The sequence below is a fragment of the Aedes albopictus genome, chromosome 2, assembly GCF_035046485.1.
Source record: "Aedes albopictus strain Foshan chromosome 2, AalbF5, whole genome shotgun sequence".
NCBI classification, from domain to species: Eukaryota; Metazoa; Arthropoda; class Insecta; order Diptera; family Culicidae; genus Aedes; species Aedes albopictus.
The window spans coordinates 62,370,752-62,492,647 of NC_085137.1; the positions used below are offsets into that span (position 1 = coordinate 62,370,752).

General features: G+C 39.8%; 6 protein-coding genes across 6 annotated transcripts; 4 read left to right on the forward strand and 2 right to left on the reverse strand.

The window, feature by feature from the left end:
- The first annotated feature begins 52,553 nt into the window (after window positions 1–52,553).
- Window positions 52,554–66,894, forward strand: LOC134286060 (uncharacterized). The gene is made up of 2 exons (XM_062847624.1): window positions 52,554–54,011; window positions 66,889–66,894. Exons 1-2 carry the CDS (start codon window positions 52,554–52,556, stop codon window positions 66,892–66,894), a joined length of 1,464 nt encoding a protein of 487 aa, XP_062703608.1.
- Window positions 63,637–86,424, forward strand: LOC109418063 (diacylglycerol O-acyltransferase 1). Its single transcript, XM_019692235.3, has 9 exons — window positions 63,637–64,503; window positions 71,377–71,560; window positions 84,192–84,320; window positions 84,387–84,478; window positions 84,540–84,701; window positions 84,868–85,014; window positions 85,137–85,474; window positions 85,614–85,780; window positions 85,848–86,424. Exons 2-9 carry the CDS (start codon window positions 71,445–71,447, stop codon window positions 86,167–86,169), a joined length of 1,473 nt encoding a protein of 490 aa, XP_019547780.1. The 5' UTR covers window positions 63,637–64,503; window positions 71,377–71,444; the 3' UTR covers window positions 86,170–86,424.
- Window positions 86,425–92,954: 6,530 nt separating this feature from the next.
- LOC109621903 (aspartate--tRNA ligase, mitochondrial) lies at window positions 92,955–95,860 on the reverse strand. The gene is made up of 5 exons (XM_020076099.3): window positions 95,593–95,860; window positions 94,775–95,494; window positions 94,076–94,624; window positions 93,890–94,012; window positions 92,955–93,819 (listed from the first exon to the last, which is right to left on the reverse strand). The coding sequence occupies exons 1-5, from the start codon at window positions 95,710–95,712 to the stop codon at window positions 93,244–93,246; spliced, it is 2,088 nt and encodes a 695-aa protein (XP_019931658.3). The 5' UTR covers window positions 95,713–95,860; the 3' UTR covers window positions 92,955–93,243.
- Window positions 95,861–99,967: 4,107 nt separating this feature from the next.
- On the forward strand, window positions 99,968–112,617 carry LOC109418088 (alanine--tRNA ligase, cytoplasmic). The gene is made up of 3 exons (XM_019692267.3): window positions 99,968–100,219; window positions 100,455–102,119; window positions 111,191–112,617. The coding sequence occupies exons 2-3, from the start codon at window positions 100,464–100,466 to the stop codon at window positions 112,433–112,435; spliced, it is 2,901 nt and encodes a 966-aa protein (XP_019547812.3). The 5' UTR covers window positions 99,968–100,219; window positions 100,455–100,463; the 3' UTR covers window positions 112,436–112,617.
- A 251-nt stretch (window positions 112,618–112,868) lies between these two features.
- On the reverse strand, window positions 112,869–114,421 carry LOC109418092 (WD repeat-containing protein 82). The gene is made up of 2 exons (XM_019692280.4): window positions 113,521–114,421; window positions 112,869–113,245 (listed from the first exon to the last, which is right to left on the reverse strand). Exons 1-2 carry the CDS (start codon window positions 114,236–114,238, stop codon window positions 113,001–113,003), a joined length of 963 nt encoding a protein of 320 aa, XP_019547825.1. The 5' UTR covers window positions 114,239–114,421; the 3' UTR covers window positions 112,869–113,000.
- Window positions 114,422–116,055: 1,634 nt separating this feature from the next.
- Window positions 116,056–117,484, forward strand: LOC109418101 (mitochondrial ribosome-associated GTPase 2). The gene is made up of 2 exons (XM_019692291.3): window positions 116,056–116,267; window positions 116,331–117,484. The coding sequence occupies exons 1-2, from the start codon at window positions 116,127–116,129 to the stop codon at window positions 117,342–117,344; spliced, it is 1,155 nt and encodes a 384-aa protein (XP_019547836.3). The 5' UTR covers window positions 116,056–116,126; the 3' UTR covers window positions 117,345–117,484.
- Window positions 117,485–121,896: the final 4,412 nt, after the last annotated feature.

A 121,896-nucleotide genomic window follows, 5' to 3' on the forward strand; every position in this document is an offset into this window, starting at 1 on the left:
AACAGAGTCTCTAGTGAGGTACCGACCGAACCGAGTTGTCGTCGACGTGTGGCAGGCGCAGAGCAGCAGCAGTAGCAGCAAGACACATCATCTTATAATCGTGCCTCGTTAACGGCGGATTAGGAAAGACGTGTCCTGAATCGGGAAACATTTATTTTTCACCCGAGCAAGTTATCTTCAACTTCAACAGCGCTGTTGGCTGGTTGGCTGGCTGCAAATCACCCGCACCCTCGAAGTTGATTTCCATGGGCCCGACTGGAGGGTAAGATGATGGAAAACCACAGAATTCACGACGATTGCTTTGCACTGCCGCCACCGACCGCAGCAGCAAGAATGGCAGCGAAAATCACTGGGAAGAAAAATCGTCCTAGTCGTCGTATCCCACAGCCCACGAAAGCACGGCAGACTCAACATAGGAAGAAAGTGCGAAGGAAAAAAAATCGAGCATGCAAACTAAATAAAGATGAAGCTAATATATTACTTCTGTGTGTACCATTCAAATTTATTTAACGTTTGATTATTATTCCTGGCACCCCTCCGGCCGATGTCGCTCGTCGGGATTTGACATTCATGGCCCGTAATGGCACTTCTGATTCGACACTGATTTGATGAGGTTGTTGATTTACTCAATTTATGGCAGTTTGTCTACGTAGTTACAACGAGCTACGCGATAATGAAGTCAATTCGCGGCGTTTGCCTCGTTGAGCTGGAGATGACCCGACAGTAATGTAAGGGGGATATATAGTGTTTGTAGCTTGATTGTCGATATGCAAATGTGGTTGTGCCGACATCAACGGTTAATTTAGGGAGGTACTGTGTAATGTTGTGACTAGATGATTGGTTTGATGTAAGTACACCAATTTTGTATATTGATTTCGAGTCTTCATATGAAATTTTTATAAATACACTGTTGATGGGAAGAACCAACTGTATTCTGTACAACTCGGATTTAACGGCAACGCAGTCTTGACAAACCAGAACGAGTTGTCTAAAACTGGACAATCGATCATAAAAAACATAAGTAAGAAAAATTACCTCTGCAACGCAGACCTTTCATTGATTTCGAAGCAAAACATTCAAGTATTTTATGAATGATCGTATTAATTACACTTCAACAAACATTATACCGGTGATTTTAGGTGCTATCCTCCCACTCATCAACAATACTTGCACAGTGGGGAAATGCTCAAATTTCCACTGATGAAGCGTAACTGAAATCAGAACAAGGAAGGCTTAATCCTCCTATATGGTGAGCAGTATGGGTCCTGCCTCAAAAACGTTATGCTATGAGCTGAGCCGTATGATCGATTCTTGTTTTGCGCAAAACAGAAGTATTGTTTTTGATGTAGATATAAAGAAAATTGCCAAATAATTGCGAAAATACGCTGCATGATCGACAATTTTGGATTTTCCTAGGATTCATGTTCATAAATCAATCAGCTGTTAAGATTACGGTGTCATTACTGAAATCCATGTAAAATGTTGAATGTTTGGAAATGTATAAAAAATCAAGAATGTATTTTTGTTGCCACTAATTGTTCCATCATATCCTATTGCGCATCTGGGGTTGCTTTTGATTATAGGATTAAACTTCAATCGACGGAACACAAGGAGAGAAATAGCCATTTGTGAAACGCACAAAAAAAACGAAAAGTTTGAATATTCATCAACGCTTATTTGTTGCTGCAGAGCTGAAAGGCGATGCTATCTCAAGTATAAAATAAAATCATTCAACAGTATTAGGGACTATGAAATACGATAATGATCCAGATTAATATAACTAGGAGATGCTGCTCATTTCAAGCCAATGAGTCAGAAGAAAGTAACAGTGTCTGCTTCCAAGCTGTTTAGCTCTAGAAATAGGGGTTTGAAGTTACTAACACTACCGCAGATAATAACCATGATTGTTATAAAGAAGTTGACCATATTTGTGTCTTAATAGCAAATGCTGTACAAACGTTTTTCGAATTATTTTAAAGCATCCTTCAATTGAGCAAAAACCAGGAATTTTTCCCTCATCTGTAAAGCCTGCGTTCATTATTAAGGAATATTGTGGTATGACCCATATTTAATTTGGTGCTGGTAAAATATCCTGTCACAATCGGGCTATGATGGACAATGGATTACTGCACGAATTTATACTGGCCTGCTTACTCCCACACGAAATTTGACGTTTAAGAGGTGTTTGCACCGCCCAAACGCCAAATTTTCTATGAGAGTGAGGCCAGTAGTACACAGGGTCAAATATTTGATAAGGGAACAACTCAAGAAACAACATCAGTTTGACACTAATGAAAATTCGATCGAGTCAAACAAGATGTTTGAGCATTGGTTTCTTTTTGGACAAATATTTGGCCCTGTGTACTAACAGCTTAAGGTGAAACATCAAGAAATCCCATTACAATTTTGCATAGAAACTTCAGAGGCACAAATCTGACGAACAAAGCATCGATCCAAGCCGCACTTGTTTTTCCTGGCTTTGCTCACTTGCAAAAAGAGACAGCTTTTCCAAATCGGGAACATTTGTTTACGAATTTTCAAGATTGGTGCTCTTGAAAACGTGAGTAGGGGACCAAGTCGGCCATTGTGGCAGCCATGTTTGTATTCTCTGAAGTTTCTCCTTAAAGGTCCCGTTAAACATGACAAATATTTAACCAAACAAACCCAACAAATAACCAACACTGGTCCACTGCACGAATTTATGCTGGCTTGCTTACTCTCACAGAAAATTTGACGTTTGAGAGGTGCCGACACCGCCCAAACGTCAAATTTCGAGTGAGAGTTAGCAGGCCAGAATAAATTCTTGCAGTAATCCATAGCAAATATTTGCCATTAAGACAAACAGCCCCCTTAAGCTGGACAGCATAAATTCGTGCAGAAGTTCACCTCGTAACACCTCGTTTTATAAAATTTATTACAATATGAGCCATTTTACGAAGTGACAACAATGTTGATGATGATATTGGTTTTCACGGGTTATTGGACGCTACCTCCTGTCAAAATTCATTCATAAAGTCGGCTCGTAAAATGGACTATTGGGATAACTTCGCCAAATTTCCAAGGGCTCTAGAAACATTTTACCGAATACCGCCAACCTGTGATGGGACAGCACTCCACAGTTGCAGAACACGGCTTTAAAAATCACAAGGCAGGCCAGTAACCTGTGTAAACATACATTTTGAATGTAAACATGTGACGTCATTCTAATCGTTTTTCACATGATCAAATTGATGCGAAGTACTAGATCGCCTCTGAACGATTTGAATTACGTCATCAAAAAACTGTCAGTTTCCCGGAAAATATCACCTTCTAAATATTGTACACCGTGTTGCATAGTAGATGTTCGACAGTTTCGTTTTCCGTTTGACAGAAACGACACTCAGAGGATTGGATTTTCCCAGGGGGATGACGAAGGGCCAAAATCATCTACCCAGCATTCGATTAAACATGGCGTCCAATGTTTTTGTTTTGATTGCTTAATTCATGGAAAAAAGCGCTGGAAACATCGACACTGCTTCGCTGCCACATATAATATCGTGCAAAGTGATAAAGAAAGAGAAACAATCATCAAAAACAACGAATTCGTTCGAAATGTGTAATTTCCGAAATAAGCACTAGCAACACACGAGCCACACACCCGAAAATCAAGAACAAGTGAGGGTAAACCGACCAGAAAGTGGGTACCAAAACGCGCCGTACCAAAAACGATGATGGGTGAAGCGGCGATGTACCGAGTTTGACAGCTGTGTCACCCCACTGGATTTTCCCAATCATACTCAGATGATATTACTCGGGCAGTGACCAGTCATCAGACCAGTAGTTACTCTAAGATCTCGTTTGTTTAGATTCAATATGGACCTGGCTTTTTCTGCACTGGGTTTTTGAATCGCCTGCTTAGATTTTTCCGTGGCATTCCAATTAGATTCGACCGTGGATATTTCCCAAGTTTTTAGTTTCATCCATAGAGCACACTCAGGAACTCCACAGAAAGGTTCAGGGCCTACAAAGCTTCATGCCGCACCCTTTCTGGCAAAATTGTCGGCGTTTTCATTTCCCAGAACTCCACAATGACCGGGAACCCAGTAATACCTCGTTCTTACTGGCCAATTGTTTCAAAGAAATAATGCATTCCCACACTGGCTTTGATTGACAAGTGAAAGCTCTTAGCGCATTTAGAGCCGCCTGACTGTCCGAAAAAATACAGATCTTGGCAAACCTTTAATTTCTTTTCAGACAAATGTTGGCACACTCTAGAATGGCTTGAACTTCCGCTTGAAATACAGTGGGACTGCATCCCATTGATATAGCCTTCGATACCAGGGCCGAAAATACCAGCTCCTGTATTTTCTCCCATCTTGGACCCATTAGTATAAAACACAATAGAACCTGGACGTAAACTTGGCCCACCAGCATCCCAAACATAGCGACATGGTTTCACCACTTTGAAGGGAGCATCATAGTTGGTCTTCGTTATCATCCAAACTTCTGTAGTAACCAGCTCTCGGTACTATCGTATCACACGATAGTAGTTCGCAGTTGTTCACTAATACATGAATAGTGGCTCTGTATAAAATGTAAATACCAACCATGAAAATAAAAAAGTTGATCTTTGTACTTAAACCTAACAAGACGTGCGTGTTTCAATCCTATCCAGAAATGGCTAGAATACCTCGGGAGAGACTTTGTGGTGTCCAAAAGACTTATCCTATGAACAGTAATCACAGGATATTACTACTTCTACTGTTTTTATGTCCATGTTTAATTTGAAGTCTTTGATGATCCTCAAATGTTCAACAACCCAAGCAACACACCTTGTTATGGAGAAGTTTCTCGTACTTTTCCAAAACATTTTACGGCCATGGAATAAAGTTGTGGCAACATGTTTCATGACTTTTGCATGACCGAAAAAGCGCACGTTTTTTGTTATGCAAAAGTTTTGACGTAATGAAAACAAACTTAATGAAAACAAACAAACATGTTAGCGAGATGTTATGAAATTCATATTATAGCCTAAAGACGGGAGCATTTTTTTTGGTGTTTATTACTTTTAAAATACAAAATTCGAACATTACCTGACAAGCATGAGTAATTATGAGAACACAAATACATGAAAGTATAATTGAAAAGAGCAAAGAAAATCTTGAGATGAACCAGACTCAAAAATAAAATGGAGAAACGTAGACCTGATAAACAATCCAAAGTTAAGTGATCTCAAGGCCAAAAAAGTGTGCGCTTTTAAATTTATCGTGGATAATGACATTTTACCTCTACAAAATTGATGCGCTATTCGATCGACTGAATATTTCTGAAAATTCTTGTTTATTTTTCAACAAGAATCAATATGGTGGTAGCATCAAAAGGCTAGCACGAAGAATATACAGTGCCAATCAAAAACATTCTAACATGTGATTTTTAAGTATTCTTTTTTTTTTCAACAAACTTATCAACAACGCATTTTTTATTTATACTCCTCGGTTGGGTCTACACAAAGATAATCGATGAATGGATGTAATGCACCAATTTTTCGAATAATGTTCTTTCATTTAATAATTTAAAATAATTTTGGACTCTCAGAAGCTACAGGATGCTTTAGAGAACATTGGTGGTAGTAAAAGCAATTGTTAGAATTTTGCGGCAAATATTTTAGATGTTACTTCTGGTTGTCTCTTGTGTTGCTGTAAACAATATTCATGCGTCAGAGGCCAATTTTCGCATGCTGCTATCAAATAATTTCTATTTATTTGTTTCGATAGTGAATATTTTTTGACATACACTGTAACTGACAACACATCGCCTAAGCAGCACCATGTCACGGCCGCGAAAGTTTTGGTTACACAGAAGTCACTGTGACTTACATCTAGCATTGTTGCATTGTTGCCTATAGTGGTTTCTGCTTGCGTGTACGCACACGTTGCATCACATGAACACTACTTGAGATACTAGTGAAAATTAGTAAACAAAAATCAGCTGTTCCCGGCAAAATCAAACGAGCGTTTTTGCAACCAGTAGATTTGCCAGGGGGAGCGACACTAGTTTTGCCAAGCCAAAAAACCTCAAAAAAAGCTGAAAAAAGCTCAAAAAAGTCGCTAAAACCCACAAAAGTTTTGCGGGTTTTGCCGGGTTTTTTCGACTTTTTTTGGCTTTTTTTGGGGTTTTTCGTCTTGGCAAAACTAGTGTCGCTCCCCCGGAGATTTGCATTAGTGTTCGTGACACCGCTGCGAGACAATAATTTGAACGATGAACGTCTGTCAAGAAATGTTTTATTATGTTTTTTAATATGTCATCCAAAAGTATTGGAAAACAACATATGACAAAAATCTTAACATTCCATTGGGAGTGCATCTAAACATCAATCAGCTGATTTGCACAACAACATACGTCACATAAACATACGGAAAATGGTACAATTTCGTAAAATTGAATCGTTCTTCGTCGCTGTGTCACCGCAGTTGGATGAAAACATACATAAATGCATCCCTCTCGTACGGTCGTACGCTATGAATAAAACTCAACAGCACTCGAAATGAGAAAGTGGAAGACAAGGAAATTTCGTCGCTGAAGCGGAGAAGACGACGTTTTCCAGCAACATAACAAAAGTAAAAAAAGAAGGAAGAGATAAGCGTTTCGGCAGTGCGGGAGACTGAGGATAACTGATGAAATTCGTTGAGGTGCTTCTGGTGATTGACGACGGTTCGGGGAATGTGCGGCATCAATAGCAGCCCAAAGCTGGAGGAGAAAATCCACAAATCCGTCTCCTCCAAGCGGAATCTCCTTTCGCTGAACCAAACAGTGGAACTATTTTGATCTGACGGGTTCACGAGCGAATGTAAACAAACATTTGTGCGTATTTCATATTATGAAAGAATCTTGTTATACGTTTGGTTGATAAAACTAAACTACAACATATTTAACAAGCTTGAGTGACAAAACCATTGCCTGGTGGCGAGGCACATAATTTCAGAGTTTGTTTTCAAAAAACATATTGGAAACATGATTTTGGATGCACATGTTTTCTAAAAACTTGTGAAAACTTTGTTTTTCCTAGGGATGTTTTCGAAAAACTTTTATGTAACATAATTTAACACTTCAGATTCTAGTTTAATTTAAAAACACTTCACTAATACTTCACTTTTGCAAAAGAAAATAAAAAATGACGGAATTTGCTCGTCCTTTCTAGTTTTTCTTTAAAAGAGTTATTCATTTTTTACTTTCTTTTGCAAAAGTGAAGTATTAGCACAGATAACAGATGTTTATGCTAGTACAAATTTTTCGCAAAATCCTGTGTAAATGTTCAAAACGATATACGTTGGCTCACTACCGCCATCTACTCAACTGATTGCGGCATTACATCTAACTTGAATGCAAGAATAGTTCAAAGTTCCACTTTCATTCAAGATCGAATACAATCTTGAATGTAAAATTGCGTAGTGCATGCAATCTTGAAAGCGATCACTGACTATCGATCACTGCGCCATCTCTAAATGATTGCCACATGAGTTTCAGCTGCTCGTTACATTCAAAATGGCTGTTGAGCATTTTTACACACATTGCCAATATGAGCATAAACGTCTGTTATCTGTGTGTGTCTGAGTGTGTGTGAATCTCGAAGTGTTGAGCGTAGATCGTAATTGCTCTGCTGTTTAGTGCATCGTTTTGGCGTGTAAATTAGCCTGTAAAATCTTCGAAAGGGCTTCAAAGTTGGATTTCGTCGTCCTTGCTTTAACACATCTCGATTTTTTGTGAAAAAGGACCGTAAACCCGATCAACATATCAAATCAAATTGTACAAATTTGCATCAACGGATGAACTTCTGTTTCGATATGGCTGCGAATACCTCCACACATAAAACATCGCAATGCAAAAAATGCCTAGATGTGATTGCCGTCGGTGTCGATAGAATCCAATGTCAAGGGCTTTGCAACGGTCTCTTTCACGCCGCTTGTGTGAAGTTGAGCCACGAAGTCCTCATGCAGCACCTCAGCACGGTTTCAAACTTCTGTTGGCTGTGCAATCAGTGTATTGAAACGATACGCAAACAACGTAGTGATCTGATGGCCGATCAACAGGATAAAAATGGAACTTTGCCTAAGGCAAACGAAGTTTCTCGCATTGATGGGGAAATTGCCAAACTAAAAGAAGAAATTGCTTCTCTTCATTATTCACTGCATTCCATTACGCCTCGCGTTGAAGCAAACAAAACCGAGGATCCAAATGCGCATCGTCCACTTGCTGAGTCATCGCTATTGTGTCTGTCCGATAATCAACAGAGCACACAACACTCGGGCCGTCTTAGCAGCGCAGCTGTGGAACAGCGTGCTCCCAACGATAGATTCTGGCTATTCTTCACAAGGGTAAAGAATTACGTAACCGAGCGACAGATTTTGGAATTTGTTACCGATTCGCTAGGAACCGATGATGCTGTAGTCAAGAAACTTGTTCCTGCTTGGAAAGATACGCTTTCGATGCCATATGTATCGTTCAAGGTTGGTGTCGACGTACGCCTGAAAGAAACTGCACTTCTGCCGTCTACCTGGCCGGCTGGATTACGCTTCAGGGAGTTTCGCGAAGATGTTTGGGAACCACTGTAAAAGATTGGCATGATATCACTGGACTTCTACGTATACGTGTGTTGTAAAGAAACTGTAATTTTATGATCAATGTGACTATTCTGTTTGTTGTGATTCGTTTGTTTATAATAATTGTGTCAATTTTTGTTTTTTTTATATATTCAATTAGACCTAAGGAGTCCGTTGAATTAATTGCAATAAATAAATCTGTGGTATTAGTGAAGTGTTTTTAAATTAAACTAGAATCTGAAGTAACAAGTTCTACTAAAAGCTCTAAAGTAATAGCAAAGTGATAATTTAACATATTTTTAGCTGCAACTTGTTTCGATGTGCTACTTGGGAAGATCCCTGTGCGTCTAGGACTTTATTGTAACGTATAAACTACAGGGCACTTTTTGCCGCTTGTAGTTTAACAAATTGATGTAATGGCAGTGTATTAAGAAGGGCATCCTAATCAACTGATGGAGTGCTTTTCATTGCTCCTGTCATAGATATAGGGTATGTGTGTCATCAGTAATTTCACGCTCCCATATTCATGCATCCTATTCGAAAACAAGCGATTACGGCACCGATTGTTTCCGTTCTTTTTGTTTTCATGCGTGCTCACTTCCAACAAAAATACAAAATCGAATCGGCCTGAATTTGAAATAGGGAGACAAGGAGTAAGAGAAGACTGGTATAAAAATGAGCACTTGAAGAAAATAATTGCGATTGCCTATTGCATAATTTCGAGAAAAACGCGTAAAAACCGCGTTAAATAAAACAACATTAAAATCGCGTAAAAGGATGAACTCGGTGTTTTCAGATACTAACTATCTAATTTGGGTGATTACTGATTATTCAACCTTTAGCTGGTTTGTGATTCTTTAAAAGACTGATTTAAGGCTCAATATATGTTTCATATCCGGGGAAATGTACTTATGTGGCCGAATAAAACACTTCACACCCGGACATTACGATAATAAAAACATGCACATTTATTATCATCAACTTTGTACACAATTTACACAATACTACAACATATTAAAATCTATTAAAAGTAATACCGCGGAGAACGCGCGCGGGTAGCACCTTGCTGCTGTTGCAGTCGATGACGTTCTGTTGTTTCTGCTGCCGTTCATCGTCGTCGTCGGCGGCGGCGGTCGTCGTCCATCCGTCGTCGTGATGGAGACGAGCCGAGCCGATCGAAAGGGTACACGAATGCTCGTTCACAACAATATGCTTAATCAGCAATCAATCAAATGTCTTTTGCGGTCGAAAATTAAAAAAAAAAACTTTATTTAATCGGTAAACCGAACCTTTCTACACACCTATCTAAAGCATTGATGTATTTTTCGTATTCACTTACACTTCCGATCAAAAGTTTCATATTATGGGCCCATACTCCTGCCAATTAACGTTCGATTTCAAGAACCAAGGTCTCATTCAGAAGATAATAAGTCAAAGAAACTTTGTACATGATTCAGGTGAAAGTTGCCAAATTTTCTAAAAAAAAACAAATTCAAACTTACGGCAACACTGCCGCTGGGCATTGGGTTGACCAAATAATCTATTTTCTGTGGAGCAGACCTGGTATGATGGTTAGAACACTTGACTATCACGCCGAGCACCAGAGATCGAATCGCACTCCCGACAAACTCGCTAAATGTGAGTTCTTCCTTCGGAAGGGATGTAAAGTGTGGGTCCCGAGATGACCACCTAGCTTAGGGCTAAAAATCTCGTTAATACAGATAAAAAAACAATTTTCTATTGGCTTTCAACTGCTTTCAGCTAAACTACGCAAAATAAATCTAGTATAGAATTTATTTAGTAAATTTACTATTCATGTTATCGACCAAAAGTTTGGGGTCACCCCTCAATATCTAGTAGGTATCAATAACAAGAACGGGGTCACTTTAGTAAAACAGGGAAAAGTGATTAGTTGATATCTTTTTCATCTTTCATTCAGTTTCAATCATTTTTGGCCCTTTTTAAAGGTATTATACTTAACTTGCTCCAAACTTTTAGTTGATTTTCCTAGGATTTTTTTGCTAGGTTTTTAAACTAAATTCAACAAAACGCAGTTGAAAGCTTATAGAAAATAAATTATTTTACCGCTCTTATCTTAAAATTTGGTCACACCAATTCCCAGTGACACTGCCTTTAGTTTATTTGGCATTCTTGTCAACGACAGAATGACAACGACATTTTTTTAAACACAATTTAGCGCTGATTTCGAAACCGTGCTTCAAAAAATTTTAAGTAGAACAGTTTTCAAGTTTTATAACTCAATATTGAGTTTCAAAACTTTTATAAATATGGAATTTACTAAAATTCAAATATATTGCGTTTTGTTCAACCTATTTTAAATCTTTTTTCGCAAATTAAGAGCTGAATATAATACCATGTGATCATCTGAATGCAGGTTTTGCGTTAGATTGATGAAATTCAAGATATTGGCGAGTTTTAGGGACGATCTCCTTAAATTTTAGCAAAATTTTCAAAAATATATGAAGAAATGTATATTTTCCGATAAGAAAAAAAAACAATTTAAAAATTCTTTCTCGTTGTTTATATGTAGGTGAGTTACAGTAAAAAAAATCAGCTAAATCGGAGCATTGATTACGGAGGATGAGATGTGTGAAGTGAACTTAAAAATATAAGAAAAATCGATTTCAAATCATCCACCTTGTATGGAAAGCCGAAAAAAAATCCGCTCTACTGTAATTTTTTTCCTTCGCGTTTTCGAACTCTGGGCATGATTCTACACCTAAAATGATCATCAGTTTACTGAGTTCAAAATTGCTGTAAACTAGTGTTGTCGTTTGAATAAGACCATGGTTCTAGAACTAGGACGTAAGCTGGCAGAGATGTGAGCCCTAAACAATTTTGATTGAACAATAGTTTAATGTTTTATTTTTAGCTGTTGCTGTTTATTAATATATATTTTTTTTCTAAATTTTCTCGTTTTAAATACATATTTTATAAATGAAGAATATATACCTTCAATCGTGGCATATGTAGTTTGACTGCTAGGTGGATTATGAAGTTTTTTTTTTGAACGATTATTTATGGAAGACGCGTCAAAAACGACAGCCAGTGGGCCTAGCGGGCGGGCAGGTATCGGTGTAGAAAACAAAAACACACCAAACAGCAGCGATATCTGTGGCGTCCAGCGAACAATTGCTGCATTGTTGTGATTTCTAGGACTCGACGGGTGTGGTCATCGGCGGGTTGCTGCTGGCCGCCAAACTCAGTATGGTGGCCGATTTATCTGATAGTACGGTCATTTTAAGGGTGGAAGAGGAGGTGGAAATTTCCCTGTGATGAAATGAACAAAAAAAAAAGAAAAATCCGCTATTCAGCAAAGCTAAAATAACACAACAAAACCATGCTGGGGGGTAATTTTGGTTATTTGATCGATGTGGAAAAGTACATATGTGGGGAGGGTTAGAGTGGTAGGATAGGCCAACAATTAAAAGGTCCAGAAGGTACAATTAGCTATGTTAACCGATTGGGGTTGTTGAAATTAACTGTAGCAGGACTGTAGCGAAATCTGAATGATAATGACTTTTCACGTGAATGCGGATTTCTAGAACATGTATAACTGTAATGTGTGGATTGTGGAAGTACTCGTATATCACGTAGAAGCTGAGAAGCATGCTTTGTCCTAGTAAGAACGTTACGCCTACTAGAAAAATAAGGATATATCCTTATTAGTGTCAGAATGGGAACACAATCAAAGTCTAATATTTACATCAATATCCGATCAAAACCGGTCGCTCTCACCACATTCGTTAACTACTGTCTAAAACCGATAACATACGTATACTGTCTTCAGAAATCAGAGGGCATTTTCCTAACGAGCCAAAGTGAACCGGCACCGACGAAATCGTTGTCCTGTGATGGCCAGCGGTTTGCGTTTCCGCACCAGACTTCAGCGTACCTACACCTCACTTCGCCACTTGACGACGCTCGTCGGGATTCGAAAATGGTTCATTGTGGAACGTAATACACCTTCATTAGTGAGAAATAGTTCTCTGCTGAATAGAAAGTTGATGATGATAATGATGATGAAGCGTGGTTGAATAAGCTTGTCTCCGTACGCTGCCGCCGCCGATGATGGGGGAGTTCTCCTAAAAGTTGGCTGCTCCGAGCTGCCCGAGTGCCGCACGTATTGTGGGGGAGATGTCGAACGGAACGGAACCGAACGAACCGTTTGCCAGCAGTCATATTCTATCGTTCTCTCACCTCAGTACGCTTCACGTGCTCGCTCGGGGTGGGTTCAGAGGTGTGGATCTATTCTGCTGAATGCCTTGCTCAGTTGACTGCAGGCTCTGGCCCTCTAGTCTGATACCGACCGTGGACCTGGGGTACCGACCACGAAACCGGCTGATAATGAGAGGACGTTAATTCCGACGCTATTCTCCGATGCGTTTTCACCGTATTCCTGAGCTGATACTCCGGCCCAAGCTGTGTGGGCAGTAGTAGAAAGCACACCATCATCAGGAGGAATCCGATGCTGCTCAAGGCTTGAGTTGCAGCAGCTGTGGGCAACGTTGTGCTGCTGGACTACCTCTTCAAAGGCGACATGAGGCCATTGTTATTTGAACATGTGCCATTCGGCAACAAGGACGTCGTAGCCGACGACGACGATGATGATGGGGCAACGATGCTGAGGTGGTATTTTCGGATGCCTGATCAAAAGACCCGGAGTCACCGGGCCGATGAGATTAGGTTTAATTGCAAGGGTTTTATTTTCTGGACGATAATTAGAGAAAATGTCTAAGCACCATGCTGGATTCGGCGGGGAAGCAGGATGCTGCAACATGATGAGATAGACACAATCGCTCTCGTTGTTGACGAAATTGAAGAATGTTTCGTTTTATCTTTGAAAAAGGAGGTTTTTACCACATTCCTAGTCAAGCACAAACACATTGGTATGATTTTGAGCAATCGTCGTTGCTATCGTTTCACAATTATCTCATTGCAACCTAATTTAACTTTCATTGTTTTCAACAATACTGTTTTAGGTTATGAAACCAAAAAATGCCAACCAAACAATATTCAAGCTTTCTAAATAAATGTCGTATCAGATATCTACAAGAATCATTATCATTATGCCCCTTGGCCTACTCCCCTAAATTACTGCTGCGATTTCTTCAGGAGTTTCCCTGGGATTGCTCCAATAATTTGTTCTGTGATCCCTTCAAAAATTCCTCTAGATATATATCCCCCTGGAGTTTCACAAGTAACTTTTCCAAAAAATTCTCCAGGAATCCTCCCTGAAATTTGCTTATGGATCATCGTCAGGGATTACTCCGAAGATTCTTTCTGGGAATTCTTCAGGAGTTCCTTCTGAGATTCCTTCAGATATACCCGTTATTTTTTCAATTCAAAGATTCCTCCTGAAATTTATACATCTTGGTTTCTTGGCGGGCTTGCTCCATGAATTCCTCTAGGAATTTCTTATGGGATTCCTCCAAAAACTATGCTAGTATTCCTCCTGGAATGATTCCTGAATGTCGTCTAAAAACTTGTGCTGTGATCTACGATTTAAACGGCTACGCAGTATTTTAATATGGGAAAACGAGGTTTATTATTTGCCCGACGTTTCGACACTTGGGTTTTGTTTCATCTTCAGGGGTAATTAATTTTTCGTTTTTGGTATTAAATTTCGTCTAACTGTAACAGTTTCGTAATGTCACTCGGTCGGCGCGCATGTGTTCGTTCTTTTTTTATCATTCCGTGCCGGTGTGGTGTTTTCGCGCTTCTTTAACTCGACGTTCGACGTCGACATACACAGACAACCAGCGATGGAGACACATAAATATGTGAGCTCGTTTCATGGTATAATTCTATTGTGAATGTTCGTTGTAAAATAACATGACTTAGATAGTCGTAGACTTTTTTTTGTATTCTCTAAAGCACACTTTGTATAGTCCGTCACTTCCAGTAACGGCGCTGACTCTAATTTGGCAGACTAGATTAAGTTTTCAGAAGAAACATTAATCGATCATCTGACGTATTGTTTACTTTCCGTGTGAAGCGAACAATAGCGCGAAAGTCTTCACGGCATGATTTAAAATCAAAAAGTTATATGACCAAAGCAAATCATGATCCTACGATACATTCTTTAGGAAATATAACTGTAAGCGTCGCATTCAATTTATTCCTGCGTGGATTGAACTAAAGACTTCTACTTCATATTGTGGTTGAGACGCGCGATAATTTTTTTTTTATTGTTTAAGTTGGGAAAAATGGTCGAGAGTATCGTGTTGTTCTTTGCTGTGCATGCATCGCTCCTGTCTGGAGTGAGTATCGCAATTATCTCGCGCGAAAACGAAAACATTAGATGCGCAGGTGTTGCGTTCAGTTTATTCCTGCGTGGAATGGTCTTAAAGTTTCTACTCCCAGATGGGGTGGAGACGCGCGACAAGATTTCTTTTATTAGATATGTTTTCGTATTGAAAAGTGGACGATTGTGCGCGAAAGTTAGTGTTTATTAATCCATTGTTAAATTACATCACCAACCATAGGTGGCTCCCAGATTGACAATGTACCCTACCCTACTAACACAAATTCCTTCCTGAGACAAACTTGGAGATGCAGCGATTCGCGGTCTTTATAACAACGTTTGTCTCACTAACATTCCCTCCCATCCTCGATGACCGCAAGGACGTGGCCGGCGCCGCTATTGACCTTACTATAATTGAGAGCTTTCAAACTGTGCACATTGAGAATAGTAAGCTAGTCCCAAGCCCTATTCATTTCTTCCTTGTGCGATTTCGATTGCTTTGGTCAATCACGGAGTAGCAACTACTAATTGTGTGGTCATCTATGCTCATGCTCATGTTTCGTCTAACTGTCGAGTTGTTGTTGGTACATGACTTATTTGGTGTGTCCAGTTTTGCAACGGACTGTACGCGTTTGGCGCAAATTTACTTCTGTGTTTGAAGTATCCTTTAATTTTTTTTCCTTGGTTTCCTACAAAAACTTCGGTCTCGATCATCAATGAATTCTCCCAATTATTTCCCTAATAAATCCACAAACATGTTTCCGAAAAATCGTTTTATGTATCTTTTGTGGGTTTTTTTTTTGACATAAAAAATCCTCTAGGAATTCCAAAAAAATATTTAAGGAGTTTCTACTGGGATTGCTCCAGTAATTTCTGATTGAACTCCTGCAAGAAGATCTGATTCCTTTAAAAAAAATCCTGCAGTGATTCCATTTGTGATTCGTATTTTCCTCGAATTCCTCTAGGATTCTTCTAGAAATTTCAGTTATTACTACTCAAGAAGTTCTTTTAGGCATTCCTCAGAAATTCCTCTAGAAAATTAACAAAAAAAAACGGGAAATACATATTCCAGGTATTCCATAAAAAAAATATTTTGAGAATTTTTTATGATTTCTTCAAAAATTCCTTCGGAAATTTCTCCAGCACTTTCTTTAGAGTTTCCAGGAGTTCCTCACAGAACTTATCCGCAAATTCCTCAATAAATTTCCACAAGGATTTATGGATATCGTTTTTCATTTGGTTGAAGCGCAATCATTATAAGCTGCGAAAAGCCTATGTTCTAGAAAAGATTTAATGTCAAAAAACACGTAATAATTTTGCGGACATTTATTATACCAACAGAGCCGTAGCAAACGGTTGGCCAGGTTGACCCCCGCCAAAGGCGCACGCCTCTGAGGGGTGCCGAAAATGTCTAAGTCTAAGACTTTTAGACTAGAACTAGGCAGAATAATATTACATTCTATCTGATTTCATGTTATCAAGATATAAATAGTTACTGTGTCTGAAATTGGTCTTGTATTTTATAAGGTTATTTCCATGAACTTAACCTTAACCTTCTACAGATATTTAGAGTTTCTTTTAATGCTTACCATTATTTTTTTCTGGAAATTTAACTATTTTTCTTTTTTTTATAACCATTTTGTTATTTTTTTTAATATTTGTTTTTCAAAAGTGCTAGTTTTGAAAATTTCCAAGGTCTACCAAATATTTTTCTGGAAAAAAAAATTCATCGACCGCACTGGAGAATGCCTTGAGGCTATTTTCAAGGACTTAAATTCATTGAGATGTTTTGCTGTATTTACTAGAAGTATTTTTTAAATGAAATACTGAAAAGCGTGGTTCAGCCAGTTCGCTTTGGTGGCTGGAAGCAGATTGAATGCTTTCACAAATCAGTGATGGAGATATAGCTGGAGGTACATGAATGGGTGAGCTCGTTGTAGAGTTCATTTTAAGTAACATAGTATTGCAAAAAAATAATCGTAGACGTTTTATATTGTTATCTATTGTATATTATCACCCTTAGCATGATGTTTTCCAACATCGAAGTATGGACGTTATGAGTGCGAACATTTCTTACTTGAATAAGAAGCCTCACTTGATTGAGATTGGTTCACGGAAGTTGTTATCTTCCGTACGATCAATGTTTTAGCTATCAAATCGTTTACGATTCTTTCTCTTAAACATGGCAACATGGCACATATAAGACATAGCAGTAGAATCACATGAGGTACCTTCACATAACAAAAAACAAGATTCATTCAAAGATTCTATCGCGCAAATTACTTTTGAAACAAGTTACACCGTCGCATGAGTGGACAAATGGCGACCCATTTGACGGTTTTCCTGATTTGAACAAATTGTTATCTCCTGCCCAAATCTGGCTCGTCATCAAATGTGTCTGACTGGACATACGAAAACCAAAAAACCCAAATTAATCCACCTAGTGGTGATAGTGCCTTTCTCGTCGTATATGTTCTCACGATCTTTCCGTCGACGTAAGTCAAAGTGTTCCCGAATCCTGATATTTTCTAAGAAAAGCAAGCATTTTATCAACGCCATCAATGAATTAACTTATTGATGGCACATAGTCCGACGTTGTGTTCAGCGTATAAGCAGAGCTGAATAATATCAGATTTCTCAGTTGACTGCTTGAGTACCTTCACTAACATTGGGAGCTGATCAATATCAAGACGATACCAACAAGCTAAGATATAACCTTTTACACAATCACAGATCACTTTGCGGTCTTCGATAAAGTTTTTTCTGCACATTCTAGGTTATATTTTACTGGCAGTTGAAAACAAGAACGTAGTGAGTATAGTGAGACGTCTGTTTGTATGTGGGTTTAATATGTCAAGATTTTGTTCTCCTACACATATTTATCGCTTGCATTTATTTTATATACTTTCGTAGTTCCGGCGAAGCATCAAACGCTGGTTGTGCAACCCTACTGGTAGTCGCTAATGTAGTATGAACCTATTTTCTAGTTAACCGTTCCTCAGGTTATTAAAAAAGCCGTGATGTTGTGTGTCACATGTAACATTTGGTTACTTTCCGGAGCACCACCGGGTCTCCCAAATATAGTCTGATGCAATATCATTGCTAACGTACATTAGGTTACCTAAAACAAAACCACGATTTGATTTATCTTATGCATGGGTACAGATCACTTTTACATTTGACCACTTCCAGTGGGACACCCAGAACTAGCTTCGGGACACTACCGGTTGTCTAAAACATGGCTTCCTGGGCATAGTGTATCACTGTACTTGCCTCACAATATACAAATTCATGCAATGGCAGGAAAAGAAAACCCTTTAATTAAAAACTGTGGAAGTGCTCTAAAGAACACTAAGTAGAAGAGAGACGGGCCAAGTTCCAATGCGAACGTCGAGCCATAAAGAAGAAGCAGTTATCAAAAAACCTACTATTTGATGTACTGTCAAACCCCGCGTATTCATCACTCTTTAATACGACACTTTTTAATTTGTACATCGCTCATTCGAAATTTGTTGAATTAAATGTTGATCAAATGTCACAGTGTAATAGACTGCAAATACGAATAATACGATATTGTGATGTTACTCACACTCGCAGCGGCTCCTCGTGTAGCTGTTACTTCCGAAAGTTCTAATTTGGTGCTTTCTGACATCTGATCCGGTTGGTGATCAACCGCAGTGAACCTCGAAAGCCAACAATCGTAAAATGAACAAGCTATCAATTCGTACCACCACAATATCTGTAAGATTTGTGTTCAAAAACAAAGTATACAATCTGAACAAAACTTAAATAGAGTTAGTTTATCGAATTAAAAGTTTACCCAGGTAATTTGACAGCAATCATTGTCGAATTAGCGTGGTTTTATGGTACTACACGCATGGGTTTGATCCAATTTCACATTTACCACTTTCGGTTCTCATTTTACCAATTACCGATTGTCCCTGATGTGGTCTTAGACTAGTTTCATGCAAATTATTAATCAGTTTTCCTAAAAAGTCGCAAATTGATGTAATGCATGTATGAGTTTGGTTCATTTGTGTATTTGTCCGCTTCCGTCTGGGCACCTGGAATCGGTTTCGGCACACTATTGGTTTTCCAAAGTATGATCTATGATTTTTTTTCTTGATAACCGTTCATCAGCTTACCTAAAAAGCCATTTAATGTGTCGAATTTATGGGTTTGGTTCTCCTTTACATTTGACCAGCTCCGATGGGGCAACCGTAATCGGTTGCGGAACACTACCGGTTGTCCCCAATATGGCCGGAAACTTTTTTTTGGCAAATCAAGATGCCTAAAAATCCGCGATTTGATGTAAGCGACACATGGGTTTGGTTCCCTTTTATATTTGGCCATTTCCGGTGGAACACCCGGAACCGGTTCCGGATCACAACCGATTCAGATATGTTCTGAAAATATTTTCCTGCTTACTGTTCATCAGGGGGTATAAAAAAAACCACTATTTGATGTGTCGCTTGCATGGGTTTAATTAACTTTTATTCTTTGACACCAACGGCGAAACATCTGGAACCGGTTCCGATAAGGTCTGAGAATGCTTTCCTGCTTATTGTTCATCAGGTTATCGAAAAAGCTGCGGTTAGATATGTCGCATGCATGGTTCAATGCATTAGTTCAATTTTATATTTGGCCACTTCCGACGGGACACCCTGAACCGGTTCCGGGACACCCTGAACCGGTTCCGGGACACAACCGGTTCAGATATGGTCTGAGAATATAATCCTGCTTACTGTTCATCAGGATATCAAAAAAGCCACTATTTGATATGTCGCATGCATGGGTTTCATTAACTTCTATACTTGGCCACTTCCGGCGGGACATTTGCAACCGGTTCCGGAACACTACCGGTTCCGATATGGTCCGAGAATGTTTTCCTGCTTACTGTTCATCACCTTATCGAAAAAAACGCGGTTTGATATGTCGCATGCATGGGTTTAGTTCACTTTTATGTTTGGTCACTTCCGGCGGGACACCCGGAACCGGTTCCGGGACACTACCGGTTCAGATATGGTCTGAGACTATTTTTCTGCTTACCATTCATCAAGTTATCAAAAATGTCGTAGTTTGAGAGGCCGCATGGATGGGTTTGTAGCGTTTCCATATCTGCCCCCTTCCTGGGGTACCGGTCCGGAACACCTAAATGGCCATAACTCCGGAACGGCTGGACCGATCTGAACCATTTTCAATAGGAAACAATGGGACCAGATTCCGCGTCGAATGAACCGTCGGTCATTAAAATCGGTTGAGGTTTACTGCCAAAAAGTGATGGGAGTTTTTTTTGTACACATACACACATACACACACACACACACATACACACACACAGACATCACCTCAATTCGTCGAGCTGAGTCGATTGGTATATAAGACTTGACCTCTCCGGAGGCTCTATCAAATTTTCGTTTTTAGAGTGAACATATAGCCTTTCGGTACACCTTGGTGTACGAGAAAGGCAAAAAGGTAGTGGATAAAACAAACACCAGTTGGAATCTTTTGATCACTTACTCGGAGAAAGAAAGTGTCCCTTTTTCGGGGACATTCCACATGTGAACCATTTTCTTGAGCCGCTCCAACAGTTGAAATGTGATGCAGCACTAAATGATGCGATAATAGCTTAAAGATAGTGTGTCGTCCACGCTACGCTGCTGGTGGTCCAAACATCCGCAAGCAATTTTCCGCAAATCCTCAACAGTTTTCCTTTTTTTTCGCTTTCCAATTTCCCTTTCCACGCGGAATTCGGGGGAAGAGGCGAACGCGATTCCTTACTTCGTGCATGTGGTGTGGATCTGCGAGTTTATAAAGAGTCATCCTCTGCCGACCGGTAGGGGTGCTCCGTCGCTTTCCTTTGCCAGTTTATAGTCATTGGGCGATAAAAGTGAATCGTTTCGCCACCCACTGCAGATCGCTTCGCTCCCTGCTTTGGAAGGAATGGATGCGAAAGTTCTGATGTTCGTCATTTGTCACCGTGCGGTGAGTGGGTGGGAGGCAAGGAAATCGGAATTGCCAAGTGCTTCTTTTTATATGTGTGCGCTCTCAGCATAATGCTGTCTTTTATTGAGAGGTGATTAAGGGATCAATTGTCAATTACTGCTAGCACACTTTTTATGGGTCCATTAAGTACGCTGTGTGATATTGGCAGGGGTATTGGGTGAAAACTATTTTCGCTACGATGAAGTGCAATGGCAAAACAAACAAATAAACATTGGAATTTGGTTACACAAAATCGTTAGAATGGTAAACGAACTAATAAAGAAAACGAAATAGTTTCTCATGTATATACTCAATCTTGTAGAATAACTTCGATACAGAATTTATGTGTTCAGAATTTTCGTTAGCGCGGTAGCTTTTTGAAGATTTTGCTTCAAAAATAAAACTTTATGGCATGATGTTTTTACCAAGGTTTTTACTGAGAAAAAGCCTGCTTTTCAGAATATGTTGAATTTGAATAGTAATGCTATAGAATCCAATCCAAAAGTACGTGGAATGATACGTACAGAAGTAAAACAGCGAACCCGTTTCTTTTAGGAACAAAAACGTCACATTTAAAAATCGGAATACAAAATGGAACAGCTATGCCACAGACAAACAGACGTAACACTTGTGAAATTTCCATCGACCACGCCTTTGACGATCATTTTAAATTTTCATAGTTGTGGCTTTCACAACCAGAGGCGCGCACATCGTTTTTCTATGCGTTTGACTTTTCACACTAGCGCCTTCTGTTGGCGATATTGCACAACACAGTGATTCGTGCAACTTTTCCACCAGGTGATGGTAGTGTGAACTGGGCGATGGATTTCCATGAAAATCGTTCAAGGTGTTACGTCTGTTTATCTGTGGCTATGCCATACTCTTCTACTTATTTTAGAATAACGTCCTTACTGTTACAAATCTTGCTTCTCAGATGAGTGCTCCATTCTTCATTACACCAACAAACCTAGCCATCAAAATGTTTGACACCCTAAGTAACACACATGTTATATAAAAGTTACGACAGCGCAAGTTTTGGTTGTATAGAAGTTTATTTTACGTTATATTAACACAATGTTACACAAGAATTACGTAAAATAAACTTCTATACAACCAAAACTTGCGCTGTTGTAACTTTATTATAACATGTGTGTTGCTTGGGACTTTTCAGGTCATTTTGACAGATCACACACATGCACGAAAAACACGGATACGGATCATATATTCTACTTTATCGATCTTGTTGCTGTGCTTTTCGTGCTCATGTTACATCTATCAAAATGACACGAGAATTGTCAGTCATTTTGAGGTAAGGTTCATTAGTGTAATAAGGAATAGCCATTTAGCATTTGTATATTGTCCGACAGGCACAAAGATACTCCAAGAAGTTTTCTTAAGAACAAGGAGGTTTTCATAACATACGGTGTCACCCACGTGGAACTTTCAGAGAACTTCATTCAACCTCATTAATCAGAGCTTTCTGAGGTGAATAAGGGAATGTGTATGTATTTTTTCATGTGTTTATGATTAATTGAGTATAGAATGTTACAAAGACGAGTTCGATCAAACTAAATTAATGACGTTGGTTTCGCCAGATCTTCGAGAGGAGAATTTCTAACAAAGTGTCTCTAACCGAGAATTACCAATCGAGAAACTCTTTGAGAATTTTATGTTACTCTTGGATCTTGGGAAATTGCTGAGGGAATTTTTGAAAGGTTTGTTAAAGTAATTTCCAAATTTTGGAAACAAAAAATCGCAGTATTCTATGAAGTTTTTGTTAGAAAAATCCTATAGGCAATATCTGACTGTATTGCTAACGGAATTTGTAAATAAGTCTCAGAATACCATTTTAATGAACTTGTGATCTATAAATATTCCGACCGAAAATTTTTTCGGGAGATACTCCATTTCTTTCAAAAGTTCAGCCAAAAATCCTCTAATAAATCAACCACAAATTCTCTTAAAGTTTATTCTTTCAAAATTCTATAAATTCTTTTCTGCCTTGTATTGCAATATTTCAAATTTAATCTTAAGTTCAATTTCCTATACATATTTATTATTATTTCTTTAACTCTAAAAAATAATGATTTTTATTTTCGTAAACAAGTAGACAATCCGTTACGAACAGTTCCCGGATCGACCTGAAATCTAACCCGTCACTTTTAGCATGGTCTTGTCGAACACACACCCGTTTACCGCTTTGGTTATAGAAGCCTTTATGCCGTACTGAAGAATCACGGAAGTGCTTCCAGAAGCTCAACGCTGACTTCAAGCCGTCAGCCAAAATGTGCAGATATAAGGACTTAAACCTCTTGATCGACCAACGTGAGGTGATTGAAAGATGAAAGCAGCATTTTGATGAACACCTGAACGAAACAGAAAACGTAGAAACGAGGGACCAAGACAGCGTATGTAACTAATTCGTCAGTAAGGCGGAAGATGGGAAGCTACCAACTCCTTCACAGAGATGAATCTAGAATGCTATCCAACTGCACATAACAATATGAAGCAGCTGAAGTATTGTAGGTATTACCGTAGAACTCATCAATAATGGTATTTCAAAAGAACTAATAAAAAAAGTCCGGAAATATTGGCTTTCTGCTTGCACTGGCTGGTTTTTAGACTTAAGGTGACGAAACAGAAACAGGTGGTTTCGAAGGACGGAGTAGTTTGCCTTATCAATTAGTTCGAAATTTCCAGTGATCGCTATTCTAAATGCCAACAACAAAATATTATCCTCAATCATCTCCGTCGTCTATTCCTAAGATTAGTAGGCCAGACCTTTGATGTATGACAAATCCTCCAAAAATTACGGTATATGAGATACCCACGCATCACTTGTTCATCGAATTCATACGACAGCTACGGAAAATTGTGGATAGGTGCAAAGGCTGCAATTTCATGGCTTTTCTTTTTTTTTTTCGCAACAGGTTTTAACGATTGAAGCTTATGCCTAAGCATGAATCATTATCCTTTTGCTGATCTTGAACATTAAAATCAAATAAACCTCTTCAAAATGACAAAAAATTTAAAAATCACGTGAAAAATCGGAAATGATGTAAAATATGCTTATCATTGCTAAGATTTTCTCGTAAGTTAATTTCAAATTATTACAATTTTTCCATCCTAAGCCAATAAAGACCACGTAGAAGACTCTATTTGACCGAAAAAAAATGAGTTTTGTAAAAAAAAAGTTTTGGAAATAATTTTAACATAATCAGACCCTGGGAGTAAAATGGAAAATCGGTTCAAATTTCACCAAAATTTCATTTTTCCTTTTTTTGTGCAACACTCCTGAATCATCAGCCATCATACATATCGTGAGATAGTTAAAGTAAAAAGTTATTAAAAAATATCATCAAAATATAATTTTCATCCAAAACAGTGCTTGTTTTCACACTTTTGCAATAACTACACTTATTTCAAAGTTTGTATTAAAAGTTTGAAAACAACAAAATAAAGGTTTCGTATGAAATTTGATAGTTTGTAATTAAAAACATAGATATAATATGCTGTTACATAACTTTTAACGACTTGTTCATTTTATCCCACCGATTTTTTTCTCGCTATTTTGTGAAGAAAATAATCAAAGAAAACAATATTTTTTAAATGCAATCCCTTACAAGATTTCTAGAGTAGAACCTCCCATGTTACTCGGAAAAGCAGATGGATTTTGCCGCATTTCCACTGGAAACGACCAAAATGCTTAGATTGTCCACTTTACCCCCACAACCCCTACAACATTGTGATAGAGCGGGGGTTTCAGACCTTTTGCCTGGCGGTGCACTTTTGGAAAAACATATTGCTATGTGGTGCGTCCGTTTAAGAGGGCTTGTTTATATACTATCTAGGCTCTAAGGGGGAACGGGGTGCCTCTAACCAAGTCTGCGCTCCGCACACGTTGTGTAAATTTTCTATAGACAAAAGTCTACGAGACTGATGAAGCTCGCTATGATAGGAATAGTTGTTCAACCTGTAACAATTTCCGTCAAAATTTATTGGAAATTTTTGGGCAAAATTATTTACAGGATCTTCACATAATGTTGGCGGGATCTTGAGAAAATGCAGTTCTTGCCAAACAAATTTGAAAAACATATTGGTGATGAGAACTTCAGCAAAGTCGAGTCCTGCGTTTAACCTTGACAAATTTCTTTTGATTCTTCACAAATATTTTCTGAAGATTATTACTGGACTTTGCAGGAGAATCCGTATTCAGCACTTTCTTACGTGACTGGTAAGCTTTTGGTACTTTCAACTCAGTATTCTATTTAAGAAAACAAAAATATCTTGCTTATGATGAACTTGAGCGTGTTAGTGGAATACCTGTAAGTAAAAAGAAACTTGGGTTAAGTTCTGTTCCTTTCAATTGCACTAAGAATTTGCATCCTTTGACAGATACGAAATTCGACCTCAACTGTAAGGTCATTGTGGGGTGTGAATATAGTTTACTGTTATTCCCCTTGCCTGTCCGTCCCCTAGCAAACATCAGTGACAGCCAGCACCATGACGACGCAGTCAATGTGAAGCTGCCTCATTGAGGAGAGGGGCTTTGGCGGAGCAAGTCGTATTCATCGTGCGCTTGAGGATTATGCCAAGTGATTCTACTGTAGTTTGCTAAGATGGCGGGGAACCGATTGATCCAGTGAGTTACGCGATATTCACATTGGCGATCCTGCCAGGAGTGCATCATAATTTATTTAAAGTTAATCAAAAGGTAGGTAGAATCACTTGGCATGTAAACAGTGAGAGCAAGTGGGTTGTTTGTGTGTGTAAAGTGTTTAGTGCTACAAACGAGGCGAGCTGAGAATTCAGAGAAGTTTTTTTTTATGCGCGCCGTTGTGTGGATGTGTACGCAACGGTTCGAGCACATCCACATACACCACACCCTGGTGCGGTGGTATGGTTGACTCTCGTTGTGGACTGATAGCACGTTATAGTTTAATGGGTGGTTCGTCAGTCGATCCTTGCGTGCATGCTTGATCATGTTCTTGCTCGGCACTTGTGATCACGCTTTCGTAGGATGGTTCCTCGGATTGTTCATGCGCATGTTGTCGCTCGGTGAAAAAGTAAAGGCAAACAAAATTATTCTGCATAAAGAAAATGCAGGGACGTGTAATGAAAACCGTCCATAAAAATGGCGCGTTGGACAACCGCCGAATTTTTTTTTCTGCATAAGGAAAATACAGGGACGTGTAATGAAAACCGTCCAAGGAAAAGGCGTTGTTGGATAATCGCCGAAAATGGTTCTGCATAAAGAAAATGCAGGGACGTGTAAAGAAAACCGTCCAAGAAAATGGCGCGTTGGACAACCGCCAAAATTTTTTTCTGCATAAAGAAAATGCAGGGACGTGTAATGAAAACCGTCCAAGAAAATGGCGCGTTGGACAACCGCCGAAATTTTTTTCTGCATAAGGAAAATGCAGGGACGTGTAATGAAAACCGTCCAAGGAAAAGGCGTTGTTGAATAACCGCTGAAAATTTTTCTGCATGAGGAAAATGCAGGGACGTGTAATGAAAACCGTCCAAAGAAAATGCGTGTTGGACAACCACTGAAAACTGTTCTGCATAAGGAAAAGACAGGGACGTGTAATGAAAACCATTCAAGAAAATGGCGCGTTGGACAACCGCCGAAAATGTTTCTGCATAAGGAATATGCAGGGACGTGTAATGAAAACCGTCCAAGGAGAAGGTGTTGTTGGGTAAAACGGGCCTAAATGTGATTGTTCTGTCTACTGCTGACCACTGCAGTTGATATGGCCGTGCCCATTACCTGGTAATAAGTCTAGTAATCAGCAATGGAATGGGCCTTTTACATTTGACGTTTTAAATCAGCTGATTTTTTCGGGTCTTTGACGGTTCTTGTATGGAGATGACAGGTCCGGGTTAGCAGCTGTTGTTCAAATTTAGGCCAAGAAAATGCCTATCCTCCTCAAAAACGAAACAAGCAGACAAAATAGATTTGAATTTCGCTATCCCATTGGAAGCTTGAGCAGGGATGGCAATGAGACATCGATAATGGCAGTAACAAAATGAAACTTTTTGTGACTCAAAACAAGTGAACAATGGACGAGGAAAAATTGTGAGACCAAACAAGGACAAGAATAGCAAAATCATCGATTTGAGTGGGAGAAGGGCATATTGGCCCTTAAGAGCTCATCATCGCTCAATCAGAAAGAAAAGGAGTGGGAGAAGTTAACAAACTTGCTAGAAAGACATCTTTTTTTTCGGAGAAGAGGGAGAATGTGGGGTGTGAATATAGTTTACTGTTATTCCCCTTGCCTGTCCGTCCCCTAGCAAGCATCAGTGACAGCCACCACCATGACGACGCAGTCAATGTGAAGCTGCCTCATTGAGGAGAGGGGCTTTTGCGGAGCAAGTCGTATTCATCGTGCGCTTGAGGATTATGCCAAGTGATTCTACTGTAGTTTGCTAAGATGGCGGGGAACCGATTGATCCAGTGAGTTACGCGATATTCACAGTCATCTTCAGCGTTTCGTACTTGACTTGTCTTGGAAATCTCAATAAATCACTTACAAATTCCTAGTTAGATTCTTGGTGAATTCCTAACTAGAAACAGTAGCTTAAGGACAAGTCCGTTAGAATACCAACATGGCCACCACAATGGCCAACTTTTATACCTACTTACTATTTTAGGCGCACAAATCTCATGAAAAACTAATACAGTATGTGGCAGGAAAAAAGCGAATGTGTTTTTCAATTTTAAACCACATTTTGTCTATGTGACCAATCTATGTTTTAACGTTCCATGATCTCTAACAGGCAAATTTTCTGTAAAGCCACTTATTGTTTTTTCATTGATCACTAACTTTTACAAGACTGTGCCTGAAGTTGAAAATAATTTGGATTTTCAAACCACAGAAAAGAACACGAGTCGCCAAATTCCACAGCTGATAAAATAAATAATTAAATTTTGTCTATAACATCATCAAATGTACGTGTTGATTTCAACTAGTATGTGTATGAAACTGCATGGCTCTGGATTAGTATGGCGTGGGTTTTAATCGTATTCTATTTAAAATTGTGAGTATGGTTCTACCCCATTACCCCGAATGCCACTACCCCGAACGCCATTACCCCGAACGCCACTACCCCGAAAGCCATTACCCCGAATAGGCCATTACCCCGAAAGCCGTTACCCCGAATGGGCCATTACCCCGATCGCCACTACCCCGAATGGGCCACTACCCCGAACGCCATTACCCCGAAAGCATATTTTTAGATGGGTTATTCTGCTGATGGGTATTTTATATTTTTATTAATTTATTAACATTACTGACATCTTTAATACCAGAAGATATCATTGTAAAGAATAACCTTAAAACAAAATAATGGAATAATAGGGTCTGGGACCATTTGGGCAGGAGCACCTATTTTGGGCACTTGCTGCTATAACTAAGTAAATTTCAATCCGATTGAGTTGAATTTTGGAACATAGCTAGATACTGTGCCTTCCTGATCGTGTTTCAAAAATCAAGTCAATCGGTTCATAATTGATTGAGTTATAGCAGCAAGTGCCCAAAATAGGTGTTCCTGCCCAAATGGTCCCAGACCCTACGTATTAGAGATGATCTTGTATGAAATAGAGCTGTCAGCAAAGGTCCTTCAAATACTGGCTATCGATATTGGCTCATTAGGCTGAAAAGACATTTGGCTAAAGTATCACTAATAAGTCTAATGATCATTAGGCGAGATCGAATAATACAAATTGCAAAATAGGCCCGGAAAGAACATTTTATAGTTAGAAAAACAAAAAATCCTTTAAGGAGGAATAGACGATTTGGTAATAAAACTCAATAACAGTGTAACTTAAAAAAAATATCTTAAATGTGAAAAAAATGTGATTGATAGGTTGGCCGCCAATAAGGTCTGCAAGGATATAACTAGAAAGAACAGCATATAAATTAAAGAAGGGCAAATCTCCTATGGGAACATTCATAAACTACGTAGACCGAATTTTGGTCACCTGGGTCCTCTCCCCCTCCTCATCGTAGAATTTAAAAAAAAAATACACCGTCTTCGGCCAGAGGCTGTACATTACTAATATTAGACAATGGACAACACGTATAACACTCAGTGTCCCGGTGGAGTACAGTGACCCCATACCGATGAATCACCTTAATTTTTGTACACTATTTATGAATCACCATGTTGATCAAATGGAGTGATCCATAAACTGTGGTCATTTTTGCCGATTCATAAATTTTGGGGTCACTGTATTTTCTGTTTTGACGAAAAGTTTTCCTCGACCGGAGCGGGAATCGAACCCACACTCCGAGGCATGCGAGATACCTAAACGACTAACGCCGCTAACCGCTCGGCCACGAAGTCCACGATTTGTTCATACACAAATTTGTAAATTTGTATAGAGCCTAGAATTTGGATAGACCCTCTCCTACTTACATAGTTTATGCACGGCCCCCATACTTAAATCTGCAAAGGGCAACATGGCAACCAAACAACTCTGTAACAATATAAGTCGAAAGAACAGCCCAACTTTAGAAGAAGGAAAAACACCAGATGGAATTAATAGAGATATGTCGCCAATCAACCCGGTAACGACGTAACTAGAAAGAACAGCCTATAAATTAAAGAAGGGCAAATCTCATACACAGTAAGCAGCTTTCACTCCCAGTAAACTATATAAATGCAGCTAGAAGAACAGCTTTTCATGAAAAGAAAAGTTACAGTTTAGTCGCCAGAAAAAAAAATAGTTAATTTGGTCCAACAATGCTGGATCTACCTTGCTAAGTGAACTGAACTGAATATCTAAAATCCAGTCCAGTACTACAATCTTGAAAAAAAATATTCAGAAAACAATTTTAGGGCTTGATGTTCTGGAAACTCAAAAGAAAATCAAAAGAAATCTAGTTGCCAGTTTGGCCGCAAGTCAATTCTGAAAAATTTTACTTGAAAGAACAGCCTATTATTCAAAGAAGAACAAATCCGCTATGGAGTTAGTTATTCGTCTGCAAATAAACTACGTAACACCATAGACTAATTTCAAGACCTCGATGTACCAAAGAAAACCATTAAATTTTCTGTGTTCAGTCCGGTACCCAATAAATATTCATTACCGTGTAATTTTTCCGTGTAAATTGCCTTTTGTGTGAATTATATTTAGCGTGTTACACCGATCTGACAGCTCTGACAGTAAGGTACTAAACATAAATTACGTAAAGTGGGTACCGAGGATTGCTCACAATCTGCGAACTTGACTGCGGAAAAAATCGCGACCATGACACCGCTGGTAACACTCAAACTCGAAAGAGCAGCATCTGATGAAAAAAAGGAAACATTTGTATAAAGAAACTAACAGTTTGGCTACCAAACAACTCTGCAATAGTTCACGGTTGGAAACTGAAAACTCAAAAGAACAGCCTATTTTTAAAAGAAGGCAAATATTGGAAGAAGTGTAGTTTGATAACCAGCACAATCGTTTGCCACCAGTTTACAATCGTGCTTGAGGCCAACCAACTTTTAAAAGAAGGGAAAATGTCAGTTTCAAATACTTGTAGTTTTTATAGCCATAGCTATACGTTCAAAAGAGCAGCTAGTTTAAAATATTGAAAATTTGTCTTTACTTGTCTTCTTAATTTCATTGCGTTTGCTGCTTTCGTTTTCACGAACCTTACTTTTGCATGAAGCACAACATACGGAAACCTAAGGGAAACGGAACCTATCTTAAACAATGTGCTCCCATTGTCATGCTATCTACAACGAAGTAAATAAGAGCTATTTGATTTGTGTTTTATTTTTATATTTTTTTTACTCGTTACAAAAAGAAAACGGAAAAAATCGATACCTAAATCGTCTGTTTAAGAATAGAATTAACATAGGAACATAGGATGGAGAAGAGTATTCATACCTACACTAGTTACTGATTACCCTTTTCTAACTTATAACCACCTTTCTTCTTCTTTCTTCTTCTTTTTATGGCTCTACGTCCCCACTGGGACTTGGTCTGCCTCGCTTCTACTTAGTGTTCTTTGAGCACTTCCACAGTTATTAATTGAAGGGCTTTCTTTGCCTGCCATTGCATGAATTTGTATATTGTGAGGCAAGTACAATGATACACTATGCCCAGGGAGTCGAGAAAATTTCCCCGACCGGAACGGGAATCGAACCCGCCGTCTCCGGATTGGTGATCCATAGCCTTAACCACTAGGCTAACTGGAGACCCCTTTAACCACCTTTATCAACTTCTAATCGGTCACCACTTTTTTGGTGATCTCCTGAACGATTCGGGGTAATGGCCCTTTCGGGGTAGTGGCTTTCGGGGTGATGGCTTTCGGGGAAATGGCTTTCGGGGTAATGACCCATTCGGGGTAATGGCTTTCGGGGCAGTGGCCTATTCGGGGTAATGGCATTCGGGGTAGTGGCGTTCGGGGTAATGGCGTTCGGGGTAATGGGGTGGAGCCGTGAGTATATAAGCAATTTGGACTTATCACCATTGGGCGCGCAGTTTTTTGACACTCACTTGCACGGCTTACATTATCACAAGTTTAAAATCAGAAGTATGTTTGATTGTTTGATTGTTTGTTTATTTTCGACACTTTACACCAGATGGTGCATTCATGTCGTCAAATCAAAATCAAATGTAAGGTAACGATGAGTATTACACAGCGCAACATTGTTTTGTCTCAAGAGCAAACTTATGTGTCTTTGACAGATTTTGGGCCGCTGAGTCCGAATCCGGGCTCAGATTTGCTCCAGCACGTCACAATTTTGAGCTATGCATCAATTTATAGGGCAAAATATGCGATTTTGGGCTTTTTTGATCGCAGTCCATTAAGCATGGAAATATTTTTTGCAATTTCTCATCGTAATAGGCTGTTTTATCTCATGCCAATCTGCCAGGAAAAGGCCTACTTTCCCACACCAAATTAACGGTGCTGTAATAATTCATTACAGCACTGATTTGCGTTGCGTAATGAACCATTACAGCACTGTTTTCAGTTTTGATCAAATTCTTGATGGTTTCTGGACGCAGGTTAGAAAAAAATGTGACAACTGCACAGTGTAACCTGCTATGATCAGATTTTCTTATACATGGCTATGAACATCAGTGTGCAGTTTGATGGACAATTTTCGATAAAAACTATCCTGAAGTGGTAATTTATAAAATTGCAAAAAACATTGTACGTAACTCGGTGCAGAACTCAATTTTTACAGCACTCGTTGTAATTATCCAACTCGGCAAGCCTCGTTGGATAAATGTACGACTCGTGCTGTAAAAATCTTCATTCTGCACCTTGTTGCGTAAACTACTAATTTAAGCCATCAAAGGGTAAATTGATCAATTCACATCTAAATTAACGACTCATACAAAATATTTCGTTTTACCAAATCAAATCTGATAGATTAAAGCATTTCCAGATGTCCATTGACCAATTTACCCTTTGATTGCTTTAAAAATAATTTCATTTTATTTTCTATTGCTAGAATATAGACATTGATTGATACACTGTCATATAAAGTCATATATACCTCAAATTTAGCCTGTGACAGCTATTTGTAATTTTCTCATTTTTTTTCTGCCACACCCTGTACAAAGCCGTAATAGAAAACTAAATAAAAATCAAAATGATATGATGATCAGGGCAAGTTGCAACGATGTCGGAAAGCAACCCTGAAAAGATTGCATTTGTAAGAAACCTGGATGGCACAAGACGACGTGAAGTACGGTGGATAACGTGGGTTGAACAGGTCGGGAATGAGCTGGTGAGAGTAGGACGTTCCCCCAAGGGAAAGAGAAACAGCTGCCAACCGAATTTTGCGGCGTGCAATTGTCTGATTGGATAAAGTTTTCTGCCAGTTTAAGAGGGAAGGGTTATATAAAATAATGAAAAGAGCTCTTTAAAGTAATTGATTTAAGAAGCAGTTCCATTTGGCGATTTAAACTGCTAAAAAGGCCCAAAGAGATCTTGTTTTGAAAACCCGTGATAAAGTTCCAATTAAGTTCACTATAAGCTACATATCTATGTATTGCGAGATAATTATTATTATTTTCTAAACTGTCACACCTCCCTGATCCAACCCACATGAATACAAATCATGTACCCTTTATGCAATGTTACTTCTTTGTATAAAATTAGTCTTAATTAAGGGGGGGAAACCCCTCACGGGATACTAACTACCATCCTGCCTTAGGCAACACCTATGACATTCTCTCTGGTTTTCAATCTACCTTCAACGCCCACATCCACTCAAAACGCTAAACGTTTTTCCTTTGAAGCAACAAACCTCCTTTGTACCTATGAACCAAACAACTATTCCTTCAGATTCCAGTCAGTCTCCGGCTGGCTGTTGATGTGTTTCTGAAGCCCTGGCTTCCGTTGGTTGTCCGCCCCCATAATGGGTAGCTCTGGGCGAACGCAAAGGAGCGTGTACTTAAACTTTTGCCACACATGAAAAGAGCGTCCCTGTGTGATCCACACTACCGTTTAGAGAGGGTTAGGTCCAGGTGAAGTCGACTGCGAAATGCTGTCGTTGTCGCTCGTTGCCGCCATCCTTCGGGATTGCTTTGTCACCATCACCTACCTCTCAAGGTAAAGGGAGGAGAAGATAAAAGTGTCATCACCACCGGGACCAGAAGAGTGGATTCCTCGTACATGAAAGAGTGTATCCTTTTCTTGCTTTGTGGTCAACTGTGTGTATGCTTGTACCTTCGTTTGATTGTCCTTAATTATGTCGGTAGAACGAGTTTTTATATACAGCAGCTACGTGTTAGCATGTCGCTAATGAATTTTCCGACAAAAATAATTAAATGTGTTAATTTTTGTTGGAAAATAATCAGGCCGGATTGGAGCCATTTTAGGTATACACTAATATTTTTCAAGGCCTTGCACTAATGGCCATAATCGCAATATAGAGGGACAAAATTAACTGCTCCAAAACTTAGCATTTCCGGTACATGGTGCTTTCGAGAAAAACTTTTTGTAATAATCAGGAGCTTTTTTTGCCAAGAATTTAGTAGTTCACAATTTATCCCCATAAATGGCACCTCCTTCTAATTTTTGAGCTTTACGTCCTTCACAAAAGTTGTATTTTTTGATAAAATAAACAACTCTTTCATAGACAAGTTTATAGACGTCAAATTCCACAGCCTACTGTTTTGGAGTTATTTCAAAAATAAAATTCTATAGTTAAAGATCAGTTTTTGAGCTAATTTTGGTGTTTTTACAAGAAATCATGTGAATCTATCTATATATATATAAATGGAGTGGCATACGTGGGACCACGCATAACTTGCGAACGGATGGTCCGATTTGAGTCGTCTAAGTTTTGTTCTGTTAGTTTTCACCCAAGGAAGGTTTATGAGGCCTAAAACATGGGAAAATTGAGAGTTTTTGAAAATCGCGTCTTCATACATTTAGAACGGGGACTTGGGCGCTTGGCTAGGGACTTCAAACGTCAAAAAACGCAGTAGGCAAGACAAAGTTTGCCGGGTACAGCTAGTATATATATAAAAATGCAGTGGCATACGTGGGACCGCGCATAACTTGCGAACGGAAGGTCCGATTTTGGTCGTCTTAGTTTTGTTCTGTTAGTTTTCACCCAAGGAAGGTTTGAGACAAAAAACATAGAAAAATTGAAAGTTTTTGAAAATCGATATTCTTTGGATATTCTATACATTTTGACCGGGGACTTGGTCTTGCCTGGAGCCTTGAAACGTCAAAAAACGCAGTAGGCAAGACAAAGTTTGCCGGGTACAGCTAGTATAAAATATTTCCTGATGCAGATGTGTCAAACAATATCTTTCGGATGGAAGTTGGTGGGATAAAAAAAAAAAAAAAGTTTAAGAAAAAAATAACAAAATCGAAATATAATGTAGTTTTCAAATCATACTGGGCAAACTTACTGTCACCAATTTGAAGAGGTATGTTTTGGTAGTTTTGAGATAATTGAACTTTTGTAATAGTATTAGTGAATTTGATGTCAGCGTCTAACTTTTGACCGTGGCATTATTGAGAATTGGTTTCTACGGGTCTGTTCCAATTGGAGAATTAAAATTAATTTTCACTTAAACTTGACAGTTCGATAATTATTTCCTTATGAGAACTGTCAAGTTTAAATGTCGAACTGTTAAAATTAAGTAAAAATTAATTTTATTTCGCCATTTGGAACAGACACTAAGAGAAAGTTGTTTGTTTTGACAAAATAAGCAACTCTTTTATAAACGTCGAAGTTCCATGACCAAAGAAATAGTTTGAAAACCATCGATGGTGGCATTCTAGTGGCGGTAAAAAAGAAACTGAAGGCAAGTGTCATAGATAGCGATCTTTGGGGTAGCGTCGAGCAATTATGGGTGCGTATTCAGTTTTTTGGTCGTACCTTATTTCTGTGCGGCATCTACATTCCTCCTGATCGAGCTCGTGATGAAACTACTATCGAAACCAACCCGAAAACGGTCTACTTCGCTGCCTCTCGACTTCTTGATGGTTACAGCACGGTGACTCTCAGATAAATCAACTTCATTACAGTGAGTGAGTGAGTGCTCGATCGCTGAATCTGCTTGGTTGATATTGCTCCGCTAATTTGTAACGATAACTGTGTATTCTTGTGCGCTTAATTACTTCTGATTGTTGAAACGTGTAATGTTCGCCGGAATTGTATTGCTGTTTCAAATTCGTTAGTACGAAAAGCGTCAAGCTACGATAAAACTTAAAAGTTTCCTGTATACTGCAACCAAATTTCCAACCGCCATCTCAAAATACAGTGAGTGCTTTAGTTATTCATAATGCAGTTTTCATGAATGCATCCAGATCCTGCTGGAGACAAATTGCGTCTTCGATAGAGTGAATCATCCGGTAGATTTTCAGATCATCTGCGAAAGACAGACGGGGTCCTTTCAACGTGTAGTTGACATCATTGAAATAAATCAGGAAAATCAACGGCCCACATGGCTGCCTTGAGGAATTCCGGACGTTGCATGAAACTCAGCAGATTGGAATCCTCTGATCGAGACAGTCAATTTCCTAGCAGTTAAGTATGAACTAAGCCAGCGCAGGATATTTCCGCTAATGCCAAATCTTTCTAATTTAGCTATTGCTATTGCGTGATTGATCTTATCAAATGCTGCAGATATATGGCGTCCGTTTGTACGTTTTGCGCGAAGCTATCGCCAATGAATGACGTAAGACACAGAAGATTGGTGGTTGTAGTTTTGCCTTGGACGAATCCATGTTGATCGCTGCTTAGATGACTTTCGCAGTGAGGTAAAAATTTTCGCATTTTTCCAAATGGACGGGAACACTCCAACTGACAGAGATAAGTTGAACACGTGGCGAATAGGAACGAGCAGATTTTCATTATTCCTCTTCAGGAAAGTTGATGGAATACCATCTGGGCCAGGTTTCCTTGAAGATTTTAATCGCGAAGCGGCGCTGGAAATCATTTCATCCTCAACGACGAGCGTAGCCCAGGAATCGTTAATTAGCGGAATGTTGTTAATGGCCTGATTAACGAGGGTTTCAGGAATCGTCTCATCGCAAAACGTACTAGCAAACTTCTGAGCGAAGAATTGGCAAATCTGTTGAGGTTCCGAAGCGGAGTTTCCATTCAAAGTCATCGTTGAAGGTAGTCCAGACTCCTTTCTCTGCTCGTTCACGTACCTCCAAAAAGACTTTGGTTTCGATTGGAGACTGCGATGAATTCGTTGTTTATAGTGGCTGTAGCAACGTAGACTGGTTAACTTATAAGCCACGTTGACCCTCAAGTAATATTCACGTGCTGAAAAAAATAAGGTACTTAGAGTAGTGATACAAAGCAGCTCTCCTATCGGATTTCAGAATACGGAGCTCACGGGTTTGCCAAGGTAGATGGTTAGTGACATGCACCTTCTTAGGAACATGTCTCTCGATCTACATCATTTGCATCGAGAATATCATTCCATTGAATATATTCAAGATATTCCAGAATATTTCGGTGGTCGGCTTTTTGGAAATCGTAGGATGCCGGAGCAGCTATTTCAGTATCGCAGGACTTGTGGACAATGAGCTTAAGCATCAACGGAGGATGATGATGATTAACCTCCTTTACCAACGGCGATGGAGCAGTAGCTATGAGCGGAGCAACATCTTGTGCACTAACGAAGCAGAGAACAAGACTTCGGAAGCTCTCATTGGTAATTATTTATTAATTAATTTATTAATTTATTTGGGTGTTCTTTCAACTGACCTTAATGATCTTATTGAAGTCTTAATTCTAAATAACAAAATATATGAACAGCAAACTGACAAAATTGAAATCTACCAAGGACAATCCACAAGCAAAAACAGAAACTAGACAATCATCCATTCAAAACACAAAATTAACGACTTTAACCCTAAAAGGGATACCTTCATGGCCTCAGTTTCGTCAAATCGCTGAGTGTGTTCCATCGAAGACGAGCTCTGAAAGGCGCCTGGGGTCCAGTACTTTAGTACGATCAACAGTTTCTAAACACTTACATACAAGATTTTCTATATCTAGCTCAGTGGTATTGCGATCAATATTCGTAACAAACAGAGAAAAGGTATCTACATGATCATTTTGCGCTAATGATAAATTATCACTCATAGTATTGCACACACTTCTTTCTTTCGTTCCGTGAAACAGATGACCATTATGTATCGGTCATGATGATACGGGAGTTGAGTGTTGTTCAACGTGTTGTCGGCTGTGTCTCTCCGGCTGAAGCTGTGTACGGGCGGGTATCATCGTTGCGAGAGTTTCCATAATTTCGGTAACCTTCGTTTCGCACACAGATTGATGCGAGCAGCAGGGATCGGCTCTTGGATCGGCTTCTACATTGTTTTCATCGGCGTCACGAGAGATGCAGAAGTCCAGTAAGCATTCGTCGCACATCCGCAACACGTTTTTGGAGAAAAGAGCTCGCATTGTTTCATCTGTTAATCCGACACATGCGGCATGATAGCGTTTGGCGCACTTTCCCTCGCATACTGTATAACGTTCAGCTTTGCGATCAATAATGTGTGAGCACGTATTGAACTGGTGCACGCTATGTCCAAAGGGAAGAATTATGAAAAGTGAATGTACCTCAAAATTTATTCGCTAGAACCATATTTTTGGACCTCTAGATTCAGAAAATGTGTGGTTTAAAATAATCCATCTTGGGTTTTTTCCCATACATTTTTATATGGGACGAAATGACTTTTTTCGATATTTGTATGGGAAAATAGAAAAAAAAAATCAAAAATATCAAAAAACTCAAGATGAAATATTTTAAACCGCACAGATTCTGAAACTAGAGGTCCAAAGCTACGATTCTAGGGAATAACATTTGAGGCATATTCGATTTTCATAATACTTCCCTTTGGACATAGCGTGTGGTGCATATTAAACCGAATAGTGGTTAATCCCGTTAAGTGCTCCGTGATTTCGTTCGCTCGAATTCGTAAACCTATAATTTTCCAGTACAAGCTCTTCGACACCGTGATTCAGCGTGCACATGATGTGAAGGATCTGGGGGTGATTCTGGATTCACAACTAAGCTTCAGACAACATGTTTCCTTCGTCGTTGAAAAAGCTTCTAGAACGTTGGGCTTCATATTTCGGATCGCCAAGAACTTCACCAGCGTGTACTTGAAATCTCTGTATTGTTCGCTCGAGTATTGTAACGTGGTTTGGAATCCTCATCATCTAAGAGGAATAGAGAGAATAGAATCTGTTCAGCGCCGTTTTACCCGCTTTGCTCTCTGCCGACTCCCATGGCGCGATCTGTTGCGACAGCCTACAGCTGCGCTGGAACGTTGCACGAGCAATGGTCATTGCGGACTTGTTGCAGGGAAGGATGAACTACCCCGCCCTCTTGCAGTCCATCGATTTGTATATTCGTCCAAGAGCACTGCGGAATAACGTGATGTTGCGACCTTGGTTTCGGCCTCCTTTGTGTAGGACTGTGTACGGGCAGCAGAGTGCCATTACTGGTTTGAAACGGGCGTTTAAAAATGTAGCCTCTGTGTCCGACTTTAACCTTTCCAGGGAAACGATCAAGCGAAAGTTTAAGGCTGTATTTAGATTTTCTTCATGACGAATAATGCTATTATTTTTTGGGCGTGTTTTTGTTTGTAATTTTATTATTTTACTTTTATTGTAACAACGATAGGGAAATTAGTTAGGTTAAGTTATATATACAGGGGGTGGCCAAAATGTTTGGGATAGGCAACTTTTTTCTCCCTCAAAAAAGTTCAACATGCTGTAACTTTTCATAGCGTGCATCAAAAAATCTCAAATTTTGACTGTTTGTCATTCTGTTATATGTGCATCATTGGTACAAATTTGGGCTCGATTGAATAATTTTTCGCGAAGTTAGAACCGTTCGGGTAAAACACAATTTTTTAGACAACTCATTTTTTAGCTGTCATATCTCGGGAACCAGTGAACCGAATTGAATGATTTTTTTAACGTTTATCAACAATATATGGATTCTTAATACAACGTTATAAAATGTAATATTTTCTCACGGCGAATTATGTTATACCAGGTTGAAATTTTTACCCATATAGAGGAAAATAAGCCAAATTTACAATGCCACACAGAAATTACTAAATCTAAATAGGCTCCAATATATCTAATTAAAGATAACTTGAAAACAGAAGTGCAAAATCTTTGGACATCAACACTAAAATTTATTGACAATGACTTAAAAAATTACATTTTTTCGACAAAAATCCAAAAAGTGTCAATCTATGATAACTTTTTTCAACGTCAAAAAAGTATTTATGCTTTAATAGTTTGTGAAGCATTTGTATATTGTTAGTGTACGTTCAAAATTTCATTCAATTCGGTTCACTGGTTTCCAAGATATGACAGCTCAAAAATGAGTTGTCTAAAAAATAGTGTTTTACCCGAACGGTTCTAACTTTGCGAAAGATTAATCAATCGAGCCCAAATATGTACCAATGATGCACATATAATAGGTTGACAAACAGTCAAAATTTGAGATTTTTTGATGGACTCTATGAAAAGTTATGGCATGTAGAACTTTTTTGTGAGAGAAAAAAAGTTGCCTATCCCAAACATTTTAGCCATCCCCTGTATGTACATCATTAGAACCTGTGTTGTCTGTTGATGTCATACAATAAATAAATAAATAAATAAAGCTACTGTTTCCGGGTTATTATAAGATAAGCATTATTGATGTTTTTGAGACGGGCTTGGTGGTCTAGTGGCTACCGCTTCTGATTTATATGCAGAAGGTCCTGGGTTCAATCCCTGGCCCGTCCCTTTCCTCCTACTTTGTATCTTTCTATATACTTTCTCTCTGCTCTCTACACATACAACTCATGTATATTAACATGTTCATAGCCATCGCTAGAACAGAAACGGGTTGAAAAAGCCGTTTCCCTTCCTTCCAAACTTTCACAGCACAGTGTTCTCAATCCTATTAGAAAACGCCTACAAGCAAGGTTGCGACCATTCATTTGCAAAGATTTACATTCATTTGCTATTATTTCAGTTCAGAAGCATGCTATTGAAAAACAATGTATAGATGAATTTAACCTTGTAGTTTTATCTGAAAGTTTGAAGAATAAAACTGGGGCTGCACACGCATACCAAAGTCGTGAGCGAGCTGTGAAGGCAACTTTCCACAGCGTGAATGTAATTTACATTCACCGCGTGGAGAGTTGCCTTCACAGCTCGCTCACGACTTTGGTATACGTTTGCGACCCCAATGTTATTCGGCAAACTTTCAGATAAAATTACAAGGTGAAATTCATCCATACATTATTTTTCGATAGCATGCTTCTGAACTGAGATAATAGCAAATGAATGTAAATCTTTGCAAATGAATGGTCGCAACCTTGCCTACAAGTTAATGCAATCAAGCGATCTGTGCCGCACATTTTCAAAATAATGAAAACACACAATTCTATCACCTTACCCTGGTATCCACACACCAATGTGTGAACCTTCTGCCAACCAATTCCCACCAACACTCCAACATCCGCATGAATTTGTGCTGGCGCAGAGGTATATTCAGCCAGATGTGGATACAAACGATTGCAATCATCACTTCCTTACCCTTCCCCACATTGACCAGCAACCTGACGTGGCAGGCGCCATTGTCGCCTAAAAATAGAAGATCACCAACGCTCACACACTGAAGATGTCTGCTAGTCCCCGGCAGATATCTCATTGGTTCCTTGTGTGAGTGTGTAGCTGGTCTGGCGATACTGGAGTAGCATCTACGGGCGGTCAATCAAGCTCAAGCTCAAGATAAGCATTATTGATGTTTTTGTGGAGTATATGTTCAGATTACACTACATTTGCCAATAACTCAAAAATAGTAGGCCGTGGAATTTTGACGTCTATGAAAGAGATGTTTATTTTGCCAAAAAAAAAAATCTCCGATTCTCTGGTGTCATGGTCGAAAGTTAGACGCTACTCGTAACGGAGAAGATGAACATGGCGGGCAATGGAAGTTTTCATGTCTTTTCTGTTTCAACCTCCATTTGGATAGCTACTCTTTCCACAAGTAATTGGAATGAAAGCGTTAATAGTTATTTATGTAACGAGTTGCAAAAAGTTGTTTTTTTTCAGCACGAGTCGTACATTTATCCGACGAGGCTTGCCGAGTAAATACGAAGAGTGCTGAAAAATTGAATTTTGCAACGAGTTCCATACAACATTTTATGCAACGATTTTTTTCATTATGCAACTCATTTGAGTTGCATAATGTCCATAATGCAACTGAAAAGAGTTGCATTATGAACATTATCAAACTATTTTCCATTATACAACTCATTTCAGTTGCATAATGAACTAGTTCGGAAAAATTGGCCATTATGATTCCAAAATGAGTTATATAAAATGTAAATTATAGACTGTTTCAGAAATTATAAATACACTAACGATTAGCTGCCATTTCAATCTGAGCACAATATCCAAAAAAGTTTCTTCTAGCTCTTATAGTAAACATGCTAACGAAGCAAATAATACTAATTTTGTTGATGTTTCTGGTAAAAGTTAAAAAATAGGGCTCTGTAAACTAGATGTTTAAAATTTGAAGTTGCACAAAGTGGTCAAAAAATGTAGCATCGTAGAAAAGAAAGAAATCTCATAGATAAAATATTTAATTTCCAAACACAATAAAAAATGCTGTATCGATAAGAAAAGATATTTCTTAATTGGTAAGAGTAATTTTTACTGGAATATTTGATCAAGAACCACCATTACGGGCCTTCCCAATACAATTTTTTTTGTTTCAAATTTCTCAACAACACCAGTACCAACAAACGTTAAGCAAACGAATATCTTGATTACTGCTTACTATATTCGTTTTTATGGTTTGACAAGCTTTGCCATCTGAAGGATTGAATGAGCTGAAAAAATAAGATTGTTTTGATTGAATGTTTTCAGGAAAGCTAAAAAACTGTGTGGTAGTTCTTATATTCCGTAGAAAACCTCAAAAAATAAGAAACTTGGTCTCCGAAAATATGTTGTGGAAATGCCTTAACCGATTTTTCCAAAATTTTGATCAAGGCATTCCTTAGACAACTTGTTGAGAATACGAATGTGATAAAAATTTAGATAATTTTTGATATTTAGTGATAAATAATGTTGAAATCATTAAAAAACACCTTTGTGCAAATGAAAATTTGAAAATTTAAGTTATTTGTTAGAGAACTCGACTGTTCTTTAAAATATCAAGACAATTGAAAGGAAATATAAAAATATGGAGTACAATATGCTATACTCTGAAAGAAGTAGGTGAAAATCATTAGAACAGTTCATTTAATTTAATAAACAAAGTGTATTTATAATTTCTGAAACAGTCTATATGATACTGAATTGCAAAGTTTTTAACATAACAGCTTTCAGTATGCAATCTAAGAATTATCATCTGATATTTTCGCATTTGGACCCCTGTGTAGTAGCCCAACTAACAATCACTCATTTAATAGGCACCATTATGACGAAATAATTCAGCATAATGTTGAATAACATTTGAATTATTTTCACGTACAACCTATGTTCGGGTTTTGTTCACACAAATTTGGAGAAGTTATAAAGCATCATGTTGTGCACCAACTTAAGTTTTTGTTGTTCAAAGCGTTTTAAAAATGTACAAGAAAGTTGTTATTAAGCTATGGCAAAAATGACTGAAAATAAATAAAATGCAAAAATGTTGAACTCTCACGAGAGTAATTATTTGCTCTCATGTTGAGAACACCTATTATGAAATAAGAATTACACATAAAATTACCTAAATCCGGATTAGTACTCGAGACCTGTCGATTGCCAGCCGCATGCCTTCCTATCTGCGCCATCCTAGAGATGGTGAGATGCAGCACCCAAAGCAAAACATAATCTTCCCATGACTCAATAATGATCACTCCTGAACTTGTGTTCAGCAGTGGTGAATTAGCACAGCACATAGTAATCAACTGAACAACGCCTTATACTTCAACAGCAGTTCAGCCAAAAACACGTGTTTTCCATTCTGACTTCGCTGTCAGTATTTTTATCGCACGGTGAGAAAACTTGTATCGAATGCGGCCAAAAAGTGTTGGTCCTTATTGAAGATATTGTTTCCAGACGAACTAATTGCGATATGATTATGTTTTTATTTTTATTATTAAATATCGATCTTTAAAAATTATTGTCATATATGTAGTGCGGTATGGTCTTGGACATGGTGCATTCACAGCATCTGTTCAGGTAATCTACTCATGCTCAGTTGAAGAAACGTTAAGCATTTTTTTATTTATGCTTTTGTCAGGGAATCTTGATATTTATTATGTTCAATAAATAGTGCATAAGGATGTTTAAGGATACTTAAAATGTGTCGATTTCTGAATGCTGTTTGGTTATCTAGGTGACTGTGGGAACAATAATGAGTAAACACGACAGCACTGAAATTTCAAATGCATCGATCCAAGTGTCTTGTACAATCGAACTACTGCGGAAGATAAAAAATATAATAATCAAGGTACAAGATATCTTGTTACAGACTAATAATAATAAATAAATCCCTCATTTTTACGTGGATTACGTCTCTTGGCACTCAATCTACATAATTCTATTCCGTTTTATTTTACGTGATTCGTTTAAAATTTTGGTTCTTTAATAACTTGGTTGTCTAAACAGTTTTAGCCATGATTTATCCCATAATCCGAACAAAGTTACGAGTCAAACTATGACGGGCTGAAGGCGTTTATTTAACAAGTAAAAAGCATATTGTTCAGGAGCATATGCTTATCGATACATCAGCTTAATAAGATGCAGACAAATGTTTTGTTAAACGTTTTTGTTAAGGAATCAATGCTTGTCGAATAAATTTCTTGTTAAACTTTTGAAAAGTGTTTTAATTAATCATTGTTGTTAAGGATGAGGGAAGTCGAACATTGATTATTTTCTCAATTGAAAAATCATTTAAACAGTAATGTGTAGAGCATAATTTTAGTTCAGCTTTCATTACCATTATTAAGCAACAATTCAGCAAGCTTGCTTGTTTGTGACTTGCAATTGTTAGTTGGGAGGATAAAACTGTGCAGTACTTAGCAAATGTGCTGTTTCGAACAAATTATGAAATCTTCTTCAATGAATCCTCCAATTGTTGAACATACTGACAAAATAACATTTAATTCATCTAAACCAGACCCGCACGAAATTGCAAATTCAATTACGTAAACTAATGACTACCGTTCAGCTTTGCTGACAGCAACCGATAATGGCCGTCACTAGAACTCCGGCACGTGGTCCGAGCCAACGCGTCCTGATTGAGTGATTATGTTTTAATAATTACAGTTATTAGATCCTAATCACCATTATGTTGTTGAATGTCCTGCTTTCCAGGACGGATCCAGTTTGCGGAAGCACACATACACAATAATCGACCTGCTCATGCAGATCCTGAAGCCTTGCAGTAGTGCGGCCCACTCAAACAGGCCTAGAGGAAATCGTTGGCCGACAGATTGCGGTTTGTATACAATGGCAAGCTGCAAATCGCGTGAACAAATCCGGAAGCGTCCTTCTATTGTCAACAAGCAAATTATTAGTGTCCAACACTTCCCTCACTCCGGTATTCACTCATACGTCGAACCTCACACCAAACAGCTATCTAGGCACATACCGGATGAGCAGCTCTCGCACTGCCAAACATTAGTTTACGATCGATGATATTTTAGTGCCAAACACAGCCCGACTTCACTTCGTGTTTGGTTTGGCATTTTAATGCGGGTCAAAAGTGTTGCTGTTGATCGAAATTTTTGGCCGCACTTGTACAAACAAGCAGTGATTAGGATTTTTTATTGATTAGCGACGACAACATGGCGAAATAATCGTCATTTAATTCGGATTCGACCATCATCAGCAACACACTGCCCGGTTTAACCCGCCCCTCATCGCATCATTGCTGTAGTAATTTAATTTGCGGTTCGGGGGAATACAAAACCCCAACATTAATGAGATGAGAAACAACATTTCCGGCAGCAAATTATCGCAGACCATCGGGCGCCTCGCAATCCAAATTGTGGCGATTGGGTGCAATCTATCACAAAGTTAAGCTCGATAATCTCTCGGAGCAATGAAGGACGACGGCTTAGGGTATGGATAGTTAGTAAATTTTATGGCTATTCACCAGCAGGTCTCCATTTGGAAAGTTATGGGCCCAATTACTGTCGAGATAACAAAATAAACTTGAATACCGAAAACAAAACCTTTTGGTAGGGCACTGTGGTCTCGAGGAACCACACCTTTGCTTTATGAAATTAGGCTCAATATGTTCAATTCCCAGTTCCACAATCAATAAACTTTCATCAAGCCGACACAAATCGTCGATTTGCACTGATACTTTCCGGAGCAAATGGTTTGATAGGGGAACGGTTACAATACGGTATCAATAATACAACATTAACATCACGTGCTCATCATTCAACCATCAGACGTACTAGGAAATGCATCATCGTATGTATAACAGCAGTCAATTTATTTCCTGCTTACGAAGCGCCCCTGTGTACAAAATAACTGAATAGAATAGAATAGGTAAATAAATAATAAAATTAACAAAAAATACGTTAGATTCAATAGATTGAAAATTATTATTTTTCAAGAAGAGGAATAACATTGTAAAATTGGGATTGTGGTATCGACAAAGGAAAGTCTTATTCATGTATGAAAAGAGAACCCATCCAGTTTGGGAACCACTACTGCATCTATATAGTTGATGCGCGTCAATTGGCAGTAGTGTGAATTGGAGGAAAACATATCTATCAGGCTGGTAGGATATTGGTTCCCTTATTAAGCATGTGGCTCCCATTTTCATCCCACAAAAAACAAAGGATTGAAGCGCTATTTGTTTTGTTTTTTATTTTTGTATTTTTTGTTAGAAGTGAGCACCCATGAAAACAAAAAGAACGGAATCAATCGGTGCCGTAATCGCTTGTTTTCGAATAGGATGGAAATGGGAGCATGAGATTACTGATGGCACACATACCCTAAATTACTTAATTTATTTTATCCACTGTTATCCAGTCTCCCACAAAGCACAAATCGGGAAAGCAATCATAGTCGATGATTTTTCTTGCCATGATTCCCTTTTTATGTTGTTAGTTACATATATGCCACCGAACGAGGACTGTGTCTTATGCTTATGTGAGAGTGTAGTTATCTCAATCTGGTCTACTTTCCTAGCACGTGGCCAAGAGTAATCGTAAAGTTTCGGTAGGAGATGGGTGATCTGTGTGTGGTTTCTTCTGGTAATGGTGATGATGATTGTATCAGTTTTGTTGGCCACTAAGTTGGAAATGGTTCCTTTGTAGAATACTATCTGGAGCTATTAATCGACGACTTCTACAAATGACCCTAATGATGGCTTTTACAGATGCAGTTGATTTGTTCTTCGTTAATTTGAGTCGTGGTGAGTTTGAGTGCATAGTAATTCAATGATATATAATAATAAAAGGAAGAGGCCTAGAAATAATCATTTGGATGCAAAACATATGTACATCGAAGCTTTCATTCCGATAATGATTATAGGCTTAAAAAAAGAATCGAAGGATTATACACTTGACTATACTCCCAATCATTTGTAAATGTTCATGTAAAGGTAACTTAAAATTGAAAGATTCATTCATTAAGCACTTATTATTAGAGGGCCTTGCCCGGGATTTCCCGGGACAAAAATCCCGGGATATCCCGGGATCTGAAAAATCCCGAATCCCGGGATATTTTTCAGAAATTCCCGGGAATTCCCAAAAATAAAAAATGGCAATACTAAAACAAATCTTTTCCCTTTGAAATCTTTTTTTTTTGTCAATGTTTCCTTTTTTCCATCCAATTCTACGCTACCTGTCAGGTATAGTTTATTTCTACTTAAATCAAGTTTAGATGAAAGTCCAACTAATTAAACCAAAGATATTGTGGATGAATTTATGTCAATCATTTTTCATTTTTTTTACTTATTCGTTTATTTGGAAGGCTCGGGCGCCACATGGGTATAACTGAGCCGAAATCTTTTGTTTTTACATTGATTTTACATTTTACAATTTATTACTGCCTTTCTATTTTTCATTTATGTGGCGTAACATTACAATTATAATCAAACTGAATCAACAGACAGAATATCGGAATGTGAAATAAAATGATTTATTTTAAGCTAGATTGTTCTGGTAGTATTCTTGGAATTTATGGAAATGTTCAACATTTTTACAATATGTGAAATATGTAAACTGTTGCAAAAATTTTTAGATGTTTCTGGAGTTATCCAGGAGTTAAGTCCAGGCGAAATTTTCTGCGGAGCTCATTTCAACAATCACTAGAGATAATACAAGTGATAATTTTGACAAAATTTCTAAGATTAATCAGTAATTTATTTACAAGAAGGAACAGCACACCATTCTTAGATCTTCAGCAGAAATTTCTGTGATGATTTATGGCGAAAAACAGAGCGATATCGAATTGCAAAAAAAAAATAAAGGGAATCGTACAATAAAATCGAAGAATATAATTTATTACCTTGTCATCCTGCCAAATAAATCGAAAAAAAAGATCAATGCAATGAACTTTCGGGATAGAAATGCTGAAATGGAAATCATAAATAAATTTTCGAAAGAATTTTATAAGGATTTTTTTTTTGAAGATATTCATATCAGTTTAACAAGAAGTTTGTTGAGAGGGTCTGTCTTGAATTATTCAGGATTTTTTCACAGTTTCTTCAATGTATTTCACCAAAAAAACTAATCGAAATTCTGAAATGGTAACATGAATGTATATCCACATATAATTGAAATAGTCACACATTTTCTTAAAGAAAAAAAAACAAAATGCGGACAAATAATACCGTCGTGCGGGGTTACTTTTGAAATGCGGGGCTACTTTGGACACTTTCGAATGTGGATTTTTTGAATTCGAAATATGGTTCAAATCTGTTTGATGTCTTTGGGACTATTACGAAGCAATAGTTTTCCCTCCATTTGGTTGAAATTATTTTTCAAACAGACCGTTTATTGCTTGGCAGGACGCGAAAATACATCGAATAAATCAATGAAATATACATTACGTATCAAAACATTTGGTCTGTAAGCATTGTTTCTACAGTTCATAAATTTCAAAGGGTTGATCAATTCATTCAAAATATATCAACATAGCATATACAATCGAATATTTGTATCGTTATACATTATAAATGACCATTTCACCCAAATAAAGGGTTGATGGTCCTTTTTTTCAGGCTATTTATATAGCAATACCACGCTGCTCATAACACCAAAGGTAGTACGGAACCATCTTCAAACGCATAAATTTATTGAAATCATGTCTGATATAGTATACTACAGTATTGGTACAAAGTAGTTTTCTAAATAAACCTGGAATTTGAAATGCAATTTTGTTTAAGATAAAAATGTCCAAAGTAGCCCCCATCTAGTTCTATATGAGATGTGTCCGATTGGTGTATGAACAACTTTTTTGTTTATTGATGGATTTAGTTCAAATTTTGCATACATCCTACATACATACTCACAATTATTATGTGTAAAAATTGTGGAAATCCATTCACTACTCTGGGAGTTATAATGTCATAAAGTTGAAAAATCATGAAAAAGTGTAAAAAGAAGCCCCGCACGACGGTATCTTGAGAAATTGCCGTTTGAAATTTTCAAATCACCATTCTAACACTGCCATTTTAATTCCCTCATAAAATTCTCAAGCAGAATTCATGCACGTCTCAGGGTGAATTATAAGGGATTACTCTAGAAATATCCTTAAGTTCTGTCAAAAAATTCCTTCGGATAAGTAAGGCAGAAGTTAACCTATAGCCCAAGTTAACCTATTGCGGAGGAAGATAAACTTTATTTGAAAATTTTCAAATACCTTTGAATGTCTCCAACTGCCCTCACACAATCGAATGTCTATGAAATATGTATTTTCTTTCAAATATAATGGTTATTGGTTGAACGAATTTAATTAAAAGTGCTTAAGAAATCTTTCCATTAACTTTTTCATCGTTTTTTAGAAAACTTAGATTTTTCCCGGGATCCCGGGAAAACCCGGGATTTGGAAAATAAAAATCCCGAATCCCGGGATTTTTTTCAGTCCGGGAAACAAGACCCTCTACTTATTATAGATCTACCGTAAAACGGGATAACTTTGATAGATTTCAGCTAATTATCTTAATATTTTTCCATATAATATTATTTCCCCTAGTTTTATATTTTTAAAACAAGTACTGGAGTGTCAGTTATCAATTGCAATTGAAAGATCAAACAATTTTAAATATATTGGGTGACATTATTTTTTTTTTTTTCATTTGCGCGAGAACAATATTTTGGCAATGTTTACACTCAGCCTGAGAAAGGTTACTATAGAAGTATTTTTTTATCTGTAAGCAGTTTCAGTCATATAAAAACGATTCAGTATTTCACTGCCTCATACTTTCCTGCATTTGTTTTTCATGGGTAATTTAGTAATTTTTTATTGTATTTTTTGAATTATTTATTGCTTTTTCGATATTTTTATATTAGGAGGGTTCACTTAACAGCGTAAACTGATTAAACTGTTTAAACGTCGCAATCACCAAGGCAAACTTTGATTATTTCATTCGCAAAATCATGAAACATTTCAAATAAGCAGAAAATCATGGCTTACGCAGCAATTTAATCTGTTTAGTGAGAAGCCCTATTGTGAATTTTCTAATTTATTACGGAAAAATCGTACTTATTTATGCAAAATTCGAAGTTATTTGATGGGAAAAACGGCTTTTTTTATTGCAACAGTTAATTTATTCATTGCATTTTTGACGTTTTTAATTGCTCAAAAATCAATTATTTATGAAAACTTTTGATTTATTTATGCATTTTTTTGTTTATGGAACTTCTGTTATTTATTACTGCTTACCCCCTGTTTCTTTACTGGGACTTTTCGAATTATTTATGGGAAATTTTGTATTTATTATGGAACGTTTTATTGTCAGCCAATCGGGAAAACTTGGCTAACTAGCTCTTATTTAACACGATAGAATTCGAAATAATTTATCACACATTTTGTCAGTAATCTACCGAAGCATTACAATGAGCCCGTAGCCGTGCGTCACCAAGGTTCTAATCGCACCATGCTGTGGGGTGAGGGTTCGACTCTTCGTGAGAGTAGTTTCTTCTCCGTATCCACTGGTGCATGCTCCGTGTGTCCCTTGTCTAGTGTGAAGTTTCATTCAGTCTGTACAGCCTCTGGCTGAAGACGGTGTCCGCGTCTTTTATGATTTTTTTTTTTATAGAATTTGGTACAATTTTTGGAATTCAACCAGCTGACTACACGCCAAAATAGTATAAGGCATCTACTAAAAGTATCAGGAATATATTACAATTATCGGTAAGAAAGTCATAAGAGATCTTGAAACAAGTTTGTAAAAATAATTTGAGGAAAAGTTTATGTAGTTTGCAAGCATCCGCCAAAAATGTTGCCATTGCTAAGGGACCTGTAAAAAAAATATCACCAGAGAATCGAAGTACATAAAATTGAGGGTCCACTAAATCAAGGTTACCTGTATCGCACCTATAAAGCCTGCGCACTTTAGAATCGGTACGCTTTCAACCGGCTGTAACCTAGAAAAAAATGTTGCTAGAAGCCAATGAAGCTTATTTATTGTGATTTGTAGGAAAAATATGAAAAATTCAGTTTTTATTTTTTTCAAGCTAAAATTTTGACCTAATTGTGAAATTCATGCCATTCTATTCTGCACAAACCAATGATCGTCAACATTTGCAAATTTCACAGCTTACGGGCTGATATTTCCACAAGAAACAAAATCATGTTCATCAAAGACATGCTCAAAACAAGTTACGACATTAAACTCTTGACAAATATGGTTCACAAGACCATAATAAACTTATAGCCTTATTGTACATTCACGCTATATTCAAGGCATAATTTTACTCAAAGTAATTTTTTATGAAAAAAATATTTCCTGGGATCGTTTTTGGGTCTAAAATTCCTCAATTCAAGTGGTGTTCGCGAAGATGCGCTTCCAACGTGGGCAGCAGCATGCTGAGATGCGCAACCAACACCAACCATCGCATCGGAACCGTCATCGATGACCGTCACGAAGCACGCGCACTCACCCGAGCCGACGGGACAGCAGCGACCAGCAGCGAGAGAGTGAGTGCGGTGAGATCCAACCGTGAGAGCAGCAGCGAACGCCGCCGCCGTAGCCATCATCATCATCATCGATACTCGTCGCCCTGCAGTCAATGTGATGGTTTGTTCCATACACGTCGCGTGGGTTCTACGCGCGCGTAGAGCCTTCCACGTGGTTCTGGAACGTTAGGTTTTTGGTATATATATGCGACCCGTTCGCGGTCGCAAGTCAGTTGTAATTTAAGTGTGGAATACTTACGAGCGTTCGCGTGGCTCGAACAACGCGAAGTGTCAAGTAAAATGTAAATAGCAGTAAAGAGAGAAATAAAGTGTTAAGTGTAGTGAAAGTGATTTTTCCCTCGCGGTCCGAAATTCCCCGTTCTCTCTTCTGCCGTGTTATAACCCCCCCCCCAATACAGTCCAGTGTTCTACGCCTTAAAGTCTTGTGTTCATTGCCGAACACAATTTGGTCCTTCGAGCCGGATAAGGATCCGGTAGTGTGTAAAAGCGTTCCGCGTGGCTTGAACAACGCGGTAGTGTGTTGTCTAAAAAGCGTTCCGCGTGGCTTCGACAGCGCGGCAGTGCATAGAAGCGTGCACGTGGCTTCAACAGCGTGCTGTGCAGTGAAGAGCGTGGACGTGGCTTCGACAACGTCCGTATCCGTGTCGGTCCGCGAGTGTAAACCGTCGTCGCGAAGTGACATAATCCGTCGTTCCGGAGTTTGTGTGTTACTGATTCCATCCGGTTCGACAAGCACGTCGATTTGCGTGGTAGATCGAGTAAATTCGCCGTCCGTAGTGCTTCCTGCCGTCACTCCGGGCATTTTGTGATAGTGCTCCACCCGTTGTGGCAAACGCTTCGGTTCCGAGATCTTTTAAGTGATCGACTTCACCGTTGCGTAGTGTTTTGTGTCCGTCGCTTCGGAATCATTGAGTGATTGTTTTTTCCTCCGTGGCGACACACGCGTCAGTTTCGGTGATCGTACTCCTTGAAGTTTATCGTTTCCCGCCGTAGTGTTGAGTGTTGCTGCCACCGCTTCGGACTCCGTGAGCTACCTCCCACACGGGCGTCGGAATTCCTGGCCACATCCCCGTGTTACTGATCCCGTGAAGGATTACATCAGGATGCCACCCAAACGGACACCGGTGAAGAAGGTGCCTGATTCTGCCGAGTGTGAAGCCCAGCTTGGGGCGCTAGTCCACAACCGTGGATTGGCACAACGAAATGTGACCAGAATCCTAACCATCCTCAAGCAAGCCGAATTGGACAGGAATGAACTCAGCCCAGCCCAAGTCAAGGTGTACCAACGGAGTGTTGAGACTGAAAAGGCTGAGTTTATCAGGTTGCACCAGGAGATTGTTGCCCTGTCCCCAGCCGACAAGCGCGATGAGCAAGACGATCCCTACCTGCAATTCATGCACCTGTACGAGGAGGTGTCTGTGCTGCTCGAGAGCTGGAACGAGAAGCTAACTGCGCCCCCAACCCAGCAGCAACCGCGTGTCACCACCAACCAGCAGCCGATCGTCGTACAGTCTCAGTCTTTCGGTGCTCCATTGCCTACTTTTGATGGCCGTTATGAAGCATGGCCACGCTTCAAGGCTATGTTTCAGGATCTGATGCAGCGCTCATCAGATTCGGACGCGGTGAAGCTGTACCACCTGGAAAACTCGTTGAAGGGAGACGCCACCGGCGTAATCGACCTAGAAACGTTGCAGGATAACGATTACCAGCGCGCATGGGACATCTTGGAGGAGAGATTTGGCAACAAGCGGCTAATATTGGAATCTCACATCCTGGGCCTGTTAAACCTAAAACAGATGGCAAGGAGATCGTCGAAGGAACTCCGGAGGCTCGTCGATGAATGCACCCGCCACGTGGAGAAGCTCATCAAGCTTGGTCAACCGCTTGCAGGAATGTCGGAGCTACTCGTGGTGACTGTACTCACTGGCGCATTGGATGACCAGACCCGTGAGTTGTGGGAAGCTTCGATTGACCAGACGGAGCTTCCATCGTACGAGCAAACGATCGAATTCCTAAAGCAACGTTGTATCATCCTAGAGAGATGCGAGGATAGTGCAACCCCTGTATCCACAAGCACCAAGATCTCCAACCAGAAGCCGCCAGCGTCTAAGTTTGTACCTTCCATGACATCAAATACAGTGGTAGTGTCGTCGACGTATGTATGCGACTTTTGTGCCGGACAGCATCAAAACTTCAAGTGTCCTGTGTTCCAAAAGCTGTCCGTGAATCAGCGTCATGCCAGAGTGAAGCAGCTAAGCCTATGTTTTAATTGTTTAAGAAAGGGCCATCGCTGCTTGCTATGCTCCAACAGCAAGTCGTGCATGAAATGTTCAAAGAGACATAACACGTTGCTGCATTTCGAGCGCAAGGGGAAACGTTCAGATGCACGGAAGCCTTCCGAAGCCATCCCAGTCTATACCACCCTGGTAAGCAGTTTACCAGGCAAGGGTACCCAACCAGTGCTAGTAAGGAAGTTGACGAAGAACACCGCCGACTGTCCACGAAGAGATAAACGGATAGACAGCACCGTCCAGGTTCCAGAGCATACTTTCCAGCAGTTAGTGAGGACATTGCCTAAAGGATATGAACAACAAAAGACCATAAGAGTTGGAACTGCATTCCAACGGGCGGGAGTATGTTCGCGAAGATGCGCTTCCAACGTGGGCAGCAGCATGCTGAGATGCGCAACCAACACCAACCATCGCATCGGAACCGTCATCGATGACCGTCACGAAGCACGCGCACTCACCCGAGCCGACGGGACAGCAGCGACCAGCAGCGAGAGAGTGAGTGCGGTGAGATCCAACCGTGAGAGCAGCAGCGAACGCCGCCGCCGTAGCCATCATCATCATCATCGATACTCGTCGCCCTGCAGTCAATGTGATGGTTTGTTCCATACACGTCGCGTGGGTTCTACGCGCGCGTAGAGCCTTCCACGTGGTTCTGGAACGTTAGGTTTTTGGTATATATATGCGACCCGTTCGCGGTCGCAAGTCAGTTGTAATTTAAGTGTGGAATACTTACGAGCGTTCGCGTGGCTCGAACAACGCGAAGTGTCAAGTAAAATGTAAATAGCAGTAAAGAGAGAAATAAAGTGTTAAGTGTAGTGAAAGTGATTTTTCCCTCGCGGTCCGAAATTCCCCGTTCTCTCTTCTGCCGTGTTATAACCCCCCCCCCAATACAGTCCAGTGTTCTACGCCTTAAAGTCTTGTGTTCATTGCCGAACAAGTGGCCTAATTTAATTCATATCGAAACCTGGATTATTTTTGGAATTATTAGCAGATTTCCCTAACAGTAGTCGGAAATTAACAGTCATAAGGCTAACTCCTCATAATAAGCCTAAAATAAAACAGTTTTCATGGATAAATCACTGAAAACCGTATAGATTATGGGACTATAGATGTGATTCTATGATCACAAATTAAAAACCACTGAGTTGATTTAGTTTTATTAAAAAAAAATCGTTAGATATTTCACGCCATCAAAACACATCCACGAATTCCGTCAACAATAGTCCATACAGCTTTCGAGCCACGATTATTAATATTGTTCTGCATCATATCATTCGTTTCTTGTATACCAATACTATTCATATAGTATCCTTCCCATATGCGTATTTGCCGAGCTAAAGTTCATACGAAAACAACTTTTTTGACCTTAAATAGCTATGCAAGCCTTTGACTTTCCATAAAACCCTTCAAAGGCTTACCATAGCTATATTGGAAATTTTAAAACACTCATGGAATAGTTTACCTCCCTTAATCAACAATCATAATACCAACAACTATTCTATACTGCGTAATTGGAAGGTTTGGTAATTATATATTCCTACACAAATTTTGAATATGACAATGATTGGTTTTTGCTCAATGTGTGCAGAAAAACCTGGCACTGTTTACGAATTCAGATCAATAGTTCATCTAAAAATATAAAAACAGCAAATTTTATGTTTTTCCTACAAACTACAATAGATAAGCTTCAATTGCTTCTAACAACACTTTTTTCGAAGTGACACCGTTTTTGATGGGCAGGCGGTTGAAAGTGTACCGATTCTAAAGTGCGCAGGCTTTATGTTTGAAGATAAGATTACTTACCAGCATTAAATTGTGTTCAAAATGGCACAAGCTGTCCTTTTTGTTCATGGAAAAAAACGCAAAAAATCAAAGAAAAAATGCACTTTTTGGTGTAAACGTTCTCCATAAACATTATTGAATTTTTAACATACCCAATGCTTACATCGACCTGAAGAATTTCAACGAAAATGGAGTAAGTACCTATTTCATATTTCATCAAATTCAACTCTACTATAATAATTGACGTTTGATAACTGCAAAATGTTTACGTTTCACGTACTGGAAGAAACTGCGACGACTGATGGACGTCAAAGACTTGTCCGTTTGTCTGAATGTTATCTAAGATACATTCAAAAAGTGCATCGCTATCATCACTGTGCAACCATCATCTGCTTTGACAGAAAATTACGGGTAACGTAGCGATTTTAGTATTTTATTTTTCGAGATGATGTACTCTCAGTTTTCCTATGTTTATCGTGTGGGTCTGGGCAATGCCACAGCCAGGCTTGGAAAGCGTCATTTTCAACACGATTCGTCACGTGATTTTTACAGAAATGCCTCTCTCAATGTCATTGAATCGGGAGACGATGACCAAAAGAGTCAGTTCCGCAGTGCGAATATAGATTCGGATCACTACTTAGTCGCTGTATGCATGCGCTCAAAACTTTCGACAGTTATCACCACGCGTCGAAGTCGAACGCCGCGGCTCAACATCGAGCAACTTCGTAACGTAGAAGTGGCTCAAGACTACGCGCAGCAGTTAGCAGTGGCCCTACCAACGGAAGAGCAGCTTGGCGCAGCTACACTTGAAGATGGCTGGAGGGACATACGATCCGCCATAGGTAGTACCTCGGCTACAGCACTAGGCTTCGTGACTCCGAATCACAGAAACGACTGGTACGACGGCGAATGTGAACAGTTGAAAAACGAGAAGAATGCAGCATGGGCGAGAATGCTGCAACACCGTACGAGAGCGAATGAGGCACGTTACAAACAGGCGCGGAACAGGCAGAACTCAGTCTTCCGGATGAAGAAGCGCCAGCAGGAAGAACGAGATCGCGAAGCGATGGAAGAGCTGTACCGCGCTAAGGACACACGAAAGTTCTACGAGAAGCTGAACCGCTCGCGCAGAGGCTTTGTGCCACAAGCCGACATGTGCCGAGATAATCACGGGAATATTCTCACGAGCGAGCGTGAGGTGGTCGAGAGGTGGCGGCAGCATTACGATGAGCACCTCAATGGCGACGTTGCAAGTACCGAAGGTGGCGTGGTAACAGATCTAGGAGTATGTGCACAGGACGAAAGACTTCCGGCCCCTGACCTTCAAGAGATTGAGGAGGAGGTTGGCCGGTTGAAAAACAACAAAGCCGCTGGAGCAGATCAGCTACCAAGCGAGCTTCTAAAATACGGTGGAGAAGCACTGGTAAGAGCACTACACTGGGTCATTACCAAGACTTGGGAGGAGGAAGTATTACCGGAGGAATGGATGGAAGGTATCGTGTGTCCCATCTACAAAAAGGGCGACAAGTTGGATTGCGGGAACTACCGCGCGATCACACTACTGAGCGCTGCCTACAAGATACTCTCTCAAATTTTATGCCACCGTCTATCACCGATTGCAAGAGAGTTCGTGGGGCAATATCAGGCTGGATTTATGGGCGAACGCGCTACAACGGACCAGATGTTCGCCATCCGCCAGGTGTTGCAGAAATGCCACGAATACAACGTGCCCACACACCACTTGTTCATCGATTTCAAATCGGCGTATGATACAATCGATCGAGAACAGCTATGGCAGATTATGCACGAATACGGATTCCCGGATAAACTGATACGGTTGATCAAGGCGACGATGGATCGAGTGATGTGCGTAGTTCGAGTATCAGGGACACTCTCGAGTCCCTTCGAATCTCGCAGAGGGTTACGGCAAGGTGATGGTCTTTCGTGCTTGCTGTTCAACATTGCTTTGGAGGGTGTAATAAGAAGAGCGGGGATAAACACGAGTGGGACGATTTTCACGAAGTCCGTTCAGCTGCTTGGTTTCGCCGATGATATTGATATTATTGCTCGTAAATTTGAGACGATGGCGGAAACGTACATCCGACTAAAGAGGGAAGCCAGGCGAATCGGATTAGTCATTAATGTGTCGAAGACAAAGTACATGGTGGCAAAGGGCTCCAGGGAGGAATCACCGCGCCCGCCACCCCGAATTTATATCGACGGTGATGAAATCGAGGCGGTTGAAGAATTCGTGTACTTGGGCTCACTGGTGACCGACGACAACGACACCAGCAGAGAAATTCAGAGGCGCATTGTGGCAGGAAATCGTGCCTACTTTGGACTCCGCAGAACTCTACGATCGAATAAAGTTCGCCGTAACACGAAGTTAACCATCTACAAAACGTTGATTAGACCGGTCGTCCTCTATGGGCACGAAACATGGACCCTACGTGCAGAGGACCAACGCGCTCTTGGAGTTTTCGAACGGAAGGTGTTGCGTACCATCTACGGCGGAGTGCAGATGGAAGACGGGACCTGGAGAAGGCGAATGAACCAAGAGCTGCATCAGCTGCTGGGAGAACCAACCATCGTCCATACCGCGAAAATCGGGAGGCTACGGTGGGCGGGTCACGTCATCAGGATGTCGGATAGCAACCCGACTAAAATGGTTCTCGAGAGTCATCCGACCGGTACAAGACGACGTGGAGCGCAGCGAGCTAGGTGGGTCGACCAAGTGGAGGACGATCTGCGGACCCTACGCAGAGTGCGGAACTGGAGACAAACAGCTATGGACCGAGTGGAATGGAGGCGGCTACTATGTACAGCAGAGGCCACCCCGGCCTTAGCCTGACCGGTAAGGTAAGTAAGACCAAAAGAGTCTAACAATATTCGCTCATTTGTTGGTCATGACGGAGCGTGACAAGGTTGTTAACAGGGCAATTACCAGCACATAGATGGATTTTGTTATTGTTTAAATCCTTCAAATCATAAATACATGCCTCCTCTATCTATTAAATACAACGACTAGCCTAAATTTGCTTGGACCACGGGAAAATTTTAATTTCAAAACAATATGGAAGTTTTCGTCATGACGCTTGATTATTGTGAAATGACATGACGAAGAGCGCGAGCGCTCGTTTCATTTTGTGACGATGAAAAGGCCTACTTGTTCATCGTCATGGGATGGTCACGACCAATAACAGGACTGGCCACAGCCTTAATCCGGGAAAGCCAATAGTTTTGTGTGATTTCGCTCCATATGATGGATTTAGCATTAGCATTAGCATTAGCATTAAGCGAGTCGCACAAATTCGTAGGTGGTACAGTCCTAGATCGCTGTTATGAGGGTTGCCTCCTTTCCGTCCGAACCAAAGCACAAAGATTTGGGACTAATCTTTGACTCTTAGACAAGACTGACGCAATCCTCCAATGGTCGAGCACTGTCCTGGCCACGTCCTTGCGACTGCGAATGGGAAAGGATGGTTAGTTTTGGACACCTATGAAAGATGTAGGTGTTGTTAGTGGAAGGGTTAACTCCAAAGGATACGCTTGGTCAACGTTCAGGCACACCATTGTTAGACTGCTTCGAATCAGTTGTCTGCCCAATTCATCCTGGTTTCCTCGTCATCTTGATGGCATTTGGTTGAATTACCATTAATCTGAAATATAAAATTATATTAACATCGTTCGTCAAATAAGCTACATATTAGTGATACGCTCGCCACAATGATTTCGCTCCATATGGTGGATTTGTTCTTAAACGTTGTTATAAAAAAAATGCATCCATACGCTAACCAAACTTATCTTGTTGGACAATTTTCAGTTACCTGTATCAAAATGTTCATGATGCTTGCCAAGCAAAAGGGCTTGAAAAGTGAGTTGTAAGAATTGTTTGAAAAATACCATGAAACCAAAATGATTTTATTTGGATTTTGTGATATCTAAGATTGTCCTCTAAACAATTAGAGTTGGAAATATTACTTAAGGTGCAGATCTCTACTAGGTGTGGATCAAGGGGAGGACGATTTGCGGACCCTTTGCTGAGTGTGGGACTGCAGACGCACAGCTATGGGCCGAGTCGAATGGAGACGACACCTATGTACAACAGATGACACATTAAGGCCTTATTCTGACCGGTAAGGTAAGTTGGATGTCTAGGGTAAAATGGCCAAACCAAAGCAACCAAAAGTTCGGATAAAACGGCATGTTTGGGCTTAATCAGCTATTCGAAGGAATACGAATAGCATTCTATACAGCCCACTTTTTAAGTAATTAACCGTACTTGAGTTCATAAAAAGTATACCTGTGCCGCTGTACGGAATACTGTTCAGCTCAAAATAAGCTTCGATGAAATTGAAAAAAAAATGAAATTTGCCCTCAGAAGTGATTAATTATTAAAGAGATATTAGTGCCTATGGAATCCCAAATGCTCAATTTCTTGAGTTACATTTTTATGTATTTTACTTACTATGAGACTCGAACTCGTGTTTTCCTCGTTGAAAGCCGACGCCTTACCAATGCTCCATGTATGCGTTGTTGAGCACTGATGGGTTTTAGTCACGCAAGATGTGGCCGATGAGCTCGATTTCCGAGTGATTTAATTGAACGAGAACTTCTCCCGAGATCCACTGTCTCCGAAGATCAAGTGAAATTCACTTTTGGTACGGTTAATATTTATACGAACTTTAAGAAGTAAGTTCAAAACAAGTTCAAAACGGAACATTTCAAGTTGGTGTTATATGTCTAATTGAACCAAATTTGAACTTTAGAGGCACGCAAAAATCCAACCAGAGTTCGATTAATATTTAATTGAACTCTGCTCTAAAGTTCAAAGTAAGTTCTTCTGAACCTCTTCTCGACTTTAATGTCGCTTTGAAGAGAAATTAAAAGCATGTGCAATGTGCATGTACAATTACTTCCAAGTTCATAAACAATACATGTGCAACTTTTTGGAGAATGAAGTTCGACGAAGCCAGAATTGAACTAAATGTGAACTTCTTAGTCCGCTCTTCAAGTGAAATCCGAGTTTTTGGTTGCTTGAGAATAGCCTCATTAGTTAGGCGTTCAAAGTTGTAACAGCAACTAAACCAGTGATTCCCAAATAAGGAGCGTAATCGCCCCTTGGGGCGAAAATCAAGCCCAGGGAGGCGAAAATTTGAAAAATCAAAATTGGGGGCGAAATACTAAAAAGGGGGACGATTTTTTCAATGATTGGAAAACATCAATAGCATTGAATTACAAGTCGAGAATGCCAACTAAATCATAAAAACTCCCTGACATTCAAGCTTATAGTTTAAGTTTTGTCTAGGATTATAGAAAAAATGCTGTCACTATTAACCTTCCGTAACTCGCGCGGTTGACTACCTCCGTCAGCACCACGCTAATGCTGAGTACAAAAAGCGAGATTTTTTCAACGTGTTGTACAAAATACAACAGCGCGATCGCTCGAGGGTTAAAATCGACTTTACATAATTATTCGAATTTATGAAGAGTCCACAAATTGCTAGAAAAAAAAAGAATGCTGCAGTTTCTGTTATTCTAGAAATCTAAAAAAATGTATTCGGATACACCTGTAACGAACATTCGTGAATCATGATTAGTTTTGTCGAAAGTATGAAAAGAGCATGTTTTTCTTCGAATTGATGAGCAAAGTTGGGTTTCAATTCGTAGGCAGATTTCTTCATGGAATTTTTAATCAAAAACATGAGGTTCGGACGAATTTCAGAACACTTCTGATGAAATTCGTAACACAGTGCTAACAAACAAATGTTTATATACAGTGTTTGAACATATTTCAGAGAAGCTTCTCGGCGGAATTCCAAACTTTACTGAAAGTTAATTTGAAAACATTCAAAAAAATCTGCGTAAAATTCCGTTCAAATTTAGTCCTGAATGCAGCATATTAACTTATTTGACAATTTGTTTAAAACACAGGAAGCATTAAATTTATACGAAGCGCGTTGGTTTGGATCTGGATTTGAATTTGGAGAAAAGTAAACTACGTATGAAAATGCATGGTTATTTTTCTGATTTGCATTATTTTCACATAACGTATTTTTGTAATTGTTTTCAAATTCTCCACCAGTCTTATTTGACTCTTTTGACCAAACATTGACTTTCAGTTGTTGATAAATTCCATTTAAGATCAATGGTAAAACATCTAGTTGGGCAGTGTTCATAGGTGTTCATAGTCCGTTATATTTCGATTAACCAATTTTCAATTAACAACGATTTGAGAAGTATGCACAAACATGATATCAATAATTATGTAAGCACAATTAAAATTCTTTATATTTTTTTTCAAATGCGGAAAATCAACGCAGTTACAAAACAGTTTGGCGAAAATGAGATTGACACAGATTTAGATACATTAATTGGCACTACTATGTTTGCCACAGTAGTGCTTTTAAAGGCTTTAGTTAAGCACAGCTTCGGCCTTCTACTATAGAAAAATATAATCTCACCTAGGGGGGCGATAATATTTTTTTGCAGCTCTAAGGGGGCGATACCTCCACTTCATGAAAATATTCAAAAGTTACGCCTATCCCGAAAAATGATTTTCAGACCCCCTTTCCCTTCTCTGTCCTGCTTTTTCGTATACTCAAACACATGGAGTATCACACTTTTACCCCCCTAAACGATGGTCATCATATTTGAGTGCATAGCGTAGACATCAACAACCATGCGACTCCATGTGTTTCTCAATCTCCTTGGAAAAACTTGGCTGCTTATAATATCACCAGAAAACCTTGATTGCTAGCAAGAAAAACCGGAAGTTGACAATTTTCATTGGGAAATTAAAAGATTTTCCGTGGGTTTGGCTATTTTATGCGCTATTCACTTATAGTAATGGTCAAATCACATTCGGGAATGAATTTATGAGTTGGGCAAATTTACCCCATCTTGGCATTATGGACTTTGTTCCCCTACTTACAACTTTCTCAAGTACACAGAACAGTACAACAGAACGCATAAAATTCAGGGACATACATATGATACACATATTATTAATATTACTTAAGTTAAAGCATGTTTCCATAGTTGTTTTTTTTTTTTTCGGTCGATGTGGAAAATCTCAGTCCTGGAAGATGGCCGCCATTGCCTTGACTTTGTCAGCCTTATAGTAAAATCAGATAAAAATTTTAAACTGTACAAATTACATTGAATTGAAAATTTTAAATATTACTATATTAGTTCTAATCTCATGATGATGTAAACCAGTTTACGCAATCCATCTAGTTGAACTTCAGTAAACTACTTGCAACGCTAGGAGCTTTAGCACACAAAAGCTCCAGAGGTTCGCGTACTAAAACAGTTCCATCTACGCTTTCAACCCAACACCGTTATGAGCTTTCGGATAACATAAAGTGTAGTTGTACATGACAAACTGGAACTATGCGGATAACATAAACTCACTGTTAGGCTGAAGTGATGGTGTGCGTGTATTCCGCGCATAATGTTGTTCTTATGTTGTCACGTAGGACAACATAGGTCATCTGTGCAAGAATGGATTGTTTTTTTTTTTTTTTTTGGTTCTGATGTGTATCATTTACATCGGAAACTTTATTAAATTTTGCACGTGTTGTTCGCTATGCGTTTCAAGAATTAAATAGATCAATAATTAGATGTTCTTTAATTTAGCCCATGATTGTTAAGTAAGCATTAGGAATACCTACACGCTCGCGTCAGAATACCCATTTTTTCATTGCTATCTCTGTCGCTCTTCAAGAAGCCCCATTTAAAAATACCCATTTATAAGTTGGGCCGCCCAACTTGAAAATGGGTATTTTTAAATGGGGCCTCTTGAAGAGCGACAGAGATAGCAATGAAAAAATGGGTATTCTGACGCGAGCGTGTATAATTCAATTTACTAGCAGAACATTTTGTTCTGTTTATAAACAAGTCTCAAACTGATATGCGAATATCTCTCGTTGCGCCGGTTTTCTTGGTAGTAGTACGACCTAGTACATCGCTTCCAATAAACAAACAGAGAGTGATACGCCTCAGCGAGTCTCTCTCCTGCGTTGTCTATATTGAAAGAACAAACTGTAGATCGCCTCAACCTATACCGTTCCGGACGTTCCATCACACTAAGAACCCTCCCTATAGCTGCTTGTCGCAGTCCAGTACGTGCATTCGGGCCGTATTGATGTTTAATTTCATCATCCACCCGCTTCACCGTCATCTCGCGTGCGGCGTCATAAATGCCTATTAACTTTGAACACATCAAAACTCCGCTCTCAGTCCGTATCAGAACGCCATAGTAATACTTCAGTGGTCCAGTACAGCGCAGTTCATTTTGTATTTCGTGCAACGATTCTTCCGACCCGATCACTTCCATGTTGTATTTCCCGGCTGATAATAGGCATTAACCGAGCAGCAATAAATGCCTTGAGATAGTAACGCTGCTGATAAGCGACAGTTGGATGTACTTCGCCCAAGTTCGATTCCGGTGCTGGGGAAAAAAGTGAGGCTGCTCCCGTGTTTGTTCAGTTCGAATGCAACAGTTACAAGTGAAACACTGATTGTAACAAAAAAAAGTGTAACGAGCTCTTTTGTGTGTTATATAACTCCAGAGTAGTCCAGAGACGCCGTCCCGTCATCAAGCATGTTCGCTCGTTCTTATTGTAGTGCCGTAAAACAATAGCAAACGAGTAAGTGTGCCGTGTATTGCTTGTACCGAAATCGAGTCGGCTCGTTGCGCATAGGAAGTGTACAAACCGCCTATACTGCAATGAAGTTCAACTTGCACTTTTGATTATTATTAATTGTGCTGTGAGTAGTTGTCGCCGTCCATCGAATAGTGTTGCCCGTAGTGCTTTGAACTTCTCATTGAGGGGTACGCCGGAACCGGTTTCAGTGTAGTGCAGTGATCGTCCCGCCAACGTGCCTTGAGCGGGGTCAGTCGGAGATTTAATGATCTCCATCAATTAGAGGTGCGCACTTTTTGCCTGCGTGCTTCACATCATACATATTCAAGGTCAGTATAAAGTTCGCGAAATGTTCTTCTAGAATAGCTTGCTATGTCTCACTTATGCGTTAACGGTGGTAAAAACTCTGAAAACTGAGTAAAGCGTAATTAAATTACCGGGTAACTAGGTGGACGAACGATGGAGGTGTAAACAACAAAGTGGGCAATGGGATCGAAGGTCGTTCGCATTGACATGGGATGGTTGTTGATATGCTTAGGAAAGAATCGTCTGAAACGATTTAGGCAGGAAAAACAACAAAAAGTGGAAAATTTATCATGCTTGTTTGTCAATAGAAATTTCCATTAAATAGAATGAACTTGAAGGCATTCGTTTATTGTTATTTATATTAGGGGATGAATGTACTCACTAAACAGATTAAATTGCTGCGTAAGCCATGATTTTCCGCTCATTTGAAATGTTTCATAATTTGGGAATGAAATAATCAAAGATTACCTTGGTGATCGCGACGTTTAATCAGTTTACGCTGTTAAGTGAATCCCCCTATTAATACAAACTAGTCGGTATCCTTCACTAGATATTAGCGGTATTTAATATGGCAGCCATATTTTTTTTAATAATCGATCAGGATTTTATTTGTGTTTAAAATTGTGCATTGAAAAATCTTTAAAGGTATCTCTGTCGAAGAATTTCTGAAGAAATCTCTAAAAAATCCCAAATGGAATTACTGGAAAGTCACTGGAAAAATTCCTGGAGAAATTATCCGAGGATTTACAGGAGTATCTGAAGGAACTCCGTATTACGGTAATTTCCGTATAAACTTCTAGAAGAGATTCTGGATAAATCCCTGGAGTAATTTCTGAAGCAATCCCTATTCAAATATCCGAAGAAATTTATGGAGGGATTCCTGGAGTAATTCTTGGAAGAATTATTGGAGGAATATCTATTAAAATATTTGAAAAAAATCCCTGCTAGTATTCCGTATAAGAGTTCTGGAAAATTATGGATTCTGATAGAATTTTGAACACCAAATTCTAGTAGAATTTTAGGATGAGTTCCGAAAGAAATCCCAAGATAAATTCCATAAGCAATACGAAGAGATAATCCTGTAGGAATACCAGAGACGAATCCCAAGAGAAGAAGCCCTATAAGAAAATCCATAGAAGAACCCCGGAGAAACCCCTCTGAGATATTACTGGATAAATTGTTTGAGTAATTTCAAGGGAAATCCTGAGAGGCATCCAGAAAATTTGTTGCAAGAAACCTTTTGAAGGATTTCCGGATTCCTGGATGAATCCTCGGTATTTTTGGGAATCCCAGCAAGAATTTCTCAAGAATCCTAGGTGGAAATTTTTAAAGAAGCTCTAGGACAATCCCCAGATAAATTCCTGGATGAATCCACGGAGGTGGAATTATGGACAATTTCCTGTTGAAATTCCTGAAAAATGTCCTGCAGGAATACCAGCAAGATTTTCTGGAGGAATCCCAGTAGGAGTTTCTGAAGAAATTCTAAGAAAAGCATCTGAAGGTATCACAGCCCAAGTATCATTTTTTAGTCAAATAAAATAGCAGAGGTTCTTAGAACCATCATAAAACCTGAATAAAAGGTATAAGGTTTTATGCCGGTTCTCAAAACCTCTATAAGATTTATTGGTCAACAAAATGTTACTTGGGAGGAGGAATGCCAGAACAAATTCTTGGGGGCATGTCAGGGAGAATTCCTGGAGGAACACAAGTAAAAATTCGTGGAAGAATCGCATTTTCCATATAAGAGATTCAGTTAACCATCCAAAGATGTTCAAGGGATTTATGCGTTTGCCTTGTCTATAACCATGTTACGGTTTTTCATGACGAAAAATTAATGAGTATTACTAAAATCTCTCTGTCAACGTCTCCCGATCCGATGACATCGAGAGAAACGCTTCTGTAAAAATCGCGTGGCGATTCGTGTTGGCACTAGTGCACTCTAATACCGTCCATAGAGTAAGATGGGGCAAAAGTTCGACCCTAGTTGAAAATTCAATATTTAAAAAAAAAACACAAGCATCTAAAAATAAATGAATACCGTTTGGTGATTTCACCATATATGAGCTTAAACTTTGCTGAGCAAAGTTACGCCAAATGTCTTTACAATTTTAAGTTACAACATGTTTTGTAAGTGTGAGTCCAATTCGAGCTCTTGCCCCACCGCTGGGGCAAATGTTCGAGTTTAGCTAACCGAAACACAATATTTTCAGACTTTAGTAAAAGGAATACCTAAAACCAATTAACATTTGATGTTTGATGTGGAATACACTTTAAAGTTAGATCTGGATTGTACCCAAATTAGGGTTAAATTAACCACACCAAAAAATAGTAGTTTTTCGTCAAATTCAGATAAAACGGCATTTTTTTATAACTATGGCCGAATTATCTAACTATTTCTTTATTTTTAGAGATAATATATTCATTTTCATGAATGTTAGGTTTTTATCTGAAGCTGCCACATGACTCGAACTTTTGCCCCACTATGTGTAAAATATGATTTCCAAATCTTTTTTGCAAAAAGTTATACATGCTAAAGCATCTTCAAAGTATACCAAAATAAAAAAAAAGAAGTCCAAATTCATTACTAATTCCAATCCACACGTTGGAAGTACCATCGCAAATTACTTTTTTTATCAAAAATAAACATTTAGTCATAACTTTTCGAAACATTAATCAATTTTCATAATTTTTGGAGTGGAAGACTCTTATTCTTAAAGGTTTCGAACAACCTTGACACCCAAAAAGAATTGAGCTCAAAAACTTCAAACAAACCAACTCTAGCCTCATTCGAACTTTTGCCCCACTCTACTCTAAGTTTTAATAGTAGTTTACGCAACAAGGTGCAGAATGACGATTTTTGCAGCACGAGTCGTACATTTATCCAACGAGGCTTGCCGAGTTGGATAATTACGACGAGTGCTGGAAAAATCGAGTTCTGAGCCGCGTTGCGTTCAACGTTTTTTGCATTTTCATAAATTACCCTTGAGGATAATTTTAAACAAAACTTTTTCATCAAGCTGCACACTGATGTTCATAACGATGTTCAAGAAAATCTGATAAAAACAGGTTATGCTGTGCAGTTGTCACAATTTTTCAAAACTGCGTCCAGAAAGCATCAATAAGTTGACCAAAACTGAAACCAGTGCTGTAATGGTTCATTACGCAACGCAAATCAGTGCTGTAATGAACCATTACTGCACTTTTAATTTGGTGTGGGAAAGTAGGCCTTTTCCTCTCAGATTTGGGTGAGGTAAAACAGCCTATTACGATGAGAAATTGCAAAAAATATGTTCAGTAACCATAGATAACGTTACTTTGTACATTTATCGGATATGCCTTTTTGATACGAGTGTACATCTGAAGTTCTGATTTCTGAGTAGTTTGGTTGGTCCATAATATCGCAAAACAATGTTGGAATTATGATCCATTCAATTCAAACAATTCTAACAGGGTCATAAATTGTAGTGGAAAAAAAGTTCAGACAATAGTATAAATTATTACTATACTGCTACACATTTGACAAGGATCAAATTCCAGGACAGTTTGGATGACCCCAACGACGACTCCAAATGTACCAAAAGAAATAATTATACAAATCAGTTCTTGTAGCTCCGCAGCCCTGATAGTTTATTCAACGATACTTTGTAAAATTCCGAGCAGAAGAAAAAAACTCAATAATATCGTATTTTGATACAAAGATCAAAAAAAGATATGTATTTGTTCGAGATAAGAGGTGAAAGTACAGAAAATAATATCTCAAATTTACTCCTGGAACATCGTCATCATTTAGCTCTTGGTAAGATCTAACCAAATGCATTGAATTATTTGATTGATCTTCAAATATCAAATTTTGGTATTGGTTAGATGGTTCAAGAACATGTTACAGTACTGTTGAGAGTGTAGACTTGATGTTCTGATTTTCAGAGTAGTTTGATTGAAAAGAACTTCATACAATCTCAAGGGGGTCATAGATAATAGTTGGATATGTGATGATGGCATGATGGAGTCTCCAGTTTGCCTTGTGAATAAGGCTTTGTATCGCAAATCCGTATACGACGGATTCGATTCCCATTTCAGTCGGGCACTTTTCCTCGATTTCCTTGAGCATATGTAGTTTATCATTGTACTTGGCTCACAATCAGTGCTGAAAATTTCATTTTGTCATATATGGATTCAACCACCTACAGCTCATTTTAGAAGCTGAACCTGAGAATATGGTATATGAAAAACTTGTGCGGCTAGAACAGTTCTGCAAGAAAGTCACGGAAAAACCGCTATTTTTCGAATATTTAAGGTAAATGTCACGTACTACCTTTCAAAAATGCCAAATGATATTCACCGCGAATATCATTGGCATTTTTCGAAGGTAGTCCGTGACATGTACCTTAAATTTTCGAAAAATAACGGGTTTTCCATGACTTTCTTGCAGAACTGGTCTAGCCGCACAAGTTTTTCATATACCATATTCTCAGGTTCAGCTTCTAAAATGAGCTGTAGGTGATTGAATTCAGATTCGACGAAATGAATTTTATGCAATTCAGTATCGTAATTTCTATTTTATATAACTCATTTTGGTATAATAATGGCCAATTTTTCCGAACTGGTTCATTATGCAACTGAAATGAGTTGCATAATGAAAAATAGTTGTATAATGTTCATAATGCAACCCATTTGAGTTGCATTATGAACATTATGCAACTCAAATGGGTTGCATTATGAAAAAATCATTGCATAAAATTTTGTATGGAACTCGTTGCAAAACTCCATTTTTTCAGCACTCTTCGTATTTATCCAACTCGGCAAGCCTCGTTGGATAAATGTACGACTCGTGCTGAAAAAATCAACTTTTTGCAACTCGTTACATAAATAACTATTTCAGCACTGCTCACAATATACAAATCCCTGCCACGGCAGGTTAAGAGAGCCCTTCAAGTAATAACTGTGCAAGTGCTCAAGAACATTAAGTTGAAGAGAAGCAGGCCATATTCCAGTGGAAACGTAGATCCCCAAAGAAAGAAGAATATGTGGTGTACAGTTCATAGCTAAAGTCACTAATGTGACGGCTGAAGATATCAACAACTAAACGCCAGGAAAGTCTGGAATATCCCATTATATATTTTAATTTATATCAGTCTTCAAGTAACTTCTGCAATTTTAGTTGATTTTGCAACATTACTCTGTAAAGCGGATATGACTACTGTTACATGAGTAAATCTGAAGTTCGGCTTCTCGGAGTAGTTTGGTTGATCTGGAACATGTCAAATAAATTTTGGAATGGTTCATACAATTCCAGAAGAATTATATATAACAGTTGAATATGTTTATGTGCGTAATATGCTGTAATATAATTATTGTAATGGCTATGGATATCAAGTCCTAAGCTCCAAGACAGTTTGGACGATTCTGTCAATGAGTGGCTTCCGTTATTACGGCATTACAGCCGGATTACAGCCAGATTTCGTAAATAACAATTTGTTGTTAAAACGAACAAATATACTCTTGTAAGTTTGAAGGACTTAATTTTAGAGCAGTTTGGAACACCTAGAACATCCCAAGGTGTGAAAAACTGATCCATATTGATAAAGAAAGCTATGCAAATGTGTACGAATTTTGTGGAGTGGACCTGGAGTGATTGTTAAAGCTCGTGTCTATCACGTCGAGGATCTGTGATGGAATCCCATTCCCGACATACTCACAAAAATGTTAGTTCTTCCTACGTAAGAGAAGTACTGCCGTGGTCCTTATATGAACTAGCCCAAGGCTAAAAATTACGTTATTTTCAATTAAAAAATGAATGCAAGTAAACCATATTGAAAGTTAGCATTAAACGTCACTCATGTATCCATTACAAGATCCATTATTTTGTTTCTTCCTAACTTCCTGGTGTTCAGGATGTTCTAGGATATCAATGATGTCTCCAAATCAATAATTCATATTTTTTCTAATAGTATATTAGGTTTGCAATAACTTTTCCGAAGACAGAGTTCACTTTTATCGAGTGGATTACTTTATACAGCCAAATTTGGGAGGGGTCATATGTAGCCCCAAAGGGTTAAAAATGTCAAACTTGAAGAACAAGTCAAATATAGAAGTCTTTTCCTTTCCATACGATTCTGACCTTTACTTCACCAAATGAATCACAATTTGTTTCGTTTTATCTGAATGAAGAACAAAAATCATAACCCAAATAAACAGGAATCGTTATGTCCATTTTCCAGGCTATTTATATCGCATAAGCCTGAGTATCTGTGCCATATAAACAAACGACCAGGCAACACGCAACGAAAATGACACCGCATTGCAAACAAAAGACCCTGAACTTGGGCAGACAGTCAGTGAACTGAATTGTGACCGTTGCGAATGCGATCACTTTCACTTATTTGTTCTGTACAGTCTATATGGAGCAGTACCCCTTTCGGTGGCATACCTACTTTTGGACAGTTGGAAATTGAAGCTTTCCTGTGTTTGACGACACAATAACGACGCTTGATTGCACGCTTATTCTGCCCAAACGTGGTAGAGGAAACAAAAGACGGTTCTGCCGAAACAAAAAACATCGTAAACGGTTTATCATATTATCTAATCTAATCATGCCGGCCAGTGCCGGTTGTGAACGCGTGAGTTGCCATGAGACGGTTGCAACAGATTAGTTTACGATTCTGTCGCTGTTCAGTTCAGAGCCAAAGGCGTTTCTAACATGATCGTTATCTTATCACCACGCACATGTGGGCTTCCCTCTGATTTTATCTATGCATTTTAAACCATCAGTAAAAAGATTAACAGTGTCTCCAGCCGACCTGCTTGATCCATTCCTTAATTGAATTGTAGCCAAACAAAAACAATACCGATTGTGATCCTAAACAGTTGCATGTTGCTACCCCTACTATCCCACACAGGAAACGCATACCAAAGCATCGACAAAGAAACCACAGTACCTGCAGCAGCTGAGTCAGAACTCGCGAGGATGTCTCACGATACAGACGAAAGCAAAGTTCGCTACCGGCGAACGCAAAGCGTGACCCGAGCCGAAGAAATCACCAAAAAGGAATCGAACCAGCGAAAATCACAACCGGATAAACCGTGAGTATACACATAGAAAGCAAATATGAAAAACAGTTTTTCAAAGACCCTATGACAAAGTATTCAAAAATACTTAATTTCGGACCGAACTATCATAAAAATAAGTAAAATGTCCTACAAGCTTTGAAAACTAAGCAATTAATGACATAAGAACAAAACACATTAGAAAATTCATTTCATCCATTGGGTTTATGGTAGTATGGGTTATGTAGTATGATAATAGTTATTTATGTAACGAGTTGCAAAAAGTTGATTTTTTCAGCACGAGTTGTACATTTATCAAACGAGGCTTGCCGAGTTGGATAAATACAAAGAGTGCTGAAAAAATCGAGTTTTGCAACGAGTTCCATACAAAATTTTATGCAATGATTTTTTCATAATGCAACCCATTTGAGTTGCATAATATTCATAATGCAACTCAAATGAGTTGCATTATGAACATTATACAACTATTTTTCATTATGCAACTCATTTCAGTTGCATAATGAACCAGTTCAGAAAAATTGGTTATTATAATATCAAAATGAGTTAAATAAAATATAGATTATGATACTGAATTGCATAAAACTCTTAATTAAATGGATGACATTCATTACTTGAAAATATGTTGTATTGCTTTTTACATTTATATTTATTTTTGCTTTTGCATATTTATTACTTTTTATATTCCAAAGAAAACACTATTGGTTCATATTTTTTCAATGTTTCAAGTTTATATTTCTTTTTTGTAAATTTATGAAGTTTTCCTGCACGCAGCACAATTTCCATTTCTAACAAGACTCTGATCCTAGCTCTGTTCTCAAGATGGTCAAACCACGTGTGGTAAACTACAAGCGACGCCCTCATATCTTACTGTTCCCCTGCTGACTGCCGTCTACATACATCTTATCAGCAGTGCTACTTTGTGCATTTCTTTCAGTCGCTTCGAGTTCGTTAAGTGACAGAAAGAATGCCACCGCCATGCACCAATCGGTATTTGTATCTGTAATGGGTGTAATGTGTACACAATACGCGGGGACCACCGATGCAATTCTGTCTGCAAGTGCTATGCGCCGTGCCGCCCCGATTGGTGTGATTAATTTTGTGAAGTCACTCGGGGCCGGCATGGATTCTCTGCCGTGTCATCGTTAGGTTGAATGATTATCAGAAAGCGACATTGGAATATATACTCAAAACAACGTGATTCACCCAAATGGAGTGCTGCTGATTACATAATTAATTGGGTGGTATAAAAAGAAGGGTTCGCAAGTTCCTGAATTTAACTGACACCCTCCGCATCTTCAATATTTTTTTTCAAATTCAGAATAACGAATATTGGTAATTTTGATTGACGTAGCTGGCGTTAGTTCTGCGATAATTAGACAGCATTCTGATGTTTTAGTAAGGATTTTTCTCGGAATCGCAGGAGTTTTTACAGAACATTTATAACATATTATTAATTATTAACATATTCACGCAGAAAAAAATATTTTAAACTCAAAAATAAAGTGCTTTGAATCAAAGAAAATAAACCATTGAACCACGGCTTAATACCATTTTGCTTTGAATCAAATACATTTGGTATTTGTTTCAAAGCATTATTTTCATTGCTTTAACAATCAAGCCTACGCGGCACTGATTGTAGTTTCAAATACTTGTTGACTTTGAATCTATCACATTATTGCTTTGAAAGTAAGTAATTTTGCAATTTCAAAGACTATATTTTTTTGAAACAAATATCCATGGACTTAGATTCAAAAACAAAATGTTTTTGTTTGAAAGTGAAAGCGAAATAAAAAAAACGCGAGCGATAATCGAACACGGATACTGCTATAATATGCTATATTGATAAGCGAGTTAACGTTCACGACCAAATCTGCTCTTGAAAATCTGAAGGTAAAACTGAATCACCTTGCTCATATTGGCATTATGCATTCTCCAATATTGAAAACAAAGAAATATATTTTTGATTCAACAAACCTCGCGACTTTGAAACAAAGTCTCTTTAAATTTGATTCAAATATGTGTTATTTTTCTGCGTGTTATATATTATTAACATTACATTAACCTATAACATATTATAGGGCCCATATAGCCGAGGCGGTAAACGCACCGGTATTCAGCATGACCATGCTGAGGGTGACGGGTTCGATTCCCGGTCGGTCCAGGATCTTTTCGTAAAGGAAATTTCCTTGACTTACTTGGGCATAAAGTATCTTCGTGCCTGCCACACGATATACGCATGCAAAATGATCATTGGCAGAGGAAGCTCTCAGTTAATAACTGTGTAAGTGCTCATAGAACACTAAGCTGAGATGCAGGCTTTGTCCCAATAAGAACGTTACGCCACAGACAAACAGACGTAACACTCTGATAAATCCCATCGTACACCGATTTACCGGTCTTTTTCAAAATTTGATAGTTGGCCAACTGCCCAATCGTGGCGCTCGCGTCGTTTTTGTTCGAGTTTGACGTTTGCTCACTACCGCCATCTAGTAGGTGGTCGGCCAAACATAGTCCTTTTAGCATTGGGCGAATATGTTTCCGTGACTATGATTTGAATCGAAAACTGTTCAAAGTGTTACGTCTGTTTGTCTGTGTTACGCCATGAAGGAAAAAAAAAGAATGAGGGGATTTATAAGCATAAATATAAGCAGGTCTCCTGAAAACTTTCAAATCATGCTTCCTCAAAAAATAGTCTAGGAATTTTCTATAGACATTCTCCTGTATACAATTTCCTTCGAAGAACGTTTTTGACTTCCAGAAACGATTATATTGAAAATAGCCCAAAAATCATATGAGGTAATTCTATTGTTTTTTTTTTTTCTTCAGAAATTCATGAAGATTTTTTTTTTTCAAAAGTTTTATCAGAGATACCACCTTAAACCCCAGCAGCCACACAGTGGAGCACCTAGTACATCAAAACTGATCAAAATTATTTTGACGCATTTTCACAACCCAAATGCAATCCAAATTAGTAATGAAACGTATTTCATAGTTTTCGTATTTTTTTTTATTTCGTAATTAGGGTGACCCATTTTATGATTGTAAAAGTCAAGATTTTTCGAAACTAATTTTTTTCAAAAAATCACAACTTTTGAACCAGTTGACCGATTTTAAACTTCTTTTTTATGCTTGAAAGCTGTTGAGTTCTAGTTTTCAGCAAAAATACGTTCAGAGGGGCAAATAGTGTTTAAAGGCAAATAATATCATATAATAATATAATTATCACGATTTTTTCAAAGTGTTGCAACTTTTGAAATCGGAAACACCCGGAAGGTTTTCTTTCTGCATTTGAAAGAGGAACAATAGTTTTATCATACACTAAACGCAGATTTTCCGGAAACAGCCGGAAAATCAACTTATTTCATTTTGAATGTACGGTAAAGGATTCCATCAAATAGTTTTTTCAATATTTTCATTGGTCGGGGTTCTGCTAAACCGAACCAAAGACCATTTTTTAAAAAAATGATTTTTCTTAACCTTTGGATGAAGAATATGATGATCTACCTTCAGTGTAAAAATCCAGTAACTCTTACAGCTCTTCGTGGAGTAAATTCACAATTTCTGTATGGCAGAACATACAAAAAATGAAATTGCACCCAGCCAGAGTGAACTGTAAACCATTTCATAGAATCAGCGAAATATTTTAGTATTGATCTAGATGATGAACATTTCAAGTTTTCCTCATCGCCGTCAGATTTATAAATTCTAACCGACTCATAGTAGCAATCTGTGAGAGAATTGAACACGTAATTAGAAATACGGGTGTTGGAGGATCTAATTATATGTCGATGAACCTGATCGCCGTTTTTCCAAATCACATTCAGCCAGAGTGAACCGAATCCACTGCATTTAAAAATCAATTTATTCTCAACAATTCAAAAATCAACTGGTTTCAAATACCTGCGTTATGTCGATACACGTTATACTGATACTTTAACACAGGAGCCGTCATTGAACAACAAGGATAATAAGAATAATGAAGATTGAAAAAAATCAAACACTTGGTTCGCTTTGGCTGATCGAAAAATGGCGTTTTCACGAAAACCATCCTTTACAAGAATGTTTAGAACTTGATGCTGACTTAACGACTGACCTTCAGCTAGTTAAAATGACCTAGAGGTAACGCGCTTGGTTATCACTCAAATGATCCAAGTTCGAATCTCTTCGTATTTTTGAAATTTGTTTTGTCTTGGTTCACTTTGGCAGAACATTTTCATGGTTTTCTTCGACCAGCATAAATTTGAAGTACACAAATTGCTCCACTTTTACACCTCAGGACGTCAGGACATGCAAGGACATCATTTGACATAATCACTCTTGCTCTGTGCCAGCACAATGCATGGCCTATGAAAAAAAAAAACATGGGTGGCAATTGCTGAGCTGGGAGGGCTTCCGCCGTTCATATTTCAAACTATCTTGAGACCTCCGTGCTACAGTACTATACGCGTCCTCTCTGATTCATGTTAAGGATTGTGAGTGATAATTACTTCAACTTCAGACGATGAAAAATCGAGATTTTTTTCACAATCCGACTGGTTTTCTCTGAAACAAAGAAACATAGTCAGCCACACTGAACTAATGTTTTTGTTCAGCCAGAGTGAACTGAGTGCAAAGTACTGAGAAATCAAATGTAATTATATCAATGATTTCAAATATTCTACATGTATTCTTCATCTCTGATGATTTATAAAGGCTTGTAAGTTACATGTGTGCGAAAAAGTTTCAAATTATCTTAGCTGTTGTTTATTTGTGAGTTTTTGAACTTTAAACTTAATTATCTCGGAATAAACATTTTGGCGCTTAGTTCGGTTTAGCAGAACCCCGGCCATATATTGTATGTAAATTCAACGTCAATTCGTTTGGGTTTCAAATTAACAGAATAACAACATTAACCTTCTTTAACAAACTGCATTGTTGAATTGATTGACTATCAATTTCATTCACTTTGTACGGTCAAAACTAGCACGCGCTGTGAGTTATATCAAAGAAAACGGCTTAACTTCAGCTTCACTTAACCTCTTCTGATAAGCGTAAACAAAACATTTGTACACTGTTTAGCTGTCAAACGATTACACCACAGACAAACAGACGTAACACTCTGATAAATCCCATCGTACACCGATTTACCGGTCTTTTTCAAAATTTGATAGTTGGCCAACTGCCCAATCGTGGCGCTCGCGTCGTTTTTGTTCGAGTTTGACGTTTGCTCACTACCGCCACCTAGTAGGTGGTCGGCCAAACATAGTCCTTTTAGCATTGGGCGAATATGTTTCCGTGACTATGATTTGAATCGAAAACTGTTCAAAGTGTTACGTCTGTTTGTCTGTGATTACACGATAACTACACTTGGCAAAAACACAACGGAAAACCCAATTACTTCATTTTGAGTTTTTCCACTTATGATCAGGTTTTGATGTGATTTACTCCAATGTGAGCCACCACAAAAATTCTCAATTAGTTTTCCTCAGGATTTTTCAAGGAGATTCTTCTGCAATTACATAAGTAACTTTTGGTGTTTATTTTATTTATTTTTGTTTTAGCTACTTCTGGGACTTTAAGGCAATCCTGGTTTTCTTGGTGATATTTCAACTTAAATTCTTCCAGGAAGTCCGTCTGAGAATCACCAAGGAATTCTTTAAGTGATTTCTCCTGAACTTTTTAATAACATTCCTCCGGAAAGTCCTTGTAGGATTTGTCAGCTTTTTTTTGTTCTGTGCAGTCCTGTGAGCCACCCAACAAGATCAATTCCCAATCATCCACACACTACTCATGCTGAAAGGCCATTCGTCTCAAGCGGTGGCTTGTGAGAGTGAGTGCCCTATACGCTACCACGGGTGAAAACACTCAACTATAGAAAATTGATTGGAAAATCAGCCCTGTCAGCTCTCGCTTTCAGCTCGCTGCGTGCTAGTTAGGTTGTCCCAAAATTACAAATGGTCAAAAAGCTTGGGGGCTCACCCTGCAAATGATAGTTAAAAGGGTGTTAGAATTAAACTTTTGTATGACGGAAACTTTCAGAAATGACGTTTAGAGGTCGCCCGGCGAGATTTTTGAAAAATGGCCATTTCCGTAATAAATTTCATAAAAATACAAATGATATCACCATAATTCCTAAACACAATCAAGACAAAAACTTGTTGAGCATACGTGATTTTTTTCTTTGTATGTGTTTTGGGAAGTTCATATGTGGCATTTTTAGAAAAATACCTAAAAATTCAAATTTCACCAAATAGTAAAGAATAACTCTAAAACGGATAGAAAAAACACCATGCTGTCTTCAGCAAAGTTTTTCCTCATAAAATTTCCTATCTTTTTATGGAAATTGTTTTAAATTAGCATTAGGTTCAGATTCTTTTTATGATGGGTAAAATGCGCAGTATATCAAAAAATGACAAATTTTGGTAAATTCAAAAATTCAGTATCAAAAAGTTACCTGCAAAACATGTCGTTTATTATTTTTCCCAAGAAGTTTGAATTCATATCAATCTGTAAACAATATAAAAATAGTGGGTAATAAAAAAATTTTCAAAAATCTCGCCGGGGCGACCTCTAAACGTCATTTCTGAAAGTTTCCGTCATACAAAAGTTTGTTTCTAGCACCCTTAGCTATCATTTGCAGGGTGAGCCCCCAAGCTTTTCGACCATGTGCAATTTTGGGACAACCTAGTGCTAGTGTGAGTATCCGTGTTGCTGATCGGAAAACAAAATGACAGGAAAACCAAAACGGAGAAAATTAAAAAAGCAAAATATCGTTATCATAAAGGCCTGTCGAAAAATTGCAGCACTAGTTCTGGGATCCCTCCAGAATGCCTTCTGTGATTCCTCCAGAAGATCTCTATGAGATTTTTCAAGGAGTTTTTTTTTTATTAATTTAAGGGAATTACCACTATGCGGTATTCGTCTGCTCTTCAAAGAATTATTCTTTGAAATGTTTACTTAATTTTTACTAGAATTTCTCCTAGATTCAGTACTAAGGTTTTTTCATTAATTTCTTGTAGGATTTCTCCAGAATTTTCATTTGAAATTCCTTTTCTGTTAGATTCACTTTTCTGTTAGATTTCAAAGAGTTATTTTTTAGTTTATTCTGAATTTTCTTCTGGGATTCCTCCAGTTGATCCCTCGTGTGTTCGTCCTGTTGATGCCTCTAAATTTTCAAAAGAAACTTCTTAAGAAATACCAGAAGGCATTGCTGGAGAAATCCCAGAAGGAATTCCTTAAGGACAAGGTATTTGGAGTACATTGTTAATTTTTTTTTTTTATTCTTAATCGCTTAACCTAATTACAGCTCTATTGTCCACTAGGGCACTACGTGAGCGAATTCAATTCACAGCTGCACTTACATTTTTTGTACAGCGCCTAGATGTATATTTTATTCTACTTTATCGAACTGGTTGCCTTTCTGCTGCTTTCACTTTTCTACTCTATACATGGTAGAAGGATGAGCACAAGGATGATGGATGGTCGTTGTTCCTTTTCAGTCCGATTGGGGGTCCATTATGAGTAGCGGTTCGCCGATGTCCAGGTATCCGGGTCCGTTTGAGCCACGGGGCTCAGAAGAGGGTCAGTGTCAGCCGCTCTCGGGGGAAGAGCAACTGACGAAAAATTGCAAGTGCCGGGGTTGGGAATCAAACCCATGACCATCCGCATATGAAGCGAACGCCATTAAAAATTTTTAGAGCACCGTTTTTTAGAACCGTTGAACGGATTTGGATTAAAATGCATCACGCTATTGACAACCACTTAACAATTAGCGTGATGCATTTTCATCCAAATCCGTTCAACGGTTCTAAAAAACGGTGCTCCGCAAATCCGCGGAAGATTCCAGAATAAAGCCAATTTGTGTCCATGGTTTTAAATTCAAAGTTGGTATCCTCGGCGATTCATACGTATGTGAATCTTCTGTTCAAATGATCTTTAATTAGAAACTTGGTGATATAGTAGGAAAGTGGAACCATCTCGACAGGGCCTCTATTTTGGGGATTTTTCTGCTATAACTTTTCTCCAATTTGAAGCAATTGGGTTTTTGCATGTTTTCGACAAAAGGCGTTTTGTACTGAAAAGTTTGTTCAAAATGTTTGACGAATATCTTGATGTAGATACAAACCCTGCCACAGGAAATTATGTGTGAACATATTCAGTAACTATTCTTGATTATTTTTCATTGATTTCTCCTAAGATTTCTACCAGGTTTCATCTTGAAGTGCCTCCCGAAAATCAAGTGCTGATTCCTCCGGACAGATTCTTTCAGGAATTTCTCCATGATGTTTTTTTTCAGGAAATTTTTCCGGATTTCTCACAGCGACTCCACCCACGATTCCTTCTATGGTTTCTTTTAAATGTTTCTTCTGAGTCATCTTCAAGGATTAACGCGAGGATTGCTTCAGAGATTCCTACTGAGATTCCATTGGTGATTTCTTTAGTAACTCACCCAGGATTCCCTCGGGGTTCTTTCATAGATTTTTTTCGAGATCCCATCAGGTATTCTCTAGGATTTTTCCTGGATTGTCTCTCAGGATTCCTTCTTCTCAAATTCCTTCAGGAATTCTTCCTAGGATTCCTTCATTGATACCTGCCGGAATTTTATAATTGATTTTTCCGGGCTTTCTTCAGGGAATCCTCGTAATATTTATTCAGGGAATCTTTTAAGGATTATTCCCTTTAGAGTTTTCTCCCGGAATTCCTTCTGCGAGTCCTTCGTTGATTTTTTTAGGGATTCAGGAGTCCTTCATTGATTTTCCCGGGATTTCTTCCGGCATTCTTTCAGGTATTCCTCGCAAGATTCTTTCAGGGATGATTTTGAGAATTTCTCCCGTTTTTTTTTACAAAACTGTCCTAGGTTTTCGAGAAGGAACCCAAGTAACCAAAAGTTTCGCTTCCCATGGCAAAATGCACTTTCAAGTTCAGAAAAAGTTCCGAATGGTTGAGAGGCTAACGATGAGCCTTGCTGGAACTTCGGACACAAGTTTCGGCAAGGCTCATTGTAGCCTCTTAAGCAGCCAGAAAGTTCCATTCAGAACTTTATCTGAACTTCGCGGAACTTTAAAGCTGCTTAAGATGCTTTGCGGAGCTTTGTCGGAACTTTCAAGTTCATAGAAGTTCAGTTCAATAGCATTGTGTTTCAATGAAGGTTAAATATCATTTTTTGCAGAAAATACTTAACTGTTTAAACTTAAATGAATAAAAGATAAATTTCGAGTTATCAAATCAATAAATACTAGGCTTATACGAAAAAATATGTCGCCCACCGGATTCAAACCAATAGTCGCTGCTTGAGAGCCCTACGCTCTACCACATTGTCAAAGTTACGATTGAGTACAACGGGTGAAGTCTGACTTGAATCGATATTCTGTCGGCAGCTTGTTTTGCTTACTTATTAGAGTGGGTCAACGTTGTATGGAGAAACTTTGAATTTGATCGTGTCAACCTGGAACAAAGCTTTTTCAATCTATATTAGCGTCCAAAACAACTGTGCAAAATTTGGGAGCGATTGGTTGTGTCCTTGTATTCCGCATTGCAATTGAAATTTGTATGGAAGTTAGTATGGGAAAATGTACTTTTTTGCATTCTACTCGTAAGTTGAATTCTTTTGTCTAATGCTATGTAACTAATGACGTTAAAGTATAGCCTAGGATATGCCAAAAAACTTTGCCGAAGACCGCGAAGTGATCCGACGCTTGTGAAAAAAGTTGTTCGCCTGGTAACTTAGGCCAAAAATTGAGATTTTATTATTGATGTTATTCCATTACATGTTAAATGTTAAGCACCACTGGGCAATCTGCACGTTATAACTTTTTTCACAAGTGTCGGATCACTTCGCGGTCTTCGGCAAAGTTTTTCGGCATATCCTAGGCTATACTTTAACGTCATTAGTTAGATCTATTTAGACGAAAAATTTCAATTTATGAGGAAAATGCAAAAAAGCACGTTTTCCCATACTAAATTCCATACAAATTTCAATCGCAATGCGGAATACGGGGAAGCAACCAATCGCTCCCAAATTTTGCACAGTTGCTTTGGACGCTAAAATGAATCGAAAAAGCTTTGTTCCGAAAAATCGACTTTGTTGACCCAGTCTAAACTTATACAGTAGTGAAATTAGCTTGACATTGTAAAGTGTCTTCAGCAGCGCAACAGTAAGTCAGCAAGCTATCACGCAGGAGGATCAAGTCTACATAGGGGAGCGACGTGCGTGAAAATATAATAATCTGAAGCAATTACAGACATAAATCACTATACCATAAACAGGTTTATGATTCTGAAAAATACATTTTTGTTTCTGCATGAATTTTAACAAAGTTCTGTCAGAAGCCTGTCAGATCCAGCTACCTTATGTGAACTTTGAAGTTTCAAAATTACTTAAAAATGAAGCTGCTTAGAAGGCTAAAGAGCAGCCTCGAATTAGCTGCTTAATTTATAAAGTACCCTCTTATCTGAGCTTTTGGTTACTTGGGAATTCTCAAGGGATTCCATCAAGGATTTCCTCCCTGCATTATTTCAGAGAATCCTCTCGCGATTTTTTTCAATAATTTCTTCCGAGATTCATTTGGGGATGTCTTCGGTTATTTTTTACCTTCGGCAATTCTTCCTGGGATACTTTCGGGGTTCTTTCCAGGATTCTTTCATTGATCCTTATCGCTTTTTTTAAGCAGTAGCGGTGTATCACAAGTTCTGGAATAGTTTTTCGTTCTAATTAGGCGCGCAGCATCACTTACATCACATCACTTACCTGGAAGAGCTGAACTATCCTCCCGGCCGACGGATAAGCGGATCAGGACGGTCATCCAACAGCGCATCGCAATGGAGGTGCCGCAACACGGAGGCCAATTTCGGTGGAACTTTTCGCACATTGTGGAAATAACAAGCAGTGTTTTTCCATAAGTTCTGTACAAGTACTTCGATCTGATTCGGCGCGCAGCATCGCTAACTTCGGTCAGACATATACCAGCATCTTACCAGGAAGAATTGATTTATCCTCTCGACCGACGGAAGAGTGGGCCGTGGACGTTATTCACAGCACGTCGCGATAGAGTAACAGCAAGATGGAAGCCAGTAGCAATGTTTTTTTTTTTTTATAACAGGTTCTGGAACAGTTGGACTAATCTCTCGACTGACGGATAAGCTGACCATGAACGGTTGTCCAACAGAGCATCGCAATGGAGTTGCAGCAAGATGGAAGCCAATTTCGGTGATACTTTTTGCGTTTTGTGGAAGCCAGTATCCTAGTCAGTAGCAGTGCTTTTTCGCAAGTTCTGGAACAGTGTTTCGATCTAATTGGACGCGCAGCATCACTAACTTTAGTAAGACATATACCAACATCTTACCTGGAAGATCTAAACTATCCTCGCGGCGGACGGATGAGCGAATCATAAACGGTTGTCCAACAGAACATCGCAATGCGGCAGTAATTTTCTTCATGGGTTTTTCCTGCGATTCCTTTTTGCCAAAAATTTCTCTTGCAGGACTCCTTCAGAGATATTTTTGGTATTTCATCAGGAATTCATACCGGGATTCTTTCATTGATTCCTCCTGAGATTTTTTCTCTCGAGATTCTTTTCAGGAATTTTTGAAGGATTATTCTTAATACATCAGGAATTGCTCCAGAACTCTTTCTGGGCTTTCATCTGAGATTTCTTCATGAAATTCTTTTATTTATTCCTCCCTACACAGACAATTAGTATCATTGTCTTACAGAATGAAAAGGTTTTATTTAGATCAGATTAGAGTGCGAGCGTAATCAAAAAGTAAGAATTTAGTGAGGTAGATAGACATTTCTGTAGTAAACCATAAAGTAATCTTGACAGTCTTTTTTTTATTCTTTTTGAGTAATTCTCACTCGTTAAGTGTGTCTAATATCTTCACAGTTCAGAATGTTGAGCTGAAATGGAACATGAGAAAATAATCAGTTGTTGAGGACTTATATTGAAGTTTTTTTTTCGTAACTACACCATAGACTTCCACTTTTTCGAGAAATCATGATTATTTCATTGGAACTTATCAGTAATAAAAAAAGAAAATTTAAATTGTCAGACACCTTAGGCGTTAACGGGTTAATTTCGCTCAAAAGATAGTTGATTTAATACTGTCAAACACCTACGTGCCAGTGTTCAGATGTTCGTCGAAGTTTTGCTTCCACCTTTTGATTGACATATTATCATATACACTTCCCATTTACATAGTATCGTAGGAGAACCTCCGTCTTTTCTCGAGATTATGCCAACACCCATATTTACTGTATTTGCAGTGCACTGTTCTACACACGCATTTTTATTATTTATGAATTGGGAACCGAGGCGATTAGAATCGATCAGATAGAACCAATTTAATTTGGCTGGTGCTGGTCGCAAATCACTAGATCCTCTGTGCTACGCGCTAGGTGAAAGCCTTACTACTGTGTATATTCATCGTTTTCTTGATTCAAGAGACAATTGACGAATGACAACCAATGCTCGTTGACATCATATTTCTTTTTTTTTTACTTAAATAGGAATTATCAACCATGATTTATTGTATCACTTGTACTCCAATTCTAATGACCATGTTGGCTCCAGAAAAAAGCATGTTTTGCTTTTGCAGTTTAACCCCTATACATGCGACAAACCATCCTTCCACGAAGCTAACCCATTATCGGCGATTCCTTCTATTCCAGATGCCACCGACCGCGGGATTCGCTATTCTCCTGGAGCTCGGGCTTCGACAATTTCACCGGCCTAGTCAATTGGGGCTTTCTGCTGCTCACGATGGGAGGCTTTCGGCTAGTTTTGGAAAATTTTATCAAGTACGTAGCAAATTTACTTCCGCCCGATTATGTGAAGTTTTTAACGATAGTTTACGATCTTGCTAGATACGGTATCCGAGTGGATCCGGTTCAGTGGTTCGTGGTGCTCACGGGGAGAAACGAGGGCCAGGGACATCCTTCGTTGCTGTTGGTTTTGTGTAAGTTGAAGATTGAGGTAATTTAAATTGATGGATAATTGAAACATATTGTGTTTTACAGATTCAATAGTTCCTATAGTGATATGTTTGATGGTAGAGAAAGGTTTGGCGTCCGAAGTGATCATGGAAAGTGCCGGCATGGTGGTGCACGTGGTTAACATTCTAGTGCTGGTGCTTATTCCCATGGTGGTGATTCATGTCAAAGGGCAAGCATTCAGTCTGGGTAAGTGATGTATTATTTAGCTATGTAGGAAGTTAATCACACTTTGTGGTATTGCTTAATCGAACAATGCGAATGACCCAGCAACCTTGCACTTGAAAACGAGCTGTAGCGTTCACGTTGACTGTCGTTAGTTCACACACACCTAACTAGTAATTACAATTTCCAGTTGGCGCTATGACGGTTTGCTTCGTGTACTGCATCTTGTTCCTAAAGATGTGGAGTTACGTTCAGGTGAACCTGTGGTGTCGCACTCAATACAAGCAAAGCAAGAAGCGATCCGGTCGTCGGCAGAGTATTTCCATCGCTCAGCTGCGTAAGTATTCCAGTAATCAAGAACTCTAATCTGGCGGCACGCCGAACTAATCGCCAACACACATCGATAATTAAGTATAATTAATTTGAAATTTGTTCCCCATAATTTACTCATATCGTTAGAGAATGACCAATCAGGACGTGCCGTCAACGGAAACGGCGTGGCATCGGGTGCTGAGAAAGACAAAGTACCCAAGCTGGTACACTACCCGGACAATCTGCACCTGAAAGACCTGTTCTACTTCCTGTTGGCGCCAACTTTGTGCTATGAACTGAACTTCCCACGTACCTCGCGTATCCGGAAGCGTTTCCTAATCAAACGGATTCTCGAAGTGGTTATCGGAGTTCATATTGTTATGGGATTGTTCCAGCAGTGGATGATACCCTCGGTGAAGAACTCTTTGGTCCCGTTCTCCAACATGGACCTAACCAAGATGACCGAGCGATTACTCAAATTGGCGGTATGATCAGCATATTCATAAACTTCGTCGACTTCGACTCTTCACATAAACATATAAATTTTCATCAAAACTATAACTCTGAAGTCGACTTATGTTCAAAGTATGGGCCCATAACTTGACAACCTCATCTGCTTTACAGATTCCAAACCATCTGATGTGGCTGTGCTTCTTCTACCTAACTTTCCATTCTTTCCTAAACCTGATGGGAGAGCTGCTGCATTTTTCCGACCGTAACTTTTATAGTGACTGGTGGAATGCCAATAATATCGATACGTTCTGGAGAACTTGGAATATGCCTGTTCACAAGTACGCATAAGCAGACTAAATACCAAAAAAAAACTGCCTAACTAAAACCCCAAATCTCTTGTTCCAGATGGTGCGTCCGTCACCTGTACATTCCGGTCGTGGAGATGGGCTATTCGAGAATTTCTGCGTCGGTGTTCGTGTTCTTCATCAGTGCCTTCTTCCACGAGTACCTGGTGAGCGTACCGCTCAAGACGTTCAAGATCTGGGCCTTCATGGGCATGATGGCGCAGATTCCGCTCTCTTTCGTTTCGAAATTCATGGAAAAGCAGTACGGAGCTCGGTGTGGCAACATCGTTGTGTGGGCATCGATCATCCTGGGTCAGCCGTTGGCAATCATGATGTACTACCATGACTATGTGATTACGCACTACAACGACGTCCTGGCGTAATGCAGCTACCGACCTACTTATACGTGGAACTATGTTCCTCTACGTAAGGTGTACTACTGAATAAAGAGACGAACCAACGAAGCATATCGATTAGACCAAATTAGATATATTTCGATTACACATCACTCACTGATGCACAAAAATACGTGTCAAAAAGCCATACATCACAAGTCTATTCTTGCATTTTCGTGGTAAACTTTTTTCTTTGTACGTTTATTATTTTTATAATAAAAAAAAAAATTGTAAAAATCGAAATCGTTGACCATTTTATTTAGAATGGGCAGACCTCGTGGTTTGAAGTTCCCTTCAGTTTATTTTTTTTATAAATCGTTCGTGTAATACCCAAAATTACCATTTTTGTTTGGTGGTTTATACATATTTTGCTGCTTGGGACTAGCTACACAATGTCAATATGAACAATTCGAGAGTTCAATATTTGAGAGTCAATAACGGCGCCGGCCACGTCCTTACGGTCATCGGGAAAGGGAAGGAATGTTACAGGGGAAACTCAAAATAACTGGGACAGGTAAAATTTTCACTTTTCAAAAAATGTTCAACTTGCTGTAAGTTCATCAACTAGTTGTGTATCAGTGGACAAAATTTGGAAAAGATCGGGCTATTTTACACGAAGTTAAAAAGATTCTAGAAAAAGGTATAATTATTCGATAGCCAACTTTGAGCGGTTATATCTCCGGATTCAATGAATCGAATGCAATGAAATTTTGATCATTTATGACTTATAAAATAAGTTATTAAAAACATGTGACTAAACTTAAAATTCTTTACTTCTTGAGAATATTTGATGCCCTTTTCGAAAAGTTACAGCGAGTTGAAAATTTTTTGAAAAGTGAAAATTTTACCTGTCCCAGTTATTTTGAGTATCCCCTGTAGTTCGACAACCGTAGTTACTAGAAACCATGGAATCCACAGCATCCCCACAGTTGTCTGGGGAAGGAGTATTTGTTAGTAGGATAGGGTAAGGTGTGGATCTTGGAACCACCTTTGGTAAGTGATGCGATCCTCTAGATGCACGCCACGGTCTTCATCACGATTATGATTTATTTGGTTGCGATCGTTGCGATGACCACCCCACACAATAAGGGTAATACACATACGTCAACGATCGTTCAATATTAAACGCGTCAGCGCATTGATCGTTTACTTTACCATGAAAACCTACCCACGAAAATTGTCGCGCGCTTCTGATTCCGCATTCATAATTCGCGTCCCCAAGTCCCTACCGAAAAAACCCACCGACTCACGAAAACAGTCGCGCGCTACGATCAACGATCAAAAAACGATCAAATCTGACTATACATGTCAATGGTTGCTACTCCGTGATTGATTTGAGCTGGTACCAATTGCACTGAGATCCAAATGAATAAGGGCTGGGACATTCCACTTATTCTCAAAGTGCAATTCTAGCAACTCATACATTTTTGGATCAATAACGGCGCCGGCCACGTCCTTATAGTCAGTCAGTTGGGAAGGGAGAGGAATGTTAGAGTGTGCTGGTTGTTGCTACTAAAGACCGAGAGCACCTCTGCATCCCCACAACCAGCACGGACTGGGGTATTTGTTAGACGGAAAGGATGGGAGATCTGGGAGTCACCGTTGGGTCGGTGATGCGATCCATGGATAGGGGATTATTTATAGTGTTCGTAAGGTGATAGATTGTGTGGTGAATGAGGTGAATAAGGTAAAGCGGCACAGCACGCATAACTTGTAGGCGTTATATACACTGTGCAGTGAGTGGAAATTGGAAGGGAGGGAAACGACTTTTTTCCAATTCGTTTCTGGCTCTAGCGATGGCTATGAACATATGAATATACATGAGTTGTATATGTAGAGAAGAGAGAGAGAGAGAGGAAGTGGATAGAAAGATACAAAGTAGGATGAAGGGGACGAGCCAGGGATTGAACCCATGACCTTCTGAATACGAATCAGAAGCGGTAGCCACTAGACCACCAAGCCCGTCGTATTGAACTTAAAGTATACGGAGAATAAACTTTGAAGATTTAATAGCTCTTCACGGCTTTCCTGGGAAGCTGACTAGACTGATTAAAGCAACGATGGACGGTGTGCAAAACTGCGTAAGGGTTTCGGGTGAACTATCCAGTTCATTCGAATCTCGCCGGGGACTGCGACAAGGTGATGGACGCCGGGGACTGCCTACTCTTCATCATCGCTCTGGAAGGTGTGATGCGACGAGCCGGGCTCAACAGCCGGGGTACGATTTTCACAAAATCCGGACAATGTGTGTGCTTTGCGGACGACATGGATATTATTTGGAACGGTGGCAGAGCTGTACACCCGCCTGAAACGCGAAGCAGCAAAGGTCGGACTGGTGGTGAATGCCTCAAAAACAAAGTACATGCTGGTAGGCGGAACCGAAAACGACCGGATCCGTCTGGGTAGTAATGTTATGATAGACGGGGATACTTTCGAGGTGGTGGAGGAATTCATCTACCTCGAATCCTTACTGACGGCTGACAACAACGTGAGCCGTGAAATTCGGAGGCGCATCATCAGCGGAAGTCGGGCCTACTACGGGCTCCAGAAGAAACTGCGGTCGAAAAAGATTCACCCACGCACCAAATGCGCCATGTTCTTCTTCTTCTTCTTCTTCTTCTTCTTCTTCTTGGCGTAACGTCCTCATTGGGACAAAGCCTGCTTCTCAGCTTAGTGTTCTATGAGCACTTCCACAGTTATTAACTGAGAGCTTCCTCTGCCAATGACCATTTTGCATGCGTATATCGTGTGGCAGGCACGAAGATACTCTATGCCCAAGGAAGTCAAAGAAATTTCCTTTACGAAAAGATCCTGGACCGACCGGGAATCGAACCCGTCACCCTCAGCATGGTCATGCTGAATACCCGTGCGTTTCCTGCCTCGGCTATATGCGCCATGTACAAAACGCTAATAAGACCGGTAATCCTCTACGGGCACGAGACATGGACCATGCTCGAGGAGAACCTACAAGCACTCGGAGTTTTCCAGCGACGCGTGCTAAGAACGATCTTCGGCAGTGTGCAGGAGAACGATGTGTGGCGGAGAAGGATGAACCACGAGCTCGCTGCACTTTACGGCGAACCCAGCATCCAGAAGGTGACCAAAGCCCGAAGGATACGGTGGGCAAGGCATGTTGCAAGAATGCCGGACAACAACCCTGCAAAGCTGGTGTTTGCAACTGATCCGGTTGGCACAAGAAAGCGTGGAGCGCAGAGAGCACGATGGGCGGACCAGGTGGAGCGTGACTTGGCGAGCATCGGGCGCGACCGAGGATGGAGAGCGGCAGCCACGAACCGTGTATTATGGAGAAATATTGTTGATTCAGTTTTATCTTGTATTTGATGTAATACTAAATAAATAAAATGAGCTCTTTACAAATTATGTGTTTAAGAGCAGTCCCATGCGTTACCTGTGATCGACGGCCATTGAGGTAATTTTACCACACAGGGAAAAATTTCTACTCAGTGGCTGAGTTGGTCTTACTCAGAAATCGAAAAATCCTTTGTTTTCTTACTCAGTTTTCGTTAAAAGTGGGACAACCTATTGCCAATGGGTTGTCCCACTTTTAGCCCAAACTGAGTATCAAAACAAAGGATTTCTCGATTTCTGAGTAAGGCCAACTCAGTCATTGAGTAGAAATTTTTCTCGGTGCAATTGCCTCAACAATGTTTTAAGAGTTTTCAGTTGGAGCTGCGTGACAGCTTATTTGTCAAGGCTGAACCTGTTATTCAAATTTGATCTCTACAAAGACCAATGTTTAGACGAGTAGGCTATGTTGCCCACTTTAACACTAGTTTTTACATTGTGACTATGTAGTTTTTATAAAAATTTAGCATTTTCTCCAGTAGATATATCAGCCCTTAGTCATGTCCACCCTTAGTCATGTCAACCCTCAGTAATGTCAAGTCTATATAGCTATTTTCATAGGAATTTAAACCAACTGAATCTGAAGCACTAAATAAGTTTATCCACTGTCTGTCGCGCTGTCATACCACCACCGCACCAAAATGGTAATGTTGTTTTCTACAACCGCTCAACCACCCCCCCCCCCCCCCCACCACTTCGCGCAACGCTTTTCCGTTCGTTGTTTTCAGCCTTTTCAGAGCGGTTCACTTAGAAAATTACTTCTTGGAAATAGCATATAGCACAAATCAGTCAGCACAGTCTATGTTGACAACTGTACTTATCTAGGGTATTGGTTCCCTTCTTAAGCATGTGGCTCCCATTTTCATCCTACGAAAAACAAAGGATTGAAGCGCTGTTTGTTTTGTTTCTTATTTTTGTATTTTTTTGTTAGAAGTGAGCACCAATGAAAACAAAAAGAACGGAATCAATCGGTGCCGTAATCGCTTGTTTTCTCTCTCTCTCTCTCTTCTTGGCGTAACGTCCTCACTGGGACAAAGCCTGCTTCTCAGCTTAGTGTTCTATGAGCACTTCCACAGTTATTAACTGAGAGCTTCCTCTGCCAATGACCATTTTGCATGTGTATATCGTGTGGCAGGCACGAAGATACTCTATGCCCAAGGAAGTCAAGGAAATTTCCTTTACGAAAAGATCCTGGACCGACCGGGAATCGAACCCGTCACCCTCAGCATGGTCATGCTGAATACCCGTGCGTTTACCGCCTCGGCTATATGGGCCCTTCAATCGCTTGTTTTCGAATAGGATGAAGATGGGAGCATGAGATTGATGATGGCACACATACCCTATATAGCGTTTAAATACCAAATGAAGACAACAACTTTTGCTGCGCTAGCACCTATGTTGGTAGCCACCTACACACAATGATAGACAATGATTTTAATATGTTATGGGTTTCTAATGATAGCTTTGAGAAGATGTCTGCTTTTTCCATTACAAATTACGTTGTCCAGCTAGTAAAAGAAGTTTTTGTCATGTCAAGCTGCATTGGCGTCAAAAATACGTCCAAGTAATTATCGATCACACGTTAGTTCTGTAACTCAGCACCATTATATGCTACACTTTCCTACCCAGTACAGATTGTTCATATGATTTCGAAAATTTGAATGATAGTAAGCATTATGAAGTTTCCAAATAATATCATTGTAGGCATTCGAAACATTTACTTACAAAACAATCACGCAAACATTAATATTAAAAATGAGAATGTTATTCGAGTTTCAAAAACTATGTGAGTGAAAATCAATAGTATTAATTACTGCATATTGTTTAAATATTTGTCAATATCAACCAAACAATACAGAAAATAAATCCAAAACAACAAATCAAAGACGTGTTCCAAAAAAGTTGATAACAATCGTCACTAAATAGCTTTCATAACCCTTCAATATATGATGATAAAAGAAATCAAATGTACTTAGCTTGATTAATTCGATATCGTGGTATCCGACTGAATGCTCCGACGTTGGATTTGGTGCACATGAAAAATATAGAAAAAAGTATTATTAGTGGTTTGTGATACTTTCACGACGGCCATTCAGAATGGTTCAACGGATGCAGATTAGAAAATTATCTCTGCAGGCCTGCTGTCTAACAGCGATCATCAAACTCTGTAGAAGATAAAATCTTAAATACACGAGCATAAAAAAAACAACAAATAGGTAGACGAACGCAAAAAAAAATATGATCTTCCATCCGATCTTCAAGTGATCCTCACAAGCAACATCTTTCGTTTAGGCACTTTTGAATGTCCGTATGAAACTTGTTCACACAAGAAATCCGCCTCGACCAAGTTGGCAGAACGCGCCCATACCCCATTCTGAACAGAAGGGCTTTCTAAATGTTTATTTTATGCTGCAATTATTTTTATCGCTTCCATATTAGGTCAGCATCAGAGCTACAAGATTAATTTGCAGAAATTATCAGACTCCAGGAGTCCTCGTGAAAACGCATTACAATGACTTACTAAATTACCCCAACTCCTTCTAGGACGTAAAGAAAAAAATCGGAATGATCTCACCCAGTTCCATGTCTACGAATGACCACAACCACTCATTGACTTCTTCAATTTTCTGCAACACTGTTGGCTACCAAGTGTGCATCCATTTTCATCACTTCTCGAGGAAGGACAATGTGCACCTGTCCCAAACACGCGTCACTTTTCGTTGCTTACGCCGAACAATGCAACGCGACCGAGACGCCATCGCAACTGTCCCAAACACGCGTCACTTTCCACTTTTTCTGTCGAACAATGCAAAGCAACCGAGATTCCCATCGCAACTCAGGAAGCGATGATCATACACATAAAGAAAAAACCCCATTCTCTATGATCGTCGTTCCTATCCATAGAAAACATGTCATACGCTCAGTATATCAGTAGCAGCTTGTGTTCTAAAAGCCGAGTTTAGGAATAAAGTTAACTTGCAAAATTACAATATTTTTCCAACGCATGATTGAAATACACACATACCGAATAATATCTCAGTGAAGAAGATAGCGCACACTTATGGCAATAAACGTCATAGGCCTTGACTTATCGAGCATTTCTGATAAATATACCGAATACATATGATCAGCTGTACTGCATTTGCAGCAACCGGTTCACGATAAAACGTTGGAGGCGTATAAAAATGTAAAAGTTGATATATTTTGTGAATTTTGCGTAACTCACCGGAACAGTTTACTAGACCGGAACAGTGTTTTACTAGAGAACATTATACTCTATTACACTACAAAAGTCAAAACGAAACGCCGTCACTTTAATATTGCAGATTACACCCCAAATAGGACTATCACACTCTATTGGGACGCCTAAAATGAGTGATAAAAGTGTACATTTACCTCGAATCATCTTTTCATTTGTGAATCATCTTTTATTTATCCAACGTGGTCCTGCGCCGCAATCACACTTTGAAGGTGTGTGAACACTTCCCCAATCTGGGGTGGTCAGCAACTGCAAAATTGCAACTGAATCGAACTCAGCAATGCAGCGCCGACTGCGACCACGGTTATCAGCAACACTTTGAATAATTCGGATCATTCAAAACACTCCAAATTTAAACTGATAAATAATTGTCTTAATTCAATACCGTATTAAGAGACTAGTAATAATTGTCACACAAATGCTTTGACAAAACGTTGTTAACTCTCATCAACCGTCACAATATGATACAATTTCTTCTCCTCTTCACTTATCGGCACGGGTGCCTTCGAAAGCGGATCCTTTCCTTCGGATGACTTTGGAAAAGCAATAACATCTCGAATCGATTGTGCATTACACAGAAGTGCAATGTACCGATCGAGTCCTACCGCAAAGCCACCATGCGGCGGACATCCGCATTCTAATGCATCCAATAAATGCTGGAGATGAGCATGCTCGATCTGCAGGACCTCGTCCAGAACCATCTTTTGCAGCGTACCGTTATGGATTCGAACCGATCCACCGCCAATCTCCACTCCGTTCCAAACCAGATCGAACGATTGCGAACGGATCGAATGTAGGTCTGTTTTCGCGCGCAGTTTCTGCAAATCCTCCGGATGGGGAGCCGTAAACGGATGATGGACACTTTCCAGCTGGCCGGTTTCCTCGTTGGGCGCGAACATAGGAAAGTCGTACACCCACAGAAGGTTCTGATCGGTCGGGGAGCGTGTGGGGACGAGTTTTCGAGACTCCAGACTGTCGTAGAATGCGAGCCGGATACGACCCATCATGGTTTGCTGTTGTTAAAAAGGAGAGATTGAAAGTATGCTTGTTTAGCACTAAAACATTTAAGTAAATGAATCCTACAGCATCTGAGCGACTGCCTAATCCCAGTAGAAGTAAGTCTCCAGTTTGGAGCGACAGGTGGTCCATAAGATTTTTAGCTACATTTTCACTTAATAAATTAACAATTGACGATGTTAACCAATTCTGAAATTGTACAAACGATTAAATAACATTGATACCAATGTTTGCAATTAGTTTAAAACTCACATCTGTTATCGCACTCAACACGAAACGGCAATTCTTGTGCTCTTTCGAAACTGCTTCTAACGATTTCTTAAGCGATGAAGGTGCCGTGCTAAGAGGATTTTTAGCGACGATTGCAAAAGCACCAAAATCTTGCTCACCATGCGCCAGCGACAGGTTCGAATTCAACTTCACTAGGCCTCCAATGTCTTGCAGTTCGAAACCGAACCTAGTATCCGGTTTGTCTACCCCGTATCGTGTCATGGCCTCATCATACGTCATACGTTGGAACGGAACCTTCAATGGCTCCTCGGCGGAAGGCCACGAACTGGCAAGCACACCTTCTAACAGGCTCATGATTTTGTCCCGATCGGTAAAGGACAGCTCAATATCGAGTTGGGTGAATTCCGGTTGACGATCTGGTCGCGTTGCCTCGTCCCGATAACAGCGTGCAATCTGGAAGTACCGATCGATGGCTCCGGACATCAGCATCTGCTTGAACTGCTGCGGACTCTGTACCAAGGAATAGAAATGCCCTGGTTTTCGCGTAGGAACTACAAACTCTTGCGCACCCTGAAAAAGTAAGGGAAAATACATATGCAGTTAGTATTGAAAGCAAAGAAACTCCTTAGAAACCCGCACATTTGAAACCCGTGGAAATGTTTATTAAACACTATGTAACACTACACCATAACGGTGACCCATATTGCTTATCGAACTTACCCCTGGCGTTCTTCTAAAAAGCGTTGGAGTTTCCACTTCCACAAATCCGCACTGATTGATCATGTATTCGCGTATTTTCATGATAATCTGTGATCGAAGTCTCAAACTACGCTGCATCTGTGGGCTCCTGAGATCGATGTATCGATGCTCCAGACGCAGGTTTTCCTTAGCCTTGTTGTGCTCTTTAAGATCGATGGGCAATCTACTTCTAGCTTCGTTTAGTACTTCCACCTTTCGAAGTACAACTTCGATTCCTCCGGTTGCTAAACGTGGATTTTCCTGTCCTTTGGGACGTTTGACCACTTTTCCCTCCACCCTCAAAATACTTTCGAAGGGAATATCGTTCAAGTTTACCTCGCTAGCCAATTCATCCGGAATGAATATCTGAGTGCTACCATAGCCATCTCGGAGCGTGAAAAACTTGTTCAGTCTGGAAAATTCCAACCATCCACAAATGGCCACCTCTTGGCCTTCATGGGCAGTCCGAAGCTCACCGCAATTATGCGTACGAGTAGTAAATTGGTTTACAGATAGTTTTTCTTCCGATGATTCAACTACCCGTTCAAAATTCAGGTTCAAGCTATTCCCTTGAAAATTGCCACTTGAAACCTGTCGAACGGCATTCCGGAAAAATACTGCTGGATATTGTTTGATCTGGCTGTGGGTGGAACGTCTTGCCTTACAGCTCTTTGTATTTTGATCGATTACTGAATAGTTTCTCTGAAATAATACATTACTTCAATGCGACACTGATTCTTCATTTTATTTGTGCTTCAGCATTTACCTAGCCAATATAAAATTTAAGGCTAATGACTTACCCAGCTAGTGGTCTGCAACAGGCGATTAGTTCTAGAACCGGGCTGAACGACTTGGGGTGCTGAAAGTATGTATCTTGATGGCTGATGCATCATATTTTTGATTATTAACGTGGATATCATTATAATTTATCATATGTTCCCTTTTTTCGTAAATCACTACTGATAATCACACGATTGCAAAATAAAAATTTAAATTTCCATCAGTTTAGTTTCAAAACAAGCTCCGGCAGGTCTGATTGACGTTTCCATTACCCGACGTCTCCACTAGACAGAAATGTCTTGCCATTTTGCTGGACAGATGTGTCATGACAGAAATGTTCTCTCGCTGTTTGCATGGAAAGCAGCGGTGTTGATCATTTCTGTTACGTTTTCTCTTTCTGGCAGCAAAATGGCAAGACATTTCTGTCTAGTGGAGACGTTGGGTTAGGGGTGGTCATGATTCATGGCCACATCAGAATTGATAATAGAGGTAATAAACTATAGAGGAAGAATGTCGCTGGCGTCGCTGCCGAAACATCTCTTGCTGGCGGAGATAGGCCGGGCTATAAGTGTCAAAGCGAAAAAGTATGCAGTTTGACAGATAGATACCCGACATGTTTGCGAGCGAGAACAAAGGGAACAGCAGCGACATTCGTCCTCTATAGTTTATTACCTCTATTGAATTGATAGGCGAGCGCACTCCAAAAGCATACACGCTTAGCCCAATTTCGTGTTTAATGGGTATACGCATGCAGTATATATTACCCGTTGCAAGAAAATAGAGAGCGAAAAAGGTGCAAAATCGCTAATAGACCTCCGCTGGTATGTTTAATCGTTATGGTGTCTTCTACAATAAGTGCGCGGATTGGCCAAAGAATTGAGTTGTCCAAAAAATGTCTCACGAAACCTAATGCAAGCCTATCCATATACGTGAGAACAAAAGATGTTTACAAAGTTCTTACAGATAGATTAACACGGGAAATCTGAACACAAACCACTACCACACAGGAATTTGGATTGGTCAAATATTGTGGATTTACCGGCTACTTGTATTCTACCGGTCGCTTCAGTATGGCCTCCAAAGTAGCCGTTTTATGAAAAAAATAACTTTAAAATGTTTTAAAACATTTTTATTGTATGCGCTATTTCTCGTTGCCACTAGCTATACAGCGACATTCATTTTTTGACAAACAAGTTGATTTTTATATGAAAACGGCTACTTTGTAACGGTTACTCAAGTAACCGGTAGAATACAAGTAGCCGGTAAATCCACAATACTGCGCCGAAAACACCGAAATGATTTTTCTTAAAGGCGGAGATGTAAACGCTTGGTTGAATAACTGAGAATTAATATAATGAGTAGCAGAATGGGACAATTCGACACTGATTTTTCATTTGGGCCTAACTGACATTTTTGAGTTCTCTTCATCGATCCTCTCTTTGTGTTAGCACAGAATGTGTATTGAGTTTTCCAAAGATTTTTTGGTTGAAATGCGAAGAAGACGACTACATGTTGCTATAGAAATAAAAAGAATAATGGTTTTGTTTGTTTTTATCGATTTATTAGCGAAAGAGAGAGTCGACGAAGAGAAATCGATCAAGTCAGTTAGGCCCTTTTATGTAAAATCATTGTCGAATAGGCCTTTTCATGTGACAGACCCGTGCATGCATTTGTTTACAAAGCTTGAACAACAGCTGCTAACAAGAACGTGTCATCTTCATAGAAGAACTCTAGATTGAGTTTAAATAAGGGCGAAAGTAACATGAGAGAGTTCTCTTCATCGACTCTCTCTTCTGCAAATTAAAGTGACAAGATGCAAATTCAATCGAACTTTTTTACACTCAGATGCTAGATTGCATCGCAATCTAGCGATTTATGACCAAAAAGTGCAACAATACTTGCATCTTGTCACTTTAATTTGAAGAAGAGAGAGTCGATGAAGAGAACTCTCTCATGTTACTTTCGCCCTTATTTAAACTCAATCTAGAACTGTCAAACGCCCGAACAATCAGCTGATTTAAGACGTCAAATGAAAAGGCCCATAGAGATAAGTGACATTTCAACACACGAACACTACCGCGAATTTTTCCTCACACAAATCTGCCTATGATCGCATAATTGTCCCATATGAATAGGAAACCCAGCAAAGATGGGACTGATATGCGATCATGGGTAGAAATGTGCACGCAAATTCAAAGGCTATTCAGATTGCATATGGAAATATTACCCAATCGAATTGGGTAAAACGGGTAAATAATGATAAAACTAACATCCGGGGTAGGAGTGCAAATGTTTTCCTCACAGTTTCACAACTACATCTACAAAAAAGGCACGCATACATTTGAACGTGATTACCTCTATTGACAGCGTGTAAGGTCAGAGAAAATAGGTAGAGAAGCGAAGAGTGAACAGCCGCCTGAATGGCAACACTTTTTCTGTTATGATTTCATCGCTCGGATGCTGGCAACTGCCGCAAAGCAGATTAATCCACCCATCGAAGGTAGTGTCTATCTCGTATACTGCATCAGAACATGATTTATGCTGCTGTTTTATTAACTAGGAATTATCAAATCTAGATTGAGTTTAAATAAGGGCGAAAGTAACATGAGAGAGCAGTGTTGCTGAGCAGCGATCGAACTGGCGAAGCACGATGAATTTTACTCGGCATTGGCATGATATTCAATGAACAACACATTTCTTCATTCGGTAGCTTTGTTCGTAATCTGAGAATGAACCGAAAGCCCGATCGTCCTAAGGTAATTCATTCCCGATCTATGGATCGTTCAAAATGAAGAGCAGTGCGATTCGCAGTGGCTGCTCTTCGCGAAGAGCAAGAAAAACATTCATTGCGATCAGGCGTCGACGCGGCGGCACCATCAATAAACCTTCCCCTGTTTGATGCAGGCATGGTTTGATTGATCCACAGCAAAGCGCTGAGATGCCGTGATGCTTAAGTTTTTTAATTATTGAAAGAAAAATGGGCCTACATTACAGTGGAAAACAGATCATTTTTGCAGTATGACACTCCACCGCTGACTTGGCCAAGACGAACCGAAATGAAAACAAACTACCGTCCTGAATCGAGCTTTAAACAGCTGTATACTTTAAACAATTGTTTCCATTTGCGGGTTAAAATATGCATTTTTTCTCGCAAGCTAATGCCATTGCATATAAATCAACAGTTGTGTTGTGTTTGAAATCTCTTATAATCTTTTTATCGGAAATTGAGAGCTGTGCCAAACTTAAGTACCTTAAATTGTCCGCAATTTCAATATGTACGGTAGTTGCTGTTGTCAAAGTTTGCACCGAGCAGCGCCATCGCCGACAGCACACAGACCGTAGTGGAATGAATGCCACGACGAATAGCGTTTGCTTCGTTTGCTTGAATGCTTTTCAATGTGGTCGTGTTGATTTATTCGTTCGTTCCTCCATTCGTGTTGCTTGAATTGTATTCACGATGCGAAAATAGAAAATGAACAGCAGCGAATTTTGGATCGCGAAGATGCTTAAATGAATGCTCGCGAAGAAGATTCATTGCAACATTGTGAGAGAGTTCTCTTCATCGACTCTCTCTTCTGCAAATTAAAGTGACAAGATGCAAATTCAATCGAACTTTTTTACACTCAGATGCTAGATTGCATCGCAATCTAGCGATTTATGACCAAAAAGTGCAACAATACTTGCATCTTGTCACTTTAATTTGAAGAAGAGAGAGTCGATGAAGAGAACTCTCTCATGTTACTTTCGCCCTTATTTAAACTCAATCTAGAAATTGATATTCCAAAATGGAACAATTTTCATTAATTCAAGGAATCAATGTTATTTATACTGTTATCCATGATATTTAAAAACTTTGGTAAAAATATGTTTCAAATGATTGCAATACTTATCTTCACTTATGCGGTAATCGTCAAGGTTTGTTGATTTTGCTCGATAGGATACCAGTTTGACGGTTCGATAAGGTATTTTTGGCTTCACACTCTTCGCTTCTCTACCTATTGTGGATTTACCGGCTACTTGTATTCTACCGGTCGCTTCAGTATGGCCTCCAAAGTAGCCGTTTTATGAAAAAAATAACTTTAAAATGTTTTAAAACATTTTTATTGTATGCGCTATTTCTCGTTGCCACTAGCTATACAGCGACATTCATTTTTTGACAAACAAGTTGATTTTTATATGAAAACGGCTACTTTGTAACGGTTACTCAAGTAACCGGTAGAATACAAGTAGCCGGTAAATCCACAATATTTTCTCTGTGTAAGGTCACCTAAAAACGGAACTCGTTCACACCTATTCGCATTCCTATCCCTCTTATTGATTTCGCCGTGGTTTTATTTTGACACAAAAGTGCATCGCGGTGCATCCGAAAAAAGTCTTTCCCGGCGGGTCGTGTTGTCATTTTTGTCTCATTCGTTGACTGCGTACGTAACCGTGCGGATTGCGTTTTTTTACTGCGCTGATCTGGTGCAAATAAAAAAAAAGATCTCTAGCACAGACGGTGTGAGTGTGTGGCAAAAGGAGAATCCGTGTGGTGACAGTAGATAAAAACGTGGATTAATCGGTTAGCTGTTCTTCTACATTTCGAATCTTACCGGAAAACCGAATTTTGCGTCTTGTACGTTTGAGAAGGCATCAGATTTGGCACAGGTGAGTGACCTAATCCTTGTTTAGCTGGGGCTCCAGTCATTCAAAGCGGATGATGAAATTAGAATGCAAGTCTCGCCTGGTTTGCTCCTAGCTGGCTGTAAGTGAGTAATATCTCTGCAGTAGAGGGTGAGGAGCGGGGTGAAATGCCACACATCGCATGCAGCAACGCGATTAGTACAAAAAGTGAAAGTAAATCAATAGCTGAACCAGTTTGTTGTGCTTTTTTTTGTTGCAGGACGAGAAAATGGACACTTCACTAACCGCTAAGCAGATCCGGAATGCGTTCCTGGACTTCTTCAAGGAGAAGGAACATCTGTATGTGCATTCGTCGTCGACGATTCCCTTGGATGATCCGACGCTGCTGTTTGCCAACGCAGGAATGAATCAGTTCAAGCCGATCTTCCTCGGAACAGCCGATCCGAACAGCGAGATGGCCAAGTGGGTTCGTACGGCCAATACGCAGAAATGCATCCGCGCCGGCGGAAAGCACAATGATCTAGACGACGTTGGAAAGGACGTATATCATCATACGTTCTTCGAGATGTTGGGAAACTGGTCGTTTGGAGATTACTTCAAGAAAGAGATTTGCACTTGGGCTTGGGAGCTGCTCACCGATCGGCTGAAGCTCCCGAAGGAACGATTGTATGTGACGTACTTTGGAGGACATCCAGAATCGGGGTTGGAACCGGATTTGGAGTGTCGTGAAATCTGGCTCAATTTGGGAGTCAAGGAAGAGCACATTCTGCCGGGAAGCATGAAGGACAACTTCTGGGAGATGGGGGAGACCGGACCGTGTGGCCCTTGCTCGGAGTTGCATTTTGACCGCATTGGAGGACGCAGCGTTCCGGAGTTGGTCAACATGGATGATCCGGATGTTCTGGAAATCTGGAACTTGGTGTTCATTCAATTCAATCGCGAACAGGATGGCAGCCTGAAACTGTTGCCGAAGAAGCACATTGATTGTGGTATGGGCTTTGAACGTCTCGTATCGGTAATCCAGGACAAGCGATCGAACTACGATACCGATGTGTTTGTGCCATTGTTCGAGGCCATTCAGAAAGGAACGGGAGCTCCAAGTTATCAAGGCCGTGTTGGTGCAGATGACGTCGATGGCGTGGACATGGCCTATCGAGTGCTTGCTGACCATGCTCGGACCATCACGATTGCTCTAGCTGACGGTGGTTTCCCGGATAACACTGGAAGAGGCTACGTGCTCCGAAGAATCCTTCGTCGCGCAGTCCGGTACGCCACCGAAAAACTCAACGCCAAGCCAGGATTCTTTGCAACCTTGGTTGACACTGTCGTCTTTCTGTTGGGAGATACCTTCCCCGAAGTGAAGAAGGACCCTCAAAGCATCAAAAATATCATCAATGAAGAAGAACAGCAATTCTTGAAGACGCTGACACGAGGCCGAAATCTCCTGAACCGAACCATCGCCAAGTTGGGTGATAGTAAGGTTATCCCGGGAGATGTCGCTTGGCGTCTGTACGACACCTACGGATTCCCGATCGATCTGACCCAGCTGATGGCCGAAGAAAAGAACATGACCATTGATATGGAAGGCTACGAAAAGGCCAAGCATGAGTCCTACATCCTGTCGCAGGGTAAGGAAAAATCCAAAGCAGCTACCGTCGATTTGGACGTGCACGCCATTTCGGAACTGCAGGAGAAGAAAGTTCCCACGACGGACGATTCCTTCAAGTACCGCTATAAGGCCGATGTCGATCCTATGGCGGAGTACAAGTTTGAACCTTGCAACGGAAAGGTTCTGGCGCTGCGATCCAACAACACTTTCGTCGAGGAGGTGCAAGCCGGTCAGGAGTGCGCTGTGATTCTGGACAAGACCAACTTCTACGCCGAAAGTGGCGGACAGATCTACGATCAGGGCTATCTGGTTAAGGTAAGATTGTATGAATTGTTGTGGCTTTCTCAGCCTAAGAGCATTGAAACGGCTAGTTTGGCATAGCCCGACGTTTCGGTCCCGTGTATTGGACCTTTTTCAAGGGATAAGCAGTCAACCGTCTCTCGTTACGTCGGGCTATGCCAAACTAGCCGTTTCAATGCTCTTAGACTGAGAAAGCCACAACAATTCAACATTTCCTCCCAGTCGTATACCTCCTCCAAGTAAGATTGTATTTAATTCGTTGATTATATTTACTGTAGGTATTTATTGGCCGTATATTCTAAAAAACATTGGAAATTTTAAACTAGCAATATGAAATTTTTATTCGAATTTTAACATAGGTATTTGTTAGTTTTTGCTTTTTTCCTAGTGTTCTAATCCCCTTAAAGCGGAATATTACATTACTCCAAGTTCCTTCTTGTCTTCAATCTTTGAACCTTTGATTCAATTCCATTTTCTCTCGGATGGTGTGATGCCAATGTGTCTAGTTCTTGCCGATTACTTTCTGCTCAGCCAGGCACTTTTATTGTCGCTTTTGATGGTAACCAGATCGGTAACTCCTAGGAGCTCGGTTTCTTTTTCCACCATTTGACTTCCTGAGTTAAAAATTATCCTTTTTTATTTAATTTATATACTTTCCAACATCTTTACAAAAATATGCTCAAAAATTACATAAACATCTTTCAAGATTTCTGAGAGTTTCTTCCAGGATTTCTGCAGAAATTTTTCACGTGTAAGTATCTGTTGGAGTGCAACCTGATATGTTTCCAGATGCTTTGTACACGAATTTCTCTTAGTGATTTTCTGGGATAGATTTCCAGCAATTTATCTCGGGATTTTTACGAGATTCTTGCAGAATTTCTATGGACTTCTTCCAAAAATTATTCCTTGAGGATGTCAAAGTTCTTCCTTGAATGTAGTCAATAATTCCTCTCTTGAACTTAGAACTTTTGTTCGAGATGTCTACTTTTTCTCGGAGTTTTTTTCTCTGAAGTTCATATCAACAAAACTTAGCAGAATTTCTCACAAGGCTTCGCCTGGATTTCTTCGGATATCTCTCCGGCTATTTCATACAACTATTAAGTAAAGAAATCCCAAAACGAGCATCCAGAATCTCGCCCTCCCCCTGGATATTCAATCTTGACGCGATGGGAGGGCTTAACCCATTAGCACTTTAGTGCCAGTTTATTCACCACCGCTTGGACTTTGAGCTAGATATATCTGGTTTACGAGTTGAGCGCAAGTGAAGGAATCGGCCGTAAGTGCTAATGGGAACCAAAGGAGTATCCGTTGTGCATTTATCACAAGTTCAAGACAAGTTATAATTCAGCTTGCATAGGCCAATCTTTGTATTCATTGAATTTTCTCCAATTTAACAATAATTGTTAAATTTAACGTAACGCAAGAGTGAGTAGGGCATTCGGTACCAGCCCTGTGTGCCACGTAAACAAACGTTTTTTCGCGCTCCGTTTTTTCGAGTATTTTTTCCGTTCTAGTCGAAGTAATATCCGCGAATCGGCATCCTGAAGTCGCATAAGGTTCCCCCGGACCCTCCCGGGCACAATGCGGCCGTGAATACGCCGCACAGATTACTCCGGAGCCAAAGTTACTCCCGAAACAAGCGAGGCCTAGAGGTGGATCAAAACACCAATGAACACAATATGCATCCTCCGCGCGCGAAGAGCCCGTACATGAACGAACTATCCTCGGGGTCGTCGATTGTCGGTACCAAATCGTGGTCCTCTTCTCAAGAACTGGTCGGCCAACCTCCCAGTTGTAGCAGCGGTAGCAGCTCCCTGCACCAAGAAGTAAACATTGCGGTAAGCAATGCATATGAAATACTGCCAAACGAAGAGTGTGATGACGATCACGAAGAAATGCCGATGCTAACTCCCGTCGTGACTGCAACAGCTCCACCACCTAAAGTGAAAAATGTTCGCCTTCCCCCTATTACGGTAGTGAACCTAACCACCAAACACCTGCGGGATGTGATGTCTAAAAATGATATTGCGCAAACCGAATATCATATGAAGGCGACCAAGGCGGGTGTTAAGCTGCTGTGTATGGGAGAGAAAAGCTTTCGTAGTGCAATGAGTGCACTGAAAACATCGAACATCCAGTTCCACACCTTCACCCCAGCTGCCGAAAAACCAGTGAAAATAGTTCTTTCGGGATAAGCTATTTTACGAGACGTGCTACCGATGGGCCGCTCATTGTTATTGTTTACATTTCTAGATTGAGTTTAAATAAGGGCGAAAGTAACATGAGAGAGTTCTCTTCATCGACTCTCTCTTCTGCAAATTAAAGTGACAAGATGCAAATTCAATCGAACTTTTTTACACTTAGACGCTAGATTGCATCGCAACCTAGCGATTTATGACCATAAAGTGCAACCATACTTGCATCTTGTCACTTTAATTTGAGGAAGAGAGAGTCGATGAAGAGAACTCTCTTATGTTACTTGCGCCCTTATTTAAACTCAATCTAGATTTGATGTTTTTGTTTTCGCGAAAAGTAGCATAACATGTGGTGAGCGCCAATCAGATTTTTGCTGACAGAAATGTTTTGATTTCTAATGTGGCATGTATCAATCCCCGAGGTGCATGATATCACTAGCAGATAAAAAAAACCTCCCCGCGGTCTACGGATATTGATTATAGTGGGCGGATAGACGCATTTTTGCAGATGAATGAACCCCGTTTATTTGATGGGCCTGTGTCACATGTTATGCTAGCGAAAATGTAAATAAATGGGCCCAGCGGTTGGACTTCAAAACTGGAAAACATTCAAAAAACAGCTGATTTGAAACGTCTCATAAAATGCCTTATTATCGGTTTATGACATCTCCGAGCTTGAGGTAGAGGTTGCTTCTGTTGGCATCGTACCAACAGAGATTAAACTGTTTTCCAAGAAGGTTGTTGGCCTGGAGGAAAGTGCACTGTACCTACTGCACTTTATTAAGGGATCTGCAAAGCTCTCGGAATTGCAGAAAGTGAAGGCACTCTTCAGCACCATAGTGCAATGGCGCTACTTTGAACGGAAATCGACAGATGCTGTCCAGTGTCACCGTTGCCAACAATTCGGACATGGAATGCGGAACTGTAACCTGGTTCCTCTGTGTGTAAAGTGTGGCGAAAAACATTTTTCTGCCGAGTGTAAACTCCCCAAGAAGGCGGACCTGGAGCACAGTGATAGGAACGAAACTCGTGGATCCATCAAATGTGCGAATTGCAGTGGCCAGCATACTGCAAATTTTCGTGGGTGTCCCACCCGCAAAAACTATCTCGAGAGGTTGGCGAAAATGAGAGCTGAGCGGCGGAATCCAGCCCCTCCACCACCGCGCTCTTCGCAAGGCCGTCCAAGTGGCCCAACAAATTCGTACGCCGAAGTGCTGAAAACCCAAGGAACCAATAAAGATCTTTTCACGATGTCCGAATTTCTTGCTCTGGCGAGAGAAATGTTTAACCGGCTGGCGAAATGTCAAACAAAACAGCAGCAACTTTTAGCTCTTTTCGAGCTTACGACCAAGTATGTTTACGATGCCTAATCTAAACTACTTGCGTCTGGCTAACTGGAACGGTCGTTCCGTTCACGGTAAGAAAATGGAACTTTTCGACTTCTTGGAGAGACACAACGTGGACGTGGGAATCGTTACCGAAACCTGGTTGCAGCATGCTTTTTTCATCCGAGATTTTCGTGTATCCGTTTCGACCGCAATTCCAACGACGCAGAAAGAGGAGGAGGCGTGATGATTGTGATCCGTAAAGGCATTAGGTTTATCGAGCTCAACATTTCGACGAAGGTCATCGAAAGTGTGGGAATTTCGATCACAACGTCAAACGGAAATCTACTAGTGATCGCCGCCTACTTTCCGGGTGCGAGGAGACGTTCTGTTTGGACTCAATTCCGTCGAGACATCGCCAAGCTCACAAGACGAGCTGACCCATTCTTCATAGCCGGAGACCTGAATGCACGGCATCGCCACTGGAACTGTTCTAAGGCTAACAAAGCAGGCACGTTGCTGTATCAAGAGGCAGCTAGCCGCAATTTCTTCGTCCACTTCCCAGATTCCTTCACGTTCCTACCGTCAGGTCGTGGCCGCCCATCCACTCTAGACCTAACCCTCTCAAACAACTTGCTGGACATGACCAAACCGGTCACGCTCAACGAATTGTCATCAGACCATCTCCCAGTAATGTTTGACGTCAGTCTCTCTGGCCCAATCGCAAACATAATACCAAAGGTCCGGTGCTATTCGCGGGCAGACTGGCCTCGCTTCCAACGTGTAGTAAATTCCAAATTAGACCTGTTGGATCCGGCTGTCACAACCCTCAACAACGAAGCTGAAGTTGATGCTGCCATAGAACTCCTGACAACGATTGTAATGGAAGCTGAAGCTGTCTCGGTCCCCGAAGTTCGGAAACGAACCTATCAAGTTGCAGAAATCCCGGAGAGTACTCGAAGATTGATCGCGCTGCGGAACAAACGCCGTCGGCAATGGTACAGAAGAAGAGATCCAATCTACCGTGATATAGTACTATCGCTGAACCGCAGGATCCGAGAGGAATGCGACGAAGCAAATTTCAGCAGATTTAAGGAAACGCTTCGAACATTAAACGGCGATCGCGAAACATTGTGGAAGATCACTAAGGCGTTGCGAAAATCGTCAAAGTGTAGCCCCCCGTTGCGTCACGATGACAAAATGATCGCTTCTCCTCTAGAAAAGGCTCAACTACTGGCAAGAAGCTTTGCTCGTGCACATATGAACCAGATGCCAGACGATCCAGACACTGCTGCAGCGGTGAACGAGTCGATTGTCCTCATCGATCAGACGCATCTAACTGGAGATCACCCGTGGCTGATTCGTCCAAAGGAAGTAATTATGTGCATTAGAAGGCTCAAATCCAAAAAGTCTCCTGGGGGAGATAAAATACGGAACTGTGTGATCAAAAAACTTCCGAGAAAGGCCCACATTTTTCTCGCCAAAATCTTCGCTGCCTGCATTCGTTTAGGATACTTCCCGACCAGCTGGAAGCACGCCGTGGTCATCGCCATCCCGAAACCGAATAAGGACTCCTCGATTCCGTCGAACTATAGGCCAATCAGTTTGCTGTCCTCGTTCAGTAAGCTACTGGAGCGTGTGATCCTAAATCGTGTTGAACAACATTTGGAAGGTACACGGATTGTTCCCGATGAGCAGTTCGGGTTCAAAAGAGGCCATTCCACCAATCACCAGCTGGCTCGGCTAGTCAGGGACATAAAAACCAGCTTCACACGAGGTAAGTCCTCTGGGATGGTACTTCTAGATGTCGAGAAGGCATACGATTCTGTTTGGCAGGAGGCAATTCTGCACAAGATGCTACTTGGAAATTTTCCAATGTACATATTGAAGATTATCCGCTCCTTTTTGTTAAACCGCTCCTACCAAGTGTCTGTCAATGGGCATTCATCTGATCGCCACGAAGTACCCTACGGTGTCCCACAAGGTGCTGTGCTGAGCCCCACGCTCTACAACATCTTCACCGCTGACCTGGTGATGCTAGATGATGTCCAGTACTATCTCTTCGCTGACGATACTGGCTTTATTGCATCAGACTCTGATCCGGTTATTGTGGTAACCAAGCTACAAGCGGCCCAAAACGCCATCGAGAGGTACCAAAGAAAATGGAAGATAAAGACTAATGCGGACAAATCCCAGGCGATTTTCTTCACTCGGAAACGAAGTCCACAAAAACTACCGCAAAGTGAGATCTCTGTTTGGGGACGCCAACTACCATGGTCGGACGACGTAGGATATCTGGGCTTAACCTTGGACCGGAAGTTAACATTTGCTGTCCACATTAAAAACACTTTAAGTAAGTGCGACAAGCTTACGAGAATGCTGTATCCGCTGATCAATCGACGGTCGCACTTGGACACAAATTCGAAACTTTTGCTGTACAAGACTGTATTCAAACCAGTGATGACATACGGTTTTCCCGCGTGGTTTCACTGTGCAGCTACCCACAGGAAAAAGCTTCAGGTGAAGCAAAATCGGATTCTGAAAATGATAATGAATTTAGATCCATTCCACCCCACTGAAGATGTCCATTTCACTGCAAGGATGGAGCAAATCAACGAGTGGTTCCAACGTGTGCTCCCAAAGTTTTGGATGGGATGCGCCACATCAGCAAATCCGCTGCTGCAACGTTTACCGCAGAGACTGTGATATTAGGTTTAAGTTAACTTTTCCTCTAACTATCCCAACAACCCTTTATGCTATTTCAAAGGTTTTTTTGCGCTTTTTCCTTTATCTTTAAATTAACTGAATGAACTAGTTCTCTAATTTGTATAGATTGCTTTACTAGAATTATATAGCTGTTGCAAGGAAAGCCATATCTCAGCTTATGGAAACAAATTGTACACTAAACAGAATTAATATTGAATAAATAAAAAATGAAATGAAAATGAAGAGTGAGTAGGGGAGGCCTCTGCGTTACACTCATCATTCATTACTTGAAATCGAAAGTACACAGGACAGGGGACGCTAGGATAAGTTGACTTACAGCCTTACAGATTAGATTCATTACAATTTGAAAATTATGGACTGATTAGGTAAAGATAAAACTGTTGATTATAGGAGTTTATATTTGTGTTTCTTATTTTTATGGGTTTTGTGAATTTATAAAAGTTGACAAATAATCATTATCATTTTTCAGTTGACTGAACTTTTTTGTTTTTATATCTTAGACGGTATTATTTCACTGATAAAAAAAGCAGGAATTTAGTTAGGACTTAGGACGGTTGACAATGTAAAGGGTTACGATGGATATAATATTACTTTGGACTGAGATGATCACAGATATGCAGAAGACGACTAGCGAAATTAGGAACACAATTTGATACATTATGGACTATATTTTGACAAATAGGGTTTGACAAATGTCTTTACAATATCGAATGGAAGCTCAAAAAGTGTTATCTAACACTAATATGAGAGTTATTTGGGTATGATGCTGGTGCTGCCAATGACTAACATTGGTTATTGACACTATTGATAATCAGCTTGAAATAATTTTCAGAATGTATTATAAAATAATTGAGGATATTATCTGAATATTGTTCGGGGAAGCTGTCAGAAAAACTAGTTGCCCATATCGGTTAAAAACGCTAGCTCTGGTAGCTGTCTTCGAATAATTTTCAGAAATATCAAATGTTTAAAAATTAGCTACGACACATTTTTTTTTCTTTTTGCTCTTTGTATATTTCTTAAGAATATATTCCCATATATTGGCCCCTATATCCGAGGCGGTAAACGCACGGGTATTCAGCATGACCATGCTGAGGGTGACGGGTTCGATTCCCGGTCGGTCCAGGATCTTTTCGTAAAGGAAATTTCCTTGACTTCCTTGGGCATAGAGTATCTTCGTGCCTGCCACACGATATACACATGCAAAATGGTCATTGGCAGAGGAAGCTCTCAGTTAAAAACTGTGGAAGCGCTCATTGAACACTAAGCTGAGAAGCAGGCTTTGTCCCAGTGAGGACGTTACGCCAAGAAGAGGAGGACAAAGAGCAAAAAGAAAAAAAATGTGTCGTAGCTAATTTTTAAACATTTGATATTTCTGAAAATTATTCGAAGACAGCTACCAGAGCTAGCGTTTTTAGCCGATATGGGCAACTAGTTTTTCTGACAGCTTCCCCGAACAATATTCAGATAATATCCTCAATTATTTTATAATACATTCTGAAAATTATTTCAAGCTGATATATAGTACTCTGAAGGCGTTAACATAGACATAGGGCCTGATTACGAGTGTCACTTCATGGTGAAAACAAAAAAGTGACACCGGTAATAAGGACGGTGAAAGTGATTCCCATTTGATTAGCCCACAACTTTTTCACCGTGAGTTCGCAATGTGTCACCGTGATCGATTTTCACCGTGAAGTGACACTCATAGGCCCATAGACACCCTTTTTTATCTCTGAATGTTGCCCAGTGTCCTCGGAGATTTTTGATTATTGAAATATTGTTCAATTATCAAATCATGTTTGGAGCTTCCATTCGATCAAAACACTAGTGCGATGGGGAAAGTTAAAAACAGTATTTTTAAAAACTACTACGACCCAATGCTATTTACTACACACTTTGCTCAAGTTGACGGCATCGTCTAGTCCATCGTGAGTATTGGTCCTAGTAGGGGGAAAGTTGGGAAAGGGTCCAGGCTTTGCTATCAGCTGTCCTGCAGCTCCACCTGGTCACTCTTCAAAAAAAAAAAAATCCCAAAACGAGCATCCAGAATCTCGGGACAATTTAAAGATTCCGGGAATAATTCGGGGAAAATCTGTAAAAAAATCTCAGTCGGATCACTGCAAGAAATCCGGTACGACTACGAGGATAAAACTGACTCTGAAAGCAGTCACGGGAAAAAATTAATGAGAAATATCAGCAACAGCTGCTACAGAAATCCCAGAAAACACTCCGGAAAAAAAATCTTAGGAAATCTTAGTCCAGGGTAATTCAAAAAGAACTCTGAAAGGCATCCCAGGACCAACATCGGAAGGAACCTTAAGTAGAAATCTCAGGAATGGCTCATGTAGCAACTTCGACAGAAACATCGGTAAGATCTCCTGGAGAAATCCCAAGAGAACACCGGAAGGAATCGCGTAAAATCTCCAAGGGGAAATATGAAAGAAATTCCGCGACAACTTCTACGATTTATCCCAAGGAATATACATATAGACAAATCCCACGAAAATTTCTTTGAGCAAAACGCAGGAGGATCTCCAATAAAATTCCACAAGGCACTCTTGGAGCATTACCGGGAAAACTTCTGGAAGAAATTCTGTGTCATCCTCGTTGTGAAATTCTGTGTCATCCACGAGATATCGTGGACTTTTGAACTCCGGCCGATTTCTCGTGGATGACGCAGAATTTCTTTCAGAAGTTTTCCCGGTTATGCTCCAAGAGTCCCTTGTGGAATTTTATCAGAGATCCTCCTGCGTTTTACTCAAAGAAATTTTCGTGAGAATTGTTCGAACGCTTAATCACTGGTTTCTCTATTCTAAATTTCGTTTGCTTTTGTTAGGTTAACGACGAGAGCACCGAATTCAACGTCAACCTGGTGTACAACCGTGGAGGCTACATCATCCATATCGGTGTCGTGGAAGGAATCCTGCGCGTCGGAGATGAAGTCGCCTGCCACATGGATATCCTCCGTCGTCAGCTAACGATGAAGAACCACTCGGCCACCCATGCTCTGAACCATTCCCTACTGAAGGTCCTCGGACAGGATACCGATCAGCGTGGCTCGTTGGTCGTTCCGGAGAAGCTCCGCTTCGATTTCACCAACAAGTCCGCCATGACCGTCGAACAGGTCGCCGAGTCGGAACGGCTCACTCGCGAAGTGGTCAAGAAGAACATGCAGATCTACGCTAAGGAGTCCAAGTTGTCGGTCGCTAAGAGCATCAAGGGTCTGCGATCGGTCTTCGACGAAGTATATCCGGATCCGGTTCGTGTGATTTCTTTCGGTGTTCCTGTGGAAAACCTTGAAGCCAATCCGGAAGGTGAGGAAGGAGTGGAGACCTCGGTTGAATTCTGCGGTGGCACCCATTTGCATCAATCCGGCCACATGTGGGACTTTGTCATCACGACCGAGGAAGCCATCGCCAAGGGAATTCGCCGGATTGTCGCTCTGACTGGACCGGAAGCTCTGAAGGCTCTAAAGAAAACCGAATTGCTCGAAAATGAGCTCAACGCTCTGAAATCCACCATTGAAGCGGACAAAACCGGAAAAGACTCCAAGGAACACGTCAAAAAGATTGTCGAGTTGAACGAAGACGTATCTCAAGCGGTCATTCCCTACGTCAAGAAAGACGAAATCCGTAACGTATTGAAATCGCTGAAGAAAACTCTCGATGACAAGGAACGTGCCGCAAGAGCAGCCGTTTCCACAACCGTCGTGGAGAAAGCTAAGGAGCTGTCGGAAGCCAACAAGGAAGCGCTGTTCCTGGTCCACCGGATGGAGGCCTACAACAACACCAAGGCGCTGGACTCAGCCCTGAAGGAAGTTCGCAAAATCAACCCGGAACAGTCGGCACTGTTCGTCTCATCCGATCCGGACTCGAAAAAGATCTTCTGCTTGGCCTCGGTTCCCAAGTCGGCCGTCGAGAAAGGACTGAAGGCCAACGAGTGGATTTCGCACATTTCGCCGAGCATGGGCGGCAAAGGCGGTGGCAAACCGGAATCCGCTCAGGCTTCCGGTGGCAACTTCGACAAGGTGGAAGAGATTTTGGAACTGGCACGCCAGTTTGCTGCTTCCAAGCTGTCGTAAATCATTGAGGCACCGAGTAAATCCTACACCGGAAGTGCATTTTTAATCAATTAGTTTTGGATATCAAGATAAGTTCAATTATTGGAATACTTGCTACTTACATTATACAATATCCACACATAATCTAAAACGCAGGCGATTTTTCCTTTTTTTTTCGAATAAACTCCAATGAAAGCTAGTAACATTCTGTTTATAATTTTGTTTATCTGAAAACGATGACAAGGTGGCCACCCATGACTTATCTGATAAGTCGTTCATGTTATGAGAAGGAAAGGGTTGAGAGAAACGGAAATTTGCAGTAACGCCCGTATTATTCGTAGGTTGAATACATTAGGAGGAAACAAAAGAGCAGAGAATGCTATTTTAAAGTGCAGTAAAAGTCAGTAGAAAATCACATGGGAATTTCTCCAGAATAATGCAACACATATAATACTTACAGAAATACTTATTTATTTATCTTATCGATAACCTTACGACGACATCTCGGTTAGTCGAGTTTAAAACAATTCAAAATTACCGTTAGAATGCCTGTCCGTCCTTCATTCTTCCTCCCATCGTGTGATCCTTAGGAATCTTCCGCCGTCGGAAGCCAGAATGCCATATTGGTACAGGCCGATGCAAGCATCATGAACTTGGGATTGAACTGCACACATTGAATCGGTCCCGGATGGTCACCGTTGAGGACGCATATCTTGTACCCAGTGTCGGCGTTCCACACGTGAACCCGTCCGTCCGTGCTGCCGGAGAAGATGAACTGCGAATCCGGACTGAACGATGCCTCTATGGGAATGCCTTTGTTGTTTAAGTGGCCTGTGGAGAAACATTCAAAAAATGCAATGAATATGGACCCATAAGCCGATGCGCTAAGCACGTGGATATTCCCGGCAAGTTAGGGAACTTTTCGTGTTGAAAACATTTTTGATTTCTTGGGCTGATTGATCTCTATTGAATTGATCTATCGTCATCTGTTCATTAGTAGAGGACGCTTTCAGATAACAACTGTGGAAGTGTCATAGTTCAGAAACAGGCTTTGTCTCAGTGGGGTTGTTAAGCTAAGAAAAAAAAAAACCATCGTTCCAACTTACCGGTAAACGTCTGCAGCGGCGTTCCGTGGAAGGCGTCAATCAACCGAATGATCGATCCGTTCGTGCTGATCAGAATGGTTTTTCCATCGCGCGAGAACTTTAGCCCTGTCCAGTCGCACTCCTTTTCCTGGTTCAACTTGAACGTCACAAAGGGTCCCTTATCGAACGACCGCAAGTCGTACAGCTTGATGCTCTCCGAATTAACACCGGCAGCAAAAATCAGCCCCTCCGGATCGTACGCAGCCACTGGACGTCCATTCAGGTGCATCACGCCCTGACAGTTGGGCGACCGTAAATCCCACAAACGAAGCGTTTTGTCCAACGAGCCGGACAAAAATGTGTCCTCTACCGGGGAGATGTTCAAAGAGATGACCTTTTTTGTGTGCCCGGGGAAATATCGAAGGTACTTGTTGTCGTGAAGGCTCAGATATCGAATGGTATCGTCCACCTTTGTCGAGCTGTGAATTGCGGTGTTGTTTGCGTGGGTGAAATGAATCAGATCCACGCCATACTTTTTAGAATTGACCGTCCGTATCTGGGTTCCTTTCTCACAATCGAACAGCACAATCTGATCGTCTTCGCTACAGCTGATCAGCATCTCTCCATTGGACGAATAGTCGATTGCGTTGATTTTATCCGTGTTTTCGCGGAATACTTTCGCCACTTTGAAGCTACGAACGACCGAATCGGTCAGCTTCATTTTGACCACGGCAGACATTTTGGTGACTCAAATTGGCCTTCGCCTGGCGAAGGATGCACTATTTTCACAAGAAATGGAAATTACCAGCCCGTTTACCGGAAAATACCTGACAAAAATACGATTTTCTGTATTTCCGCACCGCTTGTTGTTTGGATTAGCACGTAGCGGCGTTGGTTTTTTCAATGCGACTCTTGAAATGTCAAAAAAGAAACGCCATCGAAATTTGCCGGGCGAAACCGGCGAAATGCGTGCAAGCAAAGCGAGGGATAGGATTCGAATGAAAATCGTGAACGTACTCCACGCTGTAATGCACTTTTAGACTGGTCCGGTTTTACGAAAAAAAGTGTTGCTAGTCGAAAAGTGTCGCAGGGATTCAGAAGGCTTGCGTCCGGATTCAGAATAAAACGATTTTTTTTGTTTAGAATGAGGAATAGCAAGGAATGCCAAACATTTTTCATGTTATTATCCTCATTCTCTACAAATCCAACTTCCGAAAGTCGAAAATTCTGGGTTTCAACTGCACGGAGAATACAAAAAAGTGGACATACGGGGAAGATTAGAGGAGCACTCAGCCAAATAACCTTAAGATTTCCATAAGGCCCAACTTATGAAACGGCCTTTAAATAATTCATAATGATTCGGATGAATTTCATAAGGTCACTCTATGACGTAAAATCGTCTCACAGCTTGGCTTTTATTGATGTTTAGCAGCATGGTATACTCAAGCGTCGGTAGCCGCGTGGATAAAACACGGGCTCGGTGATCCCGACGTTCATGGATCGAATCCAGTCTGCATCATTTTAAGATTTTTTTGTTCTTTTCATAAGTCTATCTTATGAAATTTGTCATAGCAAGCACGATCAATTTTCATAAGGAATTCTTATCCCTGATAAAAAACGATCATAGAGATACAACAGAATGTAGTGTTACAACACGCTGAAATGAATGGTAGTTACCATGATTTCAATTGTTTAAAACGATAGAGTAACAACAGACCCTATGGTTTTCCACCATAGCATGTATTGTAAATGTCACTTTTACAATAGAAAATGGGGGTTGTTATGTATCTTTACCATAAAAAAATCCAAATTTTCTGGAGCAAATTCAAGTCAACTACCATTCAATTTATGGTGTTTTTATTATTGAAATATCTAGTGCCATTCATTTTATGTGCACATATTGTAGTTCCAATACATAATTTTCAGCAGGAAAATAAGTACACAGATTTGTTGTTGAACAATCAACTTTATCATTATTCAATGGAAGTTTATGGCGATTTTATTGTATATTTTTATCAGGGATAGCATCCATAAGAATTAGTTATAGCAAATTTTCATAAGGTATTTCGATGAATTTCGCTAGGTTTTTTCGCTGAGTGAGGAAGGGTCTGAAATTGCTGAAAAATGAGAGACGTCATATATATTTGAAGCGTACTTCAGTTGGCTTGATTTGATCTGTTTTAGCCATCACGGTACTCAACTTTTACCATTGTGCAAAAGTGCATCAGTGAAGATCCGTCATTCACGCTAAAACTGCTCAGCACTAAAATGTGTAAGACCTACTCATAAGTGCATAATTTCCGGACCACACAAAAATGTGTGACAGTTACACATTCTCAAAAACCAGCTCGTACACTCGTCTAGATGCGAAATGTTGATTTTTTTTTGTCTTCCAAGGTCACTAGTAAACCTAGCTAGATTGGCGTACACAAATTTTTGCGAATTTAACGATTTTGCGGACACTGGAGCTGATTTTGTAAATGTGCAAGGGTTACACATTTTTGGTGTGGTCTGGAAATTATGCACTTTAGTGCTGAGCGGCGTTAGCGTGTACTCACTAATCGCCGGTGTTGTAATCGTTCAAAACCAAAAAACATCCAAAAATACGTAGTTTTTAACTGTAAGTAATGTTCCCCTCGATGCTGAGAAACCTGTGCCATCGAATACCGGCCCGCCGGACGGTGCTGCTGCTCGAAAATGCTAACTTTTCCTCCCAACGTGTGGCGATCGCGCTACGAAGCAGGAAGGCCAAGTCGGAAAAACCTACCGTAAGTATTCGGATTATTTCAGGATGTTTCGGATAAAATTCAAGGTTTCATGTCTTTCCGCAGACACAATACTTCGTGGACTGCAAGCACGTTCGAACAGTCGGCGGCAAAGGTGGTGATGGTTGTATCTCGTTTCTGCGGCTGTGGTGCAACGAGAATGCCGGTCCGGATGGTGGCGACGGTGGAAACGGAGGACACGTGGTGCTACAAGCTAGTTCCGATGTACGAGATTTGAACCACGTAACGACGCTGCTTTCGGCAGAAGAAGGCGACAAGGGACGGAACAAGGACTGCCACGGCAAGAATGCCAGTCACACTGTAGTAAAGGTGCCACTGGGGACGATTGTTAAAACCAGCAACGGAAAAGTGGTTGGCGATCTGGACGCGGAAGGGACAATGTTCGTGGCTGCACGCGGCGGAGCCGGAGGAAAGGGTAATCACTTCTTTATAAGCGATTTGGAACAGGCTCCCCAGGTGGCGGAGTTTGGAGGACAAGGCGAGGACAAATCATACATATTGGAACTGAGGAGCATGGCACATGTGGGATTCATTGGGTTGCCAAACGCGGGGAAGAGTACACTTCTCAGAGCGATTTCCAGGGCGCGACCAAAAGTTGCCTCCTATCCTTTCACCACCCTAAAACCACACTTAGGGATGGTCCAGTACGACGATTACGAGCAAATTGCCGTGGCCGACCTGCCCGGCTTGATCCCCGATTCCCACAAAAACAAAGGCCTTGGAATTCAGTTTCTAAAACACGCGGAACGGTGCAATGTCCTTCTGTTCATCGTGGATGCATCTTCCGAGGAACCGTGGAATCACTATCACACTCTGATGCACGAGCTGACCATGTTCAGCGAGGAATTGGCCAACCGCCCAAAGATGATCATTGCGAACAAAATCGATCTACCGGAAGCGGAAAAAAACTTGGAGCTGCTGCAGCACCATGTGGACGTTCCGGTGATACCGATTAGTGCAAAAGTAGGAACAAATGTTTCCGAGTTGCTCAAAGAAATTCGAGTGGTCTATGATGCCATGAAAAAGGAGAAAAAGCAGGAAACAGAACAAAAGCCTTAGAGAACAAACGTCGAGTTATAATACGTTAGATATTTAACCAAATGTAAAGTAGCAACTAATGGGTTATCGTTTACAATAAAACGACATATGTATACAGAAGAACCGATGTAAAAATACCAACCCAGCTTCGAGATAGAGCATCCTGAAGATTTAAACTTCTTTCCGATACACTCCTTATGAATTTATTAAGGTACACCGGGGCAAGATAAAACGCGAAGTTTTGAAATACGTTTCAATAAAATTTGGAAATTTATCCTTTGCTAAAAGATTGTTTGAATCGAAAACTATGTGTTATGGCAATCAAATTGTTTATCATCATTAAAAATCATGATAACCCGTTGTTTCATCTTATCCCACTCGTTTCAACTTGCCTTGGTGTACCTTATCATCATTATAATCATTTTTTACTGCCAATGCTTTGAAGATCCTCGAGTAGGAAGATTTTTATGGGAATTTGAGTATTATTAGTGACTTCTTTACAATTTCCTCGTCGGATTTCCGGTTAATCTCCCGTTAGCTGTTGAGGTTTGGAATCGCCTATCCGACGATGGGTGACTAGATCCGTGTTCCTACCAAATATTCAATATAATACTGGTTTTATCAGGATTTTTTCTAAAGATTCCATTATAGATTCCTTTTAAATAATTTTCCACGGGCTCCTTTCAACTGCAATTCGATAAGAAATATCTCCCTATAGTTCCCCTCGTACTTTTTTTTCCATAAATTTCTTTAAAAATTTCTCCAGAGATTCCTCCAAAAATTTTCCAAAGAATTACTATACCCAACTAACATTTTCAGTGCTATCAGCTTCAGTCATTTGCTTTCTGCCTTGTAACAGGATTATTGAAGCAGTGACCGCTGAATAAAAAGACAGCTGGTTAAAAATAAAGCTCAAGCTAATACACAGCTGCAAAACAAGCATACAACTACCCAGCTCGGTTTTCTGAAACCAATTACTAGCTGCTAGAGCTGCCTTTTGCTCCCTACTTATTATTATTATTATTATTTTTCTTAATGAGGTTTTCAACTCTTGGTTGGTTCGCCTCAAGACTCCACACTAACAAAATGCCTAGTTGCTACTATACAGTATAATTTATAATGCTGACAAATCTACAAACCAGCAGCTCTTTGAAGCTCGTTATGTGATATTATTACAGCTAGAAGCTGTAATAAAAAAAAGGTTGGTGTAACACGGCTTGTCGGATGTGACCAGTATTGTCAAAACAAAATACTTTACTGTGTGAAGAATTAGCAATAAGTTAAAATTCACAAAAAAAAAAAAAAAAAAAAAAAAAAAAAAAAAAAAAAAAAAAATACTTTACAGCTACTTTACAGTGTTGTGAACTTATTCTGGTTGCTTTTATTGCACTTCAATCCAACTCCGGAAATGTTTCCGGAAGATGAGCTAATCGAATAGGAGTCCCAACTCTGGCCCAACCAATAAAACAACTGCTTTTTGCAGTAAGAAGAGAAAAGAGGTATGACTTGGTGGCATAGAAACTGCTCGCATGTGTTGGGGAGACTGAGTAGACTTGATCCCTTTTTTTTTGCATAACGTGACGACCCATACAAAAAAAATTGAGGTCTTATAGAAAAAGTGTGACATGGGAGGGGGTTGGAAATGGTCGATTTTTGCGTGACATAATTTGTGTGTCACCCCTAATGTGTATGTAATCCTCGAGGGATCAAGTCTCCCCATGTCACTGTTGTATACACTAAGGTGCATTAATTAAAATATTTATATAACAGCCTTAATCGGATAAATACGTTTGATAGTATGGTAAGTGGGGGCAGGATGGGTCACCTAAGAAATGGATCCCTATAACATTCTGAATATAAATAGCATTTCTCTGTTTTCTATCACGACTTCCAGATACACTAGTCAGCTATGATATAAGGGTATAGAAAGGTCATACAGTTTGAAACCTGCTTCTTGACAAACAATTCTGGAGCTCGATTAGAATAGGTCGTATGTGCTTTTGTCGATATAAAATTCGATCAGTTTATTTTAGTCATTGTAGCAATATGGCAGATATTTTGCAAACTTTTAATGATGGAACAGAAAGCCTGTTTTGTGAGGATTCTGCTGTATGTATCAACTTTGCTCAATTTCAACGGTTTTCGCTATAATAAGCGAATCCAACTGATCGAATTTTTAATCGACAAAATCACATACGACCTATTCTAATCGAGCTCCAGAATTGTCAAAACATGACCCATCTTGCCCCACCTCATTTCTACGGGGGCAAGATGGGTCAGCTATCAGAAATTCGATTTTTCTCCAACAAAAAATACTAGATCTTCTATTTTTTCTCTATACATCTAAGCTTCACATACGTACAGATTACATGAAAGAAGTGTTGAAACATATCGGTAGATTATTCTCAGAAATAGAATATTTTTATTCAGGTAGCCATAAAAAACTTTGAAAACTTATATTTTTTGTAGAAAAATATTAAAAATATGTTCACAAATTTTCAGCGCTCTAGTCGCTTCTATAATGTAGGTCACATAATAGCCTTTCTATGAAAAATAAAACATTTTTAAAAACTATGCAAACATACCGAAAAATTAGGGTGACCCATCTTGCCCCGTCTACACATTACACGTAGTTACATGGAATGTATAGCATAAGGAGTATAACGAAAAAATATTTTGTTTTTATTTTAAAAACAATATATCACTTTTTTGTGTATCCACGTCGTTCATCTGGGAAAATTATAGAAAGATTCAAAAAATAAATAGTACGATTGAAAACGGTACTGACCCATCTTGCCCCCTGACCCATCTTACCCCCACATACCATATGTTATTTATACTAGGGTATTGGTTCCCTTATTAAGCATGTGGCTCCCATTTTCATCCTACGAAAAACAAAGGTTTGAAGCGCTGTTTGTTTTGTTTCATATTTTTGTATTTTTTGTTAGAAGTGAGCACGCATGAAAACAAAAAGAACGGAATCAATCGGTGCCGTAATTGCTTGTTTTCGAATAGGATGAACATGGGAGCGTGAGATTACTGATGGCACACATACCCTATGTGCTGTGAAATTTTGACACGATTTGGTTCAATTTTCACAAAGTTATTGAGATTTTTCGGAATCGCCTAAAAGATTTCTGAAGGTCTGAAAACAAGCCATTAGTCATTAAAAAATAATGCAATACATACACAATCAAAATCGCTTGTAGCCAAAACATTGTCGTCTGTCCAGATGTAGTTTTGGAAAAAAATATACTAGAAGGAAACTGTTTTTGGTCCCGTAACGTGGGTAGATCACCTTAGAACGGTGCGCTACGGTGTAAGATCTACCAAATTGCATCTAATTTTAATCTTACTATTTTGCTGCCAAAAGTGGTAGCATTCCAGATTAAAATTTGATGTATTTTCGTGATGTTTATATTTTAATTAATGTTTTGTTTTTAACTGCTAATAAACCTTTTGTTTCAGGGGGATTCAGGTAATTTTATTGGATAATAATACCATTTTTGAAAAATAGTAACCGTAACCAGCGTATCACTTATGCTATATTTAGTATCTATTACTTAATCCTTTATTCTCTTTTCAGTGAATCCTACCGCCATTCCTGGTGCACTAATCAACCTTTTTTTTAGCAAATCATCGTACACATCACCATATAAATATTTGCGAACATATTTATACATCTATATCGTGTTATCTGGAAGCGTTTGGTACGGGAGGTCCACGCTTCCATCTTTCCCTTTGATTTCAAGGTGTAGAATGTTTTCAAATATTGACTAGGTATGTTGAAATCGTTCTATCCCTTGAAATATTCTCTACGGTACATGCTGCGCAGTTGGCCTGGCCGTTAGACAAGAAAAATGATAGACTTGAAAAGTCTTCATTTTCCAGGATGCATTCAAGTAATGGCTGCGTTAGTGTGAGATTAGATTAGATTAGATGCTAGAAGGAAACTGTTTTTGATCCCGAGAAAATATGGGGGGAACAAGTCTCCCCAGGGATCAAGTCTCCTCAGTCTAGGGTGACCATATGGAAAACAAGCGAAGGAGGACATTTAGACCAAATTTGGTTGAAAAAGGAGGACATTTGTATAAAAAGGAGGACGCTTATTAAAGCAGCAGTAAATGCAAAACATATTTTCCACCAGTCACTTTTTTGTATTTGACTATTGTTGCACACTCCATGTTATTCTTATGAGGTGTGCAATATCTGGCAAATTTTTAGCCGTGCAACAATTGGAAAATTACCCTATAATGCATTTAACTGACTAGCATTTCTTCAAGTGTATCCAGATTATTCAATAAGCTGAATTGGTCGGGTCAGAAAATTAATTGAAATCTCAAATGACATCGTTTCTAGTAAACCTACTACATACATACATTTATTTGTTCCACATCATTAAGACAAGACATAATCAACAATAGTACGCCACAATACTCGGTTTGTGGCTGCCGCTCTCCATCCTCGGTCACGCCCAATGCTCGCCAAGTCACGCTCCACCTGGTCCGCCCATCGTGCTCTCTGCGCTCCACGCCTTCTTGTGCCAACCGGATCAGTTGCAAACACCAGCTTT

Bases quoted from the DNA above. Each gene is read 5' to 3' on its own strand.
- LOC134286060 (XM_062847624.1), top strand. From the start codon at position 52,554: ATGCCACCCAAACGGACACCGGTGAAGAAGGTGCCTGATTCTGCCGAG.
- LOC109418063 (XM_019692235.3), top strand. From the start codon at position 71,445: ATGTCTCACGATACAGACGAAAGCAAAGTTCGCTACCGGCGAACGCAA. The intron at 85,015-85,136 runs GTAAGTATTCCA...TCATATCGTTAG, and splicing joins TATTTCCATCGCTCAGCTGC to AGAATGACCAATCAGGACGT. The intron at 85,781-85,847 runs GTACGCATAAGC...CTCTTGTTCCAG, and splicing joins TGGAATATGCCTGTTCACAA to ATGGTGCGTCCGTCACCTGT.
- LOC109621903 (XM_020076099.3), bottom strand. From the start codon at position 95,712: ATGATATCCACGTTAATAATCAAAAATATGATGCATCAGCCATCAAGA. The intron at 95,495-95,592 runs GTAAGTCATTAG...GTATTATTTCAG, and splicing joins TGTTGCAGACCACTAGCTGG to AGAAACTATTCAGTAATCGA. The intron at 94,013-94,075 runs GTGAGTTTTAAA...GTACAATTTCAG, and splicing joins TGTTGAGTGCGATAACAGAT to AATTGGTTAACATCGTCAAT.
- LOC109418088 (XM_019692267.3), top strand. From the start codon at position 100,464: ATGGACACTTCACTAACCGCTAAGCAGATCCGGAATGCGTTCCTGGAC. The intron at 102,120-111,190 runs GTAAGATTGTAT...TGCTTTTGTTAG, and splicing joins ATCAGGGCTATCTGGTTAAG to GTTAACGACGAGAGCACCGA.
- LOC109418092 (XM_019692280.4), bottom strand. From the start codon at position 114,238: ATGTCTGCCGTGGTCAAAATGAAGCTGACCGATTCGGTCGTTCGTAGC. The intron at 113,246-113,520 runs GTAAGTTGGAAC...GTTTCTCCACAG, and splicing joins GCCGCTGCAGACGTTTACCG to GCCACTTAAACAACAAAGGC.
- LOC109418101 (XM_019692291.3), top strand. From the start codon at position 116,127: ATGTTCCCCTCGATGCTGAGAAACCTGTGCCATCGAATACCGGCCCGC. The intron at 116,268-116,330 runs GTAAGTATTCGG...GTCTTTCCGCAG, and splicing joins CCAAGTCGGAAAAACCTACC to ACACAATACTTCGTGGACTG.